Genomic DNA, 131845 nt, shown 5'->3' with positions numbered 1-131845 from the left:
AACAGTCGCGGGCACACTGTGTGTGTGTGTGTGGGGTGTGTTGCAGTAGAAAATTCAACTGTAGCGCTGGTTCATTAATGGGAAACCCTTAATGTTTGAGCACCCTCTATGAAACGTCAAGCTACCCCACAGCACCCCCTAGAGCAAATCTCTGGCGCCGCCACTGCCTGTCAATCATCAAACTGGGGGTCATATTTCATTATGTGTTGATTTCTATCTGAAGTTGTACCCATGGATGTATAAAGAGTAGTTCTACCGCAAAGTTATTCTCCGTGGGGACTTCCGGCAACAATCTTGATTCTGATCAAAGGCCAGAAAACTCGGAAAAACATCAGCAAAGATGTTTTATTGAGAAGATGATCACTACGTGACAGAAGTTTTTTCAAAACCGTTCATGGTCTCCGGTACTTCCAGTCCAACGCCTACTGCATGCACAGCGTTAGAAAATCGGGCCTTCAAAATAAAAGTTTGACTTTTTCCCCCCCAAAAAAAAAAAAAAGTTCAAAATTTTTTTTTCTTCACTCACACATCTGCGACCCACTTCAAACGGGTCCGCGACCCACTTTTGGGTCGCGACCCACCAGTTGAGAACCACTGGTTTAACTGGTTGACCTCTGAGTAAGAGTAGGAAGCAGAAAGGGATACCCTGTTGGGAGTGAAGATGTGGTCGCGCTTGGTTTGTATAAGGGAATGGGGGGTGGGAGGGTTGTTGATTATTGTTGTTATTTATTTATTTATTTTTTTTGTTTGTGTGTTTTTCTTGTTATGTGTTTTTGTTTTGCTTTCTCCCCTTTTCCTTTGGCTCGGGAGTCACGTCAGCCATGGGAGAGTTAGTGCCCCTCGTCTCCTTATGATATGACGACTCAGGGTAAGAATCTTCGCTTTATCTCCTGGAACCTGAAGGGTGCCAACCAGCCCATCAAACGTAATAAGGTAATGACTCATTTAAAGCAACTTAGGGGTGATATTTTCTTTTTACAAGAAACCCACCTTCGTTCCTCAGAGGTTGGCCTTCTCAAGCGACCTTGGATAAGGGATGAATTTCACTCTAAATTCCCAGTTAGGGCAAGGGGTGCGGCTATCCTTATACACAAGAATGTTCCATTTGAGTAATCAAACTCCATTGAGGACCCAAATGGTCGATTTGTAATTATTTCTGGTAGACTGTGTAGTATGCCGGTGGTTATGGCCTGTGCTTATGCACCAACATGGGATGATACATTTGTTAAACATTTTTTCTCCTCACTCCCTAAAGTTGATGACCTCTACTTAATTATCGGCAGCGATTTCAATTTAACTCAAAACCCCTCCCTAGACATGTCTTCCTCTAAGCCTCTGGCGTTATCCAAGTCAGCTAAAGTCCTTGATACATATAAATCTAGTTTAGGTTTATTCGACCCATGGAGAGCCAAATCCCATTCAGTCGAAGCCTTTTCATTTTTTTCACACGTCCATCATTCGTACTCTCGGATAGATTTTTTTCTCTTGGATAATTACTTTCTATCAGAGGTCCACTCATGTGAATACCATAGCATTGTTATCTCAGACCATGCCCCCGTATCTATTGATATTAGCTTTCCTAGTCGGGTCCCCTCATCCAGACAATGGAGACTTAACTCCTCCCTACTAGCCCACACTTCCTTTAAAGAATTCCTCCATACGCAGATCTCCTTGTTCTTTGATACTAATGATTCTCCAGAGATCTCTAGACGCACGCTATGGGAAACATGCAAGGCGTTTATGCGTGGCCAAATCATCTCCTATGTCTCAAACCTAAGGAAGGCAGAAAGGCGAGAGTCGGAGGCGCTCACTAAGGAGGTATTTAGAATTGATCAGTTGTATGCTTTAGCTCCTACCCCTGCTTTATAAGGAACGCCTTCAACTTCAGTCCAAATTTGATTTAATGTCCACATGTAAGACTCAGAAGCAGTTATTCCTCGCTAGACAACGTTTCTTTGAGACTGGGGACAAAGCGGGAAGATTATTAGCACACCAGGCGCGTGCAGCTACACTATCCAGATTGATCCCCAAGATCAAATCTACTTTAGGTGAAGTTTCCTCGGACCCGACAGAGATCAATAAGATATTTTGTTCTTTCTACACTAACCTCTATTCCTCCCAATGTCCTCCGGATGTTTGGGATGGAGATAATCCTCTAGATAGGACAGTTTTCCCCAAAATAATTGAGGATTTGTGTAAGGAGCTGGGAAGTCCGATCTCTATCAAGGAAGTACAGGAGGCAATTATTTTCACTTCAGAACGGTAAAACTCCAGGCCCTGATGGGTTTTCTGTTGAATTTTTTAAGTTACTCCCTGGCACAATTGCACCAGCCCTCCAGAGAATGTATAATGAGTCTTTTGCTGAGGGCCGCCTGCCTCCCACCCTGTCGGAGGCCTCCATTTCTCTTCTGCTTAAGAGTGATAAAGACCCTCTTATGTGTGGTAGCTATAGGCCCATCTCCCTCTTAAATGTTGACCTAAAGATCCTGTCAAAGATCCTAGCCCAATGCCTACAACGGGTCCTGTAACTGACCGCTACGTTATTTTAATATGCATGGTTAGGGGCGGGCGTAGGTATGGGTGTGACGCTGCGAACCCCGGAATCATAACTGATTTAAACTATTGCCAGGCAACGAGGTCTAGCCTGTGCTACGGACCTCTCAAACATACACGTAAGTTACTGAATTGCTACGAACATTGTGTTATATAATCGGTTTATATAGGCTTTAATTGAAACTGTGTGTGTTGTTCCTTGGCTCAACTGATCATAGTGCCAAGTGATATATTAAGATAAGGACTGCCATGCCTGACGTCGCACATATTGCACCCTCGGTGAGCGGAGCGAGGTACGTTACAGGGACTGTATTACAAGTGTTTGTTTGATCCGTGAATATATATTTGTGATTTAATCAATTACTTGTTCTATGTCTGTATATATTTTAGTTTTCACCATGATTGAAAGACCATTAAAGAAACTGCATCCGTCGAGACTCTGCTGTGATTATTGCCGAGGGCAGCTACAGTGAAAACTCGACTGCACGAGCCATTCACCACGTCGTGCCGGCTCAGCCAGCGGATACGAGATAATCTGACGTCCTGCACGTCAACGTACGGAGGCCAATGCTGCAGTAGGAGACTTTGGCTGACTAAAAGTTAAAGCCAATAATACATATAAGAAAATAGTCAATGTTAAGGTGGTAAATCGATTTAAAGCTGTCTGCTAAGCTAATTCATTGTATGCACAATTGATGAGCTCAAGAACAGCCGTAAAGCAGAGAGCTATATAGTTAAAGAGGGCCCTTAACCATCTATGTCATTTCATGAGAACTTAATTCCCGAACGTGTAATAATGTTTAAAGGGTAAAAAATTGTCTGACTGTAGAGCATTAGTAGTACTATTGTTTGTGACATTTTGTATCATTCATGTTTTGCTCATCTTAGCGTGTCCAAGTGTAAATGTCTGATGTGAGTGGTATATAGTTAAAGGTAAAGTTAAAGTCACCATTCACTTAAATTGAGTTTAGATATAAAACACTGTAAGACTATAGTTAAAGCACAAACAGAGGAAAAAGAGAAACAAAATGTCACTACCTGCTAAAGAAACAGACAAACCCCCAGAGACACAAGTTAGGTCCAGCTCTCGTGAACGAAGTCTAACACAAAAAGCCCTAGAGTTGCAAGAAAATGAAGCTAAGAAAAACGAAAAGGCATTCAATAAAGCCTACGACTCTTGGAAGCAGACAGCAAGAGAGGTTAGACTAAGACTGAAAGATTTCTGCTCAGCTGAAGACCTAAATAGATGCACAGAGGACACAGAATCCAAATATGTCATAGTACAGCAACATTATGAGCCCATTTGACGCAACCATACCACTACTCCAGATATTGCCAAGAAAATGGATGCATGTGTCACTCTTACAGCTGAGATTCGTGAATTACTCAGTAAAAGGCAAAAGAATATAGATGAGGTTTTCAACGACCAACTTGAGAAGGAGAGAGTGAGGGCGGTGCTAAATAAGAATGAGTATGGCTCTGTCTTTGGAAACACGAACACAGAAACTGTAATCTGAGTCATCACGAGAACCAAGTAACACCTCCAGCTCCTCTAGTAAACGTGCAGATGCAGAAGCAGACCTTGCAGCCAAACAAGAACAGGCAAAAGCTACACGAAGTTTACATGGCCAACAAGCAAGACTCGATAAACTGGAGAGTGAATGGAAACTCAAGGAAACACAAATGCTGGCAGAAATCAAACAGAAGGAGGCTGAAATGAAGTTAAAGCTAGAAGAGGAAAAAACAAGGTTACAACAGCTACATGTAGATAATGAAGTAAAAGTAGCAGCAGCTCGAGTGAGAGCGTACAGACATTTTGATGGGTTTGAAAGTTGTGAAGAAGAGGTCGACCACACATCTCAACATGGTGGCCGAAATACCGACCACAAACCCCCCCCCCCCCCACTAAATCCACAAGCAAAGCCATTCCGGCTTCATCCTGCACCGCCTGAAGCGCCAACGTCTCAGGAAGAAGTCAGCCTAACCCAGGCAATTGCAAGCTCTTTTACTCTGAATCGTCTACCTGTCCCAGAACCAACAATGTTTACTGGCGATCCTTTGAAGTTCATAGACTGGAAGATGTCCTTCATGGCCCTCATTGGAAATAAGCCCCTCCCAGTTGGTGAAAAGATGCTCTATCTAAAGAGTTACCTCGCAGGGGAGGCGCGCAAGGCTGTAGAAGGATTTTTCTACAGAAACTCAGAAGATGCATATCACAGTGCCTGGGCAGTCTTGCAAGATAGATATGGAAACCCCTTTATTGTCCAAAAGGCTTTCAGAGACAAGCTCATGAAGTGGCCCAAGATAGATTTAAACGACCCCATAGCACTCAGAGAGTTTGCAGATTTCCTTCAAGGTTGTGTTGAAGCTATTCTCCATGTAAAGGGCCTGTCCATCCTAAATGATTGCGAGGAAAATCACAAGCTTCTCCAAAAACTGCCTGAGTGGATGGTTCACAGGTGGAGTCGGATTGTTGTTGAAGAGTTAGACAAATTTGGAGACTATCCAAGTTTTGCACGTTTTACAGAGTTTACACAAAAGGAAGCTAGAATAGCTTGTAATCCCATTGTATTCCCCCTCCTGATGAAAAACACCAAGACCACAGATGAAAGGTTTCTCAGGAGAACGAAAGCACTCAACACCAGTACTGAAATGAATGAACCCACCTCAGAGACATTTGTAACTTCAAACTCAAAACCATGGCCACCTTGTTTAGTTTGTAAGGATGAAACACATGGTATTGCAAGGTGCCCAACCTTTACAGCAAAGACTACAGACGAGAAGAAAACTTTGATTCACGAAAATAACCTTTGCTTCGGGTGCCTAGGAAAGGGACACATTTCCAAAGACTACAAAAGGCGACACACCTGCAGCACATGCAGTCGACGTCACCCAACCTGCTTACACATAGAAACAGACAAAAGACCTGCAGAGACATCAGGCAAATATTCTGCTGCCACAGGAGAACATACTAGTAAGGAGATCCACAAAGTTATGTCCCATGCACTGACACAGCATACTTCTGCCACCTCTAGCATTGTTCCAGTTCTGGTGTCGTCAACAATGGATCCAGATAGAGAAATTCTCACTTATGCCCTACTGGACACACAAAGTGATTCAACCTTCATTTTGGAAGATTTAGTTACTGAACTAGACGTGGACACTCAACCAGTGCAGCTGAAACTCAGTACAATGACAGTCATTGCAAGTAAGACTGCCAGTGGTCTTCAAGTTCAGGGACTCAACTCTGAAGCCTATGTCAAACTACAGCAGACCTACACACGAGACTTCATACCAGTTGAAAGGTCTCATATCCCCACTAAAAGAACAGCACTCCAATGGCCTCATCTCAAACACTTAGCAAACAAGCTACCACCACTTCAAGACTGCGAGGTAGGATTGCTAATTGGTTATGACTGCCCATCAGCGTTGGCTCCCTTGGAAGTTGTCACAGGAGGCGAAAACGAACCTTTCGCACAAAGAACCGTGCTTGGATGGAGCATCATTGGCTCAGCCAATCCCCATTTGGATAAACAGGGACACCAAAGCTTCGTACATCGAGTCACAGTGAAAGAGATGCCAACACCATCAGCCACCGACGTGCTGAAAGTCTTGGAATCAGACTTCAATGAAAAATGCTACGAAGACAAGTATGTGTCCCAAGATGATGTTCGCTTCATGCAACTCCTTAGTGACAACATTAGGCAGAAGGAAGACGGACACTACGAGATGCCTCTTCCTTTCAAGGACATTAGTCCACCATCACTACCAAACAATAAGAAGCTGGCGACTATCCGGCTGCAACACCTTAAGAAAAAGTTAAAAGCCAACAAAAACTATTACGATCATTATACTGCCTTCATGAAAGAAATAATTAGCAAAGGCGTCCACAGCTCCCGAAGGAGAGACAGTTTGGTATATTCCTCATCACGGGGTATACCACCCCAAGAAGCCAGGCAAACTAAGAGTTGTTTTCGACTGTTCAGCAAAGTTTAGCGGTATCTCTCTAAACGATACTCTACTCACAGGTCCCGACCTAATCAACTCACTGGTGGGAGTCCTTTGTCGCTTTAGAAGGGAAGCAGTGACAGTGATCTGTGACATCGAAAGGATGTTTCACCAATTCCACATCTCACCTGAAGCCCGCAACTACCTGAGGTTCCTTTGGTGGGAGGGCGGACAGCTGGAAACAGAACCGCAAGAGTATAGAATGACAGTCCACCTCTTTGGTGCCTCCTCATCCCCTGGATGCGCCAACCTTGGACTTAAATACCTGGCTCAGCACCACAAAAGTGACTACCCGTTAGCATCAGCTTTCATCGAGAATAACTTTTACGTGGACGATGGGCTAACCAGTGTTCCATCAGTCAAAGAGGCAAAAGGACTGATAGTCCAAGCGCAGGAACTGTGCAAAAATGCAGGCTTACGTCTTCACAAGTTCAACTCAAATCAAAAGGAAGCACTGTCCTGCATAGGCCCCTTAGAAAGAGCAGTAACCACTGACCCTCTCAATCTTAACCCTGATGCAACAACAGAAGGACACATTCTTGGCATTCAGTGGTCAATGGAAAACGACACGTTCAGCTTCAACATCGAACCAAAGGACCAGCCACCAACCCGCCGTGGCCTTCTGTCAGTCGTTGCCTCTCTTTACGACCCACTCGGTTTTGTTTCTCCCTTCGCCCTGACGGGAAAGTGCATTCTGCAAGAGCTGTGCCGCAGAGGCATCGGATGGGATGATCCACTTCCTGAGAACTTACGTTCACGGTGGGAGGAGTGGAAGAACGGTCTTCAAAGGCTAAAGGAAGTCACTATACCCAGATGCTACCACCCTCAAGACTTTGGTAAAATTGTGAGAGTAGAACTGCACCACTTCTCAGATGCTAGCAATGTCGGATACGGTGCATGTTCCTACCTCAGGTACAAGAATGAGAAAGACGAAATTCATTGCAGCCTCGTAATGTCAAAGGCAAGAGTCGCACCTACTAAGATCACCAGCATTCCCAGACTTGAACTCTCAACCGCAGTCACCTCAGCCAGGATGAGCGTTTTGTTGAAAACTGAGCTTGAGATGAAAATTGACGAAGAATACTTCTGGACTGACTCTCAGGTGGTGCTTGCATACATCAACAACGAAGCAAGAAGGTTTCATGTGTTCGTTGCAAATCGTGTTCAACTGATAAGAGATAATACACAAGCAACCCAATGGCACTACGTTGATACAACACAAACCCAGCTGACCATGCCTCCAGAGGTCTTCATGCAGCGGACATCACTTCAACTATCTGGTTATTAGGGCATACGTTTTTATGGGAACAGAAGGCGCTTCCATCACCTACCCCTTCAACTGAGCTGCTAGTTGGTGATCCAGAAGTTAAATCGATTCAAGCATTCGCAACTCAAGTCAGCGAGCAGCAGGACGTTCTAAGTCGCCTGAGTCGGTTCTCTTCATGGACTACGCTCGTTAAGGTGGTTGCAAGAATCAAGAGACTAGGGTCCAAGCAAAAACACGGCAACCTTGTGACAGTCGAAGAACGTAGGAGGGCCATTGAAGCGGTGATTAGGCTCGTCCAGCAGTAAGCTTTCTCAAAAGAGATAAAGGCATTTCAAAAGGATGTTCAAGGAGACAGTCTCCCAAGTTCAAGTCCTCTTCTTCGTCTGGACCCCATCCTGAACGGAGAACTCCTCTGCGTTGGAGGAAGACTTGGAAAGTCAACCCTTAGTCAAGAACTAAAGCACCCCATCATACTCCCGAAAGACAGCCACATCACCAAGCTGATTCTGTCTCACTACCACGTCCAGATCTGCCATCAGGGCCGAGGTCAAACCTTAATGGAAATCAGAGCCAATGGATTTTGGGCTATTGGTGGGAGCAAATTAGTTGCCAAATTGATAGACAGATGCGTGCAATGCCGGAAGCTCAGAAGACCAGCTGGGGAGCAACGAATGTCCGAACTGCCCAAAGAACGTGTCGAAGCTTCGGCTCCTTTCACATCTTGTGGTATGGACTGCTTTGGCCCATTTGTAATCAAGCGGGGCCGTAAAGAGTGCAAGAGGTACAGCCTCATCTTTACATGTCTGTCCTCTCGAGCAGTTAATATTGAAATGCTTGAAGATCTGTCCACGGACGCCTTCATTAACGCCTTAAGGTGCTTCATTAGTCTAAGAGGAGCTGTATGCGTTCTGCGCTGTGATCAGGGCACAAACTTCGTTGGGGCAAAAAACGAGCTCCAAAGGGCACTGAAGCAATGCGACACCAAGGTATTGGAAGCATTCCTCGCAGATAAGCAGTGCGAGTTCATTCTCAAAGCTGCTTCCGCAAGTCATGCAGGTGGCGTCTGGGAACGGCAGATTCGTACCATTCGCAATGTGCTGAACGTTACAATCGCACAATGTCCACAGCTGCCCCCCCACTGTAGAGCCTTGCCCCCCCAGCTGCCCCCCTAACTTTTGTTTCCCTAAAACTGTACTAAAACAAACCTACACTATTTCCACAAGCTTCTCAAGCAACAAAACAAGCATTACATTAGTTAAAATTGAATCATTTTAAATATCATTTTAGGCCCGTTAAAAACGCTGCTACGGCCCTGCATTAAACTGCGGAGCGGCGTTCACACAGACCGTGGGTCACACCGCTGCAGAGAGGGAGCGAGCTGTCCCAGCACCTATGGATCAGCTTCCCCTGGGAGCATTTCCGTTTCCACTAGTTTTGTTTTTACTAAGGACGAGAGCTTGAAACTAAATATTAATAAAACGCTGCTGTTTGAATCGATAGCGTTTAAAAGACGGGCGCTGTTTGGGGCGTTACGTTACAAAATACTACGCAGACAGCGTTAGCTGGGAGATCGATCACTTTGCTAAACTACGCGGTAGCCTATTAAATCCACGTAAACTACACATCATAGCCATGAGGCCAGATCAATGAAACCAGGATACATCCTTTACCGTAAAAACTGGATCCAAACACAGCTGCCTGTGTGCGCTTGATCAATGATTTCTGATGTTATATTTATGATATGCTACATATTAGCTAGGCTACATGGCCCTAACGTGTAAAGTTATACAAGCATTTGTACCAGTGCTTTTCACAAGTAGACTCTTGCAGGCCAGAGTATAGGAGTGATTCAACAACAACAAAAAGACATATGAGAACAGAAAGAGGAAAAGGAAAAGAGAGATGAAGAGAGCAGAAGGAAGAGGAGGAGATGAAGAGACCAGGAGGAAGAGGAGGAGATGAAGACATTAGTGAAGAAGAAGAAATGTATGTGAGGAATAAAGATGAAATATCAGAAAGAGGGACAGAGGCAGGGATCAGGAGGCAGATGAAACTCCAGCTGGACCACATGGTATGTTCTTATTCTCCTTACATATTCCATTACAGCAGCACAATCTAGCAGCTCTTAGTATTGACAAATATTGATTGAAATGTGTTGCTGCACAGGTCACCTGTAGCTCTCTGAAGAGATGGGTGATGTCATTTGTGTACTTAATTATAATTAAGTACTTACAGTATGCAGAATTCTGAGTATTCTCTGAATCGGGTGCCTTTTGGGTCTTTATATCTTTGAAAAATTAAACCAAAATGTTTGGTCATAACATCTGGTATTGGACTACTTACATTTTCCCACCTCAGTCACAAAATATAAATAATTACTAGGAATTTCCTTGAAAAAATTTAACAGGGTTGAAGTTTTTGACAAAAAGTAGGCATGAGACCTTGTTTAGCTAAGATATGGCACCACATGGAAGTCAAGGACATTACAAAATTGTAATATTTTGCAAAACTATTGTTTATTTTTGTAATAAACAATTATTTACTATTATTAATTCATACAACAGAGTTGAAATGTTGAGCTTGTCAATCTTAATCTGAAAATACAAAAACTGAAATATAGGTAAGAGAAGACACTGACACTTTTGTGATGTAATTCCCTCAATGCAGATCACACATGGACTGATCCATTATTTTAATAGGAGGGTAAATGGTATGGCGTGACGGGGTTGAAACAAACTGAGGGACAATATTGCAATTTCATAGATAATTCAAGTATTTTTTCAGAATTGATTTTTGATCAGTTAAAGTTGACAAGCATATGATTATATTAGCAGCAACATTTTGGGATAATTGGCCATTTTGATTTGTTTAATATTAAATGAATATGTAATAATGCTTAGTGAGGACATGCAAATATGTCTGTCTAAGACAACCAATTTTTTTTTAAACAAAATATATATTTAATTGTACATTGTAATGCAAAACAACCTGTTCCATTAATTCATTGCTTTAAAATACATTTTGTAGTTTCCTTTCATTTAAAATGGTTGAGGTAAGCTTGGGGGACTCAAAGGGCACCCGATTGTTTGTCTGAACACCTTGTTTCTCTTGTGCATTAAGAACACTTGTGTTAGGGCATGAATTAACAATAAATAGGTTATATACAGTATAAAATACCACGTACTGGCCGCCCTCCTATGCCACCCTGGCATGACCTCTTGCCTCCCCTTTGCCCCCCCATGTAAAATGTTCTAGAACCGCAACTGCCGCTACGTTATTTTAATATGCATGGTTAGGGGCGGGCGTAGGTATAGGTGTGACGCTGCGAACCCCGGAATCATAACTGATTTAAACTATTGCCAGGCAACGAGGTCTAGCCTGTGCTACGGACCTCTCAAACATACACGTAAGTTACTGAATTGCCACGAACATTGTGTTATATAATCGGTTTATATAGGCTTTAATTGAAACTGTGTGTGTTGTTCCTTGGCTCAACTGTTCATAGTGCCAAGTGATATATTAAGATAAGGACTGCCATGCCTGACGTCGCACATATTGCACCCTCGGTGCACAAGTGTTTGTTTGATCCGTGAATATATATTTGTGATTTAATCAATGACTTGTACTTGTTCTATGTCTGTATATATTTTAGTTTTCACGATGATTGAAAGACCATTAAAGAAACTGCATCCGTCGAGACTCTGCTGTGATTATTGCCGAGGGCAGCTACAGGTCCTACCAAGTATAATATCTACTGACCAAACAGGTTTCATGCTTGGAAGACACTCGTTTCATAACACAAGGAGGCTCTTGAATATCATTGGCTTATCTAGTTCATGCAGTCCGGAATTGATTATTTCACTAGATGCGGAGAAGGCCTTCGACAGGGTGGAATGGAACTTCCTTTTTTTTGTGTTGCAGAAATTTGGTTTCAATTCAGAATTTATATCTTGGGTCAAATTGCTTTATGCCTGCCCAGTCGCCTCAGTCCACAAATTATCGTTATACGCCGACGACCTCCTTTTATACATGTCTAATCCAGCTGCCTCTCTTCCCGTGGTTCTAGATATCCTCTACAAATTTGGGTCCTATTCAGGCTATAAACTTAACCTCCACAAGAGCAAAGTTTTCCCCATCAATTCTACAGCTAAAAGTATACCCACAGCTTTTTTCCCTTTCAAATATTCTACAGACGGGTTTAAATATTTGGGGGTGCATATTACTGACTCAATTGATCGCCTATTCTCAAAAAAATTCTCTCCTCTCCTTGAGAGGTGTAAACTGGACTTTGTCAGATGGTCTGCACTCCCATTATCCCTAGTGGGTTGTGTTAATTTGGTTAAAATGGTTGTTTTACCCAAGTTTCTATATATTTTCTCACATATCCCCATCCTTATTAAGAAGTATTTTTTCAAATTGCTCGATCAACTAATAAGCTCTTTCCTCTGGGGCAAAACAAATCCACACATCAGAAGATCAGTGCTACAGCTCCCAAGGGCTCTTGGAGGCTTGGCATTGCCCAATCTCCTACACTATTACTGGTCCTGTAATATTCATAAACTTTTATACTGGTTTAACAATGCTGCAGACAGCTTACGCCCCAGGTGGGTGGATATGGAACTTGCATCGTCTAAACTCTCTCTTCACTCCCTGGTTTGCTCCCAACTCCCTCTGTCTACCTCCAACTTCACCTCAAATTCAGTGGTAACTAACACCATTAGAATTTGGATTCAATTTAGGAAGAGCCTAGGCCTCCATAGGGCCTCAGATCTCTCCCATTGTAAATAACCACCTATTCCTGCCCTCTTGCACCAATATGGCCTTTCGGACTTGGTTTGACAAAGGGTTAACCAAATGTAGGGACCTCTACAACCAGGGGACTTTTATGTCCTTCCCTGAGCTCTCGAAGAAATTCGACCTGCCTAGAACCCACCTATTTCGTTTTTTTCAGACAAGGCATTTTGTCCAGAATCAGAACCCCAAATTCCCGAGTCGTCCCCCAGAAACCCTGGTTGACTTGTTAGTGGCGCTTGATCCCAAACAAAAGCGGCTAATTTCTAGCATTTACAGCCTTATCAGTTCTGCTATTGACAGCCCAGCGACCGGCCCCAGGGATTCTTGGGAGCAGGAGCTTGGAATCACACTGCCCGATGATTATTGGCAACAAGTTTTACGGTTGGTTCACTCCTCTTCAATCTGTGCAAGGCACGGCCTCCTACAGTGTAAAGTTGTGCACAAAGTTCACTACACTAACTTGAGGCTATCTCGGATTTACCCCAATGTAACTGACTCTTGTAATAGGTGCAAACAATCCCCAGCCAACCATTCCCATATGTTCTGTCTCTGCCCTAGGCTCACCACATTCTGGTCCGATGTCTTCAAAACTCTTAGCACAGCATATAATACTACTATCCTTTCAGATCCTCTCTTGGTCTTGTTTGGTGCCCCCCTGCAGCCTGTCACCTCTAAAGTTATACAGACTGTTCTAGCCTTTGCCACCCTGTTAGCCAGGCGACTTATACTCCTCAATTGGAAACACGATCAACCTCCATCTCATAGTAGGTGGGTGAAAGAAATGTTACTGTCCATTAGACTCGAAAAGCTTAGGTTTTCCCTCAACTGCTCCTTAAGTTCTTTTGAAAAAACGTGGAGACCTTTCTTAAATCATATTGAATCTCTGACATCCCTGCCTGACTGTGACGACTGTTTTTTTTTGTTTTTTTTCCCATACTTATGTATTTGTTGTATGTATTTTGTACTGTTTACATTTTGTGTACTGAGAAGTGTTCTCCTTTGGGTGGGATTGTGGGAGGGATAAAATGACGGGGAAAAATGGAAGAATGGAAGTTCTCTGTGACACTGCTCTGTTGTTTTGTTGGTCTAATTCAGTGTTTCTCAAACTTTTTCATACCAAGGACCACTTAACCAATAAAAAAACACTCGCGGACCACCTAACTCCACAAATGTCCAAAAACACATCGGTTTTTACAAATTGCCTGAAAATGGTACAAACAAGTGGCAACATGTGTGATGAAGGTGTTTATCTGGGCTATATTATGCAATCGAAAGTGAAACTTAAGCTCGCTCCATTGCGGAGATATTCCCGCGAGAGTGCGAAAAACTTTTATTTATTTCAAATGTGAAATTTTACCAATATACTCACGGACCACTAGGGGGCGCTCACGGACCACCAGTGGTCCGCGGACCACACTTTGAGAAGCACTGGTCTAATTGCTTCCAATAAAGAAAGTTGATAAAAAAAAAAGAAGAAAAAAAAACCTGGATGTCCTATAAGCTCAGGCCCTGAGAATATGTAGTGGAGCTTTTAAAACATCTCCAGTATCAGCAATACAGGTGGAAATGGGAGAAATGCCTTTAATGATAAGAAGAATGAAGTTAATGTTGGCATACTGGGTAAACCTTCAGGGGCATAGTGATAGTCATCCTGCGAAAAGTATCTTGAAAGATTGCTGGGAGCACAATGAGTCACATTTAACAAGTTTTGGATGGATTGGCGATGTTAAAGCAGCAAGTATAGGTTTGAATCAAATACAGTATTTCCCCACAGTTCCAATCTCGTCCATTCCACCCTGGTTGTTCCCATTGCCAAGTGTAGACCTCAATATACGAGAGGAGTTAAAGGAAAATAAAGAACTACCAGTATGGCGCATAGTCCAGAATTATTTTTGCAAGATATCACTCAGACTCAACAATCATATTTACAGATGGCTCCAAAGATCCAGAGACAGGGCGTGCAGGGGCAGCAGTTTATATCCCAGTGAGTAATACACATATAAAGAAAAGGGTAACAGACCATGTGTCAGTATACACCACAGAGTTGTTGGCATTGGTGTTGTCATTGAAATAGATAGAGGAGAAAGAAATACATAATAGTGTAATTGCATCTGACAGCTTTTCAGCATTATCAAGTATACGATCAGGCAGATCTTCATTTAGAATGGACATAATAAATGAAATATTTCTAATTTTATATAAAATGCAAAACAAAGGCATAGCAACTCGTTTCATCTGGGTTCCTGCTCATGTTGGTGTGGAGGGAAATGAACAGGTGGATATTCTGGCCAAACAAACACTCAGAATTATGAACATAGACATAGAAGTTCCACTCAGCAAAGCGGAGGTTAAAACATTCATACAGAAATATGCACAAACAACATGGCAAGAACATTGGGATCTTAGTGATACAGGAAGACATCTTTATAAAATTCAAAGGTATGTGGGGGATGGAAGGAAGGTAGGGTTTAAAAGAAGGGAGGAAAATGTCATTTCTCGGATGAGAACAGGTCATACCAACACACTCTCACTCCCTAAGCGTCCAGGAGCGACATTTGGTCAGTGTCCGTGGCGTCCAGTTGTGACGCTCCTAGGCTCCTTCAGCGTCATAAAGGGACGCAAATAGCTTTCAACTGATTGCAATGTATTCCCATCTGCGGCGGGATTTGACGCTCATGGAAGCACGGCATTCGTTTGTGTCGGCTGCCCTTAAAGGCAATGTGAGCGTCCATTCCCATTGGATAACGGAGAATTGTACACCCGGAAGTAAGTATTCCTCTTACTGTCGATTGATTTTACAGTGATATCTGCACTACTCATCGACTAAAAAACACCAGATTATCCTTGTTAATTACACAACATTGATTGGTTTAAATTGTGTGCAATGCTTTTGTATTTTTCCCCTTCGATTCGGAGAAACAAATATTTGTTCGGAGTAAAGGATGGCAGAAGACACTACACTACCCAGAATCCCCAGCTATCGTTTGGACTACACCATGTGCTCTGTTTGACAAACCCCGTGATAGTCCTCAAGCTCTGTGATTGGAGAGTGTGCTCCGAGGGTTACGCCGATTCGCGAACAGCACTTGAAATGGGATGGAACTACGACAGACTGTCCAAAACTGGATTTGAACGGGTCCACCGCGTCCTCCCCTCCCCCACCCCGTCCCCAAAACTACACATGCTGGCTATTGTGTTTCGCAACATGTTCTCTATCTATGGCACGTCTCTACTGGGAGTTGTAGTTTTAAAAGACGTTTTCGTATTTCCCATAATAAGAAGTTGCCAGTATTAAACTGTGTACATCCCTGGAGGTTTAGGGGATAGGAAACACTCAAATTTAAAACATATAATTAATAAATGGGTGAACATTGCTTGTGCCCATAATGGGCAGCATTAATATATATACACACATGCCAGCTAAGGTCAGAAGAGCTTTATTTAACAGCTGGTCTTATGTTTGTGACCCCTGTTGTTAATTGATAACATTACATTACATTAATTGATAAGCCTGAAACATGCACTTGTCAAGGTTCAGAGGCACATTTTGCAAATATGGCAGTTGCCATCGATCAGCTTAAGATAAGATATACTTTATTGATCCCAAGTTGGAACATTTGCGTTACATCAGCATGTGTAACAGTTGTAAATATGCAGTGGTGTTTATTTGTAAATCATTTAGTATAATCACACAAATTCTGTGTTTTATATTTAACAATTCTGTGTTCTTTATTTATTGATTGTTCAATACCTGACAAGGCCGGAGATGAAATATCTACATACATCTTATAAGAGTATAATACATTATGTATAATATCAGTTAAAATAAGTGCTTCAACATAGTTAACATTGCTGGAGGTATGCACAAATATTGATAGATGTCTTGTAATGCACTATTGAGGAACCTGCGACCCAAGTTTTTCATTCAATGCAGAACTACACCATAGTTGTGTATATGATATGTCAATAAACCTTAGAAAATCTTGAAATCTTGAAAGGGATGTGCAAAATAGTCATTATATACAGTCTTTAATTAACTATTAGTAGAGAATAACGAGTAATGAATATACTTTATAGGGATCCTATTAATATCTAATAATAAAAATAATGAAATTAAATAACATGGTTTAACCACTAGGTGTCCCTTTATATCAGCTGTGCACCTTTATTGTGTAAATATAGCCTATCTACCAATTGGATCAAATATAAAAGTCAGCCGAATTAGTGTTGATACTGCAAGGAGACGTATTGTGTGAAAAGAAATGTAAGATGTTGTTTAATGGCTGATATATTTATGATCCACGTCACGTTTTCAGTTCCTCATGTTTGTCTAGAAGTCTTCTCATCAGGGCTCTATAAATACAGAACTACGGCAGATATGTAATATTTAATGCAGCCGAACAGTGTATTACAATGCCGTTATGTGATGACTTTCAAAGAGAAAAGCAAGCACACTCGGAATAAAGTATTATTATTTTTTATTTTTATGTTTTCGGTCTGTTTCCGGTATTTGTTAATGACGATGTGCTGTAAGATGTGAGACTGGAATTGCACAGGGGAAAATAACGTAGGCTATCTTTAGATGCGGATTTTGTTAAACTAATATGTTTGCGCTGTGGACCAACACTATACATTGACGGGGAAGGGGGTAGCAATAAAGATAACACCATTAAACAGTTACACAACATAACATAAATAATATCGATAGCAGCGTCCCTAGCAACCACCTTGGTAACAATGAAAACGTCGCGATTTCCTGAAGTAATCTTCGTAATAATAACTAGCAAACTAAAGATCATGTACATCCACTGCACACATAATCTGAAATAACAACTCATATTTCTCGCATCAAATGACATCAAAACGCATTTTAATGGCCAAACTAACTTTAAAATAGGCATTTTCCACCGAGAATAAAACGAAGTTCGGCCATGTTTTCTTTTTCTGCAGGGAGAAATTTGAAGATCACGTGACATAGACGCCAGCCATTGGAATGAAGGTGAAAAAAAAACGGGGTTTGTCAAACAGAGCACATGGTGTAGTCCAAACGATAGCTGGGGATTCTGGGTAGTGTAGTGTCTTCTGCCATCCTTTACTCCGAAAACATATTTGTTTCTCCGAATCGAAGGGGAAAAATACAAAAGCATTGCACACAATTTAAACCAATCAATGTTGTGTAATTAACAAGGACAATCTGGTGTTTTTTAGTCGATGAGTAGTGCAGATATCACTGTAAAATCAATCGACAGTAAGAGGAATACTTACTTCCGGGTGTACAATTCTCCGTTATCCAATGGGAATGGACGCTCACATTGCCTTTAAGGGCAACCGACACAAACGAATGCCGTGCTTCCATGTGTCAAATCCCGCCGCAGATGGGAATACATTGCAATCAGTTGAACGCTATTTGCGTCCCTTTATGACGCTGGAGGAGCCTAGGAGCGTCACAACTGGACATCACGGACACTGACCAAACGTCGCTCCTGGACGCTTAGGGAGTGAGAGTGTGTTGGTCATACAGGTCTCAATCATACATTAAGTATAATAGGAAAGCATCCAACCGGAAAGTGTATACACTGTAGCCAGCCAGAAACTGTTGAGCATGTTTTACTGCTTTGCAGGAAATATAGTACTCAGAGAAATGTGCTTTTCCAGACACTCAAGAAAGCAAAATTCCATGACTTGTCGCTATCAGGGCTGTTAGGGAAAAAATCAGGCAATATATATTGTGAGATTATTACGTTTCTAAGAGAAATTGATACATTTCAAAATAATCTAGAGTTTTGGTTCTTTGTTTTGTTTGTTTTGTTTATTGTTTTCTGCATAGTCTCTTGTCTACACTCCAGTCCAGTTGGTGGCGGTAATGCACCTAAAAGTTGGTTTGCCAACCGCCAATAAACACTAAAGAAGAAGAAGAAATCCATTTCCGGGTCAATACCGGAGGACCGAGGAGTCGAGGAGGGGAATTTAGAGAATTGAGAAGCCTTCATTGTTTCATGCAAAGCTACAATTACCGTATTTGCACGAATATAGCGTGGTGTATTGTTCACAACAGGACATTTGAATGAGCAGGGGTTAGGCGTGTGGTCCATATGTGAGGACGACTAGAAAGTAAATGCCAATACGCATTTACAACAGCAGACTACTCTTCAACGAAAACATTTTCAAAATTAGTGGAGCAAAGTACTTTCACTGACACGTTCCTACAATGTCTGCAAGCGTAGAAGAAGAGGAAAAGCCACCACAAAACAAGGTAACTACATCGTCCTCGCTCGACACATTCGTCTGTATGTTTAGAGCAGCGTAGTTATGGGGACTTATTAAGGGGGTGGAATATAATAATAATGTTTATGTTTTACTAATCACCAGAAACTAAGAAGCGTTGTATTTTTAGGCGTGAATGCTTCATTTATTTTTGCCAGAAAGCGCCTCACAGAGCCCGCCATGTTCCTACCGTAGGCCAGAGTGGACAATCCGAGCGGTCATTCGCGTTTTTACTTGAAAGTGGCAGCACTTCGTGCATCGGTCACTATGATCGGTTACCTAATCATGTAAAATGCACCTTTTCATATTCTTTAAACATAAATATGTGTCCCCGTTGTCTAGAAAGTCTCACGTAGTTTTTTGGAAAAACAACCCTCCCTGTTTTTCGCCTGCTCAAGATTCCGAAAAAACAGCTTTCTAAAGAGCGAATTAAGATTTGGACTCCTATCTATTGTCACAATCAGAAACTGTATTCGTCCCACAGAGGTATTATTTACATTTTTACAGCTAAAGTGAAGATAGAGACAAACAAAAATGATGCACCATTAGAAAAGGCGTGCACATTATATTTTTAAAATATTATTCGTTTTTAAAGTAACATTCGTAATACATTTCCAATTTTCACTGTGTAACTGCAACAACAAGTTACGATTTTCCATTTAAATTAATATTATTTTATTATGTAGACCTCAGGCTGTTAGAAATGCATTTTGATTACTTATATTAAATGAACTGCAACCAGATAATGTACAAGCCCAACACGAAATATGTCATGTCAAGTAGATTACATATATTTGTATTGCATAGAGATGGGGGAAAAAAAAACATTTTCAAGAAGAGGCTTTGTCCCTTTCTTTAGAATATATTATACTCACTATACTAATAATGAATATACTGCAAAAATAGTTGCTTCCCTGCCATTCTTTTTCATTTGACTGAAGACTTGTTTGCTTACCTTGGTACTTTACATTACATTACATAAGGTATATTTTGATGCCAGTACTTTCGTTATTTTACTTAAGTGAGATATTGTATGCAGGACTTGTACTTGTAGTAGGCTACTTGTAGTACAACTAAAAGTATAGTGAAATATCTGTTAACTTCTTCCACCTCTGCTGTCAGTTACAATCTGCAACCTGGCCATTAGATGTCACTAACTCCCACACCGCCTGCTCCTTTGGCCGGTTCACATTGTTGTTTTTTTGTATCTTCATAAAGTATACTCAAACACATTTAGGAGTTGTCTTGTTTTTACAGTTGTTTTCCCCGTAGCCGACTAAGTTAGCTTGTTAGCTCATTGAGTTGACAGCAGCATCCTGTATGTTAGTATCTGCTTGAATACATAACCTCAGAAGTGGGTGGGTGTTTGGAAGCGCGGCGTCTGCAGCATAATTAAAACATGGCGGATTCAGAGGAATTTAGACTTAAACGATTAAAGGTAAGAAATAAAAACATGGAGCATATGTATAGCAACACATAGGCGGCGAGCTAAATTGAACAGTCGATAAAGCTACATAATACGACACTTAGTTATCAGCTTCCGGTCAAGATGTGCACATTATGCTAACGTTAGCAAGCTAGCTTTCCACCCTGTGGCTTGCTGCTGTTCTGCACTGATGCATGCCCCCACGCCAAACTCTGTCTAACAGCCTGTTTATATCAGCAAACAAAAATACAAAAATAATATGATGCAGGTTTTTTGTCAACCCAAAGAGCTTTTATTATTCCAGCCCTGCAGATGTGTGTTGTAGTGGACTGCTGCTTCCAAAAGCCCCTGCATCGAGGAAGGATGCTGCAAACAAGTGGACATTTTACTAAATTAACATGTTGCCATGAGAATCCCTTGCGTTGCATGTTATTATGACCCGGAAGACTCCAGCAACCAATACAATGTGTGACTGGATTGTGTGGTGTCTGTGTCAGTATAATAATACAAATATGCCCGCACGCCTCAAATCGCCACATTTTAAATGGGCTTTGGTGGGACGCCCCCTCCACACAACTGATAGGACAACATGAGGCCTGCAGCCATTACAATTGAAAATAGAGAGACATTGAGGGCATAAAGGTTAGTCAGAAAGTTCACAATTTTAACCCAAACTGTAAGATAGGCAAAACTCTATGGGATCCTTCTGGGCAAGTCAACGTAATAACAACAGAAGCACACGTGTATTAAACATCTTCATTGCATTGGCTGCATTGATCACCTGCAGGACCCTGATTGTGTGCATGCTGTCTCAATGACATGGTTTTTAAATAGAGAAGAGCCAGAATGATGATCGCCCACCTTAGCTTTTCCTGCTCTTTCATTGCTTATTATATATATATATAAAGTTGTTGATTGATTATGAACACATAATTGTTCTAAAGAAAGTAGTGATGTACAAATGACCCTCTTGGGTCAGGTTTGTGATGAAGGGTTAAACCCTGTTGCATTGTTGTCTGAGATCAAATTAGCTGGAGGGTTGTTAGGGCATTTTATGGTTCATTCAGTTGAGAAATGGAGTAGGAATATGATAGTGGCCTACAGCATGAATATAAGAGAAAAATAAAGAGTGCACCTTTTTTTTTTTTTAAAGAAACTGGAACCAGAACCTGATTAGGTGTCTAAATTCTTCAAATGATTTAAAATAAAGAATTGTGAAGGTTGTGTGAACATTTAAGGGTTAAGTTATGTGTATGTGTATATATATATATATATATATATATATATAGTATTTTTAAAGTAAGGGTAAAAGTTCCACAGTAATGAAAATTGTGTTCCATTTGCCATTATGAGGTTGTAAGCAGTCAGGAGGTTTTACAGTGAAGAAAAGAGTATGAATGAACTTGAATTTCCCTCGTTTTTAAATCCTAACTTATCTCTCCCCCACAGCATGAAGAGCGGCTTTCCAGAGTGTTTGACGAAGTGATGGGGCTTGGACACTTTGCTGACTCCTCCAGGGGCTCTGCCACCTCCTCCAGGAGTGAAGGTCAGGACGAGACAAAAGAAGTCGACACAACTTCAGCACAAGTGGAACAGCAACCGGTTGAAGAGGAGGATAGCAACGGCAGCAGACAAGAAGAAAAGATGGAAGAGGGGGCGGAAGAGTCTTCCTTACCGTGCATTACCTCCCCTTCCGCCGTCCCAGGCTCATCGTTTACAATGGGAACCAAAGAAGTCGGCGGAGGAAGTGGAGGGGCAGCGTTTGATGATGCACAGGATGGACTCCCTGCGTTTGGGCCAGGAGAAGAAGAAGAAGACTGGCACTTTGCCCTGCCGTCGGACAGCCTGGGAGATGTTAATGTGGTAAAGGATAAAAAAAAAATGGCACCAGAAGTGGAGATCAATGCCACACAACGCAAACCCTTCCCTCCTCAGCCCAGAGAGGTGGAGGACGTAAGCACAGAGTCTGCTAACACCTCCCACTCCTCCCAGGACCACACACCTGAAAACAGCCACGGTAAAGTCACACACACATGAGAAGTTTCTGCACACAGTTTTAAAGTAAATGTATCTCCGATGCCATATTTAAATTCTGTTTCTTTGGTGGCCGATAGGTGCAATCGCGCTACAACGGCCCAAAAAACGTCCATTAGTAGAAATGGGCTGCAGCTTCCAAAACTATGCAAATATAAAAACGCAAATGAGTCGTAACGCATGCAAATGAAGAAACATCTTCACCAACTTGACACACTGATGATGTGTCAGGATGTTTTTTGGGCTGTCATTAAAAAAGACACACTGCCATTTTTAATATCAAGTTGGGTTTATTAGTCAAAAAGAGTACTATTTATAAAAAAAAAAGTTATATGGTGTCCTTTGTAAGTCACAAAGTAGCTTTCCAGAAGTCTGGGGAAATAACCTTGATGTCATTGAGACGTAACACTATTAGGGTTGTTATTGCTTTAAAATAAATGGGCATCTATCTATTTAAAGACAGCATTGAGTTGCATTATTGGAATGGGAATTGTAAGAATTATTAATTTGGTAGCTTGTCATATTCTTGATCTAAAAGTCCCAATGTCTTGACCTCTTCTTTGACTGTCCTCTTTTTAAAAATGTGTCCCTTGTAAGTCTGTTTATTTTAGTGTAATTCAAAATGGCTGCACCAAATGTGGCTAGCCGTCACACATCCTTTGTCATCAGCCAAAATCGTATAGAACTACAGAGGTAGCTTTGACATGCTCTTCTGCATAATAATAGCTTTTAGTGAGATTTTCCTTAGAATTTGTATCAGGCTTCTTTTCTCCTTCTCAAGGACATTACAACAGGCTGATGGCCATTACTGTGAAAAGCAACATTTCAGACACATTTTAAATTGGTATCCTCAGCATATTACTAGACTGTTGAAGGTATCATCACATGAAAAAATGGTAGCCATGTTTGAAGGGATTGTGATATTCTTAGCCGATAATAATGTGACTGATTGCTGATACCAAAGTTTGGTTGTTGTTAATAAAACAAGGAAATATCCATTTCAATAAAGTAACTTTACTGGTATAAAGTCATTCAGCACTTTGATAACAAATGTAATCATAGCAATTTATGAAACAACCTTTAATTTAGCCTTTTTAGAGACAGTTGTATTACTCCCATGTGGACGACATTTTCTTTCTCTTTTATTTGTAATCAAATCCCAGCAGTACCCATAGAGGGATTAAGTCAGTAATGGCGGCTTGTGTGACTTTATGTAACAGTTGTTTGAGGTCTGTTGGGTGTGTGAGAGTCACAACAAAACTTCAGCTGAATAAACCGAGACCATTTTTCCACAGAAAGACAATATAAGCAGTTTAAAATGCTTTGCACAAAAGATTGTAAGTGTGCTCAGAGATTGCTTGCAGCAGTGTGTTCATTATCCATTATTTCCTAACTTCTTTGGTGGTATCTTTTCTGCCTTTCTGTCAGGCCGAGGCATCCAGGACCAGGCGGAGGAGACAGAAGATAGCCAGGAGGGAGAGGTAGGAATCGTGGTCATATAATCCCATAACATCTTTAAAAACGTATTGAGATAATTATGAAAACTCTTTATATTTCAGAGGACAGAGGCAGCTCCGATGAAGGACAGTAGTCCCCCTCCTATCAATATTAAAGATGAACCCATCGATGAGGGCTACGACGCTGCGCTGCTGCCTCAGAGCTCCATCAGACAGATCAAAGAGGAGCTGGAGCATCAGGAGGTCAGTTTGGGGAGAGTTGTGTGGATTTGTAATTCTCTTATTGATAAAAAGGACAAGATTTAACTGCAAAACAATAACATATTTGTTTAAAAGCTGCTGAAAGCCCATGCTTTCTGGTGATTGTGAATAATTATAATAATAATACAATGTTTCCTAGCAAAACAGAAACTATACATTTGATCTATTAATCGCTGATGTTGTTTATTAACATGACTTACAACAGTACTACATGAGAGGGAATCATTAACCATTTATAAACAATCTGATCTCCTGATGTGTGCTCCTTTTAGGAAGAGCTGAGGATCAGCTCCGTCTACTCTGTAGGTGGAGGAAACACCTTTGCGTCGCCTACCGGTGAGTTTGTTCATGTGTTCATTAAAGGCCCGAACACACCAAGCTGATCTTGGCCGTCGATGGGCGTCAGGCCGTCGATAAGCGTCGACACGCCCTACTCAGATTGGTGTGTCCCGCACCGTCGTGTCTTTTCAGCCGTGCCGACACCTTTTCGAAAACCCACCGATTCAACATGTCGAATCGGTGGGCAGTCGGCCAAAGGCTGTCGGTAAAAGAAATCACTCTGATTGGCTGTTCAGCTAGTGAATGAAAGCGAAACGGAAGGGACCCAAACAAACTATTAAGAAGGCAAATCTGAGATTTCGTTTAACTCCAGCTCTCGACACAGGTTCGGGAAAGCCCCATGAGCTTCTCGCTGTAGAGTGAAAATGGAACGCACACGCTATGTGTTGTTTGTTTATATCACGCAGTCTGTTCTTCTTCTCTCGGTTATCACGCAGTCTGTCTTCCGGTTGTTGCCTCTTTTGAATGACGAATACACACTACCGCCGCCTGCTGGTAAGGAGAGTTATTGCCACTCACGCATGCGCAGTTCGTACGTGCTTCTTGGCCGTCGGCTGAAGTCTTTGCGGTGTGTTCCAGTGCGACACATGGCCAAGACGCAGAGACGCGAGGCGACACAACAGTCGGGGGTCCGTCTGTGTCAGTTCTTAGGTGTCAGCTTGGTGTGTCCGGGCCTTAACACTAGAACCGCCAAGGGGGTACATTTGACCCCTGAGCATTTTCAAATGCATGTCAATCTGTTAAAATACAACCCCTACATCTCTTATTTCATGACTTTTCCTAAAATTGTTTTATTTATAATTGTGGGATAAAAGAAAAAGAAAATATAAGCATTAATACCTACAACTGCGGAAGGGGGTACATTTTTACCCCTGATGAACAGCTGTCCGCGAGTTGATGTACGTTCACACCACTGGTCCGGTTGCTTAGTAACGCCCATTGTAGAGAAATGTTGATAAAGAAGTGTCATATCACCAGCGAAATACACCATAGGTTAGTGATTCAGATAGAAAACATGGACCCTAACAGAAGAATGAATGTGGAAGAAGCCCTAGCAATGCTCCAGGCGATGAGCGAGGCCGAATCCGAAGGGGGAGAGAAAACCGATGGAGAATCTGATGAGGGAGAGGTCAAAGATCCGTCAACGGAGGAGGAATCCTCATCTGAGGATTGGGAGCCGATACCCCGAAAAAGGCCCAGGGTTCTGGTGGCAGGTAGACTATAGTCCCACATATTCGAACACCCACATCTGAAACTCAAATATATATATCAGTCCTACATATTCTCAAGTGGCAAATTATCACAACCTAATTACCTCCTCTTAGCGAGACCACCCACTCTTCTACCCATGTTATCGCATCAGCCTGCTGACGCTGTGACAGATAAACCAGGTAAGCCTGTAAAGTCTATAAAAACGTAAATTTGACCAATCCATTTTAACAAACTAATTATACATATTTATATTGTTTAGTGTCGGCCCATCATGATTCGCATGAGACTGGCAAGGATGGAACTCTCTGGATACCAGAGAATCCTGGCCTGCGCACTGGGAGAGTGAAGTCTAACAATGTGTTGACAGAAGGAGCCGGCCCAACCGCACATGCACGCCGCAACATAGACGACCCTCTGAGCGCATTTATGTGTCTGATGGACCCTGTGATGCTGATGCACATCTGTGACTGCACGGTGGCAGAGGCGCGCCGGCGTGGAGAGGAAGGATGGAAGTTGAGCTTGGCTGAGCTGAAGGCGTTCATTGCACTTCTTTTAGCGCGGGGCGTGCACAACGAGAGAATTGTGGAAGACTTGTGGTCTCAAGAATGGGGTCTTCCCTTCTTTAGCACAACTATGGCAAGGCACCGATACAGAGATATAATGCGCTTCCTGCGTTTTGATAAGAAAGACACCAGGCGCAGTCGTCTTGGAAATGACAAGTTTGCCCTTGTAAGTGAGGTGTGGGACAGGCTTGTCCAAAACAGCATCGCGTGCTATAAACCAGGGTCCGAAATAACTGCAGGTGAGCAGTTGCTCCCCACAAAGGCAGGGTGCCCCTTTACTCAGTATATGCCCAACAAACCAGACAAATTTGGTATTAAGTTCTGGCTCGCTGTTGATGTGGAGTCAAAATACATGTTAAATGGCTTTCCCTATCTCGGGAAGGATCCGTCCCCTTCTGCAACCCAGAGCCAGGGGGAGAGTGTTGTACTGGAGCTGATGGAGCCGTTTTTGGGGAATGGGAGGAATGTGACGACTGAACACTTTTTCACCTCACTCCCCCTGGCCCACAAACTCCTGGCAAAAAATACAAGCTTGGTGGGCATCACTAATAAAAATAACAAATCACTGCCTCCTTCTGCACACCAACGAGCAGCACTGTTCACCACCAAAGTGATGAAAAGTGACAAAGCAACGCTCACCATCTACCAGGAGAAAAGTAAGAAGAACGTGTGCATCCTCAGCACAATGCACAGATCAGTGGAGATTTGCAATGACACGAAAAAAAAGCCAGAGACAGTCAACTATTATAACAGAACGAAGGTGGGAGTTGACATGCTGGACAAAATGTTGAGACAGTACTCTGCTCGAGCCACAACCAGAAGATGGCCAGTCGCTGTTTTCTATAACATACTGGACATTGCAGCAATGAACGCGTGCGTCCTGTACCGGGGCTGCACCGGTTCAAACCCGTCCCGGCCAGTGTTTATCCTGGAGCTGTGTAAGCTGCTGCGCAATGAGCACATCAGCATGCCCAAAGTAGGCATTTTGCCACCATTCCCCGAAAAGAGAAGGAATTGCGGTGTAAAGCGCAACTGCAGAGAGAACAAAACCACCAAAACATGCATGGTGTGCCAACGTGGTGTGTGTGGACAGTGCAAGGGAATAGTGAACGTTGTGTGTGCTGATTGTGTGTGTGGCTACAGCACAATCACATTTATTTAAGAAAATGCCTGTCAGTGGTGGCATTATTCCTTAATTGTGTCACTAATCATCTCATTTGAATAACCGACTATAACGTTTGTGTCGTTTCTGTTGCAGTTTACATAAAATGTCAAATGGGCTGCCTGTAAAATGTCTTGAGGGATAGCAAGCACCCTGCTTACTCAAAACATGTTATTTTCCAAAATGCATTTAATGTTAAAGGTGGGATAGGTCATTTTGGAGAAACCAGCTCGAGTGCGCTAGAATTTGAAAATACACAGCCGGAAAAAATCTTCCACTTCCTTACAGAGCCCCTCCTCCAAAGCACACGAACGCGCACATGACCAATGAGGGCACGAGATAAGTTTGTGCACAGATGGAAGGCTGACAGGCAGGTAGGCCATCCAGTTACTTTAGCCGGGCCGGCTAAAATGATTGGTCGTGCTTTTTACAGCGCTACGGCTTCCACAGATGACATTTTTTTGTATGGATTTATTGTCAAAGCATTTAATATATTCATTGCTATCGGGATGTTAAGAGCATTCCATGGAATATAAGAAAAAGTCTATCTCGAGCCGGTTTCTCAAACTTACCTACCCCACCTTTAATAAATGTTTTTTTTAATTAAAATGTAATGGTTTATAAAATGTTAATATGTGGTATTTCCTTTTTGTTTGACCGTTGTAATATTTTGAGTAACTTCCAAATGAATTTTAAAATGCGTCGATCTGCACTGAGATAAAACAATTGTAAAATGATTAACACCCTATAAACTAAAGTTTCAACAATTATTTTGTCAAGTCTTACTTATTATTTAAAACAAAGATGAACATGAGCAACCTAACAGCATAAAGAAATATCATTTTTGCGAGTACTGACGCTGTTGTATCTGGGGGTAAAATGTACCCCCCCGACGGTTCTAGGGCTATTGGAATTGTTCTTGTGTCTAGTGTCAGAGGTATCTGTTCTTTGATACTTTCTTGAGACCAGCTGCTAAAAAAAACAGTCTAGAAACGAATAATCCATGGATTTGTTTTAGAAGTAAAACTCATCAAAATATATTTTTACTTTAGTGTTGCACGATTCTGAAAAATTATAATAATTTTTGGTTGATATTGAAATATGATTTGCAATATTAAAGGGACATTTGCAACATTATAATAACATACCAATACATTTTATCATGGTTTTAATATTATAATTGTATTCTGTCTGTAGAACTTCTTTCTATGCCAGGACTTCTTTGCAGTGCTACAATACAAAAACTTGCTCTTACTCAGATTTGGATATTGCACTAGTCAAAATTGCAATTTTGATAATATTTAGATGAATTCTGCAGCCCAATTTTTATTTTCTTAACCAACCTTTCCCGTTTCATCCCCTCAGTGCCGTTAGCAATCCCAGCCCCCCCTCAGACGGCCTATTTTATCCAAGGTAGAGGGACCCTGCTACAAGCCATGGCCCAGATCCCGCTCAGACCCCCTGCTTCAGTCCCAACCTCCCTCCCATCCCTAATTTCTGTCCCCCCACGCCAACCTCCGCCCTCTGTTCCCGGCAGCGTTCGCTGCAGCGGCTGCTCTAAGGTACAGTTGTTCACATATTTATACGTTGATTAAAACACTCATGTTTTATGCATCTCTATTATCATACAATATTGACAGATGTATTTGCTACATTGATCAACCATATAAATGAAACAGTGGTGTAAAGTAACTAAATACATTTACTCAAGTGACATTTTGAGGGACTTGTACTTTACATGTGTTGCTATTTTGTACTTCTGCCCCACTACAATTCAGAGGTAAATTGTGTACTTAAGCTCCACTACATTTTGTACCTTTTTAGTTACTTTGCAAATTTGGATAAATGATGTGAAGTATAATCAAGACCTTAGTTCCACCTGGAGTAAATCACAAGCTACCCTGCAGTATACAAAGTCATTCAAACTAGCTGCACCTTTACCAGCTTTGAGAACACTTTAATGTTCAATCATTATAAAACATATCATATATATTATTCTAAAATGGACCAATCTGCACAACGACTACTTTTACTCTAGGTACTTAAAGTAGATTTTGATGTGAAGACTTTTGTATTGTACTTTTACTTCAGTAACATTTGCACGCTTGTAACAAAGTACTCCCACCTCTGAAATGAAATGATCATGTTTAATGTGTCGGGGTTTGGGCAGTGATGTAGGCTTTTATTCTTTTTAAGTTTATGGCTGTGTCAATGGTTGCAGGTTCTGCTGAAAGGTCAAACAGCGTTTCAGAGGAAAGGCTCCACGCAGCTCTTCTGCTCCACAGTGTGTCTGACGGGCCATCTGCCTCCAGCCAACAAGAACCGACTGTGCTTCCAGTGCAACAGGTTGGTACGCCTTTGATTTCAGTATGAACTGAAATCAGGGTTCTATACAGGCAAGAGTATCCTTAAGCTGTATCTCCTCTCTTTACCTGTAGCTTGTCCTGAAAAAATAATAATATGGCTTTCCGGTGCTCAATCCCCCCTCCATCTGTCTACCATGAAATACCCAATTTACCTGATGCCTTCAAATAAAATCATAACTAATTAAATGTACTTGTATAAGTACAATAATTACACAGAAAAAGTATCAAGTTACTTTATACATAAAAGCAAGTTTGTTAATAAACATACAGCCCTTATAAACTCACCGGCCACTTTATTAGTTACAACTCGCTAGTACCATACAACAATATTCAGGCTGGCTGTGGTGTTTATAGGTCTCCTATAATGCTATTTTTAGGCATATATTATGGGTCTCAGATATATATATATATATATATGTCTATGATGTGTTTTGCTCAAAATACCAAACAGATCATGCATTTTAGACATCCCTCATATCCCTCTCTTTCAGCCCTGTTAGAGAAGTGCTGATTCGGGTCCTTAGCTTGAAAAAAAAAAAAGAGGAGGGTGAGCTTGTGCCTGCTCAGAATTCTGCTACAGATACAGCTAAATGCTCCCGTGATTAAACTCCATATCATGTTCCAAACCACATCAAGGATTATTTCTGAAACAGTATGGAGCTCAAATGCTTTTTCCTTTTTTTTTTTTTTCTGCTTTTTAACACATGTGTTCATGTGTTAAAAACCAGCTAACCAGTACAGGTTAGCTCTGAGTGTTAGTGATGCTTGCTAATGTAAACAAAGACCATATTACATCCAAAACAGTCGAGCATTGTTTCTGATAGCAACGTTTCTGATAGGGCCGTGGGTCCACATTTCAAAAATTACGTTATATCGGACGCAAATCTGGATCAGCTCCGTTTTTCGAGATTTGGGTATGGAGGAAAAGAGAGAGGGTTTTGTTTTCTGACACTTTGAGAGTTCCCTGACACACCGGGGACACATATTCATGTATAAAAGACATCAAAAAGGGCATTTTGCATGATGGGTCCCCTTTAAACAATGCTCAATTGGTACTAAGAAAATATTTATAGTTCAATACTGACTTCTTAAGCTAAGTCCATGCATTTATGTTGGTGCCACTGTTACCTTGACATATATATATATATAAGCTTGAATGTATGCAAAAACAGCATCCATCAACCTCATAATTTCTCTTTTTGTACCTTTTACCACATCTCCTATTCCTTACCTGAGTCTTTTGAACACTGTATTAATTCCTCGTGCTTTTCTCTCTGCAGGGAGATCCTTCAGCCCAGGGACATGGTCACGATCCCCGGAGACAACAACACCCTCCTCAACTTCTGTGGCCAGTTCTGTCTGGCTGTCTTTAAAAACAAGAAGAAACAAGTCGATAAGGTTCCTGAAAAACAACTGGAGAAGAAACCTGAGAGGCCACCTGAGAAACCAGCGCAGCCCCCCTCTGATATACCCTTCTGTGCTGTCTGCAAGATAATCAACAAGGTATGAGACAGATTTGAAAAGAAAGACAGATTTTCAATGTTTGTTGCGTCTTCACTCTACAGTCTGTCTTTCTGTTCCCTGTGTTTATCTTGTCTGCTGCAGATTGAGCATGAGGTCACCCATCATGGTACTCTGTACAGACTCTGTAGTGACAGTTGTTTTGTAACCTGGCGCAAGTCGCGCAAGTTAGCCATGAACTGCTGCGAAGGCTGTGGACTTTACTGTAGCAGCAGCTCGGGCTCCTGTCAGACGCTCACTGTTGACAGATCACAGCTCAACTTCTGCGGCCCTACCTGTATCGGCACCTACAAACAGGTAGGCGTTTGCATAAATTATGTTTTTTTTATAACCTTGTTTTGAGCCTTTTGAAGTAATGATGGTTTGGCATGTAGGATAAACGTATGGCTATACATATTAGCTTATTAGTTTGGGATGACCCAACAGCTTCTGATTATTTCAGCCGATATTCCGTTAAAATATGCAATTAAGAAACAGTTGAAGATGGATTTGTACATGATTCTTTATTCAGTAAACTCACTTTTCATGTGGTATTCCTGATAATGCTGCAATATGGACCAGAAATCCGTGTCAAAATCTGCAGCTGGTAATGTTAGCTGTTAGCATTCGTTGGGCAGCACAGTCCTGCCTGGCTGAAAAAAACGAGCTTTGAGCTAATATTGAGTAACAATATGATGCGTTCAAACTCAATTCAGTAAACATTTTGGAGAAAGAAATCTTGTAAAAATGTGTATGTTAGTAAGAAAGTACAGTTGTTTCACAGCAGTATAAACTAGATAATAGAATATATTATGAACTGTGTAACTACCTTACTTGCTCTTAGCAGCTTATAATACATAAATCTAACTTTTTTTTAACCAAAGCAAATATTCAAATGGAAAAAAACCATTTCGTATCATTTGAATAGTTTTTTTTACGCAAATAACTATAGATGACACTGACAAAAATGACATGTACCAAAGGCATTACTATATACATGACTGTTTATAAAAAGTATAGTGGAGTGCTGAAAAAAAGTTTGCAACCATAACCATGTATACCAGCTTATATAAAAATAACAATAAGAAAATGATTGGTAAATCAGCAAAGCAGCGTCATCCGGAAAAAAACATGATTGGTTCATCTCTCATTTAAGTGGCACCGAATGCTAATAAGAGTTTGACTACCCAAATATTATGTAACATTCGGAAATCACAGAGCAATGTCATATTTATTAAGCTAATGTGCCAGATTTAAACCTCTGTAATTATGATACACACAGACCTGCAAAAAGACGGTGGAGTGTGTCTACTGTCACAAAATCGCGATGGTGTCCTCCACCATCATGGAAAGAGACCAAAAGGGCAAAGTCCAGCTTTACTGTTCGTCTCCATGTGTTGAGCTGAGTCGACCCCCCCAACACATTCTCACTGGTAGGACACAGACACACAACCACATGTATTAAAGGGGCCCTATCATGCTTTTGGGGTTTTCCCTTTCCTGTAGGGTGTTGTATAAGTTTTTGTGCAGGTAAATGGTCTGCATGGCTCAAATCCCTGTGTTCCCTCCAGAGGGAGTTTGTCTCCCACACATAGTAACACCATTATGTAACACTTGCGCTTCTAGTGGCTTAGGGCTCCAACACACTGTACATGATAGGCTAAAGAGCGGGACATCTCTAAGCAGTTGACTAATCACAACAGCTAACCAATCAAGAGCAGACTGGGCTCTGGTTTCAGACAGAGGGTGAACATAGGTGGTGCAGCACAGGCAGTATGAGAAAAATAAAGAGCTTTTTGAACATTTAAAGAATGGACACATGTCACAGTAGAGACACAACATACAAATATGAACCTGAAAATTAGCATACTAGGACCCCTTTAAATGTATAACAGGTGGCTCATTACTTTTCTTTAATGAATAGGGTTTAATCTTCTTTTACAGTGTGTAGCTTCAAGCACCTCCAAAGCATGGAAAAGGGAAAGCATGTTTCATTATTAGTTAAAACACATACTACATAGCATTTTTTTATTTAGTTTTTTATGTTATCTTTTTCCCTTAGGTGCTGCGTTCCCCTGCTGCGAGTGTAACGTGTCGGCTGTTCCTCAGTATCACCTGGCCATGGTGGACGGAACCATCCGCAACTTCTGCTCCTACGACTGCGTTTCTATCTATAGGGTAAGAACAGTTTTGTTTCTAATCGTGGAGCATGTGTTGGTTTTGTAGATTTGACATTGGTGTAATTTTCCCCTCCATGTCTCCACAGAAGTCCGGTAACACCTCTCAGCCAGACCTGACCAATGGAACCCCCGCTCTCAGGGACCCCAAAGCAGGACCCTCTGCCGGGGCCAGCTCAGTCCCTCCCCTCCCTCAGGACCACCCGTCTTCGGTAGCCTTCCCGGGCCACCATCCCAGTCATACCTCAGTGCCCCCGCTCGAGCCTCCCTCCCAGGCCCCCGCCAAAACGCCTGCTGTTCAGCCTATGAAACCAACAGAAGGGGGGCCCAAGGACATATCCAAGCTGACCTGCCATCAGTGCAGCAAAGAGTTCAGCACAAAGCCGCTGCTGTTCAGTCACCAGGTAAGGAGCCCAGATCACATATTATGACTGCTGCTGAGTTGTCCAAAAAACAGATCCTATGTCTTTTCCTGACAATGTCTCTTTAACCTTCGAGAAAATTATCAAGGGTTTGAAGCAAAATGTGAAGGAGAAATTATTAGGACTGAGGTAGAAAAACTACAAAATTCAGTAGATGAACAACTAAAAATGCATCTCGATACTTTTTTGTTTGATGTGTGCTTTATAAACTTTGACAACAGTGAGAAATATATCAACTCATTAGCAGGGTTTGAATTCCAATTAAAGAAATTAAAGGGAAACTTAATGATTGCTCGCGCTCAACCTCCTGTCAACTCATTTGAATCAACATGAATCCCATTAGTATGAGCGTATGTATAAATTTGAATACTGCAAAATGTACGCATTATGCATAGCCTGTACGGCAGGGGTTTCTGAGCCACTAGATGGCGGGCCGGAACATAATCAAAGGCTTATTTAAGTAATTGATTGTTAAAACATGTGACACGTTCGAATGCTTGGGGGGGAGGGGGGGTGCTAGTGAACTGTCAACGGGGGGGAGCCTCGCTGCGGTGCCGCTGCGGCGCCGTTCTGTGATTCTACAGATTCTACAGATTGCCAGTCCGCCACTGCTCACAAGCTTATTAAGATCTAAAGCTTTAGTGCATTTTGAATCAATGCTGAGTATAGCCAAACTTGACCGAATGCTTCTCGTTTTGCGCCGTCCCGTTCAAATCACATTTCCATGCTCGCGCCAGGGCCGGGGGATGGGGTTGGGGTTACAAGGCTCGCGTCTTGTGCTGCATTCACTTGCACTCTGACATTAGGGATTTTCTCTCATAAATAGTAAACATTACGTTTGAATGATTTAGTGAGCTGGTGTTATTTTTTTCAAACCACAAACTGCATGTTGGCTATTTCAGCACCACGCGCTGTCCACCTACTGCCAGATTGTGCCTGTGCTGTGTGTCATTCACTCTCAACATGGATAAAAGTACAATAAGCACTCTTCAGGTGTAGGTAGATTCTCTATTCGGACATTATAGCCTATATGTGCGACTGTCGGTTTTATTTTATTCTCAAAATAATTGTCCAAATGGACCAATCCGTGGAGCTCCTCACACACACATACACACTCTCAGATGGGGGTGCTGCAGCCCCCTTCATCTAGATAATTCAAACAGCTCTTATCATGGCTGACACATCTGTGTCCTTCCCAAGCAAATAAGAATATTCAACTGCAACATTAAGTCTGAAAATGTACCCTTTTCCCAACCTGAATGACGAGTGTGCCTCTCATGATGATAATATGAATTGCTTCCTGCAGGCCAGTATTTCTATGTTCTGCAGTGAGATGTGCTGTGACCAATATATAAGCCAGAAGAATGTCCTGATGCCGTGCGAGATCTGCAAACGTGAGAAGCGGCTCCATGACACCATCTGCTACAACCAACAGGACCTGTTTTTCTGCAGTGTCGGTGAGTCAATGTTTAAAAGTATTCCTCGGGAAGGCTTGTAACCTTAAAGCTGCTTTTGAATTTCAAGTTAAATAATATCCTCAGTTCATATGAAGAACCTCTTGAGAATAAAAAAAGAATCCTTTTCAGTACTGATTTTAATTTATAGAATTGCTAATTTTCAGGTTTCATATTTGTATGTCGTGCCTCTACTCTACATGCTTTAAAGGGGACCTATCATCCACAATGCCCTTTTTGATATTTTGTATACATAAATGTGTCCCCGGTGTGTCAGGGAACTCACGGAGCGTCAGAAAATAAAACCCTCTCACTTTTCCTCCTTACCCAAATCTAAAAACGGAGGTACAACGGAGCTGATCCAGATTTGCATCCGATATGACGTAATATCGGAAATGTGGACCCGCTGCATCTAATTCAGAACGCTGCTGCTTGAGTCCTCACTAACACTAAGAAAGTGGATCACATCACTCCAGTTCTGAAGTCTTTACACTGGCTTCCTGTGTGTCAAAGAATAGATTTCAAAATACTGCTGCTGGTTTATAAAGCTTTGAATGGTATAGGCCCAAAATACATTTCTGACCTCCTGCTAAATTATGAACCATCCACAAATCTCAGGTCTTCTGGGACGGGTTTGCTTTTTGTCACCAGAGTCAGAACTAAACATGGAGGAGCAGCGTTCAGTTATTATGCTCCAAATATCTGGAACAAACTCCCAGAAACCTGCAGGTCCGCTGCAACTCTGACTACTTTTAAATCCAGGCTGAATACTTTTCTTTTTGTCGCTGCTTTTAATTGTGCTATTCATATCTTAGACTGCACTGTAACTTTTATCCATGTATTTTTTATTTGAATGTTTATTTGATTATCTTTCCTTTTTAATGACTGTTTTTAAATGCACTTTGAATTACCTTGTTTTGAAAGGTGCTATATAAATAAACTTGCCTTGCCTTGCCTTACTGGAGAGAGTATGTGTAAAAAAGCAGGAAATAAAAAAAGTTACTCACCTTGTGGTAAAAAGCATTTGAGTTCCATACTGTTTCAGAAATAATCCTTGCTGTGGTTTGGAACATGATATGGCATTTAATCTCATAGAATTCTGAGCAGGCACAAGCTCCCCCTCCTCTTCTTTCTTTTTCAAGCTAAGGAGCCCGAATCAGCACTTCTCTAACAGGGCTGAAATAGAGGGATATGAGGGATTTCTAAAATGCATTATCTGTTTGGTATTTTGAGCAAAACACATCATAGTCATGTTTTTTATATTTTTTTATATATCTGAGACCCATAATATATGCCTAAAAATAGCATAATAATAACTTTAATGTTCAAAAAGCTCTTTATCTTTCTCATACTGCCTGTGCTGCAGCACCTCTTGTCACCCTCTGTCTGAAACCAGAGCCCAGTCTGCTCTGATTGGTTAGCTAGCCAGGTATGTTGTGATTGGCCAACCACTTAGAGTTGTCCCTCCCCCTTAGCCTGTACGCACAATATTTTAGAGTGCTAGCCAATAGAAGCGCGTGTGTTACATGGTGATGTCACTATGTTATTGAAGTAAACAAAGGAGTCCAATGGAGGCACTGAACACTGGGAGTTTACAGTTCACAAGCGTGCTCTTCCCCACAATTTGGGGTGTACACCACCCCAAATTGATCATGTTGTTGATAGTGCTACAGATGCCCTGCGAATAAAATTAGACTCTGTTGCTCCTTTGAAAAAGAAGAAAATAAAACAACATAGATTAGCTCCATGGCATAATGCCGAAACCCGCAAAATAAAGCAAAAGTCGAGACAACTTGAAAGGATATGGCGTTCCACTAAACTTGAAGAATCTTGTTTAATTTGGCATATTACTCTCAATGAATATAAGAAAGCACTGCGTAAAGCGAGAGCAGCCTACTACTCTTCATTAATAGATGAGAATAAGAATAATGCAAGATTTCTTTTCAGCACTGTAGCCAGGCTGACAGAGAGCCACAGCTCGATTGAGCCTTCTATTCCCACAGCACTCAGTAGTAATGATTTGATGTGCTTTTTTAACGATAAAATTGTTACTCTTAGAAACAAAATTAATGACCTCTTGGCTCTGACCAGTATAGTGTTATCAACAGCTCCCGGAAACGTAAGTTCTAATATTACACTAGACAGTGTTGTAGTCAAGTCACCAATTCACGAGTCCGAGTCACCCAATGAGTGTCCGAGTCGAGTCCGAGTCATCATTACCTGTGTTCGAGTCCAAGTCCGAGTCACCTAAGAAGAGTCCGAGTCACAAGTCTTCATGTATTAATCTTCGTGGATATATGTGTTGAAATGTAGCTGCTCCTCTACATTGCTTTTATCCTGTCATGTTATACTAATCTGTCTATTGAACTGCTGTGAAGCGAGTTTGGCTAAAATTCTTCTATAGTACTATACAAATATAAAGCTTATTACTAATATTAATATTATTATTATAAATGACCTATAATATGTCTAACTATATTTAAAATGAGTTACCTTTTAGAGAAGTGATTATATTTGTATGCCAATATTTTCCTGAATCTTTATTTATTGATTAGATCACGTTACTCTGATGATAGTGTTCAAGACAGCCTATATGTCTGAACTCGATCCTTAGAGTAATGTGTTACGGAGCCTTCTCGTCAATATTTTTTCCACATAATGAGCATTTTGCGCTGCTCTTTTCCTATGTGGAAGCAGAATGTGTGAAAGCATACAGCACGATGCGGGGTGTGTCTCTAGACATCTTTAGACTGGAATAGCGGGGCCCAGTACGTGAACTCACCTCACAGGTGCACACGCCAGGATAGAGGACATCAGACTCCAGAGAAAACTTGCTGGAGTCCAAGTCGGAGCGTCAATGTACAAGTAGAGTCCGAGTCATCGTGGGGGGGAAACATTCACGAGTCCAAGCCATCGTGCGAGAGAATTCACAAGTCTGAGTCGCGTCAATCAGTGTGTGAGTCCGAGTCGAGTCCCGAAAATCGGCACTCGAGTCCGAGTCAAGGATTCGAGTACTCCATCTCTGACACTAGATAGTAAATTAGAATGCTTTTCAACCATAAACCTTGAACAATTGAATTCAATGATTCTTTCCTCTAAACCATCAATGTGTATCTTAGACCTGTTAAAGGAAGTTTTTATATTAATTAACACTTCTTTATTAAATATTATGAATATGTCTTTATTATCAGGCTATGTTCCACAATAATTTAAAGTAGCAGTGATAAAACCTCTTCTTAAAAAGCACAACCTCGATCCAGAGGTTTTAGCCAATTATAGACCTATTTCTAATCTTCCGCTCCTCTCAAATTCTTGAGAAAGCGGTCGCAAAACAGTTGTGTGACTACTTAAAAAAACAATGATTTATTTGAAGATTTTCAGTCTGGCTTTAGAACACATCATAGCACAGAGACAGCTCTGGTTAAAGTCACAAATGACATTCTAATAGCCTCAGACAAAGAACTTGTCTCTATTCTTGTCTTGCTCGATCTCAGTGCTGCATTTGATACTATCGACCATGATATCCTATTGCAAAGACTAGAGCACTTAGTTGGCATAAAGGGAACTGGTTTAGGTCCTATCTATCTGAACGGTCTCAGTTTGTGTGTCAACGATGAATCTTCCACACAAACCAAAGTTAGCCATGGAGTGCCACAGGGCTCAGTGCTTGGACCTATTTTGTTCACATTATATATGCTTCCGTTAGGCAATATTATAAGGAATCATTCTGTACATTTTCCATTGTTATGCAGATGATACTCAACTATATTTATCCATCAAGCCTGATTAATCGAATCTAAATAAAATTCAAGACTGCCTCAAGGACTTAAAAACGTGGATGACCTTACATTATTTGATGTTAAACACGGCCAAAACTGAAGTTATTGTACTCGGCCCAAATAATCTACGAAACAAACTATCTAAAGATATATTAACTGTGGATGGCATTAATTTGGCCTCCAGTGAGACTTTAAGGAATCTTGGTGTTATGTTTGATCAGGATTTGTCTTTTAACGCCCACATAAAATCAAACTCAAGGACCGCCTACTTCCATCTACGTAACATTGCACAAATCAGGCATATCTTGCCTCTGTTATGCCCAGGCCTAGGGGAACCTAGGCGCAGCATAAAGTTTGCTCTCTCCCCACTTTTCCCACTCTCAAGACAAAGGCAGAGACAGAGAATGTCGTTTGGTACATTTCATTTACCAAATCTGAATCAAACAAATATACTTTCACAACAAAAAGAAACATGCTGAAAGTCTGATACCAAAAATAAACAAAACAGGAGTAACAAAACCACAAAAACAAACTAACCTTTAACACAAAATCTTACCTAATAGAGAAAAATAAATGTACAGGCTTCTTACCTACTCTAACTTAAAACAGGAGAAAACCAACAATCCAAAAGGGAAAAAGAAAAGGGTTTGCACTCCTGAGAAAATTAACCCGTCTACAAAGACAGGTAAAGTAAAAATAGCTGGGTGTACCAAGAAGTCAGTTAAGTCGCTTCAGCTAATTCAAAATGCTGCAGCACGTGTACTAACCAGAGTTAGGAAAAGGGACCACATTACTCCAGTTTTGGCTGCCTTACACTGGCTCCCTATAGAACACAGGATAGAATTTAAAATTCTTCTTCTCACCTACAAAGCCCTTAATTGGCAGGCGCCATCTTACCTTAAAGAACTCATTATACCCTACTGTCCAACTAGGGCATTGCGTTCCAAGAATGCACGGTTGTTGGTTGTTCCTAGAGTCTCTAAAAGTACAATGGGAGCCAGAGCCTTTTCTTTTCAAGCTCCACTTTAGTGGAATCAGCTTCCAGTTTGTGTTCGGGCGGCAGACAGCCTATCCGTTTTTAAGAGTACGCTTAAGACCTTCCTTTTTGATAAAGCTTATAGTTGATAAAATAATCTAATAAGAGTGCATTGACGTAGACACGTTGTGCCTCTTCACCTATACATTTGAGTTCTTACTCTTTTTCCTTACTGATGGTATGTAATTTGGTTGTGTGTGTAGATGGTGGAAGCAGGGAGAGGCATATACGTGCCTTGATCCCTGCCAAGTCGACACACAACTGTTGATTGGTGTCAGTGCCAACAAAACTTTTTCGGAGCAATGCGCTCATGGTATAGATGTGGCACATACATCTTAGTTCCTACTCTTTTCCCCTCACCCTATCCTAAGGGAGTGCATGTACTTAGACACATTGTGCCTCTCCTAGGGGTGTAACGGTATTCGTACCGTCACGATTCGGACGTCACGGTTCGGCACATGCAGTCACACTCATAGACTGGTCACACTACGAATACGCCTTTTTTTACGAGTGGGAAAAAAGTCTGTCATTCAGGGGAGTATCCATTACACTATTTATAATCCAGGGGGCGGTATTGCGCCTAAAAGCTGTTTGCCAGCCGCCCTTAAACAACAAATGAAGAACAAGAAGAAACGCAACAATAAAACGAACAAAATACAAGAAGAAGAAAAGTTAGTATGGCGATTTCAGATAACACACAGGAGCTAGAACCCACCTGCTTCTTTTAAATCAGCTGTGTGGGAACATTTCGGGTTCCCTGTGGACTACAATAACGATGAGGTGTGCGAGTGGTGACGAGGACGATGTGTCGGCGTTGTTAGACAGCGGTGCGGTATGCTAATGGTAACACACGCCAAACATTTTAAATCATATCAGAAGGCATCACCCAGATTTGCCAATCACCGGAGCCCGGCCGAAAGACAGCAGCAGTTCAGCAGCTGATCCCCGCTGTTTTTGATAAACCAATAGGCATGAAAGCAGTGAGACCAAAATAAATAACGGAAGCTTTTGGCATATGTTTTTCAACGGCTATGCGCTCTTGAAACACCTTCTTATTATTTATGATGTAATATTTTCAAGACATTCTTTTTAGTTTTACAGCTTGATGAAACCTTTTTGTTTGACATCAGCCATTATAGATAATATGGCCATCTGAGTGTGGTACTGTTTGTGGTTTGTTTTTAACTGTTTAATACAGTTAATTATTCAAAATGTCAGAGTTCCTTATTTTTAAACTGAAACTTGCACTACTGTTCAAAAATAAATAACAAACCTGGAATTATGCATTTGGGACTTTTTTTTTGCTTTTTCTTGTTGTACCGAACCCGTACCGAACCGTGACCCCCAAACCGAGGTCCAAACCAAACCGTGACTTCTGTGAACCGTTACACCCCTAGCCTCTCCACCTCTGTTTCCTACTTCTTATTTGCTACCCTTTTCCCTCAACCTATCCTAAGGGAGTGCATGTACGTAGACACGTTCGTTTAGCTGCTTTAGGCTTAGACTGTCGGGGGACACCTTACTTCTTCCTTCTGTCTGTCTGTACCTGTGTACTCTCCATCTTCTTATTATAGACGCATGCATTTCCAAACATTTGGCCTACCTACGCTGTAAAATGTATTATCTTTTCAATTTACACATGGCATCTATTGCACGTCTGTCCGTCCTGGGAGAGGGATCCCTCCTCTGTTGCTCTCCCTGAGGTTTCTCCCATTTTCCCTTTAAACTGTGGGTTTTCTCTGGAAGTTTTTCCTTGTACGATGTGAGGGTCCAAGCAGTGTTTCCCCTACCATTGTCTTGGAGGGGCGCTGCGCCCCCCCTGAAATTCAAGGTGTTTTAAAAATATATATATAATATGTGTGTGTGTGTATATATATGCGTGTGTATATGTGTGTGTATGTATGTATGTATGTATGTATATATATATCAGTCTGCAATGTTCAAAACAACAGATAAAGCCAGAAATCTAGGTGTAGTCATGGACTCTGACCTGAGTTTCAACAGTCACATTAAAACAGTTACTAAATCAGCCTACTATCACCTAAAGAATATATCTAGGATTAAAAGACTAATGTCACAGCAGGATTTGGAAAAACTTGTCCATGCTTTTATCTTCAGTAGACTCGACTACTGCAATGGTGTCTTCACAGGTCTCTCTAAAAAATCTATTAGAAAGCTGCAGCTGATTCAGAACGCTGCTGCTCGAGTCCTCACTAACACTAAGAAAGTGGATCACATCACTCCAGTTCTGAAGTCTTTACACTGGCTTCCTGTGTGTCAAAGAATAGATTTCAAAATACTGCTGCTGGTTTATAAAGCACTGAATGGTTTAGGCCCAAAATACATTTCTGACCTCCTGCTAAATTATGAACCATCCAGATCTCTCAGGTCTTCAGGGACTGGTCAGCTTTCTGTCCCCAGAGTCAGAACTAAACATGGTAAAGCAGCGTTCAGTTATTATGCTCCAAATATCTGGAACAAACTCCCAGAAACCTGCAGGTCCGCTGCAACTCTGACTACTTTTAAATCCAGACTGAAGACTTTTATTTTTGTCGCTGCTTTTAATTGAACTATTCATATCTTAGACTGCACTGTAACTTTTATCCATGTATTTTTTCTTTTAATGTTTATTTTATTAGCTTTTCTTTTTAATGACTGATTTTAAATGCAATTTTCTTAATGTCTTTCATTTTTTGTAAAGCACTTTGAATTGCCTTGTGTTGAAAAGTGCTATATAAATAAACTTGCCTTGCCTTATATATAGCACCAAATTGCAACTAATCTATATCTACTGTCACTTTTCACATTGAACATGTGCTCTTTTATTACATAAACTAAACACTTTCATTTTAAGTTGTGAGTTTAGTGTTTTTGACCCTAAGAAACACTGATGCATTAATCAATAACAATAATCCACAGCTCCTCTCTCTGCTTCTGAGGATTTTAAAAAGATATATCCCAACCCCCCCACTCAAACAGCACCCCCCCAAAGCAGTAAACCTAGGGGAAACACTGGTCTGAGGACAGAGGGTGTCGTATTGTCATACTGATATTCTGTACAAACTATGAAGTCCACTGAGACAAATGTAACATTTGTGATATTGGGCTATATAAATAAACATTGATTGATTGAGTTTACTCTTTGCAGAACATTGACATATACAAAAACCTATAGAACACACTACAGGAGAGGGAAAAGCCCCAAAGAGCATTATAGGGCCCCTTCATTTTGTGATTTTATTTGATCTTTTAAGTGTGGTGTTTTCTTTACGTATTTCGACATGCACATGTAAAGTCTCTTTGAGTACCAAAATGTATTATTATTATTAACCTGGTCAATCATAATCGCCCCATTTTTGTATTAATGACACTAATAATAGTCGCCCTTTCTGTGTTCCAGACTGTAAATCCGTGTTCAAACATGAGCGGATGGCTCTATGCAAGGATTCCTGCAGCTACTGCTCCGGCTTCAGCACCAAGATGCTGCACAGCCACTATGGAGGCCGGATGGAGGAGTTCTGCAGACCCCACTGCATGTCCCAGTACACTGTGCTCTACTATGGGGTAGGCTGTCCTTCAACTTTACACGGTGTGCCTGTCTGTTAATCCACCGGTTATTTAAAAAAAATCTTCTTTCCCCTTTCTTTTCTCCCCTTCTGCTCTCCAGATGGGTCGCTGTGACAGCTGCAGGAAACAGGGCTCCATGACGGAGAAGCTGCAATGTTTGGGTTCAGTCCGTAACTTCTGCAACCTGCCCTGCCTGCTGCAGTACTGCCAGCTGCACTTTGAGACCAGCCACAGCAGCAGCAACGGAACAGGAACTGCCCCACAAACTCCATACGGTAAAATCAGTGTGACACATTAAGATATAGAGCAGCAGTCTGAAATCCAACAAACCTAAAACAGTATTTTTCACAACATTCAGCTCAAAAGGAGCAGATAAAGCTAGTTTGCCATGGGATGTAGGAGAGATTGTTCTGTAGGTGCCTGGTTTAGCTAAGCAACAACCATGGTTAGAGAACATCAACATACTCTTCAAATGAAGTGAAAACCACCATGCTCAATCCGCACCGTTTCCATCATGTTTTGGAGTGCATACAGGGATGATGGAATAGAAGATGAAAAGAAAAGCTGTTATCTCACAAGTTAATAACTTTGGAATGTTCCTCTCTCCTTCCAGCTCCAACACAGCCCCACAATTCCTCAAAGATGAATCCTGTCATCGCGGATGTGGTTTCTCTGGCCAACGGCTCTGCCACTCAGCCCAGTGTTTCAGCAGACACTGCTCTAACTGGTCAGTTATTTTACTTACATTAGTTAGTGCCGTATAGAACAGTTTAAAGCTTTATTTATAGTGTTGACATCAACATTTGAATGCTGTCTATCCATTATGATTAAAGTCACTATTTCTGCACAGATTCACATTAGACAATATTATTATTAGTCTAATTTTATTTGTAGGATTACATTGAAGTGGCTGCGTATCATTGGTTCTGACTGATCCAAACATTTCTAATAACGTTCAGAGCGTTTTTAAGTCCAAAAGTGATAATTCATTAAAAAAAGATCCAATAATTTCCAAAGATCCACACTTTTTTAGCAAAGTACTTAAATTATGACGTTATTAACCTCCATTCGCCTGGCGCTTAATGCTAAGTTAAGACATCTTCACTTTCTTTACAAATGTAGGGAGCAAGTTTATAAGCATTCAAAGTGGATTTACAAAATTTAATTTTATCCAAAACATTCCTTTTTTTTTTCTTTTTTTTTAAAATATGTATGGGTGATGACCTAATAAAATATAACAATGCTAACATTTTAAAACATTTGGTACAGCTTTATTTAAAGCCACAACACTTGTTATATTTTTATAATATGCATATGTCACAGTGGGGTTTGATGCAGTGCTGATTTATTTGTATTTTCTCTTTTGTAGGAACACTTCCAACCACCAACATTGACGCCAAGAATCTAGACCACGTAGGTACCCTGGGTGTGCGTGTCATGGCTAAAAAATGTTACACTATTGATAATAATATTAGAACCAAAGTCAGTGCCCACATTTCTTTTTCTGAAAATGTTTGATCTGGTCAGAAATAAAACTATTGTCCCCTGCAGCATGTGACTTATTAAGAACTAGATCATATCTTAATTTAATTTAGCCTTTTTTCAATTTGTAATTTCCAGGCCAGCACTCAGACTGACGCCATGCAAGGGCCTTCGTCCCGTCGCCGTCAAATGAAGAACAAGTCAGTTCTGTGTCGGCCCTTCACTATGGACCAGGAGAGCATGTGCCAGCTGCTCTCCCCCTCTGCTGAGTCAGCAGGTAACTACAGAACACACACACACGTTTGGGTAGCCCTGTCCCACCTCACTCACACAGGATACAGAACTAACAACTATTTCAATAATCCAATAATCTGCGGATTAATACTTTGGTTGATCAATTATTATCAGATGAAAAGACAAAACGCTACATTTGTTTCCTACAGGGTTTTATTAAAAAACAAAACGTATTCCTTTTCTGCTTGTACTATCCTCTTTCACAACAGTAACTTAATGTACTTTTACCCCAATGGGTAAATGTACACTTAATGTGTAAAATCTGTTTCCTCTGGAATATTTGTGAACGATTTTTACTGACAAACGCACGCTAACAGGTTAGAATGGACAGAAATGCCTTTTGTCTGTTTTACCTCTATTTTGAAAAAGATCAATGTAGCTGGCCATTAAAAAATAGCTTTCTCAGGGGGCCGGCTACATTGATTTATAAAAAACGGGGGAAAAAGACAGAAGGAATTACTCTCTGACTTTGCAATGGTTAGTCTCTCCATACACAATGATTCCAAATACTCACTCCACAGATACATTTAGTCATCACCTGAGCTTATCAGTAGTATCCAAATTCTTATATACTATTTGTTTAAAATACTATTCATGAATAATTGTTATGATAGCACTCATAGAGGTAGACCCTTTCCTCTGGGCCATGGCTGGTGTGCCTTTTTGTTGGGTGTTTGTCACAACCCTACTCACCATCTAATTCAGTTTCATTCATTCTTTTGGTGCTATCAATCGTTCGATGTTCACAACTAGCTGTTTCGATAGTTGCAGCAGCTCTGCTAGATAGCTCCTCTCAACCCGACCAGACATCTGCGGAAGCTTCCACATCTCCATCACCCAACCCTCAGGGAGAAACTCAGCAGAGCGACGCCGTGCCTGCACGACTAACCGGACGCCATTTCCTGGGCAGAAGGGAGACGGACTCTGACTGCAAGGTCTGCTCCCAACACAAGAGGAAGAGGGTGGAGGAAGAAGAGCAGCAGGAGGAGAAGAAGAAGCAGAAGATGGAGGAGGATGGGCGGACGGAGAGAAAAACAGAAATAGAACCGGAGGAGGGAGTAAAGGATGAGAACAACGGGGAGAACAAAGAGCAGGAACATTCAGAGGTGAAGCTTTGTGAGCAGGAGGGCGGGACTTTGAGGAGGAAGACGTGGTATTTCTGTAAGACGTGTTCAGGGGAGCCCAGCCTCTGTCCTGTCCCCTGTTTTGAACTCTACCACACCAGACTGATCTACAAAACGGCTCCTGGACTGGAAGCACAAGGTGAGCCTTCTGAGTCCCACACCGCATGAACACTTTCTCATGTGAACACCATGAAATAGTTTCCTTTTTAAGTTATCATTTGAACAGCTGTATCTATGATTTAAGGATTCCAATTTCAAGGGACAGTTCACATCCAACTCACATATTTTCCCTCTTACCTCTAGGACAGTGTTTCTCAAACTTTTTCATACCAAGGACCAGAGTTGGGTGTAACGCGGTACAAAGTAACGTGTTACTGTAATAATATTATTTCTGTTGGTAACGAGTAGTGTAACGCGTTACTTTTATAATTATGTTATCACACTACAGTTACTAACATTGCCCCGACACGCGTTACTTCGTTACTTTTATAAAATAATCACACTCACTGACAGACAAGAGGGGTTTCCGCCGCAGGTTTATATACATGTAGGCCTATGTAATCTGCGCGATTTGCGAGACCACATCTCCACGTGCAGTGCTGCATAAACATGGCTGAGTCTTTTCATCTGTAAACTTCCTCAACGGCGCCGCTCGCTCTCTTTTGTTGATCGCCCTCTCACGGGTGAACAGTTCAATGTCCCGCTTCATTGTAGGAATTCTGCAATGTCTCTACCACTTTAGTTTGACCATCTCTGTTACTAAGTTATGGAATACTAAATACACAAGTAATTAGATACCTTACCGTTACTGCGCTCATAAAGAATGATAAGAATAATGCGTCTTGAACTGGTTTAATTAATTAGTGTCTTGACGTTTCACAGACTGTTAGCTTGTTGTGGTAGGCTGGTAGCCTATTTTAGAGCATATAAAAAGAAAGACTTGTGTTAGGCTATGTCTTTTTTAATGCAATAGTAATTGGGGGTGCAAGTGGAGTCTCGCAGAGGCAAAACTGTGGCGCGCCGCAGTCTGCGTGATCTGCCTGTAGGGAGGGGCGGGCCGGCCCTGCGAGTAAAGTAACGAGTAAAGTAACGAGTTACTTTATCTAGAGAGTAACGAAGTAGTGTAATATATTACTTTTTTTTAAAGTAATATGTAATATATTACTTTTTTTTAGTAACGACCCCATCTCTGCCAAGGACCACTTAACCAATAAAAAAAACACTCGCGGACCACCTAACTCAAAGTGTGGTCCGCGGACCACACTTTGAGAAGCACTGCTCTAGAGCTATTTATTCATCTGTATTGTTTCTGGGTGTCAGAGCTATTGGCCATAGATATGTCTATATAACGAAACTAAACTGCACTCGGTTTGTGGCGCTCAAAGCCCAACATTTTTTTATTTGACATACATTTCCAGACCCTAACCTGCTAGATGTTAAACATTAATGGCGTCCTCCTCTGATTACCGATGACGTTAGCTAGCGGAGAAGATGCACACTTCCTGCTGCAGGGCGATACCATTGATTGGGGTTAATTGGTAGTTCCTTAATCAAACTGCTGTGAAAAAAGTGTGTTGATTGTGTCATGTCTTTTGAACAATGCATTTTCTGAGATTTTACATATACAAAATAAATAAATTAGAACTGTTCAAATGAGTTAGTGATTCATGTATAATATAACATTTCTGAAGTTCCATTATATAGAAAAATCGTAATCTTCATTTAAAAAAAAAAAAATAGCACTACAGTTAAGAGGAAAAATGTGAATTTAGATTTTTGCCGTGAACTGTCCCTTTCAATGCAATGTCAATCCTAGAAGCAACAATGCTCTGACACAATCTGCTGACATCTCTGTGTCTTCTTTCCAAGTCAATTGAACTGACTTCCTAAGAGGGTCGAGTGCATCACCCGGGTCTTTCTCTCCACAGCCTCCTGACCTGCTGCTGGAGAAGTCGTCGCCCCCCACCCCACCCCGAGCCCTTCGACAAAGAATAAACCTCTCCAGGATTAACGGGTTCACACCTTCACTCCTTTGCTGTCCTCCATGTTTGTGCCTGTCTAAATCCACCCCTGCAAAGACAGAAATTAATGTTTTCCAGCATTGACATGAATTTGGCAACATGTTTAAGATAGAGATTGCATTATTTATGAAGTACAGATCATCTTGGCTGTCTGTTTCCTCTTCCAATAAAGGGTATTTATTCTGTGTTTTTATTCTGACTAACACTATGGATGAGAAAAGTTCCTCAAGTGCTTCAATGAATTACAAGATGTTCTCTTATTAAAGTACCTTTTTACCTCAATCTGCCACAATACTTGACCCTGTTATTAAAGCTGATCTTAGAACATGTGTCAAGTGTCTTAAAACCTGTCATTTCTTTATTAAGTGAGTTGTGTATGGTTTGTTAATGGACAGTATTTCTACAAAAACACAAACAAGTATGTTTTTACAGCAACCATTCACCCTGATGTGTTTTCACACCCCACTTGACATTAGTCTTTCACTGTCTCACTACAGCAGCAGAGATGCATCATGCCATCTGATCCTTACATTTATTAAGATCACTTTTGCCCAGATGCTAAACAAATTGGTCACTGTAAAGAATTAAGGTTGGATATTTTTAAGTGGGAGGCAAGATTTCCTTGGGGGGGCTCAATGAATGAAAATGCAAAAATGTATCATTAACCATCCAAAAAAAAAAAATCATAAAAAGGCCTAAAAGTGGGTTGTTTGGTTTAATAGTCCCGAGAAACAATATAAAGTTTGGAGGTGCTTTCCCACTTTCCAGGAGTCAAACTAATAAATGCCTTACAACAGACTTTTTTTATAAATATATTTGATGTGAAGTAGTGTCGGATTGCAGAATTGCACTCTATAAAGTGTTCAGAGGATCACATAATACAATTATTATCTGAAAGGCATACAGAAATTTAGCAAAACTGGGCAATTTAACCTGCTTTTGGGGGGGGGGGGTTCTGAGCTTTTTAGGCCAAATACACTTTCACATTTTGAAATGAGTTCCTAATGTATGTCATGTACAGCAGGGGAAACCCATGCTTACAATGACACAAAATGTGCTAAACAAGGAAACACAGGTTCATTGAGTTGGATTCAGGTATGAGGCCCAAATCTGAAATCACTTGAATATTTTTGAAGTGTCTCTGTGAGTGAATTATACAGCTGGTTTTCAGTTCTCTTATTTGAACTGTTACACTACATATTGACGTTTATTATGAATGTGTGATGTAAGTTCAATTCCTTTCTGTACCTCATGCAGTAATGGTAACCAAGGTTGACTTCTACTCATCCATCTGTATCTTTAATTAACAATTTTCTTTTTCACACGTTTTTCAACTTTCTGTTATGTTTGTAGCTTCTCAAATGTAACAGATTTTTTTAATTTTTTTTTATTCCTTATTTTCTTTTTAGGATTACACTGACATGGATCAGTCTGTGAACGCATTAATTTGATTCTTTTTTTTTTATATTGTCCAAGCCTTGAAATTATGGTTTCGATCAAGGCAATTCACTTTTCTACGTTTCAATAAATTGAATTTGTGAGTAAAAGTTAGTTTTGTCCGGTGTCTTATTTCACAGATTTCTTCTGACCAAAGCCATCATAACTGTTAATGAAATGCTGCTAACACAAAACCAAGGGGAGACACATTAGTCCAAACCAAACTACCAAGAAGTATTTCACTTTGACCTTGGAAATAATTGCTGTCGTAATCATGGCTTTATGCAAGATATTACATTCCCTTGTTGTCTAGGGCAAAAGGGATGTAACAAAATATGAACTAACACTAGTTAAACTACTAACCACGTCCCACACAACACACTTCACAATCTGCAGAGGTCACACCGACAGCCATGCAGCTCACAGGAGGAGGGAGAGAGAGAGCAGCCTTCCTCAGCCCTTTATGCACCTGGAGGGAGACACACAAACATACCACGGCATGTAACACAAGACTTAAACTCGCTTACAGTTAAGCATCATTACACTTATTCGTAGGAAATATCAGTAGAAAGAGTTGTGCTCCAAATGTGAAATTACAGATTACCTCATGTTCATCAAAACGACACAGTGTGCTGATGAGAAATAAACGGTATAGATGGAGTTTTAGGCTGCAATAAAGACACACTTAATTATGTTGTCAATTGTTAACATGAATTTAAAAGATAGCAACATTTCTCTCATTTGTTTTTTCTTTAATTTCTGCATTATAAGAAAAATGATCTGTGATATTGTACATTTAAATGTGATATCATCTATGTATTTTAATCAATACAAATATAGTGATCGTGATTTTAACAGTATACTTTATTTAATAAAACCTTTGAAGTTGTATTAAATAAAAACGTAATTTTAAACAAACTGATTCCTCTTTTAATAAAAATATGTTCCCTTCAATTTTTGTGAAACTTTTTTTTTATGTTTATTTTTATATTTCCTCCTTATTTGTCTTACTGTTTATTTTTCCAATTGTATTAATTCAATTTGATTATTTCTGTCTCCCTTTCTCTCTCTATGTCTTCCTCCTGAACTCCCTCACCTCCTCCTCCAGGTGTGCTACCCCCCTCAATGAGTGTCTCAGTAGGGGGGGAGAATGTGAGGGTGTTACTGGTGCCAGTCCCAGTCCCAGTGCCCGTCTTCATCCCAGTGCCCATGAGCATGTACTCCCAGTACACACCTTTTCCAATGGCGATGCCTGTGCCCGTACGTCCTAATATATTCTAAGAAAATAGTTTTTTTTTCTGCAGAAAATGTGATGTAAACGTGTTCCTCCTGTTCCTCCCAGGTTCCAGTACCTATAGTAGTACCACCACAGAAGAAGGAGACGAGAGATGCTGCAGTGCAGTCAGAGCCTCAGGCTGTGACGGAAGAAAAACAGAGAGATGTTTCCACTGCAGGTGAGCAGCACAGAGTCCCTGTCCTAACATGGTGTATTACAACCATTTCAATCTGGATACAGTGGTAATATTCAGGAAAACTCTGATTTGACGAGATTAAAATTGTACATTTAATTAAAAGGTTAATAGATTCGGAGTGGAAATCTCGGCAAGCAGTGTGAGTTCTTAAAAAATATTAACTTTTTTTTGCTTTTTATCTTTTAAATGTATGTTGATAGAAGATTCACTTTGTTGTGTGCAGGTGAGGCTGCTTTTGTCCAGGTTTTTATGTCTTCAAAGGACACCAAAATGATCCGTTTTTTATCAATTACTCAAATCATGAAAGAATCAATTTTTTCTCGCATGACTCCATCATGAACAAAGAATCCAAGAATGGAGAAAGGTCTTTGAGAATTCACCTCAATGTACTAAACAAAAGCCAAACAATCTGTTTACAAACTCCAACCAAACTAACGCAGTATAATCCAAGCCTTATTTGAACAGTAGTATGCTCACTACTTCCTGAACACAATCATTGTTGCTAAAACATTACTTTTGAACTAGTTTCAGTGAATATGTGTTGGGGAAGAAGTGAACATATGACCGGATAATTGAGAAGTGTATTAAAAAGCACAATATGGTATAAGCAGATGTTTGATATAGATTTGCTATCTTCAGTTTTTATTTTTTTAAAGAGGACTTATTATGCAAATGTTCCGGTTCACATTTGTATGTAGTGTCTCTACTGGGACATGTCTCCATGCTTTAATGTTCAAAAAGCTCTTTATTTTCCTCATACTCCCTCTGCTGCAGCACCTCTTTTCACCCTCTGTCTGAAACCAGAGCCCAGTCTGCTCTGATTGGTTAGCTGGCAGGCTCTGTTGTGATTGGTCAAATGCTTAGAGAAGTCCCACTCCTTCTACAATATGTTGGAGTGCTAACCAATAGAAGTGCGACTGTTACATAGTGATGTCACTATGTTCAGAATTAAACAAATGGAGTGCAGTATAATCCAGGAATTAAACAAATGGAGGTGTTTCAGGCAGGGGGTGGAGTGTGTGGGAGACCAACTCTCTGGAGTGAACTTTGGAATTTTAGCCTTTGCAGACCATTGACATGCACACAAACCTATAACACACTACAGGAGGGAAAACCCCAAAAAGCATAATAGGGCCTCTTTAAATCATATAAAGCATGAGAGTGGATTGTGCGTTGGTGTTGGGATCAGGGGGTCACAGGTTCAAACCCCACTGCAGTCAGCATGTCGTTGTGTCCCTGGGCAAGACACTTCACCCCAAATGGCTTTGAATAAAAGCGTCTAACAAGTGACATGTAATCTAATGTAATAATCAAAAGCAAAGTCACCAATGTATTTTCCTCCATGTTTCTCTGTGTGCGCTACAGACCAGAGAAGTCCTCATAGTGGGGACATGGAGTCAGAGGTGGTCGCCCCCATGATCCGTGAAGTTGAAGAGACTGAAAAAACAGTACAGGCCGACCTGCCGCTAACTGTGAGTTCAGAGAGAAGCACGGAGTCATCTGATCCCCAACTAAGCACCCAGCCAGTGGTTACTACGACAACCAGCGAGCCTCCTACCACCAGTGCTGAGCTTCAACCTCCCTCCTCTCCATTGATGGACCTGGAGACTGATGTCCCAACTGGTGAGACGTCCTACTACTTCACATAAATGGGTTTGTTGGGGTAAAAACTGGATTTTATGCTGCTACAACTTTTGTTTGTTTCTGCAGAGTCGTTGGATCAGAAGCCAGCTGCTCCACAGAGAGGAGTGAAGCGATCTAGAGACCCTTACAGCAGCCGGAAACGGGTGAGATTCTGCTCAGAGATCAGCAAAAAACTTCAACATTTTGTGGCATTATAAAGTCACTTATTCACCACAAAAAAAATTGAGCAATGTAAGTCTTAGACAAAATTACAAAAAAGGATCTTAAATGACTTTATTTAACAAAGACAATAACGACAATTTCATCTTTTTTATTGTCAATTTCATATCAGTAAAATGTCTGACTTTTGCCACAAGAACATTTAGCTTGGTAGGGATTGGTTTAGGGATTAAAAAAGGTCATTGGTTTACAGATGAGCACAAGAGGCAGGAGTTCCAGATCATTGTTTTATTGTATATTATGGACTGTTGATTGTTTGCTGGTTGATATGGCAGAAAAAGGGGATAACACCTCACAGTTAGTTTACATATTATATTTATAGTTCAAGTATTATGGCAGCATAGACAATATTCAAGTTTTTTGTACATTAGTGAACTTTTCCATGAGAAGAGAATAGTCACTTTTGTTTTTACTTAAACTTTCTCTGATATTATCTCCCCTGGCTCCATAAGAATGTTTTACCTACCAAAGCCCCAAAACACTATCATATCATAAGTGTTCATAACCCAAATGTTTCAATTACGCCCAACATGCATTTTGTGCTCAAAGTCAATCTTTCATTGCATTTGAATCCATCTAGAGTCGAAGGCGTACTGGCTCCTTGAACCACAGTGCAGTGCGGACTCCCCCCGCCTCCAAACTGAACCACGTGTACGGGGTTAAAGCCTGGAGAAGCTGGGTCCAACAACAGAACCAACAGCCCACAAGATGTAAGACTTCGTTATCAACATCTAACCCAATGATTTGTTCCGTTTTAAACTGTTTTATTCTACACTAGTTGTATTTTGTGGTCTCTCCCCCTGCAGCCAACATGGTGGATGTTAAAGAGGACGTGCTTCAGTGTGACTCTGCTGAGCTCAGCTTCGCTCTGTCTCACTTCATCACTGATGTGAGACGGCCCAATGGAGAGACCTACAGCCCAGACAGCATCTTCTACCTCTGCCTGGGGATACAGCAGGTACACACACACACACACATGATATTGTTTCATTAGTTTCCATCTTGATTTCCGTATTTCTATAAGGCAGAAGTACAGAGAAGTTGGCATCGCAAGGGCTCCCATTATAAACGCCAATCAGAATTCTCCATTGGATTTTGGAATATTGAATAAAAACTAAGCTATGAGGCAAACACACGTTTATGATACTAACACATTTTTTTCAGCAGGATCATCTCCACATATTAACAAACCTTTTATAAAAGTTGAATCGTCAATGCAACAGCCAGAAGTAAATAAGGTAATGCTAAGCTATAAACGAACTACATGACGGTTAACTACATGACCCCCATCGCCTACTCCCCCTAAGCTAAAGGCAGCTAATGTTCGGCGTGATGACGTTTAATAGTTTAATTAAGCCATGTGTTAGCAACTGCAGTTTTTCTGACACATAGAAGCTTCAGACATTCACCAGTGGGGTATTAACTGTATTTTATGTCAGAGAACTATCTTATATTTAACCAAAGCTCTTATTTTAGGCATCTAACCAAATACACATGCTATGCTAAGTCATGCTTACTAATGCTAACTCATTTCCAGGTATTAGGACTTCCTGCAGCACCCATTGATTTCCCCTTCTTTTCTTCTTCTCTTTGGACAGTATCTGTTCTCAAAGGGCCGCATAGAGAACATCTTCACTGACGAGCTCTACAGTCAGTTTACCACCAAGATCAGCGGGATGCTGCAACTCTGGAAACCTAAACTACTAGTACCGAGTGGTAATATCATAAAGTCATAGTGGAGATATTCATCAAATCACACCACAGTTTAATCATGTCTATTTTCTGAAATAACCAGTCAATGTATTTTCATTTCTAAATGTCTTCTCTGTATAAAATGTTTTATGTCAGTTATAGATTCAGATTATACAACTTTAAAGCTGCACTAGTCAATATTTAAATATTGACGACTACATGGATGTGTAATTACAGAATACTTTGATAACAGGTTCGCCATATCCAATTTATAAGTTGATAACATGTAGTGTTTACAGCGTGTTCTACTGGCCAGAGGTGGCCAAAGAAAATATGAATGGTTTTAAATATAAGAAGATTCTCCCAACTCTTTTTTATGCTTTTAAAAAATAATTTTAAACACTCAACTATTTACATGTTTTAGTTCTGATTTAAGATATTTAAAGGTATATTAGGTGAAATGTACAAAAACCTAGAGAAATCTGTAATTTCCTCTCAAGGTGCGCTTCACTTGGTTTATTATAGAGTTATATATTTCTTTCAGTTTTAATCTAATACACATTTCAGAACTTGGTCATTTTAAATTCTATATTTTAACCATATTACAGATTGTATTCATCGAATGCCTGGATCAAGTTATCAGAGAAATATGCAGAGCTAAGCTTGGTAAAATCCTGCTGAACTGTAAACACCACTAAACTCCGTATTTGTTCATGTTTGTTTTGGACAAACCCCGCCCCCTCCACCGTCCTCCTCCAGGTGCTGCAGTCTCCTCCCGGGTGGTGGAGTCCTACCTGTGGGAGTGTAAGCAGCTGGGCGCCTACTCCCCCATCGTGCTGCTCAACACGCTGCTCTTCTTCTGCACCAAGAACTTCGGCTTCACCACTCTGGAGCAGCACCAGAGCGTCTCCTTCACCAACTTCACCCGACTCTCCAAACCCTGCAACAAAGCCGGAAAAGTCCTCTACCTCCGATACCAGCGGAGCAGCAAGGACCCCCGCCACACAGGTACACTAAAGTAGAGGTTTTTTCTTCTTTTTGTATAATTTTGGTTTTTCTGAATGAGTTGGGGTTTAATTGCATAACAATTCAAATGTCAACATGACACCAAAAATTCTCAAAAAGATAAAGAATAAATGGTTGTCATCCCACTCATACTGGTCAAACAAACAACCACCACCCACCCACAGTAGAAGTAGAGTTTTTTCTATCCTGCTGAAATTCTTAATCTGACCGTATGTGGTGTAAAATATCAGGTATCCGTAATTGTTAGTATGACTACCTGAGTTGTGGTACTTTCTTTGTTTCCAGAACGATATAGAAAAAGGCAGGGAGAGGAAGAGATGCTGGAGATGCTTGAAAATGTCGCCAACCCTCTACACTGTCCTGTCAGGCTTTACGAGTTCTACCTCTCCAGATGGTGAGACACACACACACGCGTACATACACACACACACACTGAAAACACATCTATTTAGATTTGTTTTGTATTAGCAACAACCCCATTTAACTGCTCTTTTAATCTTTATTATTCTTATTATTTATTTTTGATATTGTTATCTTTCTTTCTTTATTTTATCGTTTTATTAGCGACATCCCCTTTTAAAATGGTCTTTTATTGTTTTTTTCCTGTTTTTTATTATTATAATAATGATAAATTGTAATTATTGTATTTATTTAATGTATTTATCGTATTTAATCATTTGGTCTTATGTCTACCTTTATTTTACAGAGAGAGATGATTATTTATTTGATTTGACTTATTCCACCTTTTACTTCCCTGGTTCCCTTGCACTGTTGTGTTATATTGTAATGCTGCATGTATGATTTGTGTAATGTTGTTAAAGCACTCTGAGCTGCACCTGTGTATGAAAAGTGCTATACAAATAAAGCTTATTTTTATGATTGTTATTGTTATTATTTTTATGATGATCCTCTCTGCTCTCTGACAGCCCGGAGTCGGTGCAGACGAGAAGCGACGTGTTTTTCCTGCAGCCGGAGGAGGTTGTGCACACTCACAGGTCAGTGTGTGCTCCAACATTAAAGAAACACACGAGTGACACATGAGTCTGTCACTTTATCGCCAGGGCTTTCTACCCGCCATTGTATTCATACTGTTTATATTTGTACCCTAATATGATGTTATGGCTTTAGGGTCAAAATGATCTGCCACTATGTTTAACAGCAGAGAAAAGAGGTCCCCTATACTGTTTTTCAACAATAGATTATAGGTCTCAGATAAATACAAAACATGTCTCTAAAGTGTTTGGGGAGGCTGTGGCTCAGTGGATAGAGTGCTGGACTTCGAATCAGGGGGTATCAAGTTTGAGTCCCACTGCAGTCAGTATGTCGTTGTGTCCCTGAGCAAGACACTTCACCCCAAATTGCTCCTGTGGGGATTGTCCACAGTATTGAGTATGGAAGTCGCTTTGGATAAAAATTGTCTAACAAAAAATGACATGTAATGTAATGTTTGGCTCGAAATACCAAACAGATCATTGCAGCATCCCATAAACCCCTCTGTTTCAGCCCTGTTTCAAAAGTGCTGATTCTGTGTCTGTAGCTTTAAATGCTAATGAGCTGCTGCTGGCCACGCCCCTCTGAGAGATGATTGGTTAAAAAACACAATGGAGGTCTAGGAAGGGGTTCCAAGTGATAAGGTGTTACCTATTGGTGATTGGCTAATGGTTGCACCACCCAAAAACATTGTGACATCACAAAGTGGCTAAAATCTGATCAGCTCATTTTCAGACAGGTTTTTATATAAATGGATCAGGACAAAAAGAGAGGGAATCTTTTTGTCCTGAAACTTTCTGAATCTCTTTACACAGAGGGGACACATGTTGATGCATAAAAGACATGAAAAAGTGGATTTTGAATAATAGGGAACATATAAATAATATATATTACATTACATGTTACTTGTTAGACGCTTTTATCCAAAGCGACGTACATACTCAATACTGTGGGCAATCCCGCCGAGCAATTTGGGGTGAAGTGTCTTGCCCAGGGACACAACGACATGCTGACTGCAGTGGGGTTTGAACCTGTGACCCCCTGATCCCAACACCAAGGCTCTATCCACTGCGCCACACACCTCCCGTATATATAATATAATATAATAATATATAATATAATTCCATATAAATAACCCCTATGGACTAAGTCTATCCTTACAGAAAGCCCATGATGAGGTTGTTTATAAACGACTCTATAACATTACATTACATTACATTTAGCTGACGCTTTTATCCAAAGCGACTTACAATAAGTACATTCGACCAGGAAGACACAACCTTGAAGAAAACAGAATCATATAAGTACATCAGGTTTCATTGAGCCAAACATTTCAAGTGCTACTCAACTGGCTTTAGGTAAGCCAGTCCTTTATTAGTATAAAAGTGCTTCGTTATAGTTCTAACGCTCGAAGTGGAGTCGAAAGAGATGAGTTTTCAGTTTGCGCCGGAAGATGTACAAGCTATCTGCCGTCCTGATGTCAATGGGGAGCTCATTCCACCATCTTGGAGCCAGGACAGCAAACCCACGTGTTTTCGCCGATGGGAACTTGGGTCCCCCTCGCAGCGAGGCGCAACGAGTCGTTTGGCTGATGCAGAGCGTAGTGCACGCGCTGGGGTGTACGGTTTAACCATGTCCTGGATGTAGGAAGGGCCAGATCCATTCGCAGCATGGTAAGCAAGTACCAGTGTCTTGAAGTGGATTCTAGCAGTTACCGGAAGCCAGTGAAGGGAGCGGAGGAGCGGAGTGGTGTGGGAGAATTTAGGAAGGTTGAAGACCAGACGAGCCGCTGCATTCTGGATGAGCTGCAGAGGTCGGATGGCACATGCAGGTAGACCAGCCAGGAGGGAGTTGCAGTAGTCTAGGCGTGAGATGACGAGAGCCTGGACCAGAACCTGAGTCGCTTTCTGAGTCAGCTGGGGACGTATCTTCCTGATGTTGTAAAGCGTGTATCTGCAGCAACGGGTTGTAGCAGCGATGTTTGCAGTGAAGGACAGGTTGTTATCTAGGGTCACACCCAGATTCCTTGCAGTCTGAGTCGGGGAAACAACTGAGGTGCCGATGTTGATTGTTAGGTCAAGAGTGGGACAATCTTTTCCCGGGAGGAAGAGCAGCTCAGTCTTGTCAAGGTTGAGCTTGAGGTGGTGAGCAGACATCCACTGAGAGATGTCAGCTAGACAAGCAGAGATGCGTGCAACGACCTGGGTCTCTGAGCGGGGAAAGGACAGAATTAATTGGGTGTCGTCAGCGTAGCAGTGGTAAGAAAAACCATGCGGGCTAATGACTGATCCGAGCGAGTTTGTGTACAGGGAGAAGAGGAGGGGACCAAGAACAGAGCCCTGAGGGACCCCCGTAGTTAATTGACAAGGGTCGGACTCAGACCCTCTCCAAGTCTATAAAAGCTACAAAAAGCAACACTACAGCTTCTACTATCATTGCCTATGTATTTCTGGCAATATATGCATCAGGACATGCACCAAGTGCCAGTCACACAGTCAGTTTAGGGGAATTTTCTTATTTTTATGTAATGTCTATTTCTGACCCTGCAGTTCCCTGTGGTACAGCTGTCAGCCACTGGAGGGCGCCACTCTGCAGAGCATGCTGTCTCGCATCTTAGCCGTCAGAGAGGTGCACCAGGGGCACGGAGCAGCCTCGGCCCCCGCTGATGACGACGTTTTGCCGTGAGGGGGGGCTCTGCCTGTGATATTCTCCACTGACGTACAGGTTAAAGGGAATCACTGGTGACCCAGCCCCCTTTATTCAGACAAAGACTGACAGGTGTTTGAACTGGGCACACAGAAGAGAAAGACAATTAAGACACATTTGAAGAACATTTCATACGGGATCATTGTGTTTACTTTCCTCAGTTTTCATTCCCTCCCCACATATATGAGTTTACATACTTTGTCATAAGTCTGACAAAGGGATACATTGTTAACACTGTCTCCTTCTTTCATTGTGTCACAGTGATAATTAAGGCCATCATTAGTACATATGGCAGTTCATTTTACAGTTAAGGTCCATGCTGAGCCTGTCAGATCAGCAATAGAGTAGTGCAGGGATGACGTATTTTTGTAGGCCGACCCGGAAATAAACTGCACATGGGTTCCCTCGACAAAAAAGCAATGGGATCTCTCCATAGGATAGCTATTTTCCAAAATCCTATGGAGAAATCCCATTGACTCTGAGACGAGGGAACCGGAAGTGGCAAAATGCTAACTCACTTCCGGGTTTTAGGACTCGTCACTGCACCACTCTATACTAGACTGTGCGAGCAACAAACAGACAAGAGTGTATACGCTGAATCATCTCTTTATTACAGAGTTTAAAATTGATACTTTATCGTTATTGCCCCTACTTGCATTATAGTCTAGTTGCCAGCATAGTGAAACCCGTAAATGTAGTACCCTAGGTTTTATGATAGAAATGTAAAGTACGGGTCCCCAGCACATAGAAACAGCCGGATGCTAACTTGCATATGTTGGGAACACAGTAAGCATAAGTTTCTTTAATTTAGATATATGGCATTATAGCCTATGTAAACAATAGTTATAAAATGGCAGTTTTAACCAGAAAGTGACCATATTTGTACTCCCAGTTTCTATGTGCTGGGGACCCCTACTAAACATTTCTAACGTAACACTTTGGGGTACCTAACATTTCCGGGTTCACAACAGGACTAGCTGGCGACTAAAACATCATAGAAAGAAGAAAAATGACAGATCTTGGTACTGGTATTTAAGGATTGCATTTAAAGAGGCCCTATTCTGCTTTTGTGGGTTCCCCTTCCCGTAGTGTGTTATGTAGGTTTGTATGGTATGTAATGGTCTGCAAAGGCTAAAATCCCTGTGTTCCCAGAGGGAGTTTCTCTCCCACACACCCCCTCCTCCCCTCCTGGCTGAAACACCTCCATTGGACTTTACTTCCGTAACATAATGACACCAATATGTAACATTCACGCTTCTATTGGCTAACGCTCCAACACATAATGCGTGATAAGGGGGGTCTCTAAGTTGTTATCCAATCACAACAGAGCCCTCCAGCTAACCAATCAGAGCAGACAGAGCATGAAAAGAGTTGGCAGAATGAGAAAAATAAAGATATTTTTTAACATTAAAGCATGGAAACAGTAGAGGCACAATATACAAATATGAACCTAAAACCTGCAGAATATGTCCTCTTTAAATGTCTAATTTAATATGTTAGTAATCTGTATATCGGTGTCACCCTCCTTGTAATAAGAGAGGATACTCATAGTGCCTCTCATATTTGTACTATTTTATTATTATCTACTTATGTGATATTACTTTTTTTTTATTTGTCATCCCGTGTGGCCTTATTTCCTCTTTTTTTCCTCAATTATTTCCTCTGGAGATAAAGTAAAAAGTGGCTCATGACCCACATCCACTTTATTTCAGTGAATTTAATCAAAATAGTCCATGTAGGTATTTACAGACCACCTTGATTGATTTGGGATATTTCCAAATACAATTATTATAATGATAACTACAATGGGACCTATACTCTACTCCCCCAATATTATTTTCTCCTCTTTTTTTTGTTCTTCCATTCCATTTGTTCCATAATTTGAAAAATAAATAAATTGGATGAGCGGCAGACAAGTTATTTTTCTATCCCGCTGTATTATAACAAATTGTGTTAATGGTTTATGGTATTGTATGGCTTGTGTTGGCCATACTTACAATCAAAACAATATGACAATTTGCCAAGAGCGGTCCTTTTGTTTTTATTCATCTATCCATCTGAAATGGATGTCTGCTGCAGATAACAGCTGCAATAGAACTCTTATTTTGAAAAGATTCTGATCTTTGTTTTTTTAAATGGCATATATAGATGGAAACATGGACAAAATGTTCCCAAACCTGTCTTGTACTGAACATGAACACCTTTACATCTTGTAATGTCCATTTGATATCATAGACTTTTGGATCATAATTTGGATAATCACTAATTTCCAAAATAGTTTTAACCTTTTTTTAAATTTTCCTTTCATGAGTGGTTCAGAATTCTAGATTTTTAATACAAAATAGTTAATTTGTCCTTTTTTTTAATGGTCATAATGACTCGACTACCCACAATGCTATGTGGTAACACCATGTTTCTTGTAATGCTTTTTTGCCTCAACATTTGACTCATGTTTGATAACAAAGCTTTGTATTACATTGCCGCGGGGACTGATTATAAGATTCCAATCTAAGAGTTCTGTAAATGATATTTCTTAAACCACACACTGCTGAATATCACTGCTGCCGTCTGAAGCTCCGCGGGTCAGATTCTATCGTCATGCACAAAATGCTGTATTTCCATAAAGTGTTAAAAAATCATCGTATTCCCTTCTTTTCATTTAAAATCGGACGTTGAGAGTGTGTGTATGAAATATCAGTGTCTTACAATATTTTTTTAATTCTACTAATTTAATATTAGTAGAGACAATTTATGAAACCGACAAACAAACAAATATGTAGAAGTGGGAGGGCAGAAAGCATAGCTTATAAAGGAAATAGCCCTCCTGTTAGTCATCCAGTTTCAGGATGAAAAAATTATAAATAAATCAGTATATAAATACCCACACAAATAAACAAAATGATATCTACATACTAGACTTTTTTTTAAATTGGTGGTGGTCAGGAGGCAGGAGAGAACTCGTGTTCTTGGCACTGACTAGGACGACTTAATGGTTTCTCCTCCTCATCTCTCTGGACATCTGCAACCAGCTGCAGGGCGGACAGAAGGTGGCAAACAGACAGTCCCTACACATGGTGTCCTGCAGGAAATACAGTCAGGTGAAAAATAGGATTTACAGACTGCATAATTGATTCTGATAATTATTCATTTGGTTTACCTTTCTAAAGTAATTTTTTGAAAAGTAGGGATATCAAAACCCTGAAATAGCGACACTTTTCTTCCAGGACTGAGGTTTTTTTTTTTTCTTTTACCAAAGGTTCACAAAACCTTCAAAATGTTGCTTTCTAAACCCAAGCCATGATTTCCTCCCAACTCTAACAAAGAGTTTAATGTGTGGACCTTTATTGTGTCAGTAGCAGTACTCGAGTTGAGGGGGGATGAGGGGGGATGGCATCCCCCCTGAAATAAAAACGGTCAAAATCATCCCCCTTCTAAAACTGCCATCCCCCCTTTCCATCCCTTATGTAATTTTATCAATGAACGTGGCACTGGTATTACTGCTATTTCAACATTAATTGTGCGCATTTTGAGTAAAATACTGTGAGCGAGGGAGCACGCACACACGCAATGACATTTTTACCAAGTCACTGACGCTATACTATGCGAGTGCCCTAGAGGGCGCCAGAGCGCTGTGATGCGCCTGTTTGATCGATGCCAGAAGCGCAGGTAACGGTCATCACAATGGCCAAGCAACCAGGAGGACAACGCGATCTGAGGGACTTCATATTTAAAAATACTAAAAATAACATTTCAGGTAAGTCAAGAGTCAGTAATCTTAGTCATTACTCTAGTCACCAAAGGTGTAATCTATGGACATAAGCAACAATAACAACTTAGTTTGGAGTTTAGCTACGTTTTTCTCTCGTGTTAGCTAGCTGGTCAGACTCAAAACTGTTGATGAAATGATACCACCAGCACCAGAAGAGCTGAAACCCCTCCTTCAAGCAGTGAACACTCTGGTCATCTCCACAGCTGAGTGTGAACGTGGGTTTAGTCAGATGAACATTTTAACCACAACTAGAAGCTCCCTAGAGGTAAAAAGCACGTCAGCCTTGCTTTTCATCAAGTGTGTTAGCCCTCCACTGAACAAGTTCAGACCAGAGGTATATGTCAAGACTTGGCTTCAAAGCCATTGCTTAGCTAACAATCCGAAAGCAAGAGCCAGAAAAATTGAGACCAAAAAGCATGATTATGAACATCTTTGGAAACTTCTATGAGATGGGGGAGAGTGGAGTAGGCAGCCATTGACAACATTGGTCCTATTTTGTATTATCTGTATAATCTTTTAATATATTTTCATATTTCGTAAACAATTTCAATTTGCACTTAATGCCCTGTTCCTAAAAAATTTCATGAAGAATTTACATAATGATTTAATTAATTACGATACAAATGTAACCCTTTAGATACCAGTTTTGATCGTATACCAGTAACTGCTTTTTTGAAAAAATACACTATAATTCAATATTCTAAAAACTATTTTGACTTTATTATTAGTATAATCAGTTGATCCATCTGAATAATAAACGAGGGACTGTTAACCTACAAGATTTGTACCATATACTTCATTATAACCACATTTTTGTATTCCCTCCCCCCCCTTTAAATTAAAGTGAAAAAAATATTTTGCCCTAATTGTCCTCTGCATTTGACCCTAAATGTTATTCTACTCTAATTCTGAGGTGACTTGGTCAAGAGCAATGAAAGGAGTATCTGAACATCCATAACATGCATGTTGTTTTAGGAGTATAATAATTATCTTTATGCTGGTTGGTCTCCCACCCTCGGCGGGTTATCAGCACAAATGATGTCCCCATATGATAAAATCCACCATCCCCCCTGATTTTTTTTTACAACTTGAGTACTGGTCAGTAGGAATACAAAAAAACACACATTTTCCTAACCCTTAATGAAATTGTTGTTTGTTGAACTCTTGAAAATCTTGAATATCACTTTCATATTTTTGTCGAATCAGACACTCGTGATTGTTAACACTTTCTGGACATTTGCTTATTACAAGTTCAAATCATGCAACTTGACATATCTCCCTAAGTCTCAATGAAATAAAAAATGATAGTGGATCAACAGATATCGCAAATAAAACTCAAATATATATGCCATCTGACACCAACAAAAGAGAATCGTGTCTTACTTTGATGCCGTAGCACTCCCTCATGGAGACCCTCATGGACATGGTGGCGGGAGGGACACAACCAGACATGTCCAACAGGGGGAGACAGAGACACTGCCCATATTCCTTGTTTTTTTTAACAGGCGAAGCAGGGATAGCACCAGTAAGCACAACAACCTTTACCAGAAATAAACAAATACCAGATAAGCAACCGATAAACACACCTATTGTAAAAATGACAAATAGGCCTACCTGTAAGATCCCAGAGACAAAAAAAAACACACAAATATGCACACAATCATTTAAAGGTCCCATGTCATGCTTTTCTGGTTATTACCCGTCCCCTTGTGTGTCATGTAGGTTTTTCTGCATGTAAACGGTCTGCAGAGTCACAAACCCTCAAAGTACACCCTGTAGCGAGTACAACTCTAACACAGAAAAGACGTGTCCATGCTGCCCCAGAACGCCTCGTTGGAGATTTCTCTTTTTCTATTTTTTCCTTTTGGGTCCTATTGACATAACAAAGTCCAAATGGACCAATCCGCGGAGCTCCAACAAGGCGTGTAGGACAGAGTGAATACACATACTATACAGAGATGCTGTGTGAGAAACCAATGTGATTTTGGAACTTTGAACAATGTAAATCTATCTAGTAGACCTCAACAATGGAATTATGATCAGTAGAAATGGCCATGACATGGGACCTTTAAGATACTAATAAATAATTAGAGTAAGTCAATTACCTTTCCTTTCTTAAAAAAATATTTCAGGTTCACTTTTCTTACATTAGATTTGGCTGTGTATTTTTGCTGTTATTTCATAAAACATGGATGAGTATCTAACATTATTATTTTGAAGTATTGAGTTCAAATCGACACATAAGATTGGTAGGTTTGTTGCAAAAAATGACACATTAAATCAGTAAGGAAATGACTAAATGTACTGTAATCCTTTGTGTTTTTATGATGCAGCTAATATCAAAATATGAAAGATTAATGTATTGAAAACTACAGAATAAAAATGAACAACATCTTGCCCTTTGAGTAAGAAAACAATGCCCTTTTGTCACATAATCATAATCATGACTGTGCAGAAGAGATACAAATCAAATATAAACTATAGTTGTAACTTCTCTCATAAAGAAAAGAAGTGCAGATACTTACACTCAGGCACATTTTGAAAGCAGTCACAGATCCCTGATCCCCACTCATCAGAGTTCCCGGTGTCTATCACACGCTGAGGCTGGCTGATGATCATTTTGGAAGTCATGATGGCTTTCTAAAGGAGGAACCAGGACTTAGAGTTCATGTCAAAAAAATGTTTTATTGGTGCTTGTACAAAATACAGTCATATGCAAAGTGGTAACAAATAAATCATGGGTGCTGGCAATACCCTTGCTACAAGATTGAAACAAAAAAAACACACCACATACTTTACGTATTTCATAGTTTCAGTTAGAACGTTACAGCATTTTACAGTATAATAGAATTTGTTCAATAAGATATTGTAGAAGGACACCACTCCAGTGCTGCTCTGGTGGAGGGTTGTAAGCATGTGAGCGTTAGAAATATAATACTAAGCCGAGGACAAAGTATTGACATTTTTTAAGTATGACAGTCATTTATTTGGGTTTTTGTAGACACTGACACTGGATAACAGCCTGCCGATAGATCAGATATCACCAGTATTTGTCATCCCGGAGGGGAATTACAGACAATGTGCTGTGTCATCATTTGAGTGAGTTGTTAGAAAATAAAAGTCAGGTAATTTAAATTGTCCAAACAAAATGCTTTTGTTGTCAAGAAAACCTTTTCCACATTTCTAGAGTTTCTCTTTGATTTTCAATATATTTAGGGTCCAAAAATCCTCTGCCATTTTAATTCTCACATTCTTATATTTCTTTTTTGACAATAACAGTTACATCTTCAAGCCAACCAGATTAATGAAGAATACACACATCTATAAATTGTCAAAGGTTTCTTTCTGACCTATGGATATAAAGGTGGAATAATATTTCATGGCAAATTGCCTTAAAGCAAAGTTGGTGCTATCCATAAAAAAGCACACACACTCTAAATTAGAGAAAAATAAGATGACACCAATACAGACAGGTTACAAATAATAAAAGCACTATATATAAATATATAGAGTAGCTACTACTTATGCATTATCATGATAGTGCCGAGTTAATATCTTACCTGTGTATCCGTGTTTTGAGAGAGCTCTGAGTCGTACATCCTGCAGCCGGTGTCTGCACTGAAGTGCATATCTCTTTAAATATTCAGCTTTTAAACTCTTTTTTTAACATGGAACTCAATGGGAGGAGCCTTCAAATCCTCCTACCGGTCCTTTTGTACTTTTTGGTATCTTTGTAAAGATAAGCTAATTTAATCTGTCTTGAAAGACACACTTTGCTTTGCCCAGGAGTGCGACATCCTTTTCTTTTGTTCAAATCCTGTTTAGACAGAAACCGGATAAGACACCACGTTTTTGCAACAATTACCGTAAAGTAAATGCCATTAAAAAACCAGACTCCTTCCCACTTCCACAGATGGATGACTGTGTGGACCGTGTAGGCTCTGCTAAATATGTCACAAAGTTAGACCTCCTAAAGGGATATTGGTAAGCAAGTTGGACAAGGTCAGGTCTGCCCTGTGGCTGTCAAGGTACAGGACATTATAGATGTCCCAGCTCCCCAGACGCGCCGTGAGCTCCGTCGTTTTTTGGGGATGGCTTGTTAGGACGGGGTACAAAAATACTGGACTCAAATGCGACGACTCATATTTTAATGAGAAAAATAAAACAAAGTTTTAACAAAAAATCACTCTTGCGAGGACAAAACAAAACTTCTTGATTTCAAACAAACAAAACTCTCCTCTCTGGTTTTAACACTGGGTCTCTGGACATAGAAGCACACTGAAAAAAGACGAACTGGCACAAGACAAAGGGAGACAAGGACTATTTAAACATGAGGGAATTGGGAACAGGTGGAAACAATTAGGGGCGGGGCAGACGCTGACGATGGCGGAAAAACACCCAAAGTGAGGAAGTAACAGGACCTGAGAAGAAAGACAAGAGGTAAGTACAAAATAAAACAGGAAATGGGAAAACGAGACATGACATGAAACATGGGGACTAGAGATGACCGACACAAAATAGACAGACAAGACGTGAAGTAACAAGAAAACCTGACTCTACATAGAAACCTGACTAGGCTTGGAATTACATACCTGACTAAACATGAAATGACAGACATAAAACAAACACAACTAACACAATTGACGAGACACCACAGTACTCCCCACTCTAGGGACTGCTCCGGAAGTCCCAGACACTCCTGGATGATCCTGATAAAAGTCAGTGATCAAACTCCGATCTACAATGAAGCTTGCAGGGACCTGTAGAGGAAACTTCTGTGTAGCAATGCAGTGGGAGTCACCGACTCAGGAAGGAGACACGGGAAGAGCAGTAGCTTTGATGTCAAACACATGATGGTTTATTTGGAGTTAACGGCCGGAGGATTCACATCACAAGTCCAAGAGTCAGAGGTTCTGACTTCACGGTAGAGTTGCCACGTCAATTCTGAAGAACTCTACCCCAGACCCATGTATTTAGCTAGTTCAGAGAGCATCATCAACATGCTGCATAACAAGATAGAATGATAACACCTCTATCAGCTGACGCCAACAGGCAGGAACAGGGAGACAAAACACTGAGAGCACAGCAGCCAAGGTTACAGGTGCCTGTGCTCAGTCAGGACAGTTTGAACTGATACACTGGGTCAAAGTTATGGGCCTTGGAAAATATTCCACAACAGTTTCTTCCTTTTTATCAATTTTGATAATCTAAAACCCTTAGTCTAATAATATTTAGTTCAATACTTAAATCAATGGGAATCTTCAGATTTGAGTGTGGACTTACACAACATCAATTACATCAATAACAATCACATTAAGATTGAAACATTCAATCACAATGATTGATACAGCCAATCATAATAGGAAAAATCATCTCTCATCAGTGTTTGATCATCTTTTGTCAAAAGCATAATAATGAACACACATAAAACACAGGTGCACAATGGCTAAATATTTGTTTTTAAACTAATATATTTGATCATTTACCATTAGTTAATTTCATTCATCAAACTATAAAATCAAAACCAGCTTGCCGCTTTAAAGATTTACTTCAAGGCAATCACTAGTCAAAAGCATTTTAAAACTCAGGATCGTAAGAGATCCAGCTAAAAATTCACAGTCAGAGTATAGAATTCACAATGGTGATTTGATCAATCTGTAATCTGCAAAAGTGCAGTGTCCTCAATTTTAGGATTACTTTAACGTTTACTTAAATACGCTTTAGTCAAGAGTAAGGCACTTAGTGAAATCAATACATTCATTTTAGTCAAGTACATTGTTTAAAATCTGAAAAGGAAAAGTTAGGCAAATATTCAAAGACGTTTGTAAAAACCTGGAAAGGAAGGATTAAACATTTTTAAACCTTGAATTATTACATTTGTAAATGCTACCACTGATCTGTACCAAATTAAGTCTATCAAGTATTCCTATTAGCCATACTTACCTGAGCATCTACTTATGGTACTTGGAAAGGATTCTTCTGTGTTTATCTAAAGTTGAGAATATCAATTTCTTTAAATTATACTTCTCTAATTTGAGGATCAAATATGCTACATAATTGTTATATGAAATATTATAAATATTTGTTTTGGGCCAAAACTGAAATTAATCCAGTACTTGAAACATCATGGATAATACATTAAAGAGTAGTGTTGTTAAGCCTGATTGCTGGATTCAAATCCACTAGAGTGCATGTACCTATCCAGAGGGGAGCCAGAACTTGATAGAGCTTGTCGCCGCACAACCAAACGTAATCTTGTGGCGAGCTAAACCCCACATCATTGGGCCAGGCCAGTTGTATTGCTCACGGTTGCGTTGTCCCAGGCGAGCCGTCATCACGAGGTGGGAATGCTCCATGGGGTGTGCGTGTATTCCTTCGGTCGATTTTGTGACACGGACAGTCAGACTCCGCACACCGGTAACACAAACGAGGAACCAGAGAGCATATGGAACCGCTCAGCTGGCACTCGCTCGTGATACCTTGTGTGTAGTGTGTTTTGGTGTATGTAGTGCAAGTGTGGTGCAAGTTGGTGATTAGGACACATCACTTGTTGTCATCTACTTCTGTTGGTGATTAGGACACATCACTTGTTGTCATCTACTTTTGTTGGTGACTAGGACACATCACTTGTTGTCATCTACTTTTGTTGGTGACTAGGACACATCACTTGTTGTCATCTACTTTTGTTGGTGACTAGGACCTTGCAGTGGCTGGCGTGGACCCACGTAGCTCTCTCTCTGACCCTTGGCCTTCAGAGCTGTCCTACTGTAGTTATTGGGTTAACACTTGATAGGGATGTTTTCCTGAGTGCAGACAACTCAAGGTAATGGATTAGCACATTATCATTTAAATACAAAAATAGGATAGGCCCCTCAGAATTATTTGGGAGCCTTCCTGAGACATGCACATGCATAAATGTAAGGTTTGTGTTAGTCATTTAACATGCAAGAATCATAAACTCATCAGTCCAAAGCAGAGAAATGTTATTGTAATTTAAAGGTGAGCTAGTCCCTGCGGATATCACCCCTTCTCAATGATTTTAAATGTTATATTAATTCACCATTTACCGTTTGATAACATATTAGTTTATCAGAAATATTTTCCTCTTCCATAAAACAGGTTTGAGAAATAAATGTTCCAATATAAAATCAATTACTCAATATAATTGATTCTTCCCTCCCTTTTCTTACATATGTCTCATATGAAATAATAACTTAGGAGTCTATTTAAGCATGGTGTAATCTATTAATCGAGAAGACTCAGTATCACCTGTGTGCAGCTTACAAAAAAACCAATTGTGAGAAACATATATTATGCAGGAACTGTATACCTTTGTTAAAAAAACAAAGCATATCTGATTTGGGAGGAAAAGCTTCATCCCCCTTAACATCAACAATTTACAATTTGGATGAAGTGATTACTCATCCAAAGTGTGTGTGTGCTTGTCTGCCCAAGGTTTCAAACATTTGGGACAGCACAGCAGTGAGAATGTTATGAGAACCAATCTGTTGTTTATATTAAACTCGAAGGAAACTAGACTGGAACATTTTAAATAAATCAAAACACTTGCACATTAATTAAATACATTTCACATTTAGCTTGAGCTGGGTTCAATACTTTTCTTTATGGTATTTAAAATTGGGCTCGAGTAGAACCCCTGGATTTGGCTTGCAACACAAAGTGATACTGATCTCTGTAGGACTTGGAAGTGTTATGATTCAAAGTGCCTGTGAAAGAGAGGCCCTTGGAAAACAACACCTATTTTGTAACTGTAATTACTTATTTTAAAGAAATTGCAACATTATACTTTTAAAGAATTGCTCAATTAATTTAACACATTTATTATGCACACAATAAAAACTTCAACAAATATATTGATCCTGGCTTAACCAGCAACCTTTACTCTGTTGTTCATAAGCTCGGTTTCAGAAAACTTGTCAGTAGTTTAACAACTATTTTAATTTTAGTATTGTCTATGGAGACCAATTGGTTGATACTAGAAATAATTTGAAGCAGTTTAATAAAGAATGTTAAACTATTTTTAAAACTGTAATTGAACTTCAACTTATATTAATTACCTGATTCCAGTGGCCAGTTGGAACAGAATAATTAACACAGTTTCCATTTTGCTGCAACAGCGCAAAAGGTTTCAACAACAATTAGTATTATGTCTGAGTCTAGTTCTGTCTTATCTGCTTTGTTTCGGAATGTGTTCAATACATTACGTTTTTATTCATTATTACTATACAATACATAGATTAAGAATAAATGAAAAAAATAATACAACATTGACCTAAAACCAGATTTTGCAACCCTGATCTCCTCAGGCAGGTCTCTGAGGGTCTCGGGGCGCAGGACGGGGCATAGGGTTTATACAAGGTCACAAAGATATCTTAACATACCAGCAATACCATCTAAGAATGGATTATTAAAGCAATATAATCTTATTTTCTTCTTACACCTATAGCGCTCACCCTGAACAGTGTGCTTCTTGTTTACATTTTCCCCTGCACTCAGAGGCAGGACATAAAAACACTTTTTATTTTTCTCAGGTCATTTACTTTTGGTGAGATAACTACAGTTTAGTTCATTTTACCCTGGCTATGGACTGATTAATTATTAGTTGTTACAAAACATACACAAGACGGCGGGACAAACAAATATAGACCCCCCATACAAACAATCAGACAAACAAAACATGAACTCGTAATAAACACCAGCGCGACAGCAAAGCTCTTCAGCTCAATTTAGTCCGGATTTTAGAGATCTTAGAGGGGGTGGGGAATTAGTGGGGCGTCTTCTCACGCCTCACCCTTGTATACAAGTGATTTATCGGTGCCTGAAAGCCGTCCAAGAGCGGTAACTAGCTTATCCTCTTGCGACAACCACTAGGCTATTTGTTTCTAGTGGCGCTGTGCCCCCCCGATCGGAGCCCACAGACTTTTTCCCTGCCCTTTCTCTCCAAACAACAGCTCAGTTGACTGTAGTCCGCGACCAGCCTATATCTACTCGCCATCGAGTTCACCTCAAGGTGAAACACAGTTTGCCTATGCTTGCTTGCCACTACACACCTCTGATCAATTAGCCTATAATTGTATGTATGCACTCCTGACCGCCACCTGCTCCAGAGAGCCGTAGCGCATCGGGTGATGCACGCACTTCGCGCTGGCCCGTCTAACCATGAGAAAAGCGGTCCTAAACAACGAGTGCTTTTAGACCGTCCCGTTTGAAGGACGGTGGTGCCGTGAGTTAAAGCCTATACGCAATAAGCTGTGACTTTCTCCCTCTCAGCCTGCACTGCTCCAGCCCCACACACACACGGGGAGGTTTTACACACACACGCAAGGCTGCAGCTGGAGCCGTGTTTTTACAGAGAGGTGATAGCAGTAAATATCTCTGGCCGCTTATTTTCAACTGCTATGTTTGGCCGCTAAGACCCTCAAAATCCGGCGATTTGTCCAATACAAATCTTTTACATTGCTTTCAATTCACACAGAAGCTCCACTTCACTGATGCTCTTTCTTTAAGGTATCTCTAAACATGAGCTGTGTATGCCTGTATGGCACTTCCGTCCCGAGCAGCATACACAGAGGAAATAAGCCAGGACTGAGTCCCCAGACACTGATTCCCTGGGTTTATCATCCCCAAATGTTCATTAACCAAAAGGAAACGCAGCCGATCAGTTTCACAGGTAATTTTAGGATACCGTCAATCACAGATTCTGGTAAGGCAATGTCCAAATGTAGATTTGAAAATCACACTTACCAGTTCTGTAGATTTATTGGCATCCTGCCGACAACGCCAATTTGTAGAGGAAACTTCTGTGTAGCTATGCAGTGGGAGTCACCGACTCAGGAAGGAGACACGGGAAGAGCAGTAGCTTTGATGTCAAACACATGATGGTTTATTTGGAGTTAACGGCCGGAGGATTCACATCACAAGTCCAAGAGTCAGAGGTTCTGACTTCACGGTAGAGTTGCCACGTCAATTCTGAAGAACTCTACCCCAGACCCATGTATTTAGCTAGTTCAGAGAGCATCATCAACATGCTGCATAACAAGATAGAATGATAACACCTCTATCAGCTGATGCCAACAGGCAGGAACAGGGAGACAAAACACTGAGAGCACAGCAGCCAAGGTTACAGGTGCCTGTGCTCAGTCAGGACAGTTTGAACTGATACACTGGGTCAAAGTTATGGGCCTTGGAAAATATTTCCACAACAGGACCCATTGTCTTTCTTCGGGACCGTAACCATCCCAATCCACGAGGAATTGTTTCTCTCGACCACGGTTACGGACTCCAAGCAGTTTCTTAACAGTGTAGACAGGACCACCATCAACCATCCGGGGAGGCGGTGGGGGCTTAGAGGCGGGCACCAGAGGCTTAACCTCTTACAGGCTTGACCTTACCCACATGAAACGTCGGATGGACCTTGAGCGACCTGGGTAGACGTAAGCGCACAGACACTGGGTTAATCACCTTAGACACCTGGAAAGGCCCCACGAACCTTGGGGCTAGCTTTCTGGACATGACATGAAGGGGTAAGTCTTTGGTAGTCAGCCAAACGCTTTGTCCAGGCCTATAGGATGGAGCAGGTCTGCGATGCCGATCCACCACCTTCTTCATCTGGCTGGCACTGCGCAGGAGAGCACGACGAGCACCTGCCTAGATCCGGCGGCACCGACGGACCATGGCGTGTGCCGACGGGACCGTGACCTCACCTTCATTGGCAGGGAACAAGGGTGGCTGGTAACCATAAACACACTGGAAAGGAGTAAGTCTAGTAGCGGCGTTGGGCAGTGTGTTGTGAGCATACTCGACCCACACCAGGTGCTTGCTCCACGATGCCTGGTTCTGGGAAACGAGACACCGCAAACAGGTCTCCAGCTCCTGGTTGATGCGCTCTGATTGGCCATTGGACTGCGGGTGGTAACCCGAAGACAGGCTGACGGTGGCACCAAGGAGATGGCAGAACTCCTTCCAAAAACCTGAGATGAACTGGGGGCCTTGGTCCGATACGATGTCCCTGGGAAAACCATGAATGCGGAAAACTTCACGTAACATGACCTCTGCCATTTCTTTGGCAGAGGGGAGCTTGGGTAATGCAATGAAATGTGCCATCTTACTGAATCTGTCCACCACCGTGAGGACGGTGGTGTTTCCTTCGGACACGGGTAATCCAGTGACGAAGTCTATGGAGAGGTGTGACCATGGACGGTGTGGAACAGGAAGAGGCTGCAGCAGACCCATCTGAGCTTGTTTGGAGGTCTTGTTTCTAGCACAAATGGTGCAGGCTGCCACATACTCTGCCACCTGTTTCTTCATAGCCGGCCACCAGAAACATTGCTTTATCATAAAGAGTGTGCGTTTAACCCCCGGATGACAGGTGAGCAAAGACGTGTGAGCCCAGTGAATTACCTGTGAGCGAACTGAAACAGGTACAAACAACCTATTTTGCGGGCAACCACTAGGGGCCGGGCTCTCACCATGTGCTTGCTTCACCACAGATTCTATTTGCCATGAAACTGCCCCAACCACACAATGAAGTGGAAGGATGCTTTCAGGTTTTTTGGCAGCAGGTTCAGGATCGTACATGCGTGACAAAGCATCTGGTTTCACATTTTGAGAGCCTGGTCTGTATGACAAGGTGAAGTTAAAGCGACTAAAAAACAATGACCATCTAGCCTGGCGTGGGTTTAGTCTTTTGGATTTTCTAATGAATTCCAGGTTCTTGTGATCAGTCCATACTAGAAATGGTTGTTCCGCCCCCTCTAACCAATGACGCCAGTCTTCTAAGGCTATCTTTACTGCCAAAAATTCCTTGTTCCCCACATCGTAGTTCCTCTCTGCGTCTGTCAACTTACGTGACAAGAACGCACAAGGATGGAGCTTGTTGTCCTGAGCAGACCTTTGGGAGAGCACCGCTCCAACGCCTTCGTTCGAGGCATCCACCTCCACAATGAATTGTCTCTGCGGGTCAGGCACTGTGAGGATTGGAGCGGTTGTGAACAGCGTCTTGAGTCTTTGAAAAGCTTTCTCCGCCTCAGTGTTCCACTTAAACGCAACATGGGAAGAGGTTAGTGCGCAATGGCGCTAAAGTTTCTTATGAACCTTCTGTAGAAGTTGGCAAAACATTGTTGGATCTGTTTCCTGTTTGTGGGAGTTGGCCAATTTTCCACAGCACTAACCTTTACTGCAGGGCTATTCAATTACACATTCAGTTGGGCCAGATTTTATAACAAAAAAATTCAGCTGGGCCAGACATTCAGCGGCCTGTAAAAAGCAGGTAATGACACATTTTAAACCAACACATATTACTGCGATGAAAAACATGCCATTTTTATTCATTGTTCATCTAACAAAGGTAAGTCAAAAAGTGCATAAAAACACAACAAATTAGCATTAATTAAACAGAATCTGAAAAAAATGCACAGTTGTTGCATTACATTTGTTTGCTTCAGAAGTCAAATATTCATGTTTTTTTTTAACCAGGCATATCACAAAGTGCATTTAACTGAATACAATAATAGCAGTCTTAATAAATGTCCTCACATACAAAATAAAATTGGATACATATGACACACGCACATCAAAAAGTGCATTAACAAACAGTTAAAGAGCTCCAATGTAACACAAAGAGGTAGTACTGTAGCAATACTATTTTTTCACTTTTCAAGTAATAACAACAAAATCATGCGTTTTGATCACATTTGACCAGACACATTACAAAGTGCATTTAAATGAATACAAAAAGAACTGTCAAACCCTTCAGTGCACAAACCCATAACAAGGGATAAGGGTAACTAACCTGAATGAATACTACACTACACGTCTACTATAGTAAACTAGGTGCTTACTATCACCTCATGTGTGATTTGTCATCGCTGACTTTCTCGATGGGAGAAGTGACATTTTTAGTTTTGAACAAGAGCAGTGATTTTTGGCTCATAGGATGTCAATGCAATCCTAAGACATTGGTGAAGAGTGCTGTCAGTCAGGGAGCAGCGAGTGCTACTTTTTATTGAGTTAATGTGAAAAGCTTGATTCACATTTGTATGTTGATCCAAACATACTGAGCACACAGATCGCTACTTTCTGAACGTTAGGGATCTGCTGTTTTTTGACATCACTCCAAAACTTCGCTGGCCCGTCAGTGCGCTGCTCTTGTGCCATGGTTACGGATGACTGCATGTCAATAAGTTCCAGTGTACATTTCCCCTCGTCGATGCAGGGGACCACTTCCTTTGCTCTGGTTGATACGTCCCCCTCTATTGCAACAGTGAAGGGGTCTCTGACAAAGCCCATCACCTCTGTGGGCAGAGCAAGTCCATCCAATCGACCGGCAAAGTTATCTTTCAACCTCGCAATGAAATATGTCATCACATCCGTGATTTGTGCCGGGGATGTGATGTTTTGGGGAGCGTCGGAAAATGCAGCATCGGACCCGTACTCAAGTCGGTCGCGAAAAGGTCCAGCTTGACTTGGAATGCGCGCATCTGCTCCACAAGATCAAAGACCGTTTTGTCTCTGTTTACACTTCAGAGTTGAGAGAGACATGTTTTGGAGTTGCCATCATCACCGTTACTAGCAGCACCACGAGATGCACTTTCAAAAAACGTGCTGCGTTGTGGTTTAGTGGTTTCTATGCAACGCGGAGTGTTGCGTTCAGGGTCTGCACTAGTGTAGGAATTTGGCTACGGGAGGCTGGGCCACTCGGGAGTTGGTTCTGGGCCGCATCTGGCCCGCGGGCCGCCATTTGAATAGGCCTGCTTTACTGGATCCATCTGAACATGGTTTGCGGTGATGATATAACCCAGGAAGGAGACCGTCTTGGCATGAAACTCACATTTCTCAGCTTTGCAGTACAGTGGATTCTCCAACAGTTTCTGGAGTACTTGGCGGACATGTTGAATGTGAGTCTCCTCATCCGGTGAGAAAATTAAGATGTCGTCAAGGTAGACGAAGACAAACTTGTTGAGAAAGTCCCTCAACACATCATTGATCATACCCTGAAAGACACCTGGAGCATTGCATAAACCAAAAGGCATTACAAGATATTCATAGTGGCCACTCGGAGTGTTGAACCCTGTCTTCCACTCATCCCCCTCCCGAATTCTGACGAGATGATAGGCGTTTCTGAGGTCCAGTTTGGTGAATCCTGCAACAGTTCAAACGCTGAAGACATTAGTGGAAGGGGGTATTTATTCTTGACAGTTATTCCATTGAGTGGACTATAGTCTATGCATGGACGGAGAGAACCATCTTTCTTGCCCACAAAGAAAAAGCCTGCAGCCGCAGGTGATGACGACGGTCTAATGAGTCCAGACTTAAGGGAAGAGTCAATATACGTCTTCATGGCCCTCTTTCTGGTACAGAGATGGAGTAAAGCCGACCTCTAGGGATCGGAGCTCCAGGCAAAAGGTCAATAGGGCAGTCATAAGGTCGATGAGGTGGTAGCGAAGTAGCCTTAGTTTTGTCAAAAACCTCTTTTAAGTCCAGATAACATGTAGGCACTCTAGACAGGTCAGCATACTCTGACTTGATGTCAGTGGTAACTCTATTGGGTTTGTCTGTCTGATTAACAGACTGTCTGGAGTTCCCAGGGGAGGCTAAGCAGGTAACTTTACAATCAGGAGCCCAGTTCTTAATGTTTCCCGACCGCCAGTCAATATTCGGATTGTGTCTGAGGAGCCATGGAAGTCCCAAAACTATAGGGTGAAGTGCAGAGTCAAATAAGTGGAATCTTAATCTTTCTGTGTGAATGTCATCTATAGTTACGTGAACGGGTTCAGTTATATGGGTTACTCTGAATAACAGCTTGCCATCTAAGGCACTGGCATCTACAGGGGAAGTCAAAGGAACAGTTGTAATGCCCAGTCTTTTAGCAAGACCCCAGTCCATCAGACTTTCGTCCGCCCCTGAATCTACTAGTACCCCCTGAGTCATGGTGTGGTCACGTAACTGTAATTTTACCTTGGTCAATGATCGTGGAGGAAAGTCAGCTGCAGAAAATCGGCTCACCAGCGCCCTCCGTCGCGCCGATGAGCCTGTCCTTTTAACAGGCAGGAAGATGCAGCATGGCCATGTTGTCCACAGTAGAAGCAGCATCCTTCACGAAAACGGCGCCGTCGTTCCTCTGCTGTGATCCTGGCTCCGCCCAGCTGCATTGGTTCCTCGGATGATGTTGTCAGGGGTGTATTATTTACCCATGGGCGTTGTGGGGCAGGTGGGCGCACGCTGGTTCTTAACCTTTCACTGTTCCTTTCATTAAGTCTAATATCAATGCGTGTTGACATTGCAATGATTGAGTTAAGATCTGTTGGTAGCTCCAGGGGTGCTAATTGGTCCTTAATAGAATCCTTTAGGCCAGGGGTGCCCAACCAGTCGATCGCGATCGACCGGTCGATCGCGGGGAGATTCCCAGTCGATCGCGAGATGTGTCTAAAAATAGAACAACAATATTCTGTTTTATCGTTAATGTCCTATAACATAATCTTCCCGTGCCAGAATAATGCACTTGAACGCACCAAAGCTTTGTGATTGGCCGGCGTGACCCCATGTGTGGGGGCGTGGCTGGTGGGCAGTGGGCACTATTTCGCTGACGTTGTCCATGTTAACAGGAGTGACAGTCCGCACACACACAATTATGGCAGAAGCCTAAAAGCCCAAAATATATAATTTTCACCCCGAGTGGGAGGATGATTATTTTTGTATCTATTCCAATTCAAAGTCCATCTGTCTCATCTGCAATGCGAGCGTGGCTTTATCGAAGAAGGGTCATTTAGGAGCGGCATTTCAAAACAGTGCACAAACGCTACGAGACGGAATTCCCTCCTAATTCTGCCCTACGCTCCCAAAAGGGGAGGGGCCTGGGACAGCTAAATGCACAGCAGTCCATTTTCACCAGGCCCAACAACAAGAGCAAGGCTGCTACCAGAGCATCTTATCGAGTCAGTCACGTTCTTGCGTAACACATGAAGTCTTTCAGAGACGGCGAAGTTGTGAAAGAAGCATTCCTGGAGGCTGCCGACGCGCTTTTGGGGGACAGTAAATATAACAGTAGCATTTCAACAGGTTTTTGATATAATAAAAACTCAAGTTAGATACCGTTATTAATCAGCTGTAAGTTTTAGTTTGTTTGAACTTATTCATTATAATTATTGTACAAAATGGTATAAGAATGCAAACTTAAATTGATTATAGTCTATTATCAATTCAGGTTAAGAAACTAGTGTTGCTTGCATCCTATTTTCTTGTTATACTCTACTAAAATGCAACAAAAAAAGGGTTTGATTCTATTAATTGTGTCTTTTTTATTGCACTTTGGCAGCAGATTCCTGTGTAGCTTCAGATCTGAGTTGTCTTATTAGTAAGCCTAATTTATACTTTTGTAGCAACACTATTTTTATATAATGGCAAAGAAAGGGTTCAGAGTCTTTTCTTTTTTCCCTGTGTCATATGTGGCAGCACTGTTCAATGTTTCTTGAAAACATTACCCACTGTAGTATGTGACGTGTGAATAAACTCCAACTCCGTATCAACAACACTGTTGTGTAACTTCAGTTAAATACTTGTATGTGTGTAGATTAGAAAGAGGTAAAATAAAGGATCTGCAGTATTTTATGAAGTATTCATCGTACAAAGGTCAGTTTTATACAAGTAGAAGTGTACTATTTACCTGGTAGTAGGCTGTCAGTAATGGCTACGCCTCTCTATTTGGACTGGTAGATCTCGGCAGACTGGCAAATTTAAAAGTAGCTCTCAGTTCAAAAAAGGTTGGGCACCCCTGGTCTACACCATCATGAGGAGAAGTTCTCTGTCATACACCAGGCAGTGAGGGACCTGGCGGAGCAGCAACATGGACTCCAAGCCTCTGTCAACACCCAAATCAGCGACATGGCGGAGGCGGTGCATCGTGTGCTGGCACGCCTGGACGCCGGTGCCACTGCTCCGGCATTACCTGATGCTGCGGCTCATCCTCAACAGCTGGCAGCCCCTCAGCGGCACCGCTTCCTGGATCTCATGCTGTCCCGTTGCCTCGCTTGGCCCCTCCAGATAAGTTTTCCGGAGATTCCAATGACTGTAGATCCTTTCTGACTCAGTGTGATCTACACTTTAAGTTAATGCCCTACATATATAGCTCTGATTATGCTCAGATTGCATTTATCATTTCTCATCTGTCCGGCCGTGCGGCTGCATGGGCTACGGCGGAGTGGGAGAAAAATTCTGCAACTTGCAACTCTGTCTCTCAGTTCATCCACTCTTTTAAAAGAGTGTTTGCACATCACACACCAGCTGTAGAGAGCGCACAGAATATGACATACATTCAGCAAAATCAACGCCGAGTGGCGGATTATGCAATTGAGTTCCGCACTATGGCTATTGATTGCGATTGGAATGATTCAGCGTTAAGGGACATATTTCCAGTGCTTGAATTGGAATGAAAAAGGTGCCAGTACTCTAAAATCAGCAACTTTTTCAAGTCAATTTTATATATACAGCCCACAAACAAGAATTTGGCTACTATAATGCTGGTGGGTTTGTCTCTTTACTACTGTATATTTTAGAAAGGTTCACTGTACTTAACATTTGTTATGATAGGCAGCGGATATGGCTAAAGCTCAGTAAGGTCAATATTAACTGAAAATATAGCAATCAAAGTCTAGATCTTCTGCTGAAGACACATGAAGCAGAGACCTTTCAGGTGAGAGCCCCTCTGGTGGTGTTCAACATTAATGACAAGGAAACAAAGCTCTGGTCAGAAGCATTTTTTATAAAAAGCGTTAACAAAATTAAGTATTTCTGTACATTTTGAAAGCAATCTAACTTTCCAACTCAGAAAACGAAAAACGAAAAAGTGCCAAAAGTCTTCTCACATGGCTGAGCTGCTTTGCAATATACTTCACCACTGAAGAATACAAATATGTATAAAGTAAACTATGATGCAATCTAACTTTCCAACTCAGAAAAATGATAAAGAGCATGAACAAAGAACATGTAAAAAAACAAATGCAAAATTTGCACAATCTAAAATGAGAAACTGTAACTGTAAGTAACAAAGTCTGAGCCATGGTAAAGAGTTACATTGAACACCAAGCTGATCAGATAACTCCCTGGTTGGTCTGAAGTCCTTCTATCTCCAGGATCTGTACAAATCGGCACATTATGCCAAAAGTCTTCTCACTGGGTGAGCTGCTTTGCAATATACTTCACATTGTTAGAAAAGGCTCCAGAAGGCCTTGGGGACATCAGTATCAGGGGCTGGAGCTGGACAGGCTCTTTCATCAGCACTTCTCCTTCCCTTTGCCAGCCAGGACCTCACATACTGTTCCGGATTGAACTGTCCTAGTGATGGTCCATTACATTTAATGAAAACCAGGCTGGACAGTCGGCTGACAGAGAGAGCATTCCTTTTTGCAGTAAGGATATCGTTCATGCAGCTGAATGCCCACTCACACTCACTAGTGGAGACAGCGATGGTTCGGACTGCTTTCAGTAGAGGCTCCATGGCAGCAGGTGTACGGGATGCCCTGGTTTCCTTGTATTCGCGAAAGCCCTGAACAGTCTCTCTTCTGTCCACTTTCAGCACTTCGCACAAACGTAGCACCTCTACGTCCCCATACTGTACGTCTAACTCCTCTTCAGGCCAACTTCCAGGATGGATAACTTTCATGTCCTGGATTAGCTGATTGTCCCGGGCCTCCCGGCCATGTAATGGGATTTCTCTTGTGCTGACATGAGAGGAGGTTGTGGAAGTCATTCTGTGTCTCAGATTCTCTACCATACTGCGGAAAAACTGACCTGCATGAATCTGTACAAGCCTGCCATTCTCACGCAGGGCAACACCCTTGAAGGACTTCTCAGCTAGAGCTGTATGAACTGTAGTCATGTGTGGGCCAGGCATGGTGACCATGGATTCAAAAACTCGTATTTCTCGAGTTAAGAGCCTATCTGCTGTAGGCAGTGTCATCTCTCTTTTTTGGAGTTGCCGAGAGAGGTCGCTGAGCTCTGTGAGCGCATCGTACATCAGTCCCAGATTGCTGACAAACGTTGCAGATGTGAGCACATCATCCAGGCCCTTGTACTTTGCTCTGTCTCTGGAATCCCTGCTCGTGTCGTTTGCAGCATTTGTGAAGTGATCATGAAGCACTCGGTAGTTTTCCCAGACTGCTCTGACTCTCCTTTCACTTGAAGCCACCCAGCGGATGGACAAAACACGCCCTATCACCAGGAGACGCTGTCCGACTGCTTGCGCACACTGCGCTAACTGCCTCTGATTTTTGGGGGAGGCATGGAACAAGGAATAGAGTTTGTCAAAAAAGATCTGGAAATGATTGAGCCCTGAGACCTCCTTGACCACATCCCCAACTGCCAGCTCTAGATGATGATTGGAGCAGTGCCACACAAACAGGCTTGGGAATTTACTACACAACTGAGTAGCAACGCCTGTTCTCTTCCCTAGCATGACTGAAGCCCCATCACATGCAAAAGAAACGAAACACTGACCTAAAAAGTCCTCGTTAAAATCTCTTCCAAGACACTCCATTAACGCCTTTGTGATGTCATCAGCCGTTGTTCCATCCAACTCGATCAGCTCCCAAAAAAACGTTTCGGGCTCAGCATCAGCTAATGCTGAGCGTAGACACACAACAAGCACCGTTTTACCACTAATAGTGGTAGATTCATCGACCAAAACACAGAGTTTTCTTTGGTTTTCTGTAATGTCTTTTGCCATTTTTTTCTTCAGCTCATGAGCTATGTGGTCGATGATTTCGCCACAGGTTTTATTGGAGTGCAAAACCCTGCCCACGTTCAGCCCATTCAGTTTCTGTACATTCAAATCAATTGGCATGTCTGTGAATGGCCGGCTATGTTTGCCAATTTTATATGCCGTTCGAAAAACTCTGATAGTGGTGTCTAATTCAGATTTATGCATAGACTGCACTTGATGTTGAATAGTTTCACGTGAAGCAGATGTAAGGATGTCAGCAGCTTTTACATGGGCTTGTGATTCTTTATGTTCTTTGATTTTTTTTCTCAGGCTAGCTTGTTGTTTGCCCTTGTCAACACCGAAATGAGACACTGCACACTCACCCCATTCAGTTGACAGTTTCAGTCCTTGTCCAGTGTGTATTCCCAAAGATTTGACATCTCTGCATATCCGACATCCTAGCTTCTTATCTTTAAGAAGGAGCCATGCATTGGTCTTGCAAAAATATTGCACCTGGTCCGTTGTCCAGCAGTCAGGTGCATCGCTTTGCCCGGTGTTGGTGGTGGCAGTTGCGCCAGCAGCAGCTAACGTTAGAGGCTCTGGAGGAGGCGGCGGAGCTAGTGCTAATGCTAATGCACTAGAACTTGGAGCAGGAGGGTCAACCAAAGAAAGCTCCCCATCAGACACAATTTCCAACACAGGCACAGTATTCTCTGTATTTGAAGTTTCTTCCGGCGACAACCGCTGTCTTTTTGCACTTTTATTAATCCACTCTAACATTTTAGAAATGCTAATTTGTGACGTTACTTGCTTTCCTTCTTACGGAGGCGTGCCTGCTCTGTTCTATCACTCTACATAGCCACCCACTGGGTGGGAGTTGCACTGCATAAACACAACACACGTGCATCTAGGTATGTAAATTGTAAAGCATTAAAACATGGTTTTACTAACAGTTTTCAGTATGTTGTTACTTCGGCATTATTATTATTACTATTATTATTATTTTGAAACGTGTATTACTATTAAATCACGGTCAAATAGGTTAATTTTGACATAGTCGTTTCCACCACAGTATTTACATGGAGAAGATAAGCCCCGCCCCCTCTCCAGCACGTTCTGTTTGAATGACAGGAGTAAACAGCTGACAGCCGCTGTGAAACTCCAGCGGTTAGAGTGATGAGAATGTCCGTTCGGCACCTCATGACGCATCTACTGAGTACCGGGCGGCTGTATATATATATATGGATGTATAATAAGAACGGCGGGAGAGTGTTGAGTACTGGCACGGTGCATGAGTACCGGAGTACCGCCAGCATGCCGGTACTGAGCAAGAAGTGCCGGTACTCCATGAGTCAGAACCAGAAGTGCCGGTACTGCGTACCGGTGAGTACCGGCCCAATTCCAGCACTGCATATTTCGGAACGGACTATCAGAGAAAATTAAGGATCATTTATTGCTTATGGATCCTCCCACAGACTTAGAAAGTATGGTAGCGGCTGCTATTAAGATTGACAATCGCATCTGTGAGAGAGAAAGAAAGAAGACTGCCGTTTCGTCCAGCTGAACTAGAGGGTTCTCAACAGCTGTTCATCCTGTCCGGAGGACATCATTCGGCTCGTCACCTGCTTCAGAGGCCACAGCGCCCCCCATTGACTCGGAGGAGCCGATGCAGCTCGGCAGGGCCAGAATCTCACCGGAGGAACGACGTCGTCCCCTAGTGGAGGCAAGATGTTTCTACTGCGGTCAACAGGGTCATCAACAAGCCATGTGTCCAGTAAAAGAACAGGCTCGCCGGTGAAAGGGAAGACACTGGTGAGCCAATCTGACTTTTTTGACTTCCCTCCACGCACATTAACTCAAGTTATGCTATGTGAAGGTGTGACAGGGTTCAATTCGTCCATTTGATACATGGCTTAGTCGGTTGTTTAAGTTCCAAACAAACTTTATTTATATCAGCAACAAAAATATATACGAACCAGCATACCTTAAACAAACAAAATAAAAGACAAAAACAGGCCGTCCATCACTCATTCATAGTAAACGTGTTCTGGCTGTTGCCTTCTCTGCAACAAACCCCCGAACACGTCCCATCTGTTGCCTTCACTGCAACATTCTTCAGAGTGACACAGTCCAAAAAAACAAGGAACTAACACCGTCCCTTTTGACCCCATAGCCCCTCCCACAGGCTCACCTTCAACAGGTGACACAATCAACTCAAAACCACATTTCAACAAAAGAATCCGACCCAAACATAAACAGGTTAACCACCTCTTAACATAATCATTTCCCATAATTAAACAAACGTAAAATAAATAAGAAATTGCATGGTTCATTTGACGGAAGAGAGCAGGAAATGTTTGGTCTGTGTGTGTGTGTGTGTGTGTGTGTGTGTGTGTGTGTGTGTGTGTGTGTGTGTGTGTGTGTGTGTGTGTGTGTGTGTGTGTGTGTGTGTGTGTGTGTGTGTGTGTGTGTGTGTGTGTGTGTGTGTGTGTGTGTGTGTGTCGGCTGTCAGTGGCGGAGTCAGTCACTCTGTGAGCCGCTCTGTCACAGAAGGTAATCAGGTTATTGAACAGGGGGCACTTGTAGATTCTGGAGCCGATGAGAGTTTTTTGGATAAAGAGCTAGCTCTTAGGCTTAACCTGACGTTGACGCCATTACCTTCGCCGTTAAAAGCGAACGCGTTAGATGGGCGCCTACTATTCACAGTGACTCATTGCACCACACCTGTAAGAATGACAATCAATGACACTCATGTTGAGAACATAGTTTTTCATGTGTTTACATCAGCTCAACACCCGGAAAATCTCCACTTCTAAAGCAGACTGTCACAACGAACCTCTTTCTGACTATTTTTCTGATTACCCTGATTTATCAAAGGTCCCCACATGTTATCATGATCTAAAGGAAGTCTTTAGTAAAGCTAGGGCGAGTGCACTACCACCCCATCGGCTTTATGATTGTGCTATAGACTTGTTGCCAGGATCCACGATTCCCAAGGGCCGTCTGTACTCCCTGTCAGCTCCAGAAAAGGGGTCCATGAAGGATTACATCGACACCTCACTCAAGGCAGGACTCGTCCGACCGTCTTCCTCTCCTGCCGGAGCGGGCTTCTTCTTTGTGAAGAAAAAAGATGGTTCTCTCCGTCCCTGCATCGATTACAGTCCACTGAATGACATCACGGTAAAAAACAGATACCCCCTCCCTCTCATTGACTCTGCTTTTGACCTATTGCAGGATGCTAAAGTGTTCACAAAACTGGATTTACGCAACGCTTATCATCTGGTAAGAATAAGGGAGGGGGATGAGTGGAAAACTGGATTTAATACCCCAACAGGACATTACGAGTACCTCGTAATGCCTTTCGGGTTAACTAACGCCCCAGCAGTTTTCCAGGCGCTGGTCAATGATGTACTCAGGGAGTTTTTGAACGTGATTGTCTTTGTGTATTTGGATGACATTTTAATCTTCTCTCCTGATAAGGAGACTCATGTGCAACATGTCCACCAAGTACTACAGCGCCTACTGGATAATCACCTGTTCGTAAAAGCAGAGAAGTGTGAGTTCCATGCATCAACTGTCTCATTCCTGGGGTTCATCATTTCTCCTGGACAAATCCTGATGAACCCTGCAAAGGTCAGTGCAGTGGCAGACTGGGCCACCCCCACCAATAGGAAGAAGGTACAGCAGTTTTTGGGGTTTGCTAACTTCTACAGACGATTTATTAGGAACTTTAGCTCTGTTGCTGCTCCTGTTAGGATCTGTCTGTGTTGGTGTTTTTCTTGTCTTTTTCTATCTTTGGGTTTCCTGTTTTATTTTGTAAAGTGTTCACCCCCGTTTCCTGCCTGTTTGCTTTCTGTCTGTTTCCCTCCCTGATTACCCGATTGTGTTCACCTGGTGCCTCTGTGTTTTCTCCTCCCTCCTCACCTGTCTCGTGTTTATGTGATTAGTCCTGGGTGTATTTAAGTTCTGGGTTTTCTGTCTCTCTTTGTCGGGTTGTCTTGTGTAATGACCAGTTCATCGGTGAGTGTTCCGGTCTGTCTCTGTTTGTTGTATATTTGTAGCCTTGAAATAAAGGAGTTATTTTCGTTATATCTGCATTTGGGTCCTGATTCCTGCACACCGTAACATTACAACCCGACCAAGATATGCAGGGCCGGCCCTCGGCATAGGCAGTATAGGCGAATGCTAAGGGCGCATCAACCCATAGGGGGCGCCGGAAAAAAGAAAAAAAAAAAAGTTAGAAATTAAAAATAATTTTTTTTTTTTTTTTCATAATACACAATTTCCCGATTTTGGATCAACAAAGTACATCTTATTATCTTATACTAACAGAACTACGCGTACAGCGCCCATAAACTATGGCACACCCCCCCCCCCAAAATCAAGTTGAACTGCCCCAGTCCCAGTAAAAAGGTTTATGTGAAATTGTTCTTTTTTTTAAATAATGGTTTTAGTGTGCAATTATAGGTTTTAATTTAATTTGTATTTGTATTTGTATTCATTTAAAATAAATCAAACTCCCAAAAAACATACACAGCTTCTGTGTGCTTTTATTAACATTGGAATTTACATTGTAAGCGGGGGTGAGAGCTTTAGAGAGCTCTCTCCTGAAAGACTGAGAGGCTCTGATAACCTCAGCTCAGTGAGGTAAAGGCACACCTCTATATGATCATTATAGTTATAAAAAAATAAGAGAATAGATGAAAAACAGGTATAAAATACTGATAGTACAAAATAGTTGTTATTAATAAACAAGAATACAGTTTGAAAGGGGAGTGATTTGTAAAATATCCATAAAGAAAAAGAAAATCTGTTTACAGTTCTGTTTCATATGGGTGTTGAGAGATGTATCCATAGATCTCTTCATGTTGCTCTCAAAGTGCACCAGATTGATGCTTTTAACTTCAATATTTAAAAAAAAAGTCTTCCCGGGGGCATCTTTCTGTTTTGGTGGTCATGCCACTACCGGGGGGGGGGGGCGCCAGCTAAAATCTTGCCTAGGGCGGCAAATTGGTCAGGGCCGGCCCTGAAGATATGGGCCCAGCAGATCCTTTTGAGCAGGAGCTATTTTCCTTTGCTTTGGATGACTGCTCGTATCGATGGTTGGGAGCGTCCAGGATTCAGCAGCGAGAGGCTGTTCTGGCAGAGGCACGCCGGATTACTATGGAGAAGCCAGGCTGGTTAAATTCTTATCGGGCAGGATTTTGGATTTTCTCACGGTGTGTTATCCCCTGCCTGACAGCCCCAGGCCTCCCAACTCCCGTTTTGATACCACACGCATCGGTGTGGTCCGTCTGGCGTCAGCCCCTGCTTCTCACCAGTGTTTGCTACAGTCCGGGAGCCATTCGCTGGTACTCGTCTGGCCTTTGGAGGTCCACGGAGCCTCCAAACGGCTCCTAAAGGAAGGAGTCGCAAGGCCAGGTTGGCAGCACGAGCCCAAAGGGCCATGGTTCCAGAACCAGTTCAGCCTCCAGCAGCCATGGTTCCAGCCCCAGCTCTGGCCCCAGCTCTGGCCCCAGCTCTGGCCCCAGCTCTGGCCCCAGCTCTGGCCCCAGCTCTGGCCCCAGCTCTGGCCCCAGCTCTGGCCCCAGCTCTGGCCCCAGCTCTGGCCCCAGCTCTGGCCCCAGCTCTGGCCCCAGCTCTGGCCCAGCTCTGGCCCCAGCTCTGGCCCCAGCTCTGGCCCCAGCTCTGGCCCCAGCTCTGGCCCCAGCTCTGGCCCCAGCTCTGGCCCAGCTCTGGCCCCAGCTCTGGCCCCAGCTCTGGCCCCAGCTCTGGCCCCAGCTCTGGCCCCAGCTCTGGCCCCCAGCTCTGGCCCCAGCTCTGGCCCCAGCTCTGGCCCCAGCTCTGGCCCCAGCTCTGGCCCCAGCTCTGGCCCCAGCGGGCACAGTCCCATCTCAAGTTTCCTCTCGAGTCCCCTCTCCAGTTTCTTCTCAAGTCCCCTCTCCAGTTCCCTCCCGAGTCCCCTCTCCAGTTTCCTCTCAAGTTCCTTCTCAAGTCCCCTCTCCAGTTTCCTCTCAAGTCCTTCTCGAGTCCCCTCTCGAGTCACCTCTCAAGTCCCCCTCTCGAGTCACCTCTCGAGTTCCATCTCTAGTCTCTTCTCGAGTCACCTCTCGAGTTCCATCTCTAGTCCCTTCTCAAGTCCCTCCTCTAGTCACTTCTCTAGTCCCCTCTCTGGTCCCTTCCCGAGTCCCTCCTCTAGTCCCTTCTCTAGTCCCTACTCTAGTCAATTCCCTAGTCCCATCTCTAGTCCCTCCTCTAGTCCCCTCTCCAGTCCCCTCTCCAGTCCCCTCTCCAGTCCCCTCTCGAGTTCCCTCCTCTGGTCCCTCCTCTAGTCCCTCCTCTAGTCCCTCCTTTAGTCCCTCCTCTAGTCCCCTCTCTAGTCCCTCCTCGAGTCCCCTCTCTAGTTCCCCTCTCGAGTCCCCTCTCGAGTTCCCTTCTCTAGTCCTTTCCCTAGTCCCTCCTCAGGTCACTTCTCTAGTCCCATCTCCAGTTCCCTCTCGAGTTCCCTCTCGAGTGTCCTCTCCAGTTCCCTCTCGAGTCCCCTCTCCAGTTCCCTCTCGAGTTCCCTCCTTTAGTCCCTCCTCTCTCCTCTAGTCCCTCCTCTAGTCCCTCCTTTAGTCCCCACTCTAGTCGCTCCTCTAGTCCCCTCTCTAGTCCCTCTTCGAGTCCCCTCTCTAGTTCCCCTCGCGAGTCCCCTCTCGAGTTCCCTTCTCTAGTTCCTCCTCTAGTCCCTCCTCTAGTCCCTCCTCTAGTCTCTCCTCTAGTCCCCTCTCTAGTTCCCCTCTACTCTCGTTGGAGGTCCCGCCGTCTACTCTCCTGCCGGGGGTCCTGCCAACCCTTTGTCCTGTGCCGTTGGAGGTCCCGCCGACTACTCTCCTGCCGGGGGTCCTGCCAACCCTTTGTCCTGTGCCGTTGGAGGCCCCGCCGACTACTCTCCTGCCGGGGATCCTGCCAACCCTTTGTCCTGTCCCCTTGGAGGTCCCGCCGTCTACTCTCCTGCCGGGGGTCCTGCCAGCTCCTTGTCCTGTCTCGTTGGAGGTCCCACCGACTACTCTCCTGCCGGGGGTCCTGCCAAACCTTTGTCCTGTGCTGTTGGAGGCCCCGCCGACTACTCTCCTGCCGGGGGTCCTGCCAACCCTTTGTCCTGTCTCGTTGGAGGGCCCGCCGTCTACTCTCCTGCCGGGGGTCCTGCCAGCTCCTTGTCCTGTCTCGTTGGAGGGTCCCACCGACTACTCTCCTGCCGGGGGTCCTGCCAACCCTTTGTCCTGTGCTGTTGGAGGTCCCGCCGACTACTCTCCTGCCGGGGGTCCTGCCAACCCTTTGTCCTGTCTCGTTGGAGGTCCCGCCGTCTACTCTCCTGCCGGGGGTCCTGCCAATCCTATGTCCTGTGCCGTTGGAGGCCCCGCCGACTGCTCTCCTGCCGGGGATCCTGCAAATCCCGTGTCATGGTCCTCTTCCGTGGGGGATCCTGCCGAGGCCTGACCCACCAGCTCCGACACCGGGTCCTGCCCGGCCTCCGGCACTGTCCCGTCAGCGCCTTCCTGCCCGGCCTCCGGAGCTGTCTGGTCTTCGCCCTCGAGCCCGGCCCCCTGAGAGCCACGGTCTTCGCCCTCAAGCCCGGCCCCCTGAGAGCCGCGGTCTTCACCCTCGAGCCCGGCCCCCTGAGAGCCGCGGTCTTCGCCCTCGAGCCCGGCCCCCTGAGTGCCGCGGTCCTCGTCCTCGGGCCCGGTCCCCTGACTCTTCCTGCCGTTGCCTTCGCCCTCGGACCCGGCCCCCTGACTCTTCCTGCCGCTGCCTTCGCCCCTCCATGGTCCCCACCTTGGACTCTGTCTTGCCCCCGGGCCGTCCGCCCGAGTCCCCCTTTTTGGACTCTGCCTTGCCCCCGGGCCGTCCGCCCGAGACCCCTTCCTGGTCCTCTGCCTTGCCCCCGGGCCGTCCGCCCGACTTCCCCTTTTTGGACTCTGCCTTGCCCCCGGGCCGTCCGCCCGAGACCCCTTCCTGGTCCTCTGCCGTGCCCCTGGGCGGTCAGTTCAGTCCCGTCCTCCTGACCCCCTCCACCCACCCTGGTGGCTTAGTGATGCGTCCCTCCTCCGGACCCCCTCCATCCACCCTGCTTGAGGTTTTGGACTTTTTTTTGTTTTGGGACGTCTGGGATCCGTCCCTTGAGGGGGGGGTACTGTTAGGATCTGTCTGTGTTGGTGTTTTTCTTGTCTTTTTCTATCTTTGGGTTTCCTGTTTTATTTTGTAAAGTGTTCACCCCCGTTTCCTGCCTGTTTGCTTTCTGTCTGTTTCCCTCCCTGATTACCCGTGTTATTGTAAGTTACTGTAAACTTTGGAATAATGTAGTTCATCTACTATAATTAGTTTGTTTAATATCGAATCATATTAATTTGTTTTAAAGCACAATAAATAACAAAGAAGACCTTTGACCGGCACTTTTCTCATTTTGTCCGGAAGATTTAAACTTTAACGGACATGTTGACCGGCGAAAACATATTCTAACGGGAACTCTGGTGTGTGCGTGTGGGGAGTGTTGCAGTAGAACATTCCACTGTAGCGCCCCTGGTGCTCGCGCTTTTGTGCGTGCTATAGTGCCCGTAATAGTGTTCACTCACTGGAGTCCAGCACCTCAGCACCCCCTCTCAAAATACCTTCCCGCGCCTCTGAGGGGACGGGTAATAACCATAACCGGAAAAGCATGACATGGGACCTTTAACAGACTGTCTCAGCCTATTATTTTCTGTCTGATGGAGACTTCATACTGACTTCAACATGTTCCACATATTTTATACATTATTGTTGATGTATGGTTTTAGTCGAAAAGTTTGCAGTCAAAATATTCTGCTGCTTTCCTAAGCCTTTTTACTTTCTTTTCTCTTCCTAATACACATTCATTCACTACTACTTACATCTGATATGTAACTCCTTCAGCCTACTTTCAGCTGCAGAAACTATAGGTTACTTACGTAACCCCAGTTCTCAGAGTAACATGAAGTGAGATGTCTCACTATGGGATGCGCCTCAACGTGTATGCAAACAGAAGCATCAATCTCATTACGCCAATCCTGATTGGCTGGTGATCTTGACGTCTACGTCAGGGAATCCACCCACCCTTTAAGTAGCTTGCGCTACGTCGCAGCGTCATTCAAGAATAAGCACCTCTTCTTGCTTCGCCTTAGCAAGAAGGGCCGTCTGGTGAGACATCTCACTTCATGTTACTCTGAGAACTGGGGTTACGTAAGTAACCTATAGTTCTCATTCATAACACTCCGTTCGATGTCTCACTATGGGATATTGAAACTCCCGTATTGCTGGACATGCTTATCTCGAAAATCACCAAAACAACCAGAACTTAACAGGTAGAACCCTGTCTCAACACGGGGCCCAGCACTGCGCGGGCCACACTTGGAGCAGAGACATCTAGCCTGTAAAAGCGGACAAAAGTGAGCGGTGAGGACCAGCTCGCTGCTGCACAAATGTCTTGGATGGAAACACCCTTGAACAAAGCCCAGGATGTAGCCAGTCCACGAGTAGAATGAGCATGCAGGCCCGTTGGTGCCTGCAAACCCTGACTCGTATAAGCCAGAGCAATCGCTTCCACAATCCAATGGGAGAGCCGTTGCCTGGTAACGGCTTGCCCTTATGAGGGTTAGCCAAGGATACAAAGAGTTGGTCATTGCATCGAAACTCTTTTGACCTGTCCATATAGGTGCGTAAAGCACGGACTGGGCACAGTAAATTCGGCCGCTGTTCCTCAGAGGAACACAGTGGCGGAGGAAATGCCTCAATGTCAATGGGGGTACATGAGCCAACCACCTTTGGTACAAAGGCAGGGTTGGGCTTCAGCAACACTCTCGTTTGCCCGGGGGCAAACTGAGTGCATGAAGGATGTACAGAGAGCGCATGAATGTCACTGACTCGCTTGGCAGATGCCAGAGCCAGTAACAACACTGTCTTCAGTGACATGTGTTTCATGTCAGCTTCTTCCAGGGGTTCAAATGGAGGTCGAGTGAGCCCATCTAAAACCACTGCCAAGTCCCATAAGGGCACCAGTGGCCTGGAAACAGGGAGGAGCCTGCGAGCCCCTTTCATAAAACGGCAGACCAAGGGATGTTGGCTAGCCGTCTTTCCCTCAAAGCCAATAGCAGCCAGGTACACTTTGATCGTAGAGAAAGCTCTGTGTTTATCAATCAGGTATTGTAGAAATGATAGAATCACCCCGACAGGACATTGAAAAGAGATGTGTCCCTTTTGAAGGCACCACTCCTCAAATACCCTCCACTTACAGTCATAAGGAGGAAGCTCTTGCACTCTGAATAGTGTTTATCACCTTCTGAGGGAGTCCCACTGTATTCAGGTTATACCACTCACGGGCCAGGCCCATAGTGCCAAGCACTCTGGGTGTGGGTGAAAAATCGTCACCCCCGCCTGAGACAGTATGTCCCTGCGTAGCGGGAGCTGCCACGGCTGCCCGCACAGCAGCTGATATATCTCCGCCAGCCAGTACATTGCAGGTCAGTGTGGCGCTATTAGGATCAGTGTGTGGCGTTGTTCTCTCACTCTGGCCAGAGTTGGGGGTATCAGAGCCAGGGGTGGGAACGCGTACAGAAGGACCGGAGGCCAAACGTGCGCGAGCGCGTCCACCCTAACGGTGCGTTTAAATCGCGCATTGAAAAGAACAGCTGACATTGAGCATTTTCTTTTGATGCGAACAGATCCACCGCGGCCCGGCCGTAACACATCCACAGCTGACTCACAATTATTGGATGTAGAGTCCAGTCTGCATATAGTGGTGCACCTCTGGACAGCAGATCTGCCCCGAGGTTCATCACTCCTGGTACGTGCGTCGCTCTCAGAGAGAGGAGACGTCCGCAGCTCCATAAGATAAGTTTATGTGCCAGCATGTGTAACTGGAGAGAACGCAAACCCCCTTGGCGGTTTATATACGATATTGTGGTCATGTTGTCTGTCCTCACGAGGACATGATGTCCTCTGAGAAAAGGCAGAAAGCGTTTCAGGGTGAGGAACACCGCTAAAAGCTCCAGATAATTGATGTGTGACCGTTGGAGGTCTCTGCTCCAGAGACCCCTCACAGGTCGACCTTCGTATAGACCCCCCAGCCGTCAGACATGCGTCTGTGGTGACCACCTTCCGCGATAGGACAGCACCCATAGGCACGCCCCGTACTAAAGTCAGGTGCAGCCAGTAGCGCAGTGCCATTATGCATTTCATAGTGACCATCACTCTCCGCGCGCCATGACGCACGGGGTCCAGTCTGAGGGCAGCTACCCAGCGCTGAAACTCCTTCATGTGTAAGCGTCCCAGTCGTACCACCAGGATGGCTGACGCCATGAGCCCCAGTAACCGCAGACATGATCTGAAGAGAACATATTTGCGTGGCTGGAAATGAGCGAGGCAAGCCCTGAAGGCTTTCACTCTCTCTGCTGACAGGCGGGCTGTAAAGGGCACCGAATTCAGGCGTAGGCCCAGGAAAAGTACAGTCTGGGCTGGGGACAATATGCTCTTTTCTGTGTTTATTACGAAACCCAGGTCGAGCAGGTGTTTTACGAGGACATTCGTCTGCGTAATAGCCTCTTGCTCCGACTGTGCGAGAAGGAGCCAATCGTCCAGATAAGTTGCCAGGTGAATACCCTGTTGTCTTAACGGGGCTATCGCGGCTTCCGTACACCGTACAAACACTCGTGGGCTGAGAGACAGACCTGAAAGGCGAACCTCAGATATTTCCTGTGTGGATAATATACTGGGATGTGGAAATACGCGTCTTTCAAGTCGACTGAGGTGAACCAATCGTTTTGGCGCACGAGACGCAATAGAGATGTGTGAGTGAGCATTCTGAATTTGTATCTTTTGAGATATTTGTTCAGAGCCCTCAAATCTAGTATAGGCAGAATCCCGTTCCCTCCCCGTTTGGGAACGAGGAAATACTTGGAATAAAAGCCACTCTGACTCTGTTCGGAGGGTATTATAGATATAGCCTTCTTGTCTAATAGTGAGAGAATCTCTTGCTCCAGAATATGGGTCGACTCTCCCCGGGCTTGCGAATGTAGAATGCCCGAAAAGTGAGGGGGGGTGACATCGAATTGGAGTCTGTAACCCTGTGCTATTGTCTTGAAAACCCAAGCAGAATCTGTGAGCATCCTCCACTTTTCGCTTCTCAAAGCGAGTGGAGATGTCATATCCCTGTCGTCTGCCCTCTGTGTCTTTATTTGTTGTGTTATGGGGCCCTCTAGTTTCTGAACACGGTGGTACCCCAGGTTGACAACCCCGGTCGACACTGCGCATGCGCATGGCGGTGATGCCTTCACAGCCCCGTCCATCGTCCGCCTTCTGAGAGAGGTAGCAGCCACTCTTAGAAGGGGGGTAGACGTCAGACTGTTTATTGTTTTTGTTTTCATTTTTATTGACTGCGCCCTTGGCTTTAAGCCTGGAAACGACAGTGGAAAATGATTTATTAAGGAACAATAGTGATGACGTGTTTGTGACTTAACATTACATTACATGTTACTTGTTAGACGCTTTTATCCAAAGCGACTTACATACTCAATACTGTGGGCAATCCCCACAGGAGCAATTTGGGGTGAATTGTCTTGCCCAGGGACACAACGACATGCTGACAGCAGTGGAGTTTGAACCTGTGACCCCCTGATCCCAACACCAAGGCTCTATCCACTGCGCCACACGCCTCCACTTAAACGAGCAGCGGAGCTTGCTGTCTTTGATGTTAAGTCCATTTCCCTCATGGCGCGAACTTGAGGATGACGTTCTGACATCACTCGAGGCGGCGGGAAGATGGGGGCACTCATGGGAAACACATGAGCATCTAACACTGGAACGTGTTCTGGAGCTGGAGAACAGGGAACTTCCAGCTCTTTTATCGAGGAGAGGAGATGAGGCTGTCAGGCCATCCTTTTCTTCTTCCTGGTCTGGTGGCTGAAAGTCTGGACCGGCTGTGCCTGAGCGGCTGCTGCCGGAACCAGAGACTTTCTTGGCCAGCTCATCTTCGCCTCGTGTCTGGGCTGGAGACCCGGGGCGGGCTGTGGCCCCTGCTGTTTCGGGATCTTGAAACGGGCAGGACGTGAGGCATCCTGAGCGAAGGACTGCCGCGGGGCCGTTGAAGGCGGCGGCTGGACCCTTCGCGGAAGACAAAGCTGGAGAGCGTCATCCTCCTTCTTTTTGGATTCACACCGCTGCTGCATCGAAGCTAGAGCGGAGCCAAATATGCCCTCGGGAACAATAGGCATGTCCAAGACGTCCTATTTTTCCTGGTCTGGAAGGTTCGTCAGGGTAAGCCACCTGGCTCTCTCCTGTACCACCATTATCCCCAGTGCTTTGCCCGTGGCTTGGACTGCACAGCGCTGTACACGGAGGCAAATGTCCGTGATCGCTGTGATTTCGTCCCACACGCCAGTCGCGAAATATACTTGGGCGGCCGATAATATACCTGGGCGGCCCGCCCAAGTATAGTCTATGTGTGGGAAACCCTGACCACGGTGAGGTCAAGTTGGGAGCCCCAGCTTGACACAGCGTGGGGCTCCGCTCTCGCGGCTCTTGCCGCCACCGGGCCCCAGCCTGACACGGCGCGGGGCTCCGATTCCGCGGCTACCGCCGTTGTTGAGCCCCAGCCTGACACAGCGCGGGGCTCAATCTCCGCGGCGGTCGCTACCATGCCCCGATTGCCGGCCGGCGAATCAACGGACATGAAGGGGTCCCGTCCCAACAGGCTAGCTTGGCGCGCTAGCCGTCGGCGGAGGCTCTTGATGGTGAAGCGGGCACAATGCCCGCACGAACCGGGGGTTTCGATAGCTTCCTGGCTGTGTTCCAGCCCAAGGCAGGACGAGCAGACCTGGTGTGAGTCTGTGCCCGAGATCTTAAATCCGCAGCCGCAGAGCCGAGCCGCAGAGCCTCCGACTCCTCTGGTGTGAGGGAGAGAAGGGTCCATCCTCGTTTGCCGGGGTGTCGGCGCGAAACTAGCAACAGGTATGTTACTGTTTGAAGAAAAAAATCAAACCTTACCGTTATTCCGAAAGAAAAAACGGCCGGGCAGATTACAATATTAACTGGTGTGTTAATATTTGTTCAATTCTTCTGCAAAGCCAAAAAAAAAAGTAACCGGCAAGCGCCGTCGACCGAATGTTAGCTTGGGTTCAGTCTGTGGACCGTTAAGCTAGCCCGGCTACTGATATTCGAGATGTGCTCTGAAGCGAGAAGAGGTGTTTGAATGACGCTGCGACGTAGCGCAAGCTACTAAAGGGTGAGATGGGTCTGGATGCAGACCGCAGGCAGGGGGCGGTTCCTATAAGGGGAGGATCCTATAGGGTGCGTTTCCTAAAGGGTTATGAGCCACGTGTTTACTTGAGAGTTCCTAGTCACGTCTGTTCTGTCTGTTAATAATAATAATTTATTTGTTGTCGAGAGGGTAATGGCGTAGCTCGTTTTAATCATACTTATGTTTAAGTCCTGCATCCTCCACAACTGCACAGTGCTGCATGTTTTCCTATAAACAGACCAATGCTTAAGTTATGGAACGCTGCGGGGAAAAACTTGGATGATATTCAAAGATGACCAACAAAAGTTGTATAAGGCAGACAGTGTGTTTTTCTTTCTGAGTTCATGTTAAATATCAAAATTGATCTTTTGGTTGATGAAGTCAGAGATAATGAAATCTGGGCACATATTTTATGGTTGCTGAATTAGAACACCCAATAAAATGTTTATGTTTAATGAAGACTTTCCTCTTTGTATGTACTGTATATATTTTCCTTTGTACAATGTATTGGTATGTACTATACATTTCATGTTTAGTATTTGATGTAATGTTTCAAAAATAATAAATACGTTAATTAATTAATTAAGCTTACCACCAGACAACATGAACAAATTAATGATACACATCAGGACAGTAACTTCAACTTCAGTATTTTAGGTGTACAGAAACCTCTACTCATGTAGTTAAATGATATACAGCAATATCTTCCATAAAACGTAGTTGATTGATTTTAATAATAATTACTACCACTGCACAAACAGTAAAAAATGTTTAATGTATCCTATGTTATGATAAACTATCAAATTGACTCTGTATTCATTATGATCTGTCAATAGGTCAATTATTGTGTCTTCTCTGTGGGTTGTATACTCTTCATTCTTTATGCAAATTAATTATAATTATTATTTTTCAAAGTTCGTTTATGATTCATTCAAAGCAGTAAAATAAATGAGAAACAGAGCGTCGTATACCTTTAAGAAATACGTGGGGGGCGGGGCTCATAACCCTTTAGGAAACGCCCCCCCCCCCCCCCCCTATAGGATCCACCCCCTTTAGGATCCGCCTCCTTGCTGTGGTCTGCATACAGAGGCCCAGGGCCCTTCTCACTTCTCTTATTTTTCATTTCCTCGCTCCTCGGTCTCGGTCTCACCGGAAGTCGATTTGTCTGCGCCATCTTGAGTAGCGTCCTAATGGCCTTATTTTTGCTGGAGGACCGAGGATCGAGGAGCGAGGAGTGATAATGGAGGAGCGATAACCGAGGAACCATCAGACCATCCTCCGATGAAATCCTCAGACACTCGCCCAGCCCCTTATTGTATATCGCTCACTGATTGGACGATGCAGCGTATGCACTGATCTGATGCTTCTTGACATGAGAGCAGAGTGAAGAAAATACATGAACCTCACGGGAGTCACTCCTCAGTTTATACCGTGTTTTGTTTCAATTCATGTATCATTTAGTTACAAATATGTGATATATCTGAACAACAAAGTGGTCAAAAATCATTTTATTCATTTTTTGGAAATATTTTCATGATCGCTTTTTTCGTTTTACATTTTCATTTATTGTCATTTCCATTCAGTCAGTCATTCAGTGCTATTAAAATGTGAATGTGCTACATATCTACACATTCAAGTGTGCAATCCAATGAATGTTAATCTAACTGGGTTTTGATAGATAACATATCTCTTTTTCTTCTCTCAATTATTTTATTTCTATTGTGCACTCTAATCCTCCTAAACCACCAAGTGTGCCAATCCAGAACAGATACGCTCCGCTGACCGAGAACCGGAGATCTGATGACCTGGATAACCTGTCCTCTTCACGCAGCAGGGTAAGGACCAATAGCTACTCTAAAAGTAAAAGGCTAGAGGGAAAGCTAACGACTGGGCCTGAAACTCTGATTGTGGGTGACTCGGCTGTAAGAGATGTAAAAGGTCTGTGTAATAAGAACAACACCAAAGTACTCTGTTTTCCCAAGGATGTGGTCTCTGACTTGGCTGAGAAGATCCTGCATATTGGGGCTGAACATCCGATTGTGAAGAATGTGGTACTGCACATTGGAACAAATGATGTTGTGAAACAACAGTCAGAAGTGCTGAAAGAGGACTTTAAATGTTTGTTGGAAACTGCCAGCTCTCTAAATGCAGAGGTGTTCATCAGTGGCCCTCTACCGCCAGTCAGAAGAGGAGTGGAGAGATTCAGCAGATTGTTTGCACTGAACACCTGGCTTTCAACGGCCTGTACTGACCATTCTGTTCATTTTATTGACAATTTTAACTTTTTCTGGGATCGCAGACATCTTTTCAAGGCAAATGGAGTTTGCCTGAACAAGTCAGGAGTGAAATTGTTTATCTCTAACATATTCAACTGCCTGCGTCATCAATCTGTTCCCTCTGACAAGGACAAGTGGCAAGAGGAATCAAAACACGAGAAAGACACAACACATCACGCAGAAAACCCTGAAGAATTATCACTGCACCCGCCTGAGGAATGTTCTGATTATGGGAGACATATGAGACACATGGAGGAGTCTCCACTGCCCCCCCCCCCCCCCCTGTCAACGCCTTTGAGGATACTCCGTTCACCCTTTCACCCTCGCCCACCCTCCTGGAGATCGATGAACACACAAAGGAGATACAGAGGGTTGGCACCGATTCCTTCCTGGAGTTCAAAGACCAAACGAAGGCGATACGCAGGGCTGGCACCATGTCCTTTACCCCCGCTCCTCAACGACGCCCACCAAAATCACCGCGGAGACGCGCACCATCTCCCCCGTCCTCATCACCGCGCCTACGTCAACCACCTCCCCCCCCTGGCAGCATGTCCTCTACCCCCGCACCATCTAGCCCGTCTCCATCACCGTGCCTACGTCGACCACCTCCCCTCCCTTCGAGGGGGCTTCTGCAGTCTCCGAAGCCTGATAAGGATGTGTGTGTACAAAACACAACAAACTCTTACTGATATGTGATGGGTCCAGGCTCAAGGGCGTATGGCACTCTCAACTCTTTCCAGGACATGTCGGGGCCCTGCCTGCCAGTAGCTTTGCCGATATCTGTGTTGATAGGTAATAGATTAAGAGCGGTGAATCATAGAAACAGGAAGCGCTCAACGTTTGTGTGAGTGTATCTAATTTAGCAGTGATTCCATGTCAGCCACAGCTTGTTACAAAAAACATGACTGATAGTGTGTTTAACAAACTTAAACTAGCTTTATTAAATGTCAGGTCTTTGGCAGGAAAAACATTTTTAATCAATGATTTAATCACTGAGCACAATCTCGATTTTATGTTTTTAACAGAAACTTGGATTGAACAAAATAACAGTGCAGCTGTTCTTATCGAATCAACCCCTCCCAACTTTAGTTTTATGAGTCAGGAAAGAATGCATAAGAAAGGGGGTGGAGTTGCTATTCTGTTCAATGATTCCCTTCAATGCAGGAAGACATCGTATGGAAACTTTGATTCTTTTGAATATGTGGCCCTTCGGCTGAAATGCTCCTCTCGAGCTCTGTTCCTAAATATCTATAGACCACCCAAATACTGTGCAAGCTTTTTTGATGACTTTACTGAACTGCTGTCTATAGTGTGTATTGACTTTGACCGTCTAGTCATTGTTGGTGATTTTAACATCCATGTTGACAACCCCCAGGACAGAGGGGCTAAAGAACTGTTTTGTGTTCTTGATAGCTATGGACTGACTCAGCATGTGACGGAGCCCACGCACAATAAGGGGCACACTCTGGACTTAATTATCTCAAAGGGTCTGAATATCTCTAAGGTTGTGGTGACTGATGTTGCACTCTCTGACCATTCCTGTGTTTTCTTTGAGAGCTCTATTTCTGTTCACAAAAATGTTCAAAAAGAGGTAACCACAAAGCGATATTTAACTGAAAATACTAGGGAAATGTTTACTCAGAATTTCTCTTCCACACTTGCCCCTGCCAACATCTCAGTAAATGAGATAGTAGATCATTTTAATTAAAAAATTAAAAATGTTATAGATGCCATTGCTCCAACTAAGGTAAAGGAAGTGTCTGGCAAGAAAATATCTCCATGGAGAAAGGCCATGACCGTGAAAACAGAAAAAAGAGAATGTCGAAAAGCTGAACGCAGGTGGCGAAAAACAAATCTCCAGGTTCACTTTGAAATCTATAAAGAGAGACTTGGCCTTTATAATTTGGAATTGAAAAACGCACGACAATCGTTCTTCTCTGACATCATTACCAAAAACAAAAACAACGCACGTGCCTTGTTTGCTACCGTCGACAGACTAACTAACCCCCCAGTGTCAGTAGCCTCTGAATTTCTATCCACCAGGGCGTGCAATGATTTTGCCTCCTTTTTCACTGACAAAATTCAGAAAATCAGACAAGCAGTCAGTGCCTCTGCATCAGGAACAGCAAATGTGTTGTCCCTATCTCCACTTAACATCAATTCAGACATCATGACACAATTCCATCAGATTAATGATAAAAACCTAGAGGACATTATTCAACTTCTGAAATCCTCCTCTTGCTGCCTTGATATTATTCCAACAGGATTTTTCAAAGATGTTTTGCCTTGCATGGCCTCAGATCTACTTCATATAGTAAACAAATCTCTTCACTCAGGTATTTTTCCACAGGCCCTGAAAACTGCAGTCATTAAACCGCTCTTAAAAAAGAATAATCTAGATGCTTCAGTAATGAACAATTACAGGCCCATATCAAACCTCCCATTTCTAGGTAAAATCATTGAAAAAGTTGTTTTTCAACAGTTGAGTAATTTCTTGCATTTAAATGACTGTTTTGATGTGTTCCAGTCAGGCTTTCGTCCAAACCACAGCACTGAGACTGCTCTTGTAAAGGTCTTTAATGACATCCACTTAAACACAGACAGTGGCAGAACTTCAGTGTTAGTATTATTAGATCTCAGTGCTGCGTTTGACACTGTTGACCACAGCATATTACTAGACCGACTGGAAAACTGGGTGGGACTTTCGGAAACAGTTCTGAATTGGTTTGAATCCTACTTAAAGGACAGAAACAACTTTGTTTCTATAGGTAAATACACATCTGAGTTGACAAATATGACATGTGGGGTTCCTCAAGGCTCCATCTTGGGGCCTCTTCTCTTTAACATCTACATGCTACCACTGGCTCAGATAATGAAGAACAACAAAATAAGTTACCATAGCTATGCAGATGACACACAAATTTAAGTAACAATTTCACCAGGAGACTATGCTCCAATTCAAACACTGAGTAAGTGCATTGAACAAATCAATGACTGGATGTGTCAGAACTTTCTCCAATTAAACAAAGATAAAACTGAGGTAATGGTTTTTGGAGCCAAGGCAGAACGTATAAAAGTTAGCGCTGAGCTTCAGTCTGCAATGTTCAAAACAACAGATAAAGCCAGAAATCTAGGTGTAGTCATGGACTCTGACCTGAGTTTCAACAGTCACATTAAAACTGTTACTAAATCAGCCTACTATCACCTAAAGAATATATCTAGGATTAAAAGACTAATGTCACAGCAGGATTTGGAAAAACTTGTCCATGCTTTTATCTTCAGTAGACTCGACTACTACAATGGTGTCTTCACAGGTCTCACTAAAAAATCTATTAGGAAGCTGCAGCTAATTCAGAACGCTGCTGCTCGAGTCCTCACTGACACTAAGAAAGTGGATCACATCACTCCAGTTCTGAAGTCTTTACACTGGCTTCCTGTGTGTCAAAGAATAGATTTCAAAATACTGCTGCTGGTTTATAAAGCACTGAATGGTTTAGGCCCAAAATACATTTCTGACCTCCTGCTAAATTATGAACCATCCAGATCTCTCAGGTCTTCAGGGACTGGTCAGCTTTCTGTCCCCAGAGTCAGAACTAAACATGGTAAAGCAGCGTTCAGTTATTATGCTCCAAATATCTGGAACAAACTCCCAGAAACCTGCAGGTCCGCTGCAACTCTTACTACTTTTAAATCCAGGCTGAAGACTTTTCTTTTCTTTTTGTCGCTGCTTTTAATTGAACTATTCATATCTTAGACTGCACTGTAACTTTTATCCATGTACTTTTTTCTTTTAATGTTTAATTGACAGCACTGTAACTTTTATCCATGTATTTTTTCTTTTAATGTTTATTTTATTAGCTTTTCTTTTTAATGACTGATTTTAAATGCCATTTTCTTAATCTCTTTCATTTTTTGTAAAGCACTTTGAATTGCCTTGTGTTGAAAAGTGCTATATAAATAAACTTGCCTTGCCTTGCCTTGCCTTGCCTTGCCTAATCAATATTAATCAAACTATTGTTCGTTTATACATTTATATGTATATGCGTTTATCTTTTTTGAGAATGAGTTCTTATTTTATTTTATTTATTGGGGTCTGCAACAGATGATACAAATGTTTGTCTCAGGCTGCTTCTCAGGGCGACTATTTTCATTTCCTCGCTCTTCGGTCCTCGGTCTCACCGGAAGTTGATTTGCCTGCGCCATCTTACCGTCCCATGGCTCTTATTTCTGCCGGAGGATCGAGGAGCGAGGAGCAATAATGGAGGAGCGATAATCGAGGAACCACCAGACCATCCTCCGATGAAATCCTCAGATACTCGCCCCGCCCCCTTACTGTGTATCGCTCACTGATTGGACGATGCAGTGCATGCACTGATCTCATGCTTCTTGACATGAGAGCCGTTTCCCAGCGGAGTGAAGAAAATACATGAACCTCACGGGAGTCACTCCTCAGTTTATACCGTGTTTTGTTTCAATTCCTGTTTCATTTAGTGTGATATATCTGAACAACAGAGTGGTCAAAAATCATTTTATTCATTTGTTGGAAACATTTTCATGACCGCTTTTTTCGTTTTACATTTTCATTTATTGTCATTTCCATTCAGTCAGTCATTAAGTGCTATTAAAATGTTAATGTGCTACATATCCAAACAAACAAACAAACAAACAAAGTGTGCAATCCAATGAATGTTAATCTGACTGGGTTTTGATAGATAACATATCTCTTTCTTCTCTCAATTATTTTATTTCTATTGTGCACTCTAATCAATATTAATCAAACTATTGTTCATTTATACATTTTAAGAATGGCATTTATCTTTTTTGAGAATGAGTTCTTATTTTATTTTATTTATTTGGGTCTACAACAGATGATACAAATGTTTGTGTCAGTAAATGTGCACTAACAGAGGCGGGGGTGTTTGTGAAAATAACGGGGACAGAGCTGGCTGCTGCCAGACGATCAGCTGTGCAGCGTCATCACAAACGGACGTCGCTTCACGTGACGCTCCGGAGGAAAGGACGTCCCATTGCTCTTAAAACTCATTTCCCTGCTTCTCGTGGTTTCCTTGCGTCCCTCCATGCTTCCCTGGTGGGAGGGACTAAACGCAGGGAAACGACGCAAGTGAGGGAAGCAAGGATTTAATTTAATCGACCTGAGAAGCAGCCTCAGTAAATGTGTGGCGGGGGTGTTTGTGAAAACAACGGGGCCAGAGCAGGCCAGAGCTACTAGGCTTGTTTGAGACGCGTTGCGGCTCGCCTTGAAAGTAGACGAGAATAGCCGATCGCAGCCGGGGGAGGTCTCAAAAAGCTCGCCTGAAGTCGGACAGTTCGGGGTCCTTCTCACTTCGGTTAAATGGATTCCTTGCGTCCCTCACTTGCGTCGTTTCCCTGTGACTAGTCCCTCCCACCAGGGAAGCATGGAGAGACGCAAGGAAACCACGAGAAGCAGGGAAATGAGTTTTAAGAGCAATGGGACGTCCTTTCCTCCGGAGCGTCACGTGAAGCGACGTCCGTTTGATGACGCCGCACAGCTGATCGTCTGACAGCAGCTCTGTCCCCGTTATTTCCACACACCCCCGCATCTGTTAGTACACATTTACTGACACAAACATATGTATCATCTGTTGTAGACCCCAGTAAATAAAATCAAATAAGAACTCATTCTCAAAAAAGATAAACGCCATTCTTAAAATGTATAAACGAACATTAGTTGGATTAATATTGATTAGAGTCGACATCCGGTTTTGCTATGAGTGGTTGCATTTTCGAGAGCTCCCGCTTTGGAGGTTATTCCTCACGATTTTTTACATATTTCATCCTCCTGACAATATGGATTATGGACTCCTACCTCAACTCATCAATGAGGCAACATCACTTAGAGAAGGAGAGTAATGAAAGCGGGGATAAAATGAACCACAATGACTTTTACCTTCTCAACGGCTGGGAAAGGAAACACCTCGCTTTTGGAAGTGCAAGCATTCATGCATTATTAACTGCAAACCCGACGCGAAAGTACTTACCCCCGTCAGGCAAACTAGACCGAAGAAGTATGATCGTCTTGGTCTTATTGTTAGCGGGAGACATCCATCTGAATCCGGGCCCGGTGCAGACAAGAAGCCAGTCCTGCAGGCTCGAGGAGCTAGCATCACAACTAGCATCACAACTAGCATCTCTTCCGCTGCAGCAACAACTACGCGACGACAACAGAGACCGTGGAGACAGCGGAGACCGAGGAATTAACGGAGACTTCGACATTCCCCCGGGAACGCCTCGGCAGACAGACACGCATGAGGCAGTGACGAGAGGAAGAGAACCGAGATCCGAGGGAACAAATATCCGCCATGTTGTTGGCCACCCTGCTAGCATATCAACGGCTAAAGCTACAACGGAGCCTCCCTCCCCCCCAGGAACATGAATGGAGGTGGTGTCTGCATGTACATACATAAAGACACCAATTTCAAAAACCGTACTGACCTGCATCATGAAAATATTGAATCTGTGTGGGTTGAAATTATTTTTGACAATGCTAAATCTGTAATAGTCGGGACAATCTATAGACCACCGGAACAGTGACTTTTATGATACATTAGATGGGTGTTTGGCTGATGTGGGGGATGTAGAGACAATTATTATTGGAGACTGGAACACGGATATGCAACGTAAAGACACGTCCGTCTTCAAGTCCTTCAGTAGGATTTGTGATCTGCACGGCTTCAGCCAGATAATCACCCAACCCACCCGGGTATGTGAAACAACACAAACTACCATTGATCTCATTCTGACCTCTGACAAGTCCAGGATCTCCAGTAAAGGGGTTATAGCATGCGGATTAAGTGATCATTATATGATATTCTGTACCCGCAAAAAGCTAAAACAAAGGGCCGGCTGTCACAAAACAGTCATATCTAGAGACCTCAAAAACTACTCTAGCGAGGCCTTTAACCGAGAACTGGAGAGCCTGGACTGGTCAGATGAGCTCAGTGGTACACAAGTTGAAGAAACATGGCTTGGTTTCAAAAACAAATTCTCTGCAATACTCAATGATTTGGCCCCCCTAAGAACAACCAGGGTAAAAAAATCGCGCTGAGCCGTGGATGCACTCCGGCATACTGACCGCCATGAAAACCAGAGACAAAAAATGTTCTGAGTTTCATAAAAGTCAGTCAATGCTTTCCAAAAGCACGAGCAGTGAACTCCAGGCCCACGTGACTGAACTAAAAATTGAAAGAAACAAACTAAGAAATGACGTAAGCTCCATGATCAAAACTGCCAAAAAGAATTTCATCAATGTCAAAACTGAGGAAAACTAAAATAAACCCTGTGAACTTTGGAAATTACTCAATAACCAGCTTGGCTGCAGTAAAAAACTCAAAACGAGATTTTCTAACTTAAACATAAAGACAGATAACAGGCACAGACAATCTGGATGTGGCCAAGTACTTGAACATTTTTTTCACAAACATAGCCACAACTCCTGTAAATAAATTGCCCTCCCACTCAGGGCTTTTTGGAGTAGATCACATCATGACCTACTACAAAAACCTAGGGGTACGCAAAGATGATTTCAGTCTAGCAAGGGTAACAACAGCAGAGGTACTCATTAAACTGAGCGCCCTCCAACCTAACAAGGCCACTGGCCACGACAATATCCCCTCCAAATTCCTCAGAGACACAGCAACCGCAATTTCACCAGTCATAGCTCACATAATTAACCTCTCCATAAAACAGAGAAAAGTACCCAAAGACTTCAAAATTGCAAGAGTAACCCCCCTGCACAAAAAGGGCAGCAAATTGGACCCAGGCAACTACCGCCCTGTTTCTATACTTACCTCCATCTCGAAAGTCATGGAAAAAATAGTATATGAACAGGTCGAAAAGTACCTCGCGGAAAAGAAACTAATCTATGAATTTCAATCTGGCTTTAGAACATCCCACTCCACATGCCTTCTTTATTTGAGCGATCACATCAAACAAGAGGTGGACGAGGGCAAATACTGCGGCATGGTGATGCTGGACCTACAAAAGGCTTTCGACACTGTCAATCACCCCATTCTGATTGACAAGCTAAAAGCAATTGGTTTTGATAGACTATCGGTGAGCTGGATGCAATCCTACCTGGAGGGGAGAGAACAGATGGTGGAGGTAAACAGTACTCTGTCCCCCCCCCCCCCCCCCCCCCTCCCAGTGAGCTGTGGTGTTCCACAAGGAAGCATATTAGGTCCGTTACTGTTCCTAATTTATGTAAATGACATGTCATCAGCATGTGACTGCAACTTGTTCCTGTTCGCGGACAACTCAGCCCTGCTGGTCTCTGACAGGAGCAGATTGCAGGTTGAAAAAACCCTCAGCTCCGAGCTCGGCAGAATCTGCACCTGGCTCGCCGATAATAAATTATCATTTGTAGTGGACATTTTTATTATATCCTTATATGCTTAAACCAACTGCTTCTCAACACATTGTAAAACACCTATATCATTTCCTGAGATGTGCTGTTTTCTTCTTATACTCCACTGTGGGTTTATTCCCAAGCACTTCAAGGCCACACTTCAAGGCCACAGAGCTGATTTGGCTACTAGGTTGAGACTCACACAAAGTCACACAAGAACCGTTATACTATCTACAGCTCAAGGACAGGTGTCTAATAACAATATGACCGTGTGAAGACAGATTTCTGAACTTCCCACTCTTTCTTGTATATAAGCTTTGCTATTTTTCCATCTCTACGCACACTCGCGCAGACTATTCTATACTCTGTGAGACCTGTGTCTATTTTTATTGTATCTTGTGTATTTGAAGCTTCAAATAAATAACCAGAAAGACAACTCTGTCTGATTCACCATTTATTTGTTTTGATCACTCTGACTTGTACTCTCCACAGTGTTGGGTCTCAAATTTCCATAACAATTGGCGTTGTCGGCAGGATCTCTGCAAGTTCGATTGGGGACACCTACGGACGCTGGTGGTCGCTAGCTCCAGGATCCTCGGATCCTCCTCTACCTCGACAGAAACCGTACGGGACGAGAGGACCAGCGCCGGGGGTGGAACCGATTGACTTCACGAGATCCAACAAACTCAAAAAGCTTTCAATACTCGGTGAGATGTACAGTGTCTAAATTGTTTAAAGTTAAACGTAATTAAACTCCATGACATTTATGAGAGGGACTGCTCGAAAGTAGGATATTTGGGATATCCATCGTAGCCTGGGTTTACGATCAGTCTTTGTGTGATTTGTACTGTGAAACAAATATCACATCATCGACGGATGAAAAAATAGTGTTTTGGTAACACGGGCTGTTTTGGTAACACTTAAAGACTTTGTTTTGGGAGCAAAGCAGGTGTTTTGGTAACACTTAAAGACTTTGTTTTGGGAGCAAAGCAGGTAGGGGGCTTGTACACCCTCCTGAGGGTCCGATTGTGGATGTCATGCGAGCAAAACCATGGTGAAAACAGTCTGTCTAAATTAAATATCTGGACGGAAATGTTCGGATTTCCAAAGGGAGGTTTTTGAGTAAATAAAAAATCAAGAACCTAAAGAATAAATTACAAGAACATGAAGATGGAATGAAGGGTAAAAATAAAGTTAAAGTAAAAGACTTATAGAAAACTGGACACTCACAGAAAGTGTTTATAATACTGGGGAGTAAAAGAAGGCAGTTGGCCTTGGGCATTAAAGAAAATATTAAGGTTGAAGATGAATGTGAAGAAAAGAAGGAAAATAAATTATTTCCATAATCATGTAAACCCCAGACATCTCTGTGTCCTTCCATTGCAGGCCTGAATGACCTCTCCTCGACTGGGTATCCTTTCCCTCCCCCGGGGTACAACCCTGGCAATCCGGCTGGCCCACCTCAACCGCCACTACAAGCCCCAGCCATGCAGTCAACAGACTCCCCGTAAGCTCGTCCACCCCCATCAGCCCCAAGTAGAGGGGGACAACAGCGGGATAAACAAACCCGATGCCCAAGCAGGTGTTTGGGGGACACACCTCAGATAATGCCTTTCTCAACGGACTCACAGACACAGCGCAAGCTACGCAGAATGCTGGCCGCTCACAATACCGAGGGAGAGGCAGAAGAGGTTTTCCGAGGCAGAAGACGAGAAGCAAAACCTTCATTTGACGAAAGATGTTTCAAGTGTGGCAGTGTTGAACATTGGATTATGGGACTGCTCACAGAACACTGGCAGTGGAGGCAAGCAAGGACGGGGCCATTCACAATCAGGCTGACCTACACCAGATGGGGAGGAAGGGGCCCGATCGAGCGAGACGGAAATTCAGCCAGCAGCATCGAACCAGGGAAGCGACACACACACACACATCATGCTATTGAGTAATTGGAAAATGTAGAAGACATGTCTGTGGTTAAAGAGGGTACATATTTGAAATATGACAGTGAAACAGCATTTAAGAAATGTCCCACACTAACTTTAGCTATCATGGGTGTTGATGTTCCATTTTTTGGTTGATTCTGGGACTACACATTCTGTGGTAAAAAGGGCAGATTTGCCTGATTGCAAATTTAGTGGTTGATTTATTCACTCAATAGGAGCGACTGGGGTAACTGTAAAGGAGAAGTTTTTTGTATCACTTCAGAGTAAAGATAACGGTGATGATAGTCATCCATTTGCCACATCAGTCAAAAACAGTTTCCTTTTATCATCTGTCTGCCCAATAAATTTACTGGGCAGAGATCTGATTCTCCGGTTCAGCTTAGACCTCATTTTTCCACAAATGAGGGTCTTAAAGTCCGGCAGCCATCTCCTACGATTGTTCAAAAACTGGCATTTGATGATAAAGAACTGGTGAATGTGTATCAAATGGCTGCTGATATATCCTGATTCTCAGGCGTTATTGCGTTTGACTGATCAACGTGTTTTTCCACCTGCTGTGTTCATGGAGGCTTCTCATTTGCATTGTACCGCTAACGTTGTTGCTGATCCGTGTAAATGCTATGATGAGAGTTTTTCTGTTAGAATGTGTGAATGATGAGCTCATGTTTAAAACTATGTATTGGAGTTGGCTGCGCAGCGCTGGTTCCTGTTGCACTCACACCCACACAACACAAACTTTGTCAAATCCCAGGGGCGGTTCACACATTTCACTAGCCAGGGGCCCCACTGATAGATAGAGGGATTTGGGTCCAATCGTTAAAGATTGGGAGTCAGTCACTGATTGGGCACCTACACACACAGAATATGTCATGTATTCTATGTCACGTGACGTGTATAAGATGAAAATGTGCACGAACGTAGCCGTTCTGCGCACATTGCTGTTGGTTAAGGAGGATGACGTTGGTGATGCCCTTTTTCCACCTTTACGGGTAATTATCATATCTCTGAGCTTCCTGCCGCGCTTTTCAGATGTGCCATACTCACTCTGGGCAGCTCACAGATATGACGTAGGTTTAATGTCCACGTTCCGTCCAAATCAACCCCCGTACCCATTGAAACGTGAAGCTGTTGATGGCATTAGGCCAGTGTTTACCTCTCTGCTTAAACAAGGGGTCATTATTCCGTGTAACGATTCCGGTACGCACTCCAGTGTTTCCTGTCAAAAAGATCAGAGACAAAACCTCCTGACGAGTGGAGATTTGTCCAGGATTTACGAGCTGTAAATGCAGCTGTGCATGCACGCTCGTCCCAACTCCTTATCTGATTATTTCCCAAGTTCCAGCCTCTGCGACATTTTTGTTACTGTCACAGATCTCAAATGCATTTTTCAGTGTTCCTGTACACAAAGACAGTCAATTTTGTTCACATTTGAATATAATGGTAAACCTTACACATTCACACGTTTGTGTCAAGGCTACTGTGTACAACCAGGCATTGTGTACAAGGTTGGCCTCTCTCCAAGTTTCTAAAGGCACCGCTCTCATACAAGGCCAGTTTGATGACCTAATGATTTGCGCACCCACAGCAGAACAGTGTGGAGCTGATACCATTTCCTTGTTAAAATACCTCGCAGCCGAAGGCCAGAAGGCCAGTTTGTCAAAACTCCAATATGTACAAAGAACAGTTACATTTTTGAGTCATGTCATTTCAGGAGAGTGGAAAACGCTTTCAGATAAGCGTATTGCATCATTGGCTGCTCTGCCAAAACCTGTCACTAAGCGACAGATGATGTCATTCTTGCGTATGTGTTCATAACACACGGCTGTTGTTATGCTTGCATGTGATGTTACATTAGTCCGTTCTCTGCTTGTAATTATGCCGAAACAAGTTTAATATTCTGAAAGCCAATACTTTGTTTATTCGAAAACAGATGAAAACAAACTGTCTTTTATACAAAATGGAAGTATTATACAAGTAAAACTACATGTTGCTTTAATCCCATGTAATTGTAGAATGAACACAGTCTTCCTTTGTATAAGTCAGGTGTCTTGAGTAGTCAAAATTACCTACAAATCATTGTACACATTTGTAAATATTATTTTCCACTTGTTACCATTGTGAGGCTATTTTTATGCAGCTCTGCGTGATTTTGTAGCTACAATTCAGACTAATACACTACCAGAGGTGGAATAAGTACTCAGATATTGTACTTGAGTAAAAGTATAAGTACTCAGATCTTGTACTTGAGTAAAAGTAGAAGTACCAGAGTGTTACAGTAAAAGTCCTGCATTCAAAATGTTCCTCAAGTAAAAGTAGAAAAGTATTCTCATCAAAATATAGTTAAAGACAGTAAAAGTATTCATTGTGCAGATTGGTCCATTTCAGAATAATATATATGATGTGTTTTATAATGATTGATCATGAAAGTGTTCTCAAAGCTGGTAAAGGTGCAGCTAGTTTGAATGACTTTGTATACTGCAGGGTAGCTTGTGGATTTACTCCAGGTGGAACTAAAGTCTGATTATATCACTTGATTATATTTCACATCATTCATCCACATCTGTGAAGTAACTAAAGGTATTAAATACATGTAGTGGAGGAAAAGTACACCATGTACCTCTGACTTATGTTCACTGCCAACCTAAAAGTACCTAAAAGAATAGTAATCAATAATGTATTGAAAAGTTTTTTGGCTGATTGTTTTTATATCGGCTCAGCCAGGTTATATGGGAGGCCCAGTCTACGTACACTCTAAAAACAAATGCTTGGCTTAACAAAGAAAGTCAAGGCAATAGGTTGCATCGATGGTTATTGAGTTAAGACAACTTCTAATGACATTTTGTTAAAGCAACAAAGTTATTTGAGAAAGGGGAGAAGGCTTTTCCTCTACAATCAGAGGTGTTTTCAATTACCACTCACTTAATAATTGGTAGCATAAACACAAGTTTTAAGTTGATTACTCCAAACGTTCCAACTTGTTTTACCGTATGATTTAAATGTAATCTTAAGTTGTGTATACTTAATTACCACATGTTGAACATGAACACATGTTTTTAAGTTGACAGCCATCTGTAAATTAAGTTGCTCCAAATAATATTGTATTCAATAGGGTTTTTCTCTTAGCTTTTCCATGTTTTGCCTTTAAAGAAAGAAATTAATTGATTCCACAACAAAAATATTAGGCAATTCACTTTTTATTTTTGAACTGCAGTTGTTTATTTCAACACATGATGTTTCAATCAGGAGAGTTTGAATTTCAAGTTGTATTTGAATGACAAAAGATGACACTCACCTTAAAATGTCCTTTGTATATTTCTATTTGTCTTAACTGTGGGAACTTGTCCAGGCATCTTAAGTGGGAGTGGACTTGAAATCCTTAACTCAAGGTGTAGAACAATTAAGTTATCAAGCCAATTGCATTACTTACTTCAACTTGAATTTAGTTTGAAGTCAATTAACGCAGAAATCAGAGTTCAAATGACAATATTAAGTTGATGTAATTACCAACATTATTACATCAACACAACTTATAAATTAATGTTGCAACTTAAAATGTTTATCTAAATCAATTAACTCACATTTTTATCTTGCAACCAGTGCATTTAATTAAGTGGAGGTGAAAGGTCGCCTGAATTCGTTTTTAGATGTACAGATCACTCATTTTGAAATATTAAACTTAGTTTTCTTTTCTTTAATTGTTCATCCTCGTGTAGAATGCTATCACGAAACACACATTTGGTTGTTTATAGCATAAAGAACATCTGAGTTAATGTGAGGTAGGGAAATAATCATTTGAGTATGTGCATATAAATATGTAATTTACAACAGCTGTAAGATGCTTGAAAATTCTTGAAAATGCTTGAAAAGTGCTTGAATTTGACTTTGGAAAAGGTGTAAGAACCCTCTTATGCCTTTGCCTGAAGACGGTGACGAACACGACTGTGTTGCCGAACTTCTCATGGTGTGCACACCTAGACTGGACTTAAAAGACGTTCCTCTGACCAACGCTGACCTCATTTTGTATGTTGATGGGTCTGCCTTTCGCGACCAAGGGGACACTAATCGGGTGGGTTTTTCTGTTGTTTCAGATTCTGCTGTACTCCGTTCCGGACCAATCCCATGTCACCTCTCAGCACAAGCAGCAGAGCACTAACTGAAGCCTGCACATTTGCAGAAGGCAAAACCGTGACTATTTACACTGACTCACGCTATGCTTTTGGGGTAGTACACGATTTTGGGGCTATTTGGAAGTGTAGACAATTTCTGAAATCTGATGGCAAACCAGTACTTAACCATGTACTGGTTGCAGGCTTACTAGACGCCATTCTGGTCCCATCTGAGGTTGCAGTCTGTAAATGTGCCGCACACGCAAGCAGTACAGACCCAGTTTCCCTAAGAAATTGGGTCCGCTAATTTACCTGCTGACTCAGCCGCAAAGGCAGCTGCTCTGATTCCTCTCGCACCTCACGCACAATCATTTGTTAAAATCCCTGTCTCTTCCTTCACTGACAAAATGTCGTCACTGACTTCCATGCAGCAGCTAGCTACACCAGTTGAGAAGGCTCAGTGGAAGGCTGCTGGGGCTGCTTTTGACCCAACCTCCAGCATCTGGGTTGGTCCAAATTCCAATCCATGTCTCCCAAGACATTTCTTCCCTCATCTTGCTAAGTTGACACATGGGTTGGATCATGTGTCAAAAGGGGGGATGTTAGAGTCTATCAATCAGGAGTGGTTCACAAGGGGGTTCACAGTAACAGCTCAAAAGCACTGTGAAGCATGCCTAATTTGCATTATGCAAAATTCTGGTAGACCAGTAAAGGTTACAGGACCCGGAGCACATCCACCTCCCACCAGGCCCTTTGAGCACCTAATGCTGGATTTCATTGAGCTTAGCCCATCAGAGGGTAAGAAGCACTGTCTGGTGGTGGTTGACATGTGGTCCAAATGGGTTGAAGCTTTCCCAGTAAAAGCACAGACAGCAAATGCTGTGGCAAAAGCACTACTGAGGGAAATCATTACTAGATGGGGACTACCAGACAAAATTTCTAGCGACAAAGGTTCACATTTTGCTAATGTGGCCATTACGCAGATAGGAGAATACATATATAGACATTTTTATTGATTGGGATAAACCCCTTGAGATGCACCATCTCGTTTTCAAGGGGGTCCCGACAATAGCAACAACTTACAGACATACATAAACAAAAAGACAAAATGTAAAACATGACACACAAGACAAACCACATACAGTCTGTTAAGTAAATTTCAAGCAATGCATACAATCATTACAATTTGAGACAGTCAAGCAAATCAGTTTCATCAATATCAGTTTCATTAATAACAAGTGCAGACCAGTTGAAAGTGAGATGATAATGCATGTTTAAATAAACCCAATGATGCAAGAGATCTAATGGCAGCAGGTAAAGTATTCCAGTCAGTTGGGGCTTTGAACATGAACGCTCTTCTGCCAATCAATTTTTTTGCAGAGAGGACAGAGAAATAAATCTGAACAGAATGTCTAACTTGATGATTTGGTGAGTAAGGTACAAAATACTGCTTTAAATAAGGGGGATAGTTAAGATAAATGCATTTAAATATCAGCTGAAGCCAATGCGTGTGTCTTCTTACATTTAAAGAAGGCCATTTAAGTTGGTTATACATTGTGCAGTGATGTGTACGAAAAGGACAACCAAGAACAAATCTGCATAGTCTGTTGTAGGCTATGTTGAGTGGAGCAAGATCTGATTTATGTGCATTTTGGTAGACAACATCACAATAGTCCATAATCGGAAGAATAAGTTGAGAAGCAATTCTCTTTCGGACACTGAGCGTAAAACAATTGCGAGAGCGGTGTAAAACACAGATTCCGTAATTGACTTTTTGTATTATATGCTTTATATGTAGTTTAAATGAAAGTTCAGAGTCTAGCCATACACTAATATATTTAAAGCTATCAACTCTATGCAGAGAAGTGCCATCCTTACATGTTATTACTACATTAGGTTTGGATTTGAGCTTCTGCCTGGTACCAAAGACCATGGTATACGATTTTGATTTGTTAAGCAGTAGTTTATTGTGTGATAGCCAGTCCTGTAAGATATTAAAATCCGATTGAAGAGAGATCTGAATTTGTGAAAAATCTGATTTGGATGTATATATAACAGTGTCATCAGCATAAAGGTGAGTACAACAATTAATGAGACAAGAAGATAAATCATTTATGTAAATAGAGAACAGAAGTGGACCCAGAGTTGATCCTTGGGGTACACCCTTTTGTTGGATCAACAGGTCAGACTGTTTTCCATTAACAACCACTGTGACGACCCCTGCCTTGTTATCTCTGGGGTGTGTATGTTCCTTTAAGGTTTTCCCTTTGGTCAATCAGCTGGGATTGAGGACACCTGGCGGCTGGAGCTAGCCGGATAAAGGACCGGGCCGGATCTCGCTCTCGCTCTCTCTCTGGCAGGAGGACGCAACATGAAGAGCAGTCACGTTGTTTCGCCTGTTTGTGTCCTTCAGCAGCAGCCAAATAAGCTCTTTTTCTATTTCACGCCCTCGTTTCTGTCGCGCGTTTGTTGTGGCTGAGAGCCAAGCCATGACAGCTGGGGGCTCCTCCACTTGTTTTTATCTGTGATACAGCAACGGATAGGTGAGATTTGTGTTGGGAGTTGGTGCGCGTGTATGAAGTTTGTTGGGAGCGCGTTTGCAGTGCGGCCGGTTTCTTTGTTTCGGCTCGTTGTGGGAAGGACATTAGATTTCAGATTGTTGTTTGGGGGACTGATTTGATTACTTCGTGATGCTTTGATTTGTTTGGTATTATATTTCGGGAGAGTGGTTGCTTCTAGTTGTTCTTAGCCGTGGTCAGCTGTTTGTTTTTGTTTTTTTCCTTTCTCTCTTGGTTGGTGCGTTGCATGTGGAGCAGTGCGGAACGGTGCAAAAGTGCGGAAGTGGTTGAAGCCTTGGCTTGGGAGCATGGCCGTGGTCTCAGTAGTGTTGCTAGTTTGCTAGTCGCTTTGCTGGATTAGCGGTCTCCAGTGCATAAATACCCACCACAAGTAACTGCATGAAGACTAGGGAGGAGATTAGTCAGTGGGATGGTGAGTTAGTGGGGAAACTCCAATCAAAAAATTAGTGTTCCACTTTGGACGCATAATAAACGTGGTGGTATCTGTCCGGTTGGTTTTGGTTTTTGTTCTCTTCTTTCGGTTTAAAGGTCCGGTGTTGTGTTCCGGTGAGGGGTCGGTGTAAATTAAGATAGCTGACGTAGAGGCATTTATTGAAGCTCCGTCTCAGGAGTCTCTTGCCACTTTCTCAAGAGAGCAGCTGCTCTTAATTGCTGAGCATTTCTCTGTGTCTATTGTCGGTGATAGAAGGGTGGAAGACAACATAAAAGACTCTATAGTGTCGACATTAAGTGAGACAGGAGTGTTTGCTGCAAAGGAAGAGGGGTTTTTGTTAAAACCTCTTTTTCAGGCTAGTTCACTGTCCTTTGAGCAGCAGAAGTAGATGTTATTGTTGCAGCTGGGTCATGACAAAATGAGGTATGCGATGGAGTTTGAAAAGGAAATTGCAGTGGAGCGGATGCGGCAGGAGACTGAGAGAGCCAAACTGGATATGGAAGGACAACGTCTTTCTATGGTCAGAGATGGTGCGGTGTTGGGTGAGTGGCACGGTGAACAGGTGCCCAGGTCTCCTCATCGGTTCGAAACTAACAACTTGCGCTTGTTACCGCAATTTAATGAAAGTGATCCTGACACTTTTTTTTTGCTTTTTGATCGTGTAGCTAGGGCTAGAGATTGGCCTGATGCGGACTGCGCTCTGATGCTTCAGTGTGTTCTCACAGGGAGAGCGCAGTCAGCATATTCCTCCTTATGTCTTGAGGATAGCTCTAGCTATAGTAAAATAAAATTGGCGGTGCTTAGAGCATATGAACTGGTGCCAGAGGCCTATCGACAGCGTTTTAGGTCCTTTGAGCAAAAACAAGATCAAACATATGTGGAGATGGCGAGGGATTTGTCATTTCATTTTAAGAGTTGGTTAACTGCTCTTGACGTCATTACTTTTGACGATTTGTGTGAGCTCATGACTTTGGAACAGTTCAAAAATATTCTTCCAGACAAGATTGCTACTTACATAACAGAACACAGGGTCACTTCTGCAGCTGAAGCTGCTGTGGCAGCTGATGAGTTTGTGTTGCTTCATAAGAGCAGGTTCGGAGGGCGCTCTGGGGCCCTGGCTGTTTTTGAGGGAAGTAGAAAGGTTGGTTCATTTGGGATGGAGCCAAGGAACTTGGGTTTGGTCAAATCTGAGGGGGATAATAATGATATTTGCCACTACTGTCGCGAAAAAGGCCATTGGAAGGCAGACTGTCCTGCGCTTAGAGCAAAATCTGAGGGAGGAAGATATTTTGGTGGGCCTGTTGCGTTGGCTGCTCCTGTGGAAAGCAGCGGTGTTGCCGATGTGCTTACATCCCACTTAGGTGGATCTGAGGTTTTGGCATCTTATGCTCCATTTATACGAGACGGCTTGGTGTCATTGGTAGGTAGTAATGTCAGAGTTCCAATCAAAATCTTGCGAGACACAGGGGCTTTTGACTCCTATATTCAGTGCTGGAATTGGGCCGGTACTCACCGGTACGCAGTACCGGCACTTCTGGTTCTGACTCATGGAGTACCGGCACTTCTTGCTCAGTACCGGCATGCTGGCGGTACTCCGGTACTCATGCACCGTGCCAGTACTCAACACTCTCCCGCCGTTCTTATTATACATCCATATATATATATACAGCCGCCCGGTACTCAGTAGATGCGTCATGAGGTGCCGAACGGACATTCTCATCACTCTAACCGCTGGAGTTTCACAGCGGCTGTCAGCTGTTTACTCCTGTCATTCAAACAGAACGTGCTGGAGAGGGGGCGGGGCTTATCTTCTCCATGTAAATACTGTGGTGGAAACGACTATGTCAAAATTAACCTATTTGACCGTGATTTAATAGTAATACACGTTTCAAAATAATAATAATAGTAATAATAATAATGCCGAAGTAACAACATACTGAAAACTGTTAGTAAAACCATGTTTTAATGCTTTACAATTTACATACCTAGATGCACGTGTGTTGTGTTTATGCAGTGCAACTCCCACCCAGTGGGTGGCTATGTAGAGTGATAGAACAGAGCAGGCACGCCCCCGTAAGAAGGAAAGCAAGTAACGTCACAAATTAGCATTTCTAAAATGTTAGAGTGGATTAATAAAAGTGCAAAAAGACAGCGGTTGTCGCCGGAAGAAACTTCAAATACAGAGAATACTGTGCCTGTGTTGGAAATTGTGTCTGATGGGGAGCTTTCTTTGGTTGACCCTCCTGCTCCAAGTTCTAGTGCATTAGCATTAGCACTAGCTCCGCCGCCTCCTCCAGAGCCTCTAACGTTAGCTGCTGCTGGCGCAACTGCCACCACCAACACCGGGCAAAGCGATGCACCTGACTGCTGGACAACGGACCAGGTGCAATATTTTTGCAAGACCAATGCATGGCTCCTTCTTAAAGATAAGAAGCTAGGATGTCGGATATGCAGAGATGTCAAATCTTTGGGAATACACACTGGACAAGGACTGAAACTGTCAACTGAATGGGGTGAGTGTGCAGTGTCTCATTTCGGTGTTGACAAGGGCAAACAACAAGCTAGCCTGAGAAAAAAAATCAAAGAACATAAAGAATCACAAGCCCATGTAAAAGCTGCTGACATCCTTACATCTGTTTCACATGAAACTATTCAACATCAAGTGCAGTCTATGCATAAATCTGAATTAGACACCACTATCAGAGTTTTTCGAACGGCATATAAAATTGGCAAACATAGCCGGCCATTCACAGACATGCCAATTGATTTGAATGTACAGAAACTGAATGGGCTGAACGTGGGCAGGGTTTTGCACTCCAATAAAACCTGTGGCGAAATCATCGACCACATAGCTCATGAGCTGAAGAAAAAAATGGCAAAAGACATTACAGAAAACCAAAGAAAACTGTGTTTTGGTCGATGAATCTACCACTATTAGTGGTAAAACGGTGCTTGTTGTGTGTCTACGCTCAGCATTAGCTGATGCTGAGCCCGAAACGTTTTTTTGGGAGCTGATCGAGTTGGATGGAACAACGGCTGATGACATCACAAAGGCGTTAATGGAGTGTCTTGGAAGAGATTTTAACGAGGACTTTTTAGGTCAGTGTTTCGTTTCTTTTGCATGTGATGGGGCTTCAGTCATGCTAGGGAAGAGAACAGGCGTTGCTACTCAGTTGTGTAGTAAATTCCCAAGCCTGTTTGTGTGGCACTGCTCCAATCATCATCTAGAGCTGGCAGTTGGGGATGTGGTCAAGGAGGTCTCAGGGCTCAATCATTTCCAGATCTTTTTTGACAAACTCTATTCCTTGTTCCATGCCTCCCCCAAAAATCAGAGGCAGTTAGCGCAGTGTGCGCAAGCAGTCGGACAGCGTCTCCTGGTGATAGGGCGTGTTTTGTCCATCCGCTGGGTGGCTTCAAGTGAAAGGAGAGTCAGAGCAGTCTGGGAAAACTACCGAGTGCTTCATGATCACTTCACAAATGCTGCAAACGACACGAGCAGGGATTCCAGAGACAGAGCAAAGTACAAGGGCCTGGATGATGTGCTCACATCTGCAACGTTTGTCAGCAATCTGGGACTGATGTACGATGCGCTCACAGAGCTCAGCGACCTCTCTCGGCAACTCCAAAAAAGAGAGATGACACTGCCTACAGCAGATAGGCTCTTAACTCGAGAAATACGAGTTTTTGAATCCATGGTCACCATGCCTGGCCCACACATGACTACAGTTCATACAGCTCTAGCTGAGAAGTCCTTCAAGGGTGTTGCCCTGCGTGAGAATGGCAGGCTTGTACAGATTCATGCAGGTCAGTTTTTCCGCAGTATGGTAGAGAATCTGAGACACAGAATGACTTCCACAACCTCCTCTCATGTCAGCACAAGAGAAATCCCATTACATGGCCGGGAGGCCCGGGACAATCAGCTAATCCAGGACATGAAAGTTATCCATCCTGGAAGTTGGCCTGAAGAGGAGTTAGACGTACAGTATGGGGACGTAGAGGTGCTACGTTTGTGCGAAGTGCTGAAAGTGGACAGAAGAGAGACTGTTCAGGGCTTTCGCGAATACAAGGAAACCAGGGCATCCCGTACACCTGCTGCCATGGAGCCTCTACTGAAAGCAGTCCGAACCATCGCTGTCTCCACTAGTGAGTGTGAGCGGGCATTCAGCTGCATGAACGATATCCTTACTGCAAAAAAGGAATGCTCTCTCTGTCAGCCGACTGTCCAGCCTGGTTTTCATTAAATGTAATGGACCATCACTAGGACAGTTCAATCCGGAACAGTATGTGAGGTCCTGGCTGGCAAAGGGAAGGAGAAGTGCTGATGAAAGAGCCTGTCCAGCTCCAGCCCCTGATACTGATGTCCCCAAGGCCTTCTGGAGCCTTTTCTAACAATGTGAAGTATATTGCAAAGCAGCTCACCCAGTGAGAAGACTTTTGGCATAATGTGCCGATTTGTACAGATCCTGGAGATAGAAGGACTTCAGACCAACCAGGGAGTTATCTGATCAGCTTGGTGTTCAATGTAACTCTTTACCATGGCTCAGACTTTGTTACTTGCAGTTACAGTTTCTCATTTTAGATTGTGCAAATTTTGCATTTGTTTTTACATGTTCTTTGTTCATGCTCTTTATCATTTTTCTGAGTTGGAAAGTTAGATTGCATCATAGTTTACTTTATACATATTTGTATTCTTCAGTGGTGAAGTATATTGCAAAGCAGCTCAGCCATGTGAGAAGACTTTTGGCACTTTTTCGTTTTTCGTTTTCTGAGTTGGAAAGTTAGATTGCATTCAAAATGTACAGAAATACTTCATTTTGTTAAAGCTTTTTATAAAAAATGCTTCTGACCAGAGCTTTGTTTCCTTGTCATTAATGTTGAACACCAACAGAGGGGCTCTCACCTGAAAGGTCTCTGCTTCATGTGTCTTCAGCAGAAGATCTAGACTTTGATTGCTATATTTTCAGTTAATATTGACCTTACTGAGCTTTAGCCATATCCGCTGCCTATCATAACAAATGTTAAGTACGGTGAACCTTTCTAAAATATACAGTAGTAAAGAGACAAACCCACCAGCATTATAGTAGCCAAATTCTTGTTTGTGGGCTGTATATATAAAATTGACTTGAAAAAGTTGCTGATTTTAGAGTACTGGCACCTTTTTCATTCCAATTCAAGCACTGCCTATATTGTTGACTCTGTTTTGCCTCTGTCTTATGAAAGTGACACTGGTGACACCCTTCTGAGTTGGGGACTGGGATTAAAAGTTCTTCCTATTCATAGGATGTATATTGACTGTGGTCTTGTTAAGGGTGAGGTGGCTGTTGGTGTATGTCCAGCTTTGCCAATCGAGGGGATACAGTTCATCCTGGGCAACGGTTTGGCAGGTAGCAGAGTCTGGACTGATGTTCCCCCTGTGCTTTTAGTGACTGGCGGTCCGATTGAGTCAAGGTCTGAGGAGAGCTCTACAGTGTTGGCAGACGTCACGCCCTCTGGTGTGATCACTCATGCTATGGACAAAAACATGTTTAGAAAACAGAAGACCAAGCATTGTCCCACTAGTCAAAGTGGTCGTGGCGGCGGTGGCGTTGATGGTGGTCGTGGTGGCGGCAGCATTGATGGTGGTCGTGGCGGTGGCAACAGGGGTCGAGGAAGAGGCAAGGAAATGTCCTCCTATCGGTGTGGAGACCAAGGACACATGGCTCGTGACTGTGGGCATGCCAACGACCGGAAGTGCTATTCCTGCGGTGGGCTTGGTCACATCCAGAGACGTTGCAGTAGGGTGAAATGTTACAGGTGTGGCGACATTGGCCACGTGGCGGTGCATTGCAGTAAAGCCAGTGAAACTAACTGCTACAACTGAGGAAGCATGGGCCGTGACGGTAATGTATTGTCTGTCATACTGTTTAATAGATCGTTCTCGCTCTGCCCATCCTTTTAAAGTGTGCTTCTCAGGTTGCTTACCTGTGTTGCTAAAGATGTGGCTGGGTGTGGGAGGAGCGGCTGGCAGTGTGAGGGTTGTATGTTGCAATTGTTGGTTTTGTTGGAAGTGGGGTGCCATATGTCTGGTATTTTTGTTGTTCATTACTGGTGTTTTTTTTGTTTTGTCAGGGTTGGTGTGCCGGTGGTCCTGGGGACACCGACTTTAAGGGGGGGGCGGGTGTGACAACCCCTGCCTTGTTATCTCTGGGGTGTATATGTTCCTTTAAGGTTTTCCCTTTGGTCAATCAGCTGGGATTGAGGACACCTGGCGGCTGGAGCTAGCCGGATAAAGGACCGGGCCGGATCTCGCTCTCGCTCTCGCTCTCTCTCTGGCAGGAGGACGCAACGTGAAGAGCAGTCACGACCAGCTGACCTTTTGTTTCGCCTGTTTGTGTCCTTCAGCAGCAGCCAAATAAACTCTTTTTTTCTATTTCACGCCCTCGTTTCTGTCGCGCGTTTGTTGTGGCTGAGAGCCATGACACCACACATTGCTTTCTACTGTGAAGGTACGAGTTAAACCATAACACTGTATTATTAGAAAGGCCAATGCCGTGAAGTTTATCCAAGAGCAAATATCGATCAACGAAATCAAAGGCTTTTGTCAAGTCAATAAAAATGGCACCTGTGAGTTCACCATCATCTGCAGCAGAGTACAAGTCATTCGTAAATTTAAGTAGGGCAGTTGTTGTGGAGTGATTAGGCCTGAAACCAGATTGAACCGGAGATAAAATATTATAAGTATTGAGATAATGTGACAGTTGATTATAAATTATTTTCTCCAAAACTTTGGAAATAGAACAGATTATAGAGATTGGTCTATAATTATTTGTATCAAGTAAATCACCACCTTTATGCAGTGGAATGATGCGTGCACATTTCCAAATAGTCGGCAACTCACAGGTGGACAAAGACAGGTTGAACAAATCAGCAAGTGGAACATGAGAATATGGGACGCTAGTTTTATGAACCTGTTTTCTATACCATCAAGTCCTGCACTGCCATCCACTTTTAATTCAGTGATAGCATTATGAACTTCGTGTGGTAGAATTTTCTTAAAAGAAAAAGAACTGTTGCAGTATGAGTTACTATTAGAAATACCAGTCGTCAAATAGGAGTCAGATAGTAGTGTGGAACATACATTAGCGAAATGCTGATTAAATATTTGGGCAATGGATAATGGGTCATGAATTATTGTATCAGCAGTTCTTATTTTATTAATAGAATGTTTACCTGATTTATTTAAAATAGATTTAATTTTAGTCCAAAATTGCTTGGGATTCTTAAAGTCCGATGTGAGAGATTCTTTATAGTAGTTGGATTTAGCATTTCGGGTTTTGGTTTTACTCAGATTTCGGAGATGCCTGTATACTTCCCAATCGGCTATAGTTCTAGAATGACGATATATTGACCATGCTTTATCCCTTTCCCTAAAGAGACTGATGAGTTCAGAATTGATCCAAGGGAGATGTTGACCTTTGACCTTAACCGTTCTCACAGGTGCATGTTTGTTCATGACATCAGTGAGCTCTTTATGCAGAAAATCCCAAGCATCTTGTACAAAAGGTATTAGTTGAAATCTGTCCCAATTAAGGGCAACAACATCATTAATAAATAAATCAACATTCAATTTTTTATATTGTCTGATTTTGACTAGTTTTGGAGGTAGTTTAATTAATTTGATTAATACATGGGCATGGACATCAGAAATCATTGTGCTTATCATCCACAGAGTGGGGGTGGGGTGGAAAGAGAGAACGGCACAATAAAAAACAAGCTAGCAAAATGCTGTGCAGACACAGGTCTGTCATGGACACAAGCTCTGCCCATTGTGCTGATGTACATGCGGATGCGGGAACGAACACGGAGCCAACTCAGCCCATTTGAAATCCTTTTTGGGGCTCCTCCACAGATTGGACTCAAGGCTCCAGGATGTCCTCTTCCCTCCACAACTTTGTGTGAGGATGCTATGTTGTCATATTGTGTTAACCTGCCATCATAGGCGGCGCGTGAGGCTCAGGTTTGGGAAGGCTAAATAACTTTTTTTTTTCATCTTACGCTGCCCGCCTCCGGCGTCTATAGAAAAGAGATCAACTCAGTGAAAGCACCGCCTGCTGACCGATCAGAGCTCAGTGTGCGGAGTTTAAATCTATCAAGTCATATTACAGGAAAAAGGAAATGCAGTTTAAACTGCCGTATGCAGAGAAGACGCCGACGTGTCGCACTTATCATTCATATCACACTGACATCACATCATCAATCAGATCATCGATATCACAATATTTCCTTATCTGAGTCAGCTTCTCGAGCCGTATCTGGCCGTGCAACACTTAGTTACATTGTCACATATACTGTATGCAGACGTATTATTTTAAGCAACACATTAAGTTGACGAAACACTCAACTCAAATGTAATAAAGTCAGATCCCCTCGTGTTTTAGATGGGGCAGTATCATAAAACTGTTGTACGCTTTCAAACACTCGGTAGTTTATTTTTTAACGAGTTCTGTATTCTCCTTGCAGGTGCAACTATGTGGCTTGTATCCTAGATTATATGTTTAAGTCATCATGGATGTTTAAAGTTCATATTTGTCTAATATTAGTTTACTTTTCATTAATGAAGTATGACACTGCGCTGTCAGTACACTTGTCCCTGTTTGTGATTGGTCAAATGTAGCTAACCCCGCCCCTTTCACGTGAACGCGTTCTCAGCTGGAGAGAGAAACCCTGGCTTGATTTACTGAGTTGATAACCAGCGCCGTAGGACCGTTTAGCGAGATCGCATTTGTTAGGGTTAGTTAAGATAACTCAAGCATATCCAGGGTCTGTTGAACTGGCTTCGTAGTACAGGGCACAGGTGGCTGCATAGCAGCGCTAATGTCAAAGACATTATATTTTTATTTTACCAGGATGCAGTTACACAAATATTTGGGAAGGCTTAGCCTTCCCTAGCCTACAGCACCCGCCGCCCCTGCCTGCCATCCACTTTAGCGACTGCCACTGGTCCACTTCACCATCTCCAACTTCGTGCTGGTCAAGGATTTCCGGAGAAAGAGCTGGAAATCCAATCGTTGGCAAGGTCCCTACCAGGTGCTTCTCGTCACCCCGACAGCGGTCAAGGTCGCCGAGAGAGCCACGTGGGTCCACGCCAGCCACTGCAAGGTCGTAGTCACAGGAAAGGAGAAACGGAAGAAGCAGACGACAACACGTGACATGTCCTAGTCACCAACGGAAGACGACAACAAGTGACGTGTCCTAGTCACCAACGGAAGACGACAACAAGTGACGTGTCCTAGTCACCAACGGAAGACGACAACAAGTGACGTGTCCAAGTCACCAACGGAAGACGACAACAAGTGACGTGTCCAAGTCACCACCAGCACCACACTTGCACTACATACACCAAAACACACTACACACAAGGTGTCACGAGCGAGTGCCAGCTGAGCGGTTCCATATGCCTCTGGTTCCTCGTTTGTGTTACCGGTGTGCGGAGTCTGACTGTCCATGTCATAAAATCGACCGAGGGAATACACACACACCCCATGGAGCATTTCCCCCTCGTGATGAGGGCTCGCCTGGAAAGGCAACAATGCAACCGTGAGCAATGTGGATACTACTGGAGAGCCTGGACAATCATAAAATGGTTCCTCTGCATACTTGCCATGATAGTTGTGTTAGGACTAGTCCTATATTTTATGTATCCATGGTCAGCACACAGCATGTCAGCCAACATCGAGGTATCTAAGAGGTACATGGGGAAAGCAGGGCGAAAAGCAGGGCGAACCACATGGGCAGAGGGGCTGGTCAAGACAGGGATTGGTAACATTACTCTAAGAGATGGGGAAGATAGCACAGTGCAGTTAGACCCGTGCGACTACATGCATTGCCCCGACCCTAAGAAACTGGGGTGGGCAGACGTCTACATATGCTATGTCGAGAGTGACAGTCACACCGCCACTCACTGCTCGGGGGGCTGGACTTTTGTTTTATGGACCACCGCGTACACCGATTGGGGTTATACCCTATGGGACGACAAAACAAACATCAAAGAGAGATTGGCTATCTCCAAGGTTTGATTGATTGATTGAAAAGTGTATTAACAGCTTGTATATTGGGTACAGTACAGTACAGCACAGCTCAAAAACATACAATTGTTAAGGGGATGCAGACCAGAGAAAGACTTTCGTCTTGTTTACATCAGGGTCCCCCATTTCCAATTCATCATATAATTTAAGACATATAAGACATATTTGACATACAGATGGCTTATTTACAATTTACATACAGGTGGTTTTTTTACATACAGATTGCTTATTTACAATTTTCATTTTAGATTTCGTTCTAATACATCCTAACCGGACATTTAAGACATACCAAGTCTACAGATATACAGTTAGTAACAGAGTCTAAAATGCGAGTATATACATATATGGGGGGGGAAGCTGTCCATTGTACGACAGGTTGAGATTTGTACCATTACCGGGGCCAGTTTTGCAATGCTCTCCCCCGAAGGTGCTCTTTAAGAGAGGTTTTGAAGGTAAGTATAGTTTGACTTTCCTTTACAGTTGTGGGAAGAGCGTTCCACCTTGATGTGGCATAATTGCGAAACGTGTATTCCCCCTTTTTTGTGCCAAATCTGGGTTTCACATGATTTGTGGAGCTCCCTCTGGTGTTATGATTATGGTATTACTTGACCTTTGGGAAGAATTTTGACATGTACATGGGTACCATAGAGGTGTAGTGGATCTTGTAGACCAGGCCCATTGCAAGTAGCTGTACTCTGTCGTCTACTCTAAGCCATCCTAGGTTGTCAAAGTGGGCAGAGGTGAGGTGGGTTCTAGATGAAAGGTCAAGCAGTAGTCTGACCAGTTTATTTTGCGATGTTTGAAGTTTTATTTTTAGCGCCTTGGAGGTGCTATGGTACCATGACGTGCAAGCATAGTCATAGTACCCTTGAATGAGTGCTCCTGCCAGAGGTCAATTCTTCCAGGCTGCCCAGATATCAGACAAGGGTTATTATGTTGTCTGTATGTATGTATCCGGCGCCGACCCGTGTGGCACATTTTACATAGACATCGCGCCCAAAACTCAGACCCCCGAAAAGGGTAAGCAGCCTTTGACGCAACTGTTGACATCCATAGGTACATCTACATTTCTAAAACGTAACCTATACATAGGCAATAACGACCATAGCAACATTGATGTGGTTCAGACCAGTAATGGGATCACCGGTAACGTCTGGTGGCACACCCTGAGATCATTCTTGCAGGCCGCAGGACAAAATGGGTCATGTTATGCATGCACCCTTTTCCCCCAGGACTCATCAATGTCCGTGCCAGTTCGTCCGCGCTCTCTGACCCAGGTTGAACACCTCTGCGCGTTTATGGCTCTGACAAGGCCCATCAAGGGTGAAGACCGTGTAACCGAGTGGCGTTATGCCAGGCCGCTTCCCCCACCATGCAGTAATCGGTCTAACTCCCTTCTGCGTGCATCTACGTTTGATACCACACACGCAAAGTACCAACCCGTCAGCCATGTGCACCCCAGCCATTTGAGAGGGATGAAACACAGCCTCTGCATCCAGAGAGTATACCACAAAACGTCTCTTACACCACCTTATTTTTTCCTAGGCACTACTACTGGTTGTACTCGTATCCTACGGAACACGTGCAGTTACGGTGCTTACAATATCTCGTATTGTCGCATAGTCGGTGTCCCTGGAAGAATCCTTTCTAACGTAGCATTCCCTGATGTTAACCATATTTCCCTCCAACTGGCCTGGCCCAGTGATGCTGGGTTTAGCGCGCCACAAGATTACGTTTGGTTGTGCGGCGACAAGCTCTATCAAGTTCTGGCTCCCCTCTGGATAGGTACATGCACTCTAGTGGATTTTAATCCAGCAGTCACTGTCCTCACGTCCTTAATGTACACGACACATCATTACCCAGAGTTCCAACACCACGACCACCACAAGGTAAAAAGAGATCTGACGTCCGCTGGAGCTAAATTCATTGGCGGCCTGTTCCCATGGTGGGGTACAGTAAACAATGCCCATAACATAGATACCTTACACGTTCGGCGAGAGAACCTCACTTACGAGACGACGCAAGGCTTCCAGGCATTGCCCCCATTCATAATAGCCTCTAGGAACATGCTCATGCAGCACCAATTTGCTCTTGACCTTTTTGTTCGCCTCAAAGGGTGGCCTGTGTCATGTGATCGGTGACTCCTGTTGCACTTACATTCCCGACGCCACCAAGAACATCACTGACACCGTGCTGCATCTTAACAACCTGTTAGCCGACATGAAAGCGGATGACATATCCAACGCAGGTGGCTGGGACTGGTGGTCCTGGCTTACATCGGGCGGGTGGGAAGCATGGATAGTTACAACCCTGACGATCATTTTCGGCCTATTAATCAGTTGTACCTGTTTGATTATCCCAATACTGAAGAAGTGCGTTTCCAGCATGGTATCCTCAGCTTTCGTTCAGTATGCTGCCATTTCATTACACGACAATCCTTTGCGCCACAGTGAGATAGACCAGCTAGAATCAGAACAGTCTGGTTTCGACACTGCAAAATAATCCATGTGAATCGAGTACCCTCCTCTTATGCTTACATTATATTGGAGTCTGTCCTCCACAAAAACAGCCAGTTTTCTATGATATATTTGTGATGTGTTTACTTAAACCAGCGATGGAGTGTATTCATTGATGTGTTATATCAGTCTATCCTGTCATTATTATTTTTTATTGATCAAGTATGATCAAAAGGGGAGAATGTAGTGGAAATTTTTATTATATCCTTATATGCTTAAACCAAATGCTTCTCAACACATTGTAAAACACCTATATTATTTCCTGAGATGTGCTGTTTTCTTCTTATACTCCACTGTGGGTTTATTCCCAAGCACTTCAAGGCCACACTTCAAGGCCACAGAGCTGATTTGGCTACTAGGTTGAGACTCACACAAAGTCACACAAGAACCGTTATACTATCTACAGCTCAAGGACAGGTGTCTAATAACAATATGACCGTGTGAAGACAGATTTCTGAACTTCCCACTCTTTCTTGTATATAAGCTTTGCTATTTTTCCATCTCTGCGCACACTCGTGCAGACTATTCTATACTCTGTGAGACCTGTGTCTATTTTTATTGTATCTTATGTATTTGAAGCTTCAAATAAATAACCAGAAAGACAACTCTGTCTGATTCACCATTTATTTGTTTTGATCACTCTGACTTGTACTCTCCACAGTGTTGGGTCTCAAATTTCCATAACAGTTGCAGTGGGTGACATTATTGTCACAAGTAAGAAGGAAATTACATACCTAGGATCTATTCTTGAGGCAAACCTCTCCTGTGACAAAATGGCATCCAATGTAATAAAAAAAGTCAATCAAAGAACTAGATTCCTATACCGGATCTCCTCTCTGGTAAACAAAACCACCCTGAAAACTCTGGCAGGAGCACTCATTCAAGGGTACTATGACTATGCTTGCACGTCATGGTACCATAGCACCTCCAAGGCGCTAAAAATAAAACTTCAAACATCGCAAAATAAACTGGTCAGACTACTGCTTGACCTTTCATCTAGAACCCACCTCACCTCTGCCCACTTTGACAACCTAGGATGGCTTAGAGTAGACGACAGAGTACAGCTACTTGCAATGGGCCTGGTCTACAAGATCCACTACACCTCTATATATGTGTGGGGGTATAAATTCATCCGCTAAAACAGCTGCTTTAGCCAGTGAAGTGACCTTTTGTTCATTTAAGAATATCACCATCCTTTCAGGCAAAGAATTCTTAAAATCTTCCAAGAGAAGTAACTGACGAAGACTCTCAAAATGATCCTTCACTTCATTAGCCGCACACCATTTATCAAAGAGAATGCCCTTCTCTCGCGCAAACTCAACAAATGTCTGCGTAGCAGACTTTTTATGGTGTCTGAACTTTTGTCTGTAGGCCTCCGGCACAAGCTCATAAGCACGCAATATCGACTCTTTAAGCACTTCGTACTGCAAGCTTTCTTCCAAAGAAAGTGAAGATACCACTTCCTGAGCCTTACCTACTAATTTGCACTGAAGTAGGATTGGCCACATGTCTTTAGGCCAGACTAGTGCGGTAGCAATTCTCTCAAAAGCACAAAAATATGAGTCAACCTCTGACTCTCTAAAAGTTGGCACTAAAGCAATATTTTTACTAACATCAAAACTTTTTGTATGAGAGACTGTATGCGAAGGTATTGACCCCTCAAATGTCTGTTCTGAAGAGATTCTCAGGGCATCAACTTCAAGCCGCTTTAACGTGATTTCTTTCTCAGCTTCTAACTTGCGAATCTGTAGTTTGTGTTCATAGTCCGCTCTACGCACCATTTCCTTCTCCTGGAACTCCAGCTGAAGACGGGCAAGACAAACTTTTAGTTTGGCATTACTACTTGCACCTAAGCTACCCGGAGAGAAAGCCTCAAACCTAGGAAGCGTTGCAGGAGGAGCTTCAGGACTAAACTTGTCAACTCTAGGTGTAGCTAATACTTTTTCCCTATCATCTTCAATAGACTCTTCAGCCCTAGGCTGAGTTGACATGCTAGGGATTACAAGAATCTTTAACTCCTCTAG

General features: G+C 42.8%; 2 protein-coding genes and 1 pseudogene across 3 annotated transcripts; 2 read left to right on the top strand and 1 right to left on the bottom strand.

Annotated features, from left to right (window-relative positions):
• The first annotated feature begins 18542 nt into the window (after positions 1-18542).
• Positions 18543-62385, top strand: si:ch211-266o15.1 (zinc finger MYM-type protein 4). Of its 2 annotated transcripts, none has more exons than XM_034205950.1 (29): positions 18543-18875; positions 21762-22329; positions 23775-23827; positions 23906-24046; positions 24337-24400; positions 28706-28902; positions 29562-29686; positions 30987-31209; positions 31312-31524; positions 32489-32639; positions 33269-33384; positions 33473-33787; positions 35112-35262; positions 43475-43638; positions 43742-43916; positions 44255-44368; positions 45011-45054; positions 45262-45400; positions 51108-51259; positions 51342-51453; positions 52837-53094; positions 53182-53258; positions 53915-54044; positions 54141-54292; positions 54933-55050; positions 55786-56034; positions 56338-56446; positions 56979-57047; positions 59592-62385. In XM_034205950.1, exons 1-29 carry the CDS (start codon positions 18831-18833, stop codon positions 59725-59727), a joined length of 4560 nt encoding a protein of 1519 aa, XP_034061841.1. In that variant the 5' UTR covers positions 18543-18830; the 3' UTR covers positions 59728-62385. The 2 variants fall into 2 exon arrangements, with proteins under 2 accessions (XP_034061841.1, XP_034061842.1); XM_034205951.1 differs by lacking the exon at positions 18543-18875 and adding an exon at positions 20192-20324.
• On the top strand, positions 25634-28107 carry LOC117539696 (piggyBac transposable element-derived protein 4-like). Its single transcript, XM_034205952.1, has 2 exons — positions 25634-25794; positions 25875-28107. The coding sequence occupies exons 1-2, from the start codon at positions 25752-25754 to the stop codon at positions 27338-27340; spliced, it is 1509 nt and encodes a 502-aa protein (XP_034061843.1). The 5' UTR covers positions 25634-25751; the 3' UTR covers positions 27341-28107.
• Positions 62386-62653: 268 nt separating the features above from the next.
• On the bottom strand, positions 62654-67213 carry LOC117539714 (annotated as a pseudogene).
• Between the last annotated feature and the right edge of the window lie 64632 nt (positions 67214-131845).

Source organism: Gymnodraco acuticeps, unplaced genomic scaffold (genome assembly GCF_902827175.1).
Source record: "Gymnodraco acuticeps unplaced genomic scaffold, fGymAcu1.1, whole genome shotgun sequence".
NCBI classification, from domain to species: Eukaryota; Metazoa; Chordata; class Actinopteri; order Perciformes; family Bathydraconidae; genus Gymnodraco; species Gymnodraco acuticeps.
Note: the sequence above shows the minus strand (reverse complement) of the source record. Positions and strands in the feature narration are given on the sequence as shown.

Excerpts from the sequence above, each read along its gene's own strand:
- si:ch211-266o15.1 (XM_034205950.1), top strand. The coding sequence starts at position 18,831 with ATGTCTGCAAGCGTAGAAGAAGAGGAAAAGCCACCACAAAACAAG. Across the intron at positions 23,828-23,905 it reads AAGATAGCCAGGAGGGAGAG|AGGACAGAGGCAGCTCCGAT; the intron begins GTAGGAATCGTG and ends TTTATATTTCAG. Across the intron at positions 43,917-44,254 it reads TGCCCCACAAACTCCATACG|CTCCAACACAGCCCCACAAT; the intron begins GTAAAATCAGTG and ends CTCTCCTTCCAG.
- LOC117539696 (XM_034205952.1), top strand. The coding sequence starts at position 25,752 with ATGTTATCGCATCAGCCTGCTGACGCTGTGACAGATAAACCAG. Across the intron at positions 25,795-25,874 it reads CGCTGTGACAGATAAACCAG|TGTCGGCCCATCATGATTCG; the intron begins GTAAGCCTGTAA and ends TATATTGTTTAG.